Source organism: Neolamprologus brichardi, chromosome 16 (assembly GCF_056152115.1).
Source record: "Neolamprologus brichardi isolate AB-2024 chromosome 16, ASM5615211v1, whole genome shotgun sequence".
NCBI lineage: Eukaryota > Metazoa > Chordata > Actinopteri > Cichliformes > Cichlidae > Neolamprologus > Neolamprologus brichardi.
The window spans coordinates 31,302,246-31,411,334 of record NC_142119.1 but is presented as its reverse complement, the minus strand read 5'-3'; the positions used below and the strand labels follow the sequence as shown (position 1 = coordinate 31,411,334).

At 41.6% G+C, this 109,089-nt stretch overlaps 1 protein-coding gene across 2 annotated transcripts; it reads left to right on the top strand.

Annotated features, from left to right (window-relative positions):
- The first annotated feature begins 23,789 nt into the window (after positions 1–23,789).
- Positions 23,790–108,605, top strand: gli2a (GLI family zinc finger 2a). 2 transcript variants are annotated; one of them, XM_006799119.3, is made up of 14 exons: positions 23,790–24,255; positions 41,972–42,111; positions 72,016–72,121; positions 80,342–80,547; positions 84,770–84,973; positions 93,577–93,778; positions 94,499–94,694; positions 97,040–97,150; positions 97,449–97,589; positions 99,929–100,078; positions 101,452–101,616; positions 101,699–101,980; positions 102,773–103,139; positions 103,709–108,605. In XM_006799119.3, exons 2-14 carry the CDS (start codon positions 41,997–41,999, stop codon positions 106,021–106,023), a joined length of 4,560 nt encoding a protein of 1,519 aa, XP_006799182.2. In that variant the 5' UTR covers positions 23,790–24,255; positions 41,972–41,996; the 3' UTR covers positions 106,024–108,605. The 2 variants fall into 2 exon arrangements, with proteins under 2 accessions (XP_006799182.2, XP_035767174.2); XM_035911281.2 differs by lacking the exons at positions 23,790–24,255; positions 41,972–42,111 and adding an exon at positions 66,490–66,667.
- The last annotated feature ends 484 nt before the right edge of the window (positions 108,606–109,089 follow it).

Here is a 109,089-nt window from a genome sequence, read left to right as displayed (position 1 = left end):
ATGCAGAATTGGTAAACTGAACTGAACAAGCATTAAGAGACAGAGAGCAGGGTTCATCCCTTTGCTCTCACAGTACATGAGCTAATCCACCCTTTTACAGATGGGCTGCTGCTTTGTCTATTTTACCTTCACATATTTTAGAGTTAAACAGCTCACCACGCAAGCCTGTGACACCTTTTCAGAAATTCTGAAGCTACATTTTTGTCCCTCAGAGAGATTTAATCACACTTATGATGTCTCTCCCCCAGAGGGACAGATGTTGGATCTCTTCCCACTGTGCATCTTTAGGAACCACATGGAAATTAATAAAACCCAGCAGGAACAACATCTTCTGACTCTGGTCAACAAAATATGATGTGCAGCTGTTTACACTGAAACAAGTACTGTTCAGGTTCAGTAGAAAGCAATAGCAATAATCAGCTGCAACTGGACATCTGTCACAGACGTTTTAACAAAGTAAACTTTCTACTCAAAAAGTCAGACTTCACAGAAGTTTTAGATTTTTCCTCTATTAAACATTTTTTTTATGTTTAAATTGGTTAGAATGTATCTAAATGTTAACCAGATGTTAATGTGAAAGACTCAAGATGAATTCATTAAAAAGAAAAAAGAAAGAAAGCAAAGAAATCAAAGAATGTGAAGTTGGTGCTCCAAATCCTTCAGTGTCTCCTATCAAGAAAACCGCCAGTATATCACAAACTACACATACAGACAAATAAGGAAGACTGATATGGCTTCACATATGATTTAAATAGAGACCACATTAGAGAGGAAGCAAAACAAATAATGTGTCTCAATTCGCATGCTTCCGTTGGTATGCTTTCATGTTGTACAGTACATGGCTTTTGGTAGTGTTGCCTTTCATCCAACATTGTCAAGACGACCTGCTGAAGTTCAAAGCAAGCATAAGAATGGGGAATAATGGCATTTTAAGTTACTTTGAACATGGCATGGTTGTTGGAGCCAGATGGACTGGTTTGAGTATTTCAGAAACTGCTGATCTGCTGTGATTTTTTTAAGTTACGTTAAAACCAAGCACACCATTGTTTTTCTTGTGACATTACCAATAAGTTTGATGTGTCACATGGCCCTCTTCCTATTGAAAAAACAAAAGTTGTATCCAAGATGGCCGACTTCTAAATGGCCACCATGGTCAGCACCCATCTTGAGGAGTTTGCCCCCTCACATATACTAATGTGCCACAAACAGGACTTTAATATCACCAACCATTCCCATGTTATTACGGTGTATCCATATAAATGGCCCACCCTGTATTTATACTTTCAAATAAGCAAATATGCAAACTGAGACACAGGAGATGGTTAGCTAGCGAGCTAGCAGCTTTGCTGGATGGCCAGCAACTGGTCTGCATTAGGGATGAGTTCTGACATAAACGGTAGTAACCAGACCGAAAAGCAGAGCACATTTCAGTGTTTTATTTCTGTGCTTTTTTTTTCTTGAGATGTCATACACTTTGGATTGTAGCCAATCATTTTACCTTTCCAAGGATAGTAAGCAGGCCCAGGTACGTACGTTCTTTTAGAGCAGAGCTAAAGATTAAAAATGCCCAAGGCGAAGCAGTCAAAAGTCTGGCTGTACTTCACAGCAAAAGATGTAAACTCAGCAGCCTGCAACAGGTGCTTAAAGGTGATACTGTGCAAAGGAGGTAACACCTTGAATTTGATGAAACACCTGGCGACGCATAGTGTTTTTTTTAAAAGCCGAGGAATGCACCGTATTTGATGGCTTGCTGCAAGAGCTCGCACCGAGCACATCTACTGCGGGTGTGGTGCCTGTTATCGGACCCGGAGTTAGCAACATCCCCCAAGAACCTGAAGAGAAGAGTCCTTGCCCCTAGCCCTGCCAGTGTAGCAGAAATGATGATGATGGCAGCAGCAGCCGTTCTTCTCGGTGTGAAACTCAAATTTATTTAGATTTTCAATAAAATAAAGCACCTTCTGTTTAAAGAATATTTTTTAATCACAGCCCGAGTGATTTTTTTATTAACCTGAGGACTACAAACTCAATTTTATCTAGTCTGGGCAAACATTAGGTTGACCGATGTTGCAAGTGTAAGACTAGTGTTAAGATTAGCAAGACATTCGGGGACCTTTGTTTGGTTTGGGGATCTTATACGAGGTACCACAATTTCATCCTAACCTCTAAACTCTAATTAAATCCGAACCTCTATGAGACAATGAGAAAATAGACACTTATAAAGTTATAGTGTGTGTGTGTGTGTGTGTGTGTGTGTGTGTGTGTGTGTGCGTGAGTGCATGTGACCATGCATAAATGTAGTTATATGTGTTTGTACATAATAAAAGTGTGCATGGACTCTCCGTGTGACTGTGTGTGAAAGCTTACACCTGCTGGTCCTCAGGGGGGTAATAAACACTACCATGACACATGAGGAGTTACTGTGTATTGAAATCTGAAATATGTGTCACATCATAACCAAAACACAGAACAATGCCTTTATAATTCACATGTTATGGATACTACAGGGACACAAAGGAATATATAGGCGATATACGCTGAGTTCCATTTCACAGCAAGGACCTCTCTGGCCTCTCACACGATTGGAACAAAGAGACAAAATGTATTAAATGAAAAGCACTGTACTCCAAAAAAGGCTGAAAAAATAAGGCCTACATTCATGTTGGATGACATACGTATTTTATTTTTATCAGAGGTGTCACTGACTGTGGAAAGATTAAGAAATTACTGTATAATCTGTAACTACAACAAGTGAGTTTTTCCATGACACCACTGATACCGGGAGGGCCTGCACTCTAATTTTCAACCAAACATCCCAAGGTCCAACACAGTGAAACCAGCCCCAGGCAAAAATGACTGTAGGAGAAACTATTTTCTGTTGCCCTGGTATCACCAGCACATAGCTAATAGATAGCAGGTGAAGGATGAGAATGAGCAATGTCAACACTGCAATCGGAGCTCCCCTTTGGCATGCCTCCAGACCTGCTTAGCTCTTTAAATCAAGTGGTACTTTAGGACTCAGCAATGCCAACATGTGCACGTGGGGAGGGACCACTGCAAGATATCCAACTCCATCATTTAGTTTTCATTTAAGCCTCCTCATGTGGAACAGATTGTCATGTGTATGCGGAATATCTAGAGAAACTCCCTGCAAAGATACACCAAACTCAGCTCAGCAAAGATTGAAGAGTGCGGACCATACTGGATTAGCTGGATGCTGGGACGCTGCTGGAGGTTAAACAGCAGAAACAGAGCACAAGTGATTATGGGAGAATTTATGCATTAGTGAATGTTACACTGTAGGCATGCTTGAAAATGACCCATGTCTTTTCCTAATCACTTTTTCCTTATCTCAGTTAAAAACAAAGTGAAGAAAAAGTAGGAAGGAGAATCGGACTGCATTTCATTCAGCTATTTAATGACACAGGAGCAGATGTATTTGACGTGAGTCTGTCGCGACTAAATTACAATGCTCCAAAGACTGACTACGTTTGGGCTACTGCATGAAGAGTCTAGCTCCATGTTTGAAGAGTCTTTCAGATACATACAAAGGCAAGCCAGTGATAAAGTCACTGGGAGCATGGTGAGTGGTAACATTAATTACCACACTGTATGTCCTAGAGTATTTAAAGTAGAATGGGAGGGAGAGCCTTCAGTTTTCAGGCCCCTCTTCTGTGGAACCAGCTTCCAGTTTGGATTCGGGAGACAGACACTATCTCTACTTTTAAGATTAGGCTTAAAACTTTCCTTTTTGCTAAAGCATATAGTTAGGGCTGGACCAGGTGACCCTGAATCCTCCCTTAGTTATGCTGCAATAGACGTAGGCTGCCGGGGGATTCCCATGATGCATTGAGTTTTTCCTTTGCAGTCACCTTTCTCACTCACTATGTATTAATAGACCTCTCTGCATTGAATCATATCTGTTATTAACCTCTGTCTCTCTTCCACAGCATGTCTTTATCCTGTCTTCCTTCTCTCACCCCAACCGGTTGCAGCAAATGGCCCCGCCCCTCCCTGAGCCTGGTTCTGCCGGAGGTTTCTTCCTGTTAAAAGGGAGTTTTTCCTTCCCACTGTCGCCAAAGTGCTGCTCATAGGGGGTCATATGATTGTTGGGCTTTTCTCTGTATTTATTATTATAGGATATACAGTACAATATAAAGTGCTTTGAGGCAACTGTTGTTGTGATTTGGCACTATATAAATAAAATTGAATTCAAGTCAATTCATTTGAAATTGAATACCTACATTTGGACAACTGGCCTGTTTAAAAACAGAACACACCATGACATGAATCTAATTATTTGCAGATATTAAATCTTTCACAGTTAAGTAGCCAAGGTGCTGCTTCATGTTGCCTGAAGGCTATTTACATGTGGAAACATAACCTGCTGCAGAGTCTGCACTTAGTAAAAAAAAAAAAAAAAAAAATCCACTTCATTATCAGTGCTGGAATAAAAAACACAATACAGCAGTTATGCTCCAACCTTCACTTAACTTTGGTGATTTTTTTATAGGTTATTATCTTTTTTGTAGTATTTCTGAATCCAAGTTAAAAGCATGTATAAGGTATAAAAGACAGTCATTTTTTCATGGTGTTAGAAGTGAAGGCAACGCGGAAGTGCCCGAAGCTTGTATTCTTTTTAACAGCCAGCAGGGGGTGACTCCATGCGTACAGAAGTCCAGGGTTACTTGTACAGAAGTCTATTTGGAAACTATCCTCAGCTCACTTGCTCTGTGACCACACTCGATACTTTACTGATGAATTTACAGCCTCAGCTGCTAGTTTCAGTTCATAATGATTAAAAGATGAAGTTGATTTTCTAAATTATTATCCAGAAGATGCACATGAGCATGCACATTGTGGTGGTTTTTGTGGAGCCATTTCCCTCTGTGCTGCGTTTTGCAGATTTGAATTTTGTGAAGGAGACACTCTCATGACTCATCAATTGACGCCAATGACTAGTCAACTGACACATTTTCAGATTAACTCAGATCGCTTGAAACCACGGTCAAGTAGGTCTTATAAAAGTACCTGTAATCAGGTCCTCCCACCTACCTGCAAACCCTAAAAACTGAGTCGAGCCAAGCCAAACCAAACCAAGTAGATACTAAAGGAAAAGGGCTAAAAGATGGTCTCCATGCTCACACTGAAGTTTCATAACAGGACTTCAGTAATTCATTAGCCAATGGGTGATGTCACAGTGGCCACATCCACCCCCTACTCTGTCAAAAAAAAAGTGGTTATGAGAAGAAAGTGTTACAAATAATGCTTGTGGATTTTACAAACTATTTAACATTCAGATCAGGATGTTCTAGTGTAAGGAGTTAATAAGGGCACCACTGAAGCACTTTCATGTAGTGTAACAGATTTCAACCAGCTCCAGCTATGGCTGCAGATACCTATGGGTCACTCCATTCAGTTTTCAGTCTATTGTAACCCTAGTGTTTGTAAAAGGACTTTCAAAAATACAAAGGATGCCAAGAAGTATCATCATGCGGCATTCAGGGAAACATTCAAAAGATCTTGGCATATGACGGGAATCCAAATAGTTTAGACTTTAAAAAGCTCTCAAATTTCTTAGAGGTGAAGCTAGTGTAATCTGAAAACATGCCAAGGAGACTAGAATGAATAAGGATCACTAAGGAAAGATTTTATATAATAAAAGGCCCTCTAGCAGAGGCATAAATATTCACGGTGGCTCAAACACAGCAATTTAGATGATTTAGAGGAACAAAAAGCCTCTTCTGCAGAAGGCTCATGACTGACCTTTAACATCCAGCTTTAGCAGAAAGCAGCTTTGTAGAAAGACTGCAGTTATGACAAGGAGTAATATATCACTGTAGCGTGTGATATGAACTGGATCTTCTCCAATATGTCAAAACTGATAACTGATACTTCAGCTCGAATTTCATTTTAGGCAAAAAAGAAGGGAAGCACAGGCAGTCCAATGTGGTGGGTTGAACAGGTGATGAACAACAAACATGCTTGTGTGTTCTGTGAACTACTAACTAATAATTAATATTCATATAATATCCAGTATTCACTAATTGTAGGTATGTCTTGTGGATTTTTTTTAAAATAGTAGCAGCTACACAGATTGTCTGGTAAAGTTTCATCCCATTTTCTGTCACACAAGAAAAAAAACGAGCACAGCTCTTCATGAGTCGTGGCACCTTTGAGCTTTTGATACAACTCCAACTGTAAACTGCTCTTTGGTTGCTGGCTTGTAGCTGGAGACCCGGCTCTTCATGAGTGATGATGGTCAGAAAGCAACATAATTTTGGACAACCTTTTGTTAAAAAGGTTGCGTCTTTGCAAAGTTTTTGCAAAGATGCAAGTTTGGTCTTGTTTATATGAATTAAGGTGCAGAGATGACAATGTTTCAGTTAAGCAGCAATTTGTTTTATCCAATAACTGAAGAAAGATAAAGCAACAGACAGCAACTCCTGGAATTAGTCATAAGGTAATACAAGAAACAAAACAAAACATCCATTTAATTATACTTAATTGGTAGTGCGAGCTTGTTGTTAGTCCAGTGTTTCTGGTACAGCTGGCATGATGAACATGACAGGATTGCCAGCGGCGACAGGCAGACAAAGAGAGAGATACACGTTAAGACAAAGCAAGCTTGCATGTAGAAAGAAACGTAGAAGTGAAACTGAGACGTGAGTTTATTTTGGATGATGAGTGATTGGGGTTTTTTTTGGTTTTTTTAACATAACATCAGAAGTGATAGCAGTCAGGAGATCACCTGATCAAATTTCATGGAGACGGGCCACACTGTGCAGGCAGGCTCATGTGTTTCATACATCTTCCATTCATTTCTGTCCAAGACTTCCCTCATAATAAGCGGTCCATAATCACCAGGCATAAAGTCACACTGTGAGACGATAAGACTGTGCTATACGTGCTTGCTACACTACACTACACTGATGCCTGTATTTAGCAATGGATTATTAATTTTCTTTAAATTGAAAAAGTTGGGTTTTTTTGTTTGTTTGTTTGTTTGTTTGTTTGTTTTACTCTGGCTTAACATGATGTCAAAGAGATGGGATGACCCAAGTTTGGTGATCTCAGGCACAGAAACTCCACCCACTGGTTTGACAATGAAGGGCAGCTAGCCAGGAGAAAGTTGCCCAAAAGTGGAAGGAGGTTCCTTCAAACAGGATGAACAGGATAATAGATGGCATCAAGATGATGATGATGATTAAGATTAGGCTTAAAACTTTCCTTTTTGCTAAAGCATATAGTTAGGGCTGGACCAGGTGACCCTGAATCCTCCCTTAGTTATGCTGCAGTAGACGTAGGCTGCCGGGGGATTCCCATGATGCATTGAGTTTTTCCTTTCCAGTCACCTTTCTCGCTCACTATGTATTAACAGACCTCTCTGCATTGAATCATATCTGTTATTAACCTCTGTCTCTCTTCCACAGCATGTCTTTATCCTGTCTTCCTTCTCTCACCCCAACCGGTCGCAGCAGATGGCCCCGCCCCTCCCTGAGCCTGGTTCTGCCGGAGGTTTCTTCCTGTTAAAAGGGAGTTTTTCCTTCCCACTGTCGCCAAAGTGCTTGCTCATAGGGGGTCATATGATTGTTGGGTTTTTCTCTGTATCTATGAAGCGCCTTGAGGCGACTTTTGTTGTGATTTGGCGCTATATAAATAAAATTGAATTGAATTGAATTGAAGATCTAAAATAAATTATCATTATTTTGAGCTGTGAATCATACAATAGAGTTCTAGAATAAAAATATGGAAAGAATAGTGAGCAGTAAAAGTCTGTTTCAAATGTTGTGTTTAACAGTGTCCACTAAGCTTATCTTAAAACTGGGCTGCTACATTTAGCTAGAATCACAAACCTTGGTGTCCTTTTCCATCCACTATCAGGGCTTCACATCTAAATTTTCATTTCCATCTTAAAATATGGTTGCTGCACTGCCATTCCTCTCTCTGAGCACAGTTAGACCCATGTATGTGATACACTGAACATTCCAAGATGAAACAATTTGCTTTAGTGCGTTACATGATGCATATCAAGGACTGGAATAGTTAACACTTGTTTCTCATGAAGTTTCGAAGGTGGGAGAAGTGGTTTAAAGACCTGAACTACCTGAAGCAAAACCCGGCAAACAAGACTGCTGACTCAGAGCCTTTCTGATCTGGACTGGTGCAGCATCTGCAGTGATGTGGGTGCTGTACTGATCTGTGGAAACTGTGGATTATGGTCCATCTATTGCCCTGCTGTATGTCTTTTCCTATGGCCATGAGCTAGTGGCTGAAAGAATACATTTGTGTATCTAAGTGGTTGAAATCAGCTTCTCCGGATCCAGACAAGAGGCAAAAAAAAAGATGGATGTGGGGATAACTGGAATGGTTAAATCTGAATGGGAGTGTGACTAGGCCAAAGTGTTTGCCGGATGCATTTTTTGACCTTATGAAATCACCTGAATTACTATGGATTAGGGATCAACACAGACATTCAATCTGCAGTATTACAGCAGCATTATAAAAGAGTAGCTGAGTCCTGAAATGGACTTAGATCACATATTTGAACTTCCTTCTGAGGACATTCAACACTCGTCATCGTCAGGGTGGTGATGCCCTCAATATAAGAACAGCATCACCGTCATCATCATCATCATTAGTGAAAACAGAAGGCCGTGTTCATGAGGACAGTTAACTTCAGCTTCAGGAAATCCAAAACAACATTTCCATCTGCCTGTGCTCGGGTTACAATGTGTCCTTGTGCTCTCTAATCCACGTGTCTGTCTGGAACATGTCCCGCCTCATAAATCAGACTATTCAGGCACAATCATTCTACTTTGCTGAAAAAACAGAAAGCATAGTGAGAGAAGATGGAAGGTGAAAAGCTGAAGAAAGAAAACAGAGTTGGCGAAATGAAGGCAAAGCATGATCACAGACAAAAGTATAATACAGCTTAGTGCGATGGATTCCCCTCATTCAGCTTGATATTTTTAGAAAGACTGTAAATCCTCTGTCCCTTCTGAATGGTATCAGGCAGGGTTACTCTGCAGTTTGATTTAGGTGGATTACTGGACTGGGAGCTGGCGGTGGGTGTGCTAATGGAGGGCCGTCTGTTTGGAAGTGTGTGAGAAATGGTACAGTATTCACTGATGCCATTATGACTGCAGAGTTTAGGACACTGCAGAGATCATGCTGTCTAGACTGGTAGTGCTATAATGGGATTCAGGCAGATTACTGTGATTACACTTGTAGTTGTAAAGCAGCGCAGCTTTCTGGGTAGCCAGAAGGTTCCAGTTTCATTCACTGATGAGCCAGGTTGAATTCCTCAATGGCGAAGGCACATACTACAAGGAGGACTTCCCTTAAACAATGAAAATGGAGTTTCTTCAGATAATCAGACTTGTTAGAAAACATTTGATGCATCTTGGTATCTGATGCCAATGTTTACAGCCTGCTACATAAAACTGTTGTAGCCCCTATAGCTAATCTGCCCCTTCATAATAAATGTACAGTGGGAGAGTATTTTTATTACTCACCTGTATAAACTGTGTTAACACTTAAAGTTTGCATTATTAGGGCTGTAACCTCTTTAAATGGCTCATGGCTGGAGCTGCTAGCTATCTGTTAGGCTTCACCTCAGATAATTAGGACCATGTTTATGCTGTTGGAGCCTTTTGGTGGTGGTTAATTGTTCTAACAGGCCATCAGAATTCTGAGCTCCAGTTTTGCTTAATGAAATTCAAAGATTTTATTTGTATGTTACTTACCAAGTATCTTTGTCTACATGATGCTCTCATACAGTGAATGGATGCACCTTGAAAAATTCATCCAGTTTGCAATTCTAAAATCGTCTATCTTTGATATCATTTATGGTCGCTCCACTTGTGAAAAAATATCAGAATGTCTTCAAAATTGAACTTCTTTAAGCTTCTAAACTTTAATCTTTTTCCAGCATCCTCTATTAGCTGCACATGAATTTTAAGTTCCATGATTGGATAACCTGCCACAGTCAACGAGCAGCTTGAGGTGGCTCGTGTTTAGATGAATATTCCTACGCAACTAATATTGAGTCAATGTGTTGACATTTTGACTTGCCTCTACGTGTTCTACTGTAACACAATATTCAGGTCCAGCCGGAAAACACAGTGGAAAATATGAGCTCTGGTGAAATATGCTAAGTGTCAATCCAGTCTTCTAAAGCTGTAGGGAAAAAAGTGTCATATAGTTACTTAGGAAACATTTAACAAAGCAATGCAAAAACTTCTTCAGATTATCCACAAAACTTGCTATCAATACCCATTTCATTTGAAATTGGTTTTTTTTAAATAACAAGTCATAAATCCATCCATCCATAAATTAGGTGTTTACCTCCACTGATTTGAGCAGGTGGAAGAATTTCCTGGGACACCCATGTAATGAAATCAGCATGGTTAGACATCCCCATAGAGTGTATATAAAAATGGACGCATCACATTTTGAAACCTTAATGTCTAAAGCCTAATACCAATACTGTTTATATAATTTATTTATTTGTTTTATTTATTTTTATGCCATTAGCACATTGCCCCAAAATATACTAAGAGCACCACAGAAGTCCAGTTCCTCAGCAACCCTGAGTCGTTGAGAGGAAGCCTAGCAAACAGCCGCTATAGCTGCCTCTGCCATCATCCAGCTGTTAGCTAAACTTTAAGCTTTAGCAATATCCACAAATAAACTGAGCTGTTATGTCCATAAGCACTAGGTCACTTCTGGACATTGGAGTAATGTCACTGAATTTTCCAGCCCTGGAGGTTGCTGCTTGGATACCATAAGAGGTAAGTGAGAAATACCCTCTGACCCTTTAAGGCTAAAGTAAACGCAACAGCTAAAGCTAGCGTGAAGCCACTTTCTCACAAACACACACCGACACATGACACTCAGGTGAGCGACTTACAGTGACTCTTGCCAAGCAACGGTCTTAAGATTCCTAAATGAGGTCGTCCAGCTTCCCGTGGCCCTCCTGCATGCTGATTGGACAGCCTGTCGGCAACTACAGTGATGAGGTAAATAGGGTTAGGACAGTGGAAACTGTTAAGTCAGAAATTACATGAAGTTCCAGACGATGCCCTAGACAATGCTCCTGGTCTTAAAGATGTCTGCGGCCCACATGTCAAGTTGTTTGAGGATTTCAAAACTGCCCCTTCACTCTGGCTTCTTGCTTTAAGGGGAATGACTTGCTTGCTTCAAAGCAACTGATTTCTCACTATAAAAGATCTTTTGTTAAAAGATCTTTTGTACTTAAAATACCTGGTAACACACAAAATGCCACATGTGGGTAATGTGATCAGGGGCTTGTGTTTGCTTTGTGTATTCGTATCAGACACCAATACCGCGTGCTTAAGTCACTGCAGGCTGATCTCTCTGCCATCACTCAAAATAATCCCTCAAGATATTTTTTCACCAACATACTTCAAATGGAAATGTTCCCCAAACATCATTAGTTGAATGGCTGTCTGCACAGGTGTACATAAGACTCAAAGCATGGTCATTTGGGCTTTGACTCAGGAGGTTTTAAGTGCGCTCTTTAAGCAAATCCCATTTGTTACTCCATCAGATGCTAAAGGGTGTTTTTACAGTAGACCTGCAACTGTTGACAATACAAGGCCTGTTGTCTGTCATCATCTCTCGCCCGTCTGAGAATGATACTAGTCACCCAATACTCTGTCACTTTTAAGCTCATCTAATGGTACTTCAAAGCACCTTTACTTAATCACCAAACCTAAAGCGAGAGCCCACAACAAAAGCAGGAAACAGTGGGGAAACTCCCCAACCTCTGACCTTTTCCCTTATGAGACTCCATATGAGGAATTAAAGCTCTCAGATGTGGCACATATGAACCCCTTATTTCTGTCCCCATCCCCCAAACCCAAGCCTGTGAGCTTTTCTTGAATTTAACTGTAACCTCCCGATATGACAAGGGCTGCAGATGGAACCAAGGAGGGGGCAGTCATGGCAACTGGATCATATCTGAGAGAGAACAAGTGGACCTCTGGAGACCACAAGGCACACATTTCAGAGAGAAGTCAAAGGCATTAAGTCCAAGTCCAATTTCCTTGTCTGTCTGGACACCTGAGGTTCCCAGACGGTTTGGTCATATGGAAAAACAGCCGGGTCTTTGATTTGAGAGGAAGCACCAAGCTAGCTACTCATAGAGGTTTACTATGTAATATATCACAAGCTGGTTATAATAAAGGGGGAAAGACATGTCAAAAAGAATAGCCTTGATCATACATCTGCAGAGTGTTTAGGTACCGCCATTCGGACAGGTGTCTGAGAGCTCTTGCATGAAGTTCAGATTGGAAAAGTAGAAAACTAACAGCACAACCACAGTTTAAGGCTAGCAGTCCCTGTAACAGGAAGATTTTTCTGTAATATGCACAACTCACAAAATAAATTGAAAATATTACCATGAATGTTGTGTAAAGATACTGTTTAACATTTTCTAATATAAATATAATTGATTACAGAGGCCTTTCCAGCAGTGTGTGATGCTTCTATTGCGTCAGAAGTGGCTAGTGTCACAGAGATACACACAAGGTGTGTGGAGGTATCGGTGCTTCGAAATACTGGGCACAACAATTTTCAGTGCCTAGGTCCTGCCTAGGTTCCACTAGAAGTTGCCTAATTCAACAGACATATGGACATGAATCACCACAGTACCCTCACTTATGGTGAACCTTTGTTATAACAGATTATAAGAGATTCTTCACCATTTAAAGACGCCAAGAGCAATTTGAAGTGATTGGCATCTCCTCAGCCAACAGAATGAATTGGATGACTAAAAAAACAATCGAATTTTAAGTAGTCAAAATATGAAATATCTGGGACAAATCATAATCATAATCAACCAGAGAACTGAAAGAGTTACAAAAAGGAAGTCAAAAAGCGGCCGATATGGGAGAGCGATGTAGAGATGAGGGAGAGTTTATTCCTCTCCCCTCCTCTGCTGTCCTTTTATTCTCTGAGGCTCAGACCACAGATGTATATCTGGATCTGATCTGCATCTTTTTGGACTGATCCCTCGCCGGAGTTCCTCAAACCAACCCTCTGTGTTTGGGCAAGCTTGAAAGAGCGCTGATAGTATTCAAAGTGTCATGACAAGAGAGTGACGCACACAGCCACAGAGCGTTATCTCGTCATCGGCAGCTGCAAGTGGAGTCCCAACGCATGCCCGCCGTCTCACATTTCTTCAGCAGCGATCCCAAATGCAAGACAGACCATGAAAGGCCCTTCATAGGTCAATGGCTAGGTGATTTATGAGACAGTGACGTACCGCACAATGACAACACAGTGTGCCATGTCACCTGAACAGATGCCTTAGAGGTCCTGAAATATTATCAGTTGCATCTCAGTCATACCCCTGAGCCATGGATACATAGAGAGATAAAATCCCCAAGTCTTGCAGAAAGCCTTAAGAAGCAACCAGCTGATAAATTCTTTATGCTAATGTAGCCGTGTGGTTGGTCTAATTTCAAGCAGACTGCTCTGGTCGGAGAACAACAGGATGCAAGTTTAGACCAACCAGGACGTTTTCCTGCTTTATTGTTAGCACAACTAGCACCACACAGAATGGAAAAACTCAGCGGATATGCCTGAAAAAAAGGCCTCTGGTAAAGATGTGCCTCACTCATATCAGCACCACAGATCAGTAAGAACTGCGGGGAGGTCTTTCACATACAAGGCAGATGATTGTTCCTTTTACTGCAGTTTTTCTAAGCAGTGTTTGCGCAGTTAGATACGCACAGAAGTCATTCAGCAATATTATCATTTATTTTGTGATGTTTTATATGTTACTTCTACTTGTTTCTACTTGTATTCTTGGTCATTGTGTATTTTTTAATTCATTTTGATTCCCTTTTTAATCATTTTTAATTTATCACATTTTAATCACTTTGAATCACTTGGACACTGTTTGTTTTTGGCTTTTTTTTTGGTTGGTTGTTTTTTTTTTTTTTTTGTTATTTCATGTATTTTTAGCCACTTGATGCGATCATTTTCTATCTCTGCACCTGATTATTGTCTCTTTGAGCTTATTTTCATCCCCTTTGGCCTGAAAGTGAAGCTGAGCGATCATGTAAGCATTTAGAAATCCATCCATATTAACTTGGGTGCACTCAAAACTAACTTGTTCATACATGTGTAGTCTGACCGTGCCTTAAGGCGGTCAGTGCTGATACCTGTTATGAACAGATGAACAGCCACACTTGACCTCTTAACCCTGTGAGATCAAAGCCATCATTGGTAATAGCTCTTACCCAAACCTAACACTGAAAAAAGACAAGGATCTTTTTGGAAAAACTGTAAAAAGTCATTCAGGGATGTCAGTCACAATTATCAATATGATTAATGCAATCTATCCATCTTTTTTGGCTTATCCAATTCCAGCTGTCCTAAGTCAAGAGGCAGGGTGCATCCTGGGCAGGTCACCAGTCAGATGAAGAGAGACAGGCTATCATTCACTGTCATATTCACACCTATACCCACTTTAAACCTAACATGCATGTCTTTAGACTGTGGGAGGAAGTTCAAGTGCCTGCGGAGAACCTACACAGGCACAGGGAGAACGTACAAACTCCACAAAGAAAGTCCCAGGGGACACTTGGACTCAAACCCAAGATCTTCTTGTTGTAAGGCACCAATATTATTATATTTTTTGTCCCTGGGATAATAGTCTTAGGGGAACAATTTCTAAAGATGAAAAAATACATATTTTTTTATTTAAACAATTTTTATTTTTATTTTTTTATAGCTAATTTATTATTTTTGTAATTTTAATACATTTGTCTGACACAGATCTCTCTTGTAAACTAGACATTGAGTCTCGATGGGAGTAGCTGTATAAGTAAAAGTTAAATAAATAAAAAAATATTCTGTATAACACAGGGTTAGGGTCAGAACCAGTGAAGGCTTAGATCTCACAAAGGTAAAATCAACCATTATTGATGCCCATCTGAGTTAGGGTTGGGTTTAGTTTTAGCTATCTAATGAATGGGCCAATTTTTCAAAACTAGGACATTTTAAATGAAATCTAATACAGTTTGGCATTACAGTTATTCTGATAAAAGCTTTTTAATTTACAAAGTATGGCAAAAATTCTATAACAAGGGGAAAAAGTTCAAACTACAGAGGCATGCTGGTCTGGTTGTGGCTCTTGGAGAGTTGCAGCAGTGCATCTCAAACTTTCCATGTATGCCCCACTTCAGAACCTAAAAGATGTCAACTGCCCACACCTCATTAATAACAAAAAAGGAGCAAATACCTTCCAAAAATAAAAGGTTTAACTTCATATTTCTCTCCCGATTGTCTACAACGACTCAGAATAGAAACACTTATGTGTGTGCATAGAGCAGCAACACAGTTCCAAGATTGGAAAAACAGAAAGTTTTCACACATCTAGAGTTGGTGTATAAAAATACTTTTTTAGTAGTTTTATAGTTATCTGTTAAAAAACAATAGTATGTTTTTTATGGCCTACAACCATCAAAACATAAAAATCAACTGGCAGAGAATTTTCTGAATCAGTGACTGAAACAGCTATTGCAAAAACTGATCACCGATGCCTCCTTGTGTTGACCGCTCATAGTGCAGCTCACACTTGAACACAACCCTTAAGTGAGAACCTAAACCAAGCTACAGCAGTAAAATGACGTTTATTACTTCTATAAAAAACTCTGGCTCCAGCTGTAAACCCTCCTCTAATGTGTGATTTTCCTCTTTACCGTAACAGCAGTGGGACTTTTTACTGGATCATTTGGCGACATCACAGAACTCCCTCACCGATTCCTCCCATGAGAGTGACTGTTCATGTGTGATTAGTGGTCAGCGTGTATGTTGGTGCTCTTTCACAGGCTCTGCGCTGCACGCTACCGTGACTCGAGTGGCCAGACCGGGTTGTGATTCACAGAGTTAGCTTCACTTACAGTTACAGTTACTGTATCAGCGGCAATCTGTGGTTACCGGTCTGGACCTCAAGTGGCCAGAACTACTTTCTCATGGTGCTCAAAGGGGATGTGAAGGAAAGTCCCAGACAGAGTCATATCCGAAAGTGATTGTTCCTGTGGCAGCTCGCTTAGCATTTGAAGTCTTAAAACACAAAGATGACTTGTCTCCACCTGCTGAACTTGCATGGCCTCAAACAATGACATCTTCTTCACCACTTCTCCCAGTTGAGCCAACAAAAAGCCTGGGCCGGATGTTAGAAACCGGGTCCTTTGAGGTTGACCGTGACTCACTGAAATGGGGCAACACCCTCCCTCCCCCGTCTCTCGCTCCCCTCCCACAGCTTTGAAGTGGTGGCAGATTGTGCACAAACAACATAAACCTCCCTGCGACAAACCCTGCGATTTACCACCCAAGGCAAGGAAATGGCCACTGAGACAGATCCATTCAGTTTATAGGGTTGTTTTGTAGCTTTCGTACCTCCGGACGGACTCTCCTTTGTCACAGCCACTTTGAGATCTGTGGTAATGATTCCCAAAGAGGGACTGCGAGAAATGACCTCTCCAGGTGCCTCAATGTAGCTTCGGGACAGTTTTGTCACAGATAAATACACACACTCTCACCGCTGTGCTTGACACCTTCAAAATACTGCAGTTAACTGCTGCTTCTTCAGGTTCAAGGTTCACCCACATGTGAAATCCAGAGCTGATTTACTATATTTTTACACCACAATTTTCACTTAAAATTGAGTCAGAAGTATAAACAATTGTGTACCTCTATCAGAAGTATAAGTTGTACTTTGTACTCCACAACAGTTAGTTAACTAACTAAACGCTATGGAGTACACCCAAAATAACAAGGACAACATAAACGCTCTAAACTTTACTTTAGCGAAGGAACTGGGTACAGGTAGCACGTTCCGTCGATCATGCCGCGGCACTGGAAGATTACCAGGACTCTGATCCAGCTGTACCTGCGGGTGGGCAATCATTAAGCTCTTGTCTATGCGTTCAGGTTTGTGCTTATTGATTTTTTAAAACAAAAGGAAGAAACACTGACTCGCAAAACTAAAAACATCAGATTTACTTCAAATTTTACAGTGATGATGTATCTCCTGTGCTGGATGAAGCACTTGTTTTCAGTGTGTTACAGTTCTTTGTTTCTTGTATCTTGCCATGATTCTCAGACTCTCCCACTTTTTATCAGCTCTGTTCATGTGCAGCAAGTCTTCAAGCTCAGGTTTTAGAAACCCTCAGTTTAACTACAGCCCATGGGCTCACAAAATATATCAACAATTAGGAAAAGACTATTTTCAGTGTGAATCAGTTGAGACATAAGTTTTGTTTCCAATCTGATGTCAAGCTCTTCAAAGATTTCTACTGATTGTTAACCGAAAACATCGCAACGCTTTGGAGGACCACTAGAGGGAAGCACTTTCCTATTAATTCAAGACACAGTTGCCCTACATCTATTGTGACTCACTGAATGCATTACACGTGTGTGTGTGTGTGTGTGTGTGTGTGTGTGTGTGTGTGTGTGTGTGTGTGTGTGTAATACTAAAATCTAAAAAATGTTCCAGTAAAAGAAAGAAAACGACACATCCACATTAAGGGCTGAATATTTAAACATAGGTCAAAAGGTCAAGAAAATATATGATACTGTGTTATATGGTTTTAAAACAGTGTTATGTAAAGTAGTCCTACTAATCTAATCAAATTTCTTCTATCATAAGCAAAATGATCAGAGTAAGAAACTATTTTAAAATACGTGCTAAATATGTGTTATTTTTAATTTCTTTTTCTCAGCTTGTTTGCATCATTAGTGTGTTCATAATAACCTGAACCTTCCGACTGTGCACAGATGACACTGGAGGAGGTCCAGTGACTGAAGGAGGAGCTCAGCGATGGCAGATAAGAGGACAAAGCGGCTCCTGTGCTCCAGCAGAGGGCTGCCTCACTTAAAGCCAGTACCTCATGAAGTCCACCTTGTTTTATGGAGCTGGGAGGATTGAACATGTCACATGTTGCACAGATTTTAAAGCCCTCTCTGTTAGCGAAGGCAATAAACTGATTTTAAATGCAACATTAAACTCTGTTCAAAGCATACCTTTCTATTTGCTTTCATTTTCGTGAACTGTGCTGAATATTCTGTACAGATATGTCTGTTGAAAATGGGCTTCAGTGATAGCAGAAAAGTGAGGAGACCACACTGTAAATATCTGAACGATTACACTTTTTCTGTTCTTCAGACTGCATGTAACACGCTTAGTTTGGATGAGACAAATAAGAGACACTTTTGTTATCCCAAAATTTGATAAAGTCATTGTTAAAGGAGAAAAAACCCCATGTGAAACAGGATAACGTAGAAGAGTTAAATAAATTAAAACACAATATGACAAAACAAAAGAGCTCATTAACATAGAATGACTCATTTTATTCTAAAATAAAAGGTGAACAATAAATAAATGCAATAAAATGATTCAGAATAATGTAATATAAAACAATATAGTCTTGTCCTATTGGGATGATATTTTTTAGTATTTTGCCCATGAACTAAAACCAGTTTAGCTCATTGGTTCAGCTACCAGTTTTATCAACTATCAATAAGAAGAGACCTGTGATGTTATGTAAAGGTAAGATTTGTGCATTTGGGCTGAATTCAGCCCACAAAACAAGAAACAGACATAAAAAGTGAGTCTATTTGTTCATGTTCAGTGACACAAATTGTCCATGGACAGATACTTTCTAACTGATGCATTTCAACAACATATAGCCAAGAAAACAGACCTTTAAAAGGAGTGGCAACTGTGAGGAATTTCTAAACCTAACCACATTGTTACAGCACGTAATCCGAACCAAGTAATTTTTAAAGGCTACACCAAGCAACATGTGTTTACCATTAAAAAGTTAATAATTTTATTATTAAATTAATTAATTAATGAAAATCGGTCAAATGTGTGACTCAACCCCCTACGACCTTTTGGCCATTAAAAAGGGAAAAATATTTTGGGCACCATAAACACAAAATAGTTCATATGTGACTGAATAGATGAGAAGTCATGTTCAGGGAGATGAAAAAATGTATGTTCAGAGATACAAATCAATAGATTTGCGGTCTTAACTATTTGACAAACTGCTGTGAGACTGCGCTGGTTTGTTGTGTTGCAGAGATGTACTCCCAGTGTAATGCCACTTGGAACCACAGGGTGGTGCAGTGAGTCATGGCAGTGTTATTCAAGCATCCTTTAACCCAGCACTGGGACAGAATTTATGCTGCTTTAATACTGAGCTGACGTGTAACCATTAGAAACCTTCTTTCAAATAATAATTTTACAAGAATTATTATTATTCTTTAATAATGAAATTTTAACTTTGCCTTTGATACGACATAGATTTCTAAATATTTGTATATTTATCAGACAATGTGTTTTAGCCACAACTTTTACTGTGTATTTAAAAAACATTAACTTGACTTGTTTCACAGATCTTTGGCTTATTACTTTTTTCTTCATTATGTAAAACAATGCAGAAAAGTTGACGTAATGATGAATAATCTTAAATATATAATGCTGCAAAACATCTCGGAGTGATTTGTTTTCTAAAAGTGAAATCAAAATAGCAGCATGATTGAGCAATGGATCACCGACCTGCCAAGTTATCAGTAAGAAGTATGCTATAAAGACAAACGCTGAGTTTCTATTACGCAGACACTGACCTTCAGATCAAACTGAAATCCACCAGATTGGCCAACAATTTCATTTAAAGCAACATGTGACCTATAAACACGGGCAAATAATAAGCTGCACCATCACGGGCTGCAGGGGTCATCACTAAAGAATGCATGAGCTAATACGATCAAACTATGATCTTGTGGTCAGACTTTGAATCCTTCGCATGTCTTCACCTCACCTCCTTCCTTTTATACTTGTTCCCTCTTTGATTCTCTGTCCAAAAGCTTTGGTGTTCGATCTCTGCCGTTACATTCTTCTGCTGTAATCAGGGGAAAAAAACACTCATTAAAATTCCTGCCTGTGAGAGTGTAGTAGCACGGGAGAGAGGCCTGACACTGGCATTCACCCTCTTTTGAGGACACATACAGGCACAGAGGACGCTCATGTGCACAGGCTGGTTTTCACAGTGGCCACTCAGGCATGATGCAGGCGCAAAGAGAGAACGCCACAAAAGGTGGTAGCACCTTGAGCCCCAAAACTAGCTAGGCCTGACAGCCCTCCTGTGACTCCGTCTCTCCTGGTTCTCTTTGCTCTGGAGCTGAACATGTGCGGTCAGGGTTACCCGGGATGTCCATGTTAGTGCTTGTTTCTCCCACACATGAATGGCAGGGCAGGATCACGAAAACATGCTAAAAGGCCTCTTTTATGGACTGCGTGTGTGTGTGTGAGGGGGCTCTGTGATTGACTCAAAAAACAAGAAAGCCTCGCAGGGATGAAAAGCCGATGAAGAATGAATGCATCTGTGAGTCGGTGTCTAACATCACCAGTCATTCAGCTTTGAGTCTCTGTTTACTCAACTGCTATATAGTTATTTTCCTGCCATATTTCATTTAAGTTGTCTAAATCGACCGGACTAAAACCACTTCAATCCAACGACATCCAATAATGAGAGCTGCAGTTTTTGGCCATATGAGTGCATTTTATTTACAGGTTGCAAATTAACAATCATGAAACTGAGTTTGTGGCTTATTGTTGGGCAGCACTGCAAGTTTCAGTCCTTATGCAGCTGTACTGTTTATAAGGCTGCAGAAACCTGCAGTCAGCTCACAGTCAAGAAGTCACCACGATGAGTGATTGCATTCAGGTATTTAGTTGTTTTTTAATATAATGGCGGCTCAAAAGTCTTGCAATGGCTCCCAGAAGTTAGCACTATATGCAACCCATGCCATAGAGATAGTGACACAGAAGTTTAAAATGCACTTTTAAAAAATGTTTAATGTTAATGTTTAATAAATGAAATCAAATTCACTTGTAGATTTTGGGCATGATAGTTGATGCCAGATTAGGTTAGCAAACATAATAATAACCAGGAGCATATAATTAATTGTGAATTCATTTATGTTAATATTATTTCATCTAACATTATGGAATCAGTAAAGAAAAAAGCTTCATTGACCAAGTTAAATATTAGCTTATAGACACACTTATCGTCTTGTTAGTTATCACGGGATTACTTAAACCACCGTGAAAAAAACTGTCAGCTAGGTAAGTAATCATTTTTAAATGTTTATTCTGTTACATTAATGAAAAGCAGCCGGATTTTTCACTTTAATGATCAGCTCAACTATGTCAAAACTGCAGTTAAAGGTTTGTTAACACTTGCAGTTAATGTTAGAGCTTTAATATTTTATTAATTTATATACAGAGATCTAACTACATGCACTTCACTTTGGCATTACCAACTATTGTATTTCAATGTTTTTATTCACGACTAATTCCTGAAAGAAGAGCTCTGCCTCCCTATATTCACATATTCCAAATCCCTGCACAGCACTTCCGGGAACTATCTGAAATCTATATGAACCACATGACAATCCCGCATTCTGGACCCCACTGAAGCAACTCTTCTCATTTGAGGGTCTCTTTGTGGAACCATTTTGACAGAAAACAGAATAAAAGGCAGTCAACACCGAAAAAATCGCTTTAGATTTTCTTCGAGAAAACTAGGCAACCATTCCTGAAGACCACTTACAGAAATTGCAAGAAAGCTACCTAAGAGAGTTCAGGCTGTGTTGTAAAGGCGGTCATACTAAATATTGACTTTCAGGCTCATTAGGATTGTACACACTCTGTTTTTGCCTCGTATGCTGTATTTCCATGTGTGTTTGCACATGTTTCAAAGTGGAAACACATACAAACATATAAGCATGTGATAAACTGCTGGACTTATTTTCCATTTTCTGAGTGAAATATGAAGAAATGAGTGACAGCTCAAGACATTTGTGCAGTGTTGTATGTGACTGTGTCATGAGTGGGGACAGCTCATTGGTAAACTGGTATTTATGTAACACTTTTCTACTCTCACTATCCACTCAGACTTCACACACGCGCTGCACTTCTAGTACTTTTTAACTGCCACTCACATTCTGATGCAAAGCATGCATCAGGAGCTTTGGGGTTCAGTATCTTGCTAGGGGACGTTTCCAAATGCAGACTGGTGGAGACAGTCCTGCAGAAAGGACATGAAAACTCAGTTATTATTATATTTTATTTGAAATGGAAAACTGATGAGTTTATATATATAATTTCTGTTTTCTGTTTTCACACATTCCCTGCAGCACCCAGCTTTTTAAAAACAGGACTTTTAGAAATGTTGACAAGGCCAATGCTGATGGATCGAGTGTTCTTCAGACTTTAACCTGCAAGATACCCGGTACAAAGTCTGTGCACACATTAAGTGCTCCATGAGGCAGCTTCACCTAAACCACACAGGCACTTACTGTAGTAAGACTATGTCCTGCCTGTGAAAAAGGACTACTGAGTCTCCTGAAATTCTCCATGCTCCATGTGTGAAAGAGTCAGAATGCACAGAGCTCTGCAGCTTCTGGCAAGCCTGTGTTAAACGCAAATTCACTTAAGACCGGAACGTGAGGAGGCGAGCTGGAGCACGGTTCTTATTTTTTTTTGCATTATGTGGATGGTCAGGTGCTGCATGGTGTGAACTTGGGGAAAGGATGCCAATGTGGCACTTTGAGCAGTGTCCCACTGGGAAGCACTAGGTCCTGCATTCATGTTTCTGTAAATCTAAATGTTTTAGAGACCTTGTGACACCTTCATGGGAGCCATGTTCCTCTTTTTTTAACAAATAAGATGCTGCCTTGGCATTTTGTGGCTGATAAAGTCAGTAAATCAGCTTCACCATGAGGCACTTCAGCATTAAAGTGGTGCTCACATGGAAAAACATTTTGAAGGCCTCAAAAAGATTAAGGCCTTCAACTTTGGATACTATGGGTATTTTTTATTTATTTATTTTATCATGAATCTGTACTTAAGCAGGATTTAGAGTTCAGTCTTTTTACTCTTCAGCTAAATTCAGATTTGATTAAAAGTAAACTTCGCGCACTTGTGCAGAGTGGACCTGGCTTCCCTCAGTTTCTGTCTCCTCTTTCCACATCGTCACTTTCCTTAAAAAAACATCAAATATTTTGAAAAAAGAACCACAAAATGAGCCTTTGAACGCTCTGCCACTGGCTGGGTTATGTGAGGTGAAATCTACTGTACATGCATCACATCATAAATGCCGTTTGTCCGCACCGTGCTGCCCCCGCTGCACCGCTCAATAAAAGGTTCCAACCAAGATGAAAAAGCCAGCATGGAAGTAAACAAAGCATGAATTATGAAGATTGCCTGTTGTCTACTTTTTAAATCAACAAGCTGTGACTGGAACTACAGGCTGTGGATGTATCTGTTGCTGAATGCGCGTTTGGTTTGTTCATGATAAAAGAGCGCTTTGATAATGTGTCCACCCACTCAAAGAAATCACTGCTCCCAAAAGGGAAAATTACCACGCGCTTATTTCTTTTCCAACATCAACGCTCCAGCTGATGCAGATTTGCGCATTTTAAGCGTGAAGTCTAAACCCGGCTCAGATAGACACGCTTAAAGATGAAGCCTGTGAAAAACCGGGCAATAACCGAAACTTAAGCTAACTTTTTCCCCTGCTTTCTGCAACTGCTGGATTGAGTTAGCCCGGCCCATCTGGTGCAGCAAATGGCCCAACTCACCAGGGAGCACGGGGAGTGAGAGGAGGGATGGTGAGGGGGGGAGAGAGAGAGAGAGAGAGAGGGAGGGGGGTCGGATTGAAAACAGATCAGCAGTCTGAAGATCTCAACAGCACCGCATGTCTCTGCAACAACTGCCGTGAGACGCACACAAACCGCGTTTGCTTCCAAACTTTTACGCGCATCAAGGAAGAAACTTAAGCATGAGGTTAGTTAGCTGAGAGCGCGCACAGCACAGCACAGCACGCACGCACAAGCGCACCTCTTCAGGAAGATGGATTGTAAGAAAAAGTTAGACACTGCGCTCTGAATCGGGACAGAGGAGACGAAAGAGAGAGAGAGCGATCGAGAGAGAGAGGAGTGTAATGTCGCGCAAACTCTGCGGCTTTTCAAACTTTTCTTAACTCGGTTCATGGAGTTTTGCGTCCAGCCTGGAGAGCGTCGCTCAGTGCTGGTGCCAGCTCGGTTCTAGTTTACGGGAATCTCGACTCCTGGCACAGTCCCCCACCCCCCGGCAAAAACACGGAGCTGGAAGAGCTTCGAGGAGAAAAAGAGACGTCAGTGAAGGTAGGAGAAGTTCGTGCTGATGCTAACTGGAGTCGCTTTAATGTTGCTGTTTTTTTTTCTCTCTTGTGTTAGAAAGTGTTTCACTGCTGTTCCTCCTCCTCCTCCTCTTCCTCTGTTTCGGCTGCCTTGCGTGTCAGCGGCAGATGAAGCTTTTAGGGCAGCTTCACATCTCATTTGCACTTTGAACTTATCTGACACAGGAATCCAAAAAATTTTTGCTCCTGCAACTTGATCCATATGGGAAGAGATGTGATCAGAATACCCGGCGCCAATCCTCCTGCTTCACTTTTCACAGTTTAGCACTAACGTGCCCAAAGTCGCCTGTATTTTTATCTTCTTTTCATTTGTTTCATTTCAAGCAAAAATAACCTTTGATATCTTTTTTCCTGCTTCATTGTAGTTATTCTGATGTCAGCCACACGCTCCACTTTTCTAATCCTGTAATGGTACAAAGGAGCAAAAATCAAACAGCGAGCTGAGGAATGCAGCAGCAGCGTGGACACATCAGTGCCTGGGACTGTGGGAGATGTGTACTTATTGTTGAAAGATTCAAAGTTTACTGTTTGCTCTGCAGCCTGAGCAGTCAACAAACACTTCACGCCTTTGTGGGGCCCTTTAGCAGCTATATTTGCTGTTGGCTTTCCCTCCTATCTAACAGGCGCTGCTAATGATCTCCAAAGTCATGGGTGGACTTTTATGAGTCCCCCTTTTTTCTTACTTGCTTTGGCCTAAATGTTAGTGTGAAAGAAGCCCCGTCTTTGGTGGGAATTTTTCTAAGTCACATTTGAAAATCTGCTTTATTATTAGAATTTATTTAATTATTTGTATGTTAATGAGACACAGATTTAGGAAAATTGGGAAATTGTTGGACTTTAAGGCCAAAATGAAGCTTTTTCTAAAGAATTTGTAGATTTTTTTAAAGGTTCAGATGATGCCAGCACTTGTGATCCTTTTTTAAAAACTGAGAAGGTTCATGTGTGTTTTCCGCTGCACATGATGACACTGGCGGTCAGGGCTGAGGTGATTTGCATGACAAGAAAAAAGAAAAAGTTTTAGTGCGTTTGGCCATTGTGAGGAATGAAGAGTTCCAACAGTTCAGGCCTATGGAGAGTGAAAGGAGGGAAGAATGGATGAGCCTATTCAGCTCATTCAGCCTCAGTTTGGGGGCTCTGCTCTGTGCCGTTCATAGACCCTATAGTGGCCATGTCACTTTCATCTCCACAGCCCCCGTGTGTTGCTGAAGCCCCCCGTTTCACACAGGCCCTATTTTATTGATCTACTTCTTGTTTTTTGTTTTGTTTTGTCTTGTTTTGTTTTGTGTGTGTGTGTGTGTGTGTGTGTGTGTGTGTGTGTGTCTTTTTTGGAAGTCTGCAGAAAATTTAATGAACCACATACTGGTAAAGGAGTCAATGTGTGTGTGTGTGTGCGTAGGTGTGTGTGTGTTGGAAGAAGAAGAAGAGGAGGAGGGGGTACTTTTCTTTTTTCTTTTCTTTTTTTTTAAAGCAAATACCGATGAAGTCTAGCGTACAGGGGCAGAAAGGAGGGTTTGGAGGGTGAAGTGACTCTGAGGAGGGGGAGGAGCACCCCTGTACCACCACCACCCTCCTCCTCCTCCTTCTCCAACACCACAACCACTCACTCCTGCTGAGTAAACTCAAAAGTTGAAAGACAGAGAGAGAATTCCTCTCACAGTCTGCACTGTACCAATGAAGCCATTCAGCGGCCTGTCACCTCGTGATGGCACAAAGTGCGGCCAGCGTCGGGATGCAGTAGCTGTGGAGTGTGTGTGTGTGGGGGGCTTCTGAGGCCTCTGTGGTTGAGCGGAAAAATGTTTGCACTGGAATTTAGCTGCTGTGGATGAAGGATAGCTGCTGCTTGCTCCCTTAAGTGCCGTGTAAACCCCTGAACTGCTGCAGGGAGCGTCAGACAACACTTTGCAGACGTACCGATGAGCACTTGGCCATCAAATCTTTGAATATGTGCCTTCAATCACTTCAGTTAGTTGATTGTAATCCAGATAATAATCCAGAAAGTGTACAGAACCTCCAGAAGATGAATGCGTGGATGCTTGGCTGTTGGTGGTAGATCGGCAGAAGAAAAATAAATAATGAAAAAGCAATTTAGGCTGACAATCTGACTCCATTTAGGCTACAATTTTTAGAATGGCCATGGGAATTGGGACATGGAACAAAAAAATAGGTGTCCAATTCATCTTTATGTTTATTATGCCTTTTGCCCCCCCCCCCCCGATCTGCACTGAAAAAAAAAACAAGTGTAGGGAGTTCCAGGGAAAGGCTGTGTTGTGAGTGTTAATAAATCAATACTTCAATACATGTCACATTTTCTAAAATGACAATATTTCAAAAATGTTGTTTTTTACTGTTACAGCATACGATATGTAATAATAATATAACAGTATGCTGATCGAACAGGTACTACACCTTATTTGGAAAGTTATGTGGATTAGAAAACTCAATTCCAAGGCTGTGGAGGCACCAATAAAAAGAGTCAAGAGGAATCTGGCGATATTAGCTAATCGACACAAAACAATTACTTGATTTTATTTTATTTTTAAAAGCAGATGAAAATACAAAAGTGAGCTTAATGATTATATTAAAGGATTATGAAAAATAGTTGAGAACGACACCCATATATTCAGAGTGTGTGTGTTTTTGCTCCTGTTTTCACTGAGCTGGCCTCAGACTGTCATTTCAGTCTGTGACTGCATCTTTGGGCCTTTTTCATCTTCTTCTTCTTTTCTCTCTCTCCTCCCCCTCCCTTCATTTTCTTTTGAAAAACGTAAACATTACTGGCAGAGGAGCAGAAGCATGTGCACGCCTGAGCGTCGTGGACATGGTAGTGAGAGAGTCTGTGTGCGAGAGCGGGAGTCGATCTTGATGAGTCGGTTGTGAAAGGCCTGTTAACTCCTGCCTGCCTGTTGCTTTATTACCGTTCGAGTTTGTAGCGAGCCAAAATGAGCCTCGGGCTACCGGGAAATGTCCTCCAGGCTCCTGACAGGCAGTCCGTCACCAGCTGCGGCTCTTTTCCCTGACTGATGAACTAAATGTAAATAGAAAATCGTGAGTGCCTTGAGGCGACTTGTTGTGATTTGGCGCTATATAAATAAAATTGAATTGAATTGAATTGAATTGAATTGTATTGAATTGAATTGAATTGAATTGAGTCATGTTCTCCCTGCTCAGCTTTGCAAAGTTGTTTTTCACACATTAATTTTGGACCGAGTCAGGGTGAGATATTTTCTGTTCAAGTTCAAATTTTTTAAATTGAACTTTCGGCCCAAGAACCTAAAATTTAAGAGCTGAAGCTAAAACCTAATCTGCTGCAGACAACATCCTTCCAACAACTTTTTTTTCTTGTTGATCTCATTGACCAAAGGGTGTTTTGAATCATTTTGGCTTGAGCTGAACTAAACAGTGATTAGATTTAAGCTTTTAGGGAGAGGTGAAAGCGCACTACTGTAGGTGCGCTAAGGTGCACAAAAAAGATTGAATCTTTAAAGAGAAAATTAATCAAACAGATTTTTTGTTGATTACATGATTTTCCTTCTGATTGGAAGACAAATCTAAGTGAAATTTTAATAATAGTCTGAGTGTAAAGCAGGAAATACTCAGCTTCAGATGCATTCACACTCCATGTGCTTTAGGTGAGTGAGCTGCCTGAACAGAGCGTGGAGGAGGCAGCACGCATGATGCTCTTTAAGGTTCTGGAGAAGCTCGGTTTGAAACCAGCTTTTAGTTATCCTGCTAAAATCTTCTCTGAAGACTTAAAACCCGACCGTCTCTGTAAGAGTCCCATAACTGACAACTTAAGATGACTTTCTGTTTTAATTTGTTTTCACTTCAGGCTGTGGTGTCTCAGGATTTTTGTCCATTCTGAGTCTTTAATGGTTTTTTTTTAATGCCATTTCCACTTATATATTTTCTTTGAGTTCTTCTGCTTATCATATCGACGTGGCTGTTATGGTTTTATTTCTCCCTCTTTTTCACGCCGTGTGGTGTGCTTTTTTAAAAAACTTGAAATTTCAGGGGTCAAAAACATCAGGAAACTCACAATTCTGTCTTCACGTCTGTCACGGCCATTGTGCTTTTTTAAAAAATATAGAAAACATGATATCATCAGTTTCATTATTAGTTTCTCTTTTAAAAGACAAAAAAACCATAATTGTTAAATATTCACATTATTGAGGGGATGATAAGTGCGATCACACACCTCTTACAGAGCACGATGTGTGTTTGTGTGTTAGTATAGGTTTGTATGCAGGGATTAAATATATAACCACTGATTTTCACCATCGCAAAAAAAATGCTGTAAAATAATTAATTTGGTTTGTTTTATTTCAATTTGAACCCAAAGTTAATGATTATGATTTCGAGAATAAAACATAATGAAATGTGTAGCTCAAAGCTGACATGTGGACCAAGTGAGAAATATCTGATATTGTATTAATGAAATCTGTTAGACACTCTGATTTGGTGATGATGAGACTCCCTGTGAGACCCACAGCACACAGACAGACGGGGTGGGGAGGTGTGCTGAGGACTAAAATGTGCAGGGATGAATTGATGAGACTTTAATGGGCGTTTAGAGCGGCAGTAAAAGGCGGCGTGCAACCGCCATCTTTCACAGTCAGCCTGCACTTCAGACGGAGGGGAAAGTGTGCGAGCGAAAGAGAGAGATGGCCGCTTACATTCATGTGTAGAGCCCTTCACTCAATCCCGTCTCCTTTGCTTCTGGCATGGCGGGCGGCGCAGGACAATCCCCGCTTGTTTTAACACTTGTTGTTTCTCTCCCCTCGAGGCGTCCCGTTCAATTCTGACTCAAGTGCGTGAGGTTAAAGAGGCTCACATCATATCCGGGCTGGGCTCCCTCCTCTTTACACTAGACCGGGTACGAGTGGCCACTCGAATCCCGGCACAGAAACAGAGGTCACGCCACATTCAAAAGGAGCACACATGGCCTGTGAGAACACATGTGAAAATGCAGGATAATGTAGTTTTAACAAGCCGTTTTAAGGGCTGTGCAGTAAAACAACTGACAAGCTCATTACAGGCCGATTGACCTCGTCAATCACTGCAGCCTTTCTCCTTCATCTTCAACACGATTGCAGCGGAAATAAGTTGTTTCAGGGAAACTGAGCCAAACTGACGGTCTAACGATCGCCTTCCTCTGTCATGTAATTCTACCTCAGCCAGCTCGAGACTCTCCAAAGAGGGAGGAAAACTTAAACACATCCACTCTTGTATACACTGTACTTGGTGTGATGCACGATGTGTCAGCAGCAGCAGCGGTGGACAAACACACAGCCCGGTCAAACTCTTCACAGACGCTTCTCCACTGACTCATCTCAAGCCTGGTTTCCCAAAAGTGTTTCAGGTCTAACATCATCATTGTCTATCAGCTTACAAAGGAACAATGGTGGTCACAGAGCGGGGGTCTTGCGGGGAAACCCTACCCAGGTCACCACAGGTCAGTTCATTTGCAGGAAGGGAGGGAGGGGGGGGTGGGGTGGTGAAACTTATTCTATTATCTCACCGCAAGATAAACTCTGTGGACAAAGGAAAGTGACAGGTTGGATGTATTTTTTTTAAGCCGAACACTGAATATTTTTAATTTAGTCCTGTGACTAAGTGATGAAGTGTTTGTCTCTGGTTTGGACCGTTAGAAAAATGGTAGATTACCAGACCTTATTAGCCTGTATCAGCTACAAGCAGTAACCTCAAGAGCTGAAAAATAAAACCAACATGGAAACATCAACAGGTGCAGTTCCTTTAACGTCCACTTGAGGCTCCAGCAGTCTGTTAGTGCCCATAGACGTCCATGTGATGTCCAACTTCACACGAGAGGAGCAAATTATTTTCCGTCTCTATAGCTAATTTTCCCCTTCGCAACAGCTTTATTGGTGTGATATTTTTAACTCACCTGTTTAAATTTGCATATTTTGCATCATCAGGGGGCGTGTCCTCTTTGACTGACAGATGGCTGTAGTTGATAGCTGTCTGCTAGGCTTCACCTCGTCCCTGGCGTGGACCTCTGGATTGCGTTTACGCTGCCTGAGCCTTTTGAAGCATTTTTCATGAAATTATCGGACCAATAATATGGCTGCTGTGCGGTTATTTGTACTAACTGATATCAAAGAAGTCCAACAGTCTACAGAGGCAGACTGCAAAGCATTTCAGCTATGATCAGATGAAAACTTACCACTTCATTCAGATATGGTCACCTCCTGTTGTAGCTAGCATTTATAGATGTAAACAGAAAGTTGGCACCTAAACTGCACTGCACTCTTCTGCACATGTAGCCCTTACAAAGAATCAGCTTCAGATATTGTCCACAGTTGCTTTTTATTAAATGTAGCACACAGCACACAGAAATAGTCGACCTAGGAAATAGGTTTTTTTACACAGGCACAATCAAATGTTGTCGAGGTGTTTAATATCCAGACTAAAATTGGACATTTGTGCATATTGCAAATACACATCTTTAGACTAAGTCGAACTGTCTTCCTAAAATATTTGAGTTTGTAGAAAGTGACGATGGTGTCCTGTTTATTGTGAATAAATGGAAACCACATGGGAAGGCAGAGTAATGTTTCCAAGCTCATGCATGCTTTCTTCAGTCCATGTTGCCCCCCTGAGTGGCTGTGGAATCAGCTGTTAGTGCCATTGATGAGGAGGATTTCTGATTTCCCTTCACTGTATCATTGTCACTTCCTCATTAAACACCCAGCAGGCTTTTTCTGTGTGGTTGAGAGTTGTGAGATAGACTGACACAGGCTAACAGACAATGCAGTATTGTCTGTGATGTTTGCCGTTGGCCCTAATCTGATGCAGAGGCAGAGATCGGGGTTTGCGCAGAGGCCACTCGCAGCAAAATGCAGCCATCGTGCTCAAAGAGAGAGAGGAGGGGGATCTGTTTGTGCTCTTAACTCTGGGGTTTGTGTTGGGAAGGGGAGAGGGCAGGGAGTTTGTAAGTTGTGATTTACACCAGGCCCTCCCATAGCTACAAAGTCAACGCAGCCTTAAAGGCAGGGCAGCTGGGCTCCTTTTCTTACATTTCCATATGATGGGAAATATTAGATTCCACATCACGCTGACTCAGTGCCAGGCCACAGTCTCCTCTCAGATAGAAGCCGGAGACAAGAGTCGGAGCTCAGAGTTGAGCCAGGATATAGAGACATGTGGTTGTCTTCATCAAGTTCCTCCAAACCTTCCCCCTCCTCCCTCATGGCGTTTCTGTTGTTGCTGCCATCCTCTCCTCTCTCTCTGTGGCTTGGGTCCAAAATGAGGTCTGCTTGTGTTTTGTAATCAGCTCATTAGAGAGAAAGTAGGATGAAAACCTCGCCGTGTTATCTTCAGGGCCCATTTTTGTTCTAATTTGTTTCACATGCAAAACGTCTGTAATGTCAGGCTGCTCTGAGCGTGAACTCGGTAATGCCAAAACATGGTCGCAGGGCAGCAGTGGATTCCAGGGTGAAAAAATTCAGGTGAAGACGGCAGAAGAAGGTTGTTTAACAGCGAAGCACATGTTACTGTTCATACAGGCCTGACATAAGAAGGTCACGCTCTAGGTTAAAGAATGCAGCTTCATTAAAGTGGTTTTTCTAACACTAAATCTAATCCTTGCATTTAGAGGACGGTGCCATTTGGCTCACCTTGAGTTACACATTTAGTACTTTTAGCGTTTGAAGCAGCCACATAAAAGCACACGGGAAAAGGGACGGTCTACCATTTCTACACATAAGGATCAATCGAGAACCACAGCTCAGCTTCTGAACAGTTGGAAAGTTTTGAGGCTCTTTCTGGAGTAGAAGAGATGTCTGAGTAACTAACTGAAAGTCTCCAATACAAACTGGGAGTGTGGAAATTAGCAGCTAATGGTGTAATTATTAGTTTTAGTGACAATATTAAAATGCACTTTAGGTCCTGATAACTGTTACCGGTCAACTAGGATCTCATCTGAAGATGCGCTTTGACAGCTGCTTTGGATGCCTGCATAAACACACATACACAGCAAACTTCAATGGGAGTCCTTCTGCTGTGACTAAAGCTTTGACTGTGAATTGGCAGCAGCTGGCATGAGTGGCCGATGCAGACACATGCAGACTGTCAGCTATCAGACACTTCTACTAAACTCACCACAACGATGTGGAAGCCGCACCACAGTGAAACCTGAGTGTAGCAAATGCCAACATTGGCTCGTTGGAGCGTCCGAACACAGACGTGCAGAGTGGCAGTTTAGCTGATGTCGTGGTCGAGGTCAGTGACAGCTGGAGTGGTCGAGAGTGAGTGCTAACAGCACGTTTAGGATGAATGACCCCCGGCCAAATGCTTCAGAGAGGGAGGCACGACTCAGCAGTGTGCATGGTGGCACCAGTGACAGCTGGGACTTAAAACACACATTACATGGATACAGACTCAGCTCAGCTTCATTCAGCTGAGATATGTAAGCAATGAGAACTTTCTAACTCGTCAGCTTATCAGTTAATGGTTTGATTAATGATTTGCATGCTTGTTGTAGACCAGTGTGGTGAGGCCACACTGGCTAAAATAACTTGAAAATGTTAAAAAAAAAACTTGCTGTGAAGTTTGGCGCGGGCATAGTTGTTCCGTGAATTGTGATAAATTCGGCAGTCCTGTGACAATTCTTCTTGCAAAAAAGTAAATACTTGCAAAAATAAAAGCACTCCCACTTTGCAGCTAAGGTGTAAGGTCGCACAGCAGAAGAATGTGTGGAAAATATTTTTTTGTCCCTTTTTCATGTAATCATTCAATAGAGAACAATTCAATTCAGTTTTTTAATATAGCGCCATATCACAACAGCAGTCACCTCAAGGTGTTTTACATACTATATATTTTATAAAATAATATGGTGAAAAGCCCAGCGATCAAAGGCTGACTTTGAGAATGCATTTGGTGACAGTGGGAAAGAAAAACTCTCTTTTAACAGGAAGAAAATGTAAGAATGTGTGTGACACCTAAATTTGCGCCAAACTCTCTCTTTTTTTTTGCCTTTGACAGTGTTAGAACCATTACAAAAAAAAATAAAAAATCACATTCATGTATCTTCCCCTCCAGCTGGTGACCGTGTACTATATAGGCCACGAGCTCCACATCTGTTTTCTGTTGGTTGAGAGAGACAAAGAGATCAACCACAGGATATTGCCTTTACTAGAAGGAAAGGTCAGGTTCAGGGGTGGAGTAAGAACTCATCCACAGGGCTTTTTTCTCTCTGCTGTTTTAGATGCCTTTTATATTACATCAGTTGTTAGCTTCTCATTACTCTGTATGATCTGCAATCCACTGGATACTTGGTCTTTGGTGAGGGATTTGGTTCCCCCAGTGTGTTGTGCACATTGTAAACATTTGGAATGGATAGTAGATTCATACAAACATGGAATGCAATGGAGAAAATAGTTCAGTAATCCCCGATTTACATGCCTGTGATTGAAAACAGGGCTCACACGTATGAGCCATGGTGGTTTTAATTGATATAAGAAATTATTTGCAGGCTTCCTTTGATTCACTGCACATTAAATTGCTCTTAAAGCAAAGATCTTAAAGTAGCTCAGCCAAGTTAAGTGCTTAACCCTTAAAACAACCTTCACCCTGGCAATGAGAAAGCATATTGTGGCAATCGTCTCCTTTCTGCTTGGCTGACCTGAAGCTATACATGTGAGGCAGCCTGTGGTAATTTCGACCTCTGAATCAAACTAATGGATAACGTGCTGCTGTCAGGCCTCTCACGTCTCAACTGCTTTCACGATCCTTCAGACCTGAGCTTCAAATCCTCAAAGGGAGACATTTCTTCACACAGAAGTGATTCACCCATGGAGAATGTGTCCTGTCCTAGTCTAAACTTGTCTTTTCCCAAAGGTCTTTGTAGTCGCCGTCCATTTTGGCATATCATCTGTCAACAAAAACATTCCTAGTCTGATACAGACTGTTTTGTACTGATGGGGTACAGATTTTGCCACAACAACATCAACCACATTAAGTAGTTTTATGGAGTTATGAAAGGAGTTGAGGGTTTTTTTAAAGGTACCAAGCGCACATCTTCTGTTTTACAAGACATCTGCATTTTGCGTGATGTCAAATATTTGTAATATTGTATCCCAAGAGTTTTTTGTTTTTTTTTCATTTGTAACAGATTTGTAGCTACATAGGGGAAGAATAAAGAAAAAAACAACTCTGACATGTTTTTATATTTTTAATTTTATATGGTGGACTACAGTTGCCTTCTTATACAGATAACAGAGTGAGCCACGTTACCATTCAGTGGTCATCCCAAAGTTCAGTCGTATCCTGTTTACCTTTGATCTTCGGTCTCCACCAACTTTTAAGGGAAATGTTGGCTTTTTAGTTCTTAAATGATGAGTGAAAGTGAAATAAACTCTTGGGAGAAAGAGGGCCAACGCAGTTGAGTGACCCGTTTTATTGGTATTGGTTATTATGACTATAAAGGTATAATACTTGGTCAAAAAACTCTAAGTTTTCCACATAATCTCAAGATTTAGTACCTAACAAGCATATCTACGATGGGTCATTACCCCATGACTTTACTTTTACATGACCATGACCTATGTTCTTTACTCTGGCACTGAAAACAACATGCAGAAATCAAAAAGTTAAAACATTTAAGTAATGGACATTTGCCTGAATACAGTCTCAAATGTGGTGAACCAAAGGTGAAAGTTTTAGAGTGTGGTTTAAAAAGTACTGCCATTTTACTGTTAGGTAGTGTTGCAGCCAAGACCAAAAATGAGCTGAATAGTCTCAGGAAGGAAGCATTTGGTAAGTGAAAAATGCTCTCATGGAGAGAACATCTGGGAAGTTAAATTAAAGGTTACTTATGAAACTGTCACAGAGTCAAGGAGAAAGTCCAGCCAAGGTGGTTAGAGCTGGCCATGAGAGGGGGAAACCATATGTTTTTATGTCCACATTTTGCCGTGAGCTCTCTGAATACGCAGGGGATGCAACTGAAGCACAGTCAAAAAAGAAAAAGAAACTTGCGGTGAACCTGTCACCAGCACTTCCCCTCCGTGCACCGTACACCTGTCTACCTGTAAATTAGACCTGACAGCTGAAGAATTCCTGCGTAACCTAAAAATAACATGAAACTTATTCCGTTCCTACGGAGAGTAAATAAGTAAAAATCTAAATTATACAATTATCAAGGCATCAGTTAGATGGTTTAGTGGTCATTGTGTGTCACTGCATTTTAAAAGATTGTGAGTTCGATCCAGGCTAGCCAGCTTTATTGAAGCATGCTAGCATACCGTGTGTGGTGTGGTGATCAGATTCCAACAAACCAAATGTGGGTGGGACAATGTGAAACACCCTAATATGGTAAGAGGTTATATGTAATGTAATTAACAAACTATGCAGAATATAGATTGATCAGAGAGGTCATAGCTAAAAAACGAATGGATTCTTTTTTTCCCCAGATTGACTATTAAGTAAATACAGTAAGCATACGTGAAGGATTCTTATAAAATAGCCTTCCTTCACCCATGGTTTCCCATTTTGTGTCTCAGTAGTTGTTCAGCCGTTATTTGAGCTGCTGTTCTGTCTGGTAACCATCTTTAGGTTTCAATAGGAATGCATCCGTACAACTGCAAGTCTCTTTTTGAGCGGCATGTTTCTTCTTAGAGCCAAGCAGTGTTGGTCAAGTTACTTGAAAAAAGTAATCAGTTACTAATTACTGATTACTTCCCCAAAAAAGTAACCCCGTTACTTTACTGATTACTTATTTTCAAAAGTAATTAATTACTTAGTTACTTAGTTACTTTTTAAAAACACGATTTACAACCTGAATAGGTGATAAAACAATCGATCTTTCAGCCCAATTCTACTTTTTCTGCATAATCCATCATACAAAATGTAATCAATCAGTTTTAATCGTTTAACTTTATGCATCAAGCAAAAATTTAATTATATGCAACATTCTCTGACTGGAAGAAATTAGTTTAACATTTAAACCTATTTTCTGCACATTCCAGCACATAATTATTTTTTTTTGTGTGTGTGTGTTTACACTCGGTCTTTCAAATAGATGCAAGTAAAACACAGCAGAAAATAAATAAAGTCAAAGACTAGCGGTCCTGTTGCTCTATTTTCACCTGTAAAGCAGGACTAAGGTAGGCGGAGGGTTACCCTGGTGCAGGTGTGCCGCAGCGGTCAGTGGAAGAATCCGCAAGTTTCTCTGTGAATTTCCCATTACGTCGTTGCGCACTCGGTGCTTGCTCGGAAGTTTAGGGGGTTTTTTTTCGCTGTAAAAATAAGTTTTCTTCCCACGCACAACGGACACTAATGTTTTTGTCACTTTTTATGGAATCAAACTCAAAGTAAGGTCAGTACTTCCACGCTTTAAACGCTGCACGCTCATACTCTCTCTGCACTCGATATATGATCCGTTGTTGATCTGGACACAGCTGTTGTCACAAACGTCGCACTTGCTTACGTCACTGTCATGAGACATTGTCGCAAAAAAAATCACGGTTTTAGTAACGCAGCGTTCCTACGTGAAAGTAACGGTAATCTAATTACCCTTTTTGCAATAGTAATCCCTTACTTTACTCGTTACTTGAAAAAAGTAATCGGATTACAGTAACGCGTTACAAGTAGCGCGTTACTGCCCATCTCTGGAGCCAAGTATTCTGACTTCTGTAAAGTAGAGCAAATACAAATGTGGGACACCGTCCCGGTAACAAGAAATAAAAGTGCTATCCACCGCTGGTCACGCTATGGAGCTGACTTTTAGTTAAGCAAACTTAAAATGGTTTAGCAGTTTTTTCAGCTTATGTGAATTATCCCTGTCATAGGACAACTTTAATCTAACAGGCTTAGTCACCTAGATGTAACCAAACCTGAACCAAAAAGATGGCAGATCAGGAGGTACTCATAAGGGTTAAAGATGTTAAAGGTGACAAATAAGAAAATATGAAGAGTAGTATACAATCCAAAGTCTACAATACCTCAAAAGATCAAAAGTCTTTAATCTTAATCATGGCTCCAAAACAAAATGTGTGATGAAGATCCAAAAATATGTAAAACAAAACCATATTTTGGCTCATTTTAGTTGTTTTGTTAACCTGCATGAGTGTCATCATCAGAAACCTGAGCAGAGAGGTCTGCAGGTGGCATAGGGGCTGGAGACCTCACTTATCCGTCTGTCCCTTGTTTGCCAAGTGAGCAGAGTGTGGGACAGCAGTTGGTGTGAGAAACTGACTGTGTGTGTGTGCGCGCTGCCAGGAAAGAGAGCCTACCAGCATACGGATCGCATTCACTGAAAGATAGGAAGGAAGAAAGTAAGAAGAGCAAAGCCTGGAAATCTTCAAAATGAGAGGGCCTCTTTTGATGTGTGTTTGCATTCCTTTCAGTGTTGGTGAAAGGGGAGCTGTTGAACGGTAGTGGAGGAGAGGAACACTTGAAACTGAACGAGGCGCTAAGAAAAACACACACCGGGTCTCATAACAAAAGTCCTGCGAGTCTGAGACGAAGGGGGCAGAAGGTAAATTAACAGAGAGCGGAAGAGGAGTTCAGACAAAAGCAGGCGAGAGCAGGGGAAAATCAATCCTGACATGAAGAGCAAATTCATTAAGCAGGCGATTTTTCTCACTACTGCTTTCATCGTTGCTCCCAAAACAAATGATTTTGCTCAGAAATAAATGGAATGATATGGCTCTCCTATGATCTTAGGTCACTGGCAGCTCATCTAGGCCTTGGTTTGGTTTTAGCCACATGCTGAATAGCCTTTTTTTTTTTTAAATATATAAAGTAGAAGATGATACATTTCAAATGAGGTGTCAGACATTTTGGGGTTAGTTTTTTTGTGTTAAAGTTTTCCATTTGATCTTCCAAACAGGCAAAACGTCAATGAAAATGGGGGGACATTAACTGAACGCTAATCCTAGGTGACCTGATGGATGCTAAGAGGTTAAGCCTCGAAGCAGAAAACATATCAGTGACAACTCCCCATTACCTCAGTCTTTTTCTGGTGCCTTGTGCGGTTACTGGCACGCCTGGACCGTCCATCATAGCAAAGTCCTGGGGAAGGAAAATCAAGATGTGCAATCTCTCCTATAAACTACTCCTTTTCTATGAATCATCAAATACAATAATTTATTATAAATCTAGAATATGTTCAGCAGACTGCGTGTGACAGGAAAGGATGGATTTGGGTTTCTTTGTGTCTGTGCTCACTTCTAAATAGCAGTTTTGAATGTTTGCAAGATAATTCACTAAAGTGGGGAAAGTCATCCAGTTTTTTGTGGCAGGAAGGAGCAAGAACAAAGATGAAAGTGAAGTTGTGAAGCTTAAGGTTTCGGATATGGTTAGTTTGGCCTTAACCACAGGCAAAGAAAAGCAGCTTTGCATTCAGATGAACAAAATAAATCATTTAGAACTGCAATCTGCGCAAGTCTTGTTTTGGGATTTTGTTGTTAGACTGACATTGCTGTGGTGTTTTTAGCTCTGCACTTCCTAGAAATCACTCGATCATCAGAATTTTGAGGCCGTCTGTAGAACATCGCCTCCAGTGACCGTCCTGTAAGAGACCAGATAAATTTAAAAGCCTGGGTTCTGCTCAGGTGTAACATAAAAAAAGAAGACTCAATCAGATGCCTGCTCTGCCCTCTGAAGTCTCTGAGCCTGTGGTCACATGACACCAGAGGGTGGATGGGGGGGGCCCTGCTCATCCTGCGACAGGCTGCCCAGCCAACCAGAAGATGAGTAAAGAAGTGCACCCTTGTTGTTTGTTCGCCTTTGGCCCCTGCCATCTGTCCGCTTAGTTCCTGACACCTGTACCAGCCCGTCAGAACTGGGCTCCCCTGTCATCGGGGGCAACAGGGTCTTGTCTGTAGGGAGAGATTGGTTAAGGGGGGTGGAGGGTGTAATGTAACAGCTCCAAGGTATTAAGGAAGGATGAGTGAGGGTGAAGTTGGGGCCACTTTTTCAAAAATGTGCTCAAATTTTGCAGTTATTGACCGTTTTTTTATTTATTCATTTTTTTTTTATTTCTTGGAGGTGTTTGCACCCCCAAACCCCTCTTAATCTGAGTATTGGCTCGAGGTTCAGAGGCAACTGGAAACCAAATAGTTGGCTTGCTGTAAAAGCATGGAAACGGCCATTAATGCGATGCCAGATGTTCATCAGGCGGCAATGTTAAGGGGAGGATTCTCAGTCAGGCTGCTTGAAAGGCGAACGCGGTTGCTCCGAGCTCTGGTCTGTTCATGGGCACATCTTATCCGAGCCAACAGGGATCACCACCAAAAACTAGTCGGCTTTTTGGCCAAGTCTAAACACGATAAAGGCCCGTGAAAGAGCAAATTAGATTCTATCACTAAGGTGATGTCAGAGTGACGGACTTCTCAGAGACGAGATGGCTCGCTGGCGAGCTCAACGACATTTTTGGCAGCAGAAAAAAAGAAACAGATGTAGCCTAAACCTGTTAGTCGCCCACCTCTAATCGGCTTACATTGGCTCACTGACAGGCGACTGGCACCTCTGAAGGGTAACAGACATGGCTGCTAGTACGCACACCTCACAATAAAGCATGACATGTTGGAAATCCACATGAAACCGAAAACAACGCTTCACACGTTTGCCTGGCAGGAACCAGATCACTGAGCAATTAGGTTTCCATTTGAATGACAGTATCATTCTCCACATTCCTAATTGTGTATTTATCTGGTGTCACACCATCCCGTGTTTTAATATGTTACAACGTCTAGGCTCCACTAATGTAATTTATTATCATCAGGCTGCTCTGAAAGCTCCCTGAAAAGCCTTCAGTCGATCCAAAATACACAATGAGACGACTACCTGGGACTAGAAAGAGAGATCCGTTTTCTTCTATATTAACGTCTCTTTTTTGGCGCAATTTAAAATCCAGAATTGAACTTTAAAATACTTCTTCTCTTGATTAGGCCCCATCTTATCTTGAAGACCTCACAGTATCATATAATCCTAACAGAGCACTGGCTTAGTTGTGGTTCCTTGAGATTCTAAAAGTAGAATGGGAGTTAGAGACTTCAGCTATCAGGCCTCTCTTCTGTTGAACCAGCTCCCAGTTTGGATTCAGAAGACAGACGCCCTCTCTGCTTTTAAGATTAGACTTCAAACTTTAAGATATAAGCTTTCTAAAAAAGCTTATAGTTTGGGATGGATCGGGTGACCCTCCCTAACACAAAGTGAGTGGAGTGTTGTTGTGTATAACTGAATTATTTTGTGGTTTCTTTGCAGCCAAAAATCCCATTTGTTTCTCGTATATAAGCAACAATTAATATCCTCTGGATGTTGTTTGTGTTCTTTGGGCACACATTAGGTCATAAACACATTTGGTTTATAAGATCTGAGGTTGTTTTAATCAGCTAGCTGCAAACAGGTGTGAGGAGAGGACAGAAACCTGCAGACCCAACACCCCCCTGTGATTACATGCAGTTGTTCATTCTCTTGTCTTTTCAGCATTGCGACAAACGTTTTCTCACCAGTGTCTGAAACCATGTGGAAAAGCAACGACCACAAGCTAGCCAGAGCGCGGAGAATGACTTTTCCATTCTAGGCCAGCCCGGTGGTGGGGGGCTGGTGGGGGAGGTGGATGGAGAGACTGGGTCTTATTTGCTCTCAGCAGAGGATGATCTTGTAGGTCCCACCAAGTCAAACAAGTGGCAGGTTGCCAAGTCATCGAGCCTTTCACACAGACATGAGGAGGTATTGACACAGTGCGTGAGGCTAAAACCTCAGCGCTGAGGGCCACTCACATTTACAATTGGAACAGAAGGGGCTCCATGAACTCATTACATCAAACTGAGAAACCTGAGGGTGTGTGTGTGTGTGTGTGTGTGGGTGTGTTCAAGGCTTTTCGGTTACACTGGCCCAATAAACACATATGCACACCTATGGAGATATGCTACAAACACACTATAGCAAGACAGTTTTTGTTAGTTCAATATGAAAAAAAAATCACCTCTCTTGCTTCCTGTGCCGTCTGTTATGTCAGCAGCAATTACTGAGAGTAATTTACTTATTTAATCTTTGGCTTCCTGAAAGTCCAACTGTGCAATTCTACAATCTCCAGATTTTAATGTTGGGTCTTTTTCCAACTTAAATTCTATTTTGTAGCTTAAAGATTGTTGAAGTTTGTTTGGCTTGTGAATGGAAACATTTGTGCTTTGTTAAACTTAGCTCTGTTTTTGTTAGTCTAGCGGTTCTCAAACTGTGGGGTGGGCCCCTCTGTTGGGGTATTTGACCCACTGTAAGGGGTCAGTTTTTTGTTCTTTGCTTTTATTTTTTTGTTACTGTTCATGTTAATAATTGAAGATAAATGTGGACTGTAAAGTGGGAATTAGTTTGAGTTTCTGAAGTGGGGCATGCAAGAAAAAGTTTGAGAGCTGGTGTGCTAGATGTGAGAATGATGAGAATCTTTTTCGCTCATTAGAAGAAAAGGACAATGTTTAAATATTTTTCAATGCAAGAAAATTGTTTTTTCGAGTTGATTTCCCAGAATGACAGAACACTAATACATTACTACAATACATTAATACAACTGTCTGACTGTTCTGTATCATTATTATTATTATTACGCTGTTTTTGCTTTTGCAGGACTTTGAGTTCAGCGCAGTACTTCCTTCACCACATGATGTTTTCCTTGATCAGTTTTTTGACCTTATGTTCTTATGTGTGTCTTGCCTCTGCAGCTTGTGACAGAAATTGAAGAGCAGCATGGAAACTTCAGCTCCAACAGCAACTGACAAGAAGGAGTGTAAGAGTTCTGGTCTGGATGGAAGCAGCTTCTCAGAACTCCCGAAGAAACCCTCGCCCACCACTCTGACCAGAGGTACATCCGTATCCGTTTGCTCTTTCCTCATTGTAAGGTGGAAGTACAGCAGAAGACATGACAGATTAGAGCTTTGACATAATACTTGTCAAAGTAATTTGTTAAAAAAAAAATCAGCTTCTCTTTGGCGCCTTCAAACACCAGAATCTGGACCTTTGTCTTTAGGTTTCTGCACTCTGCACTGCAGTGAACTGCTGCTCACTAATAGTTGGGTGGCACATGAAAATGCTCAAAGATGGGGGCTGTGTGTTTCAGAGATGTCAGAGAATGAGTGATGAAAAAATGTTATAATGAGGTCGAAAGACCTTGTTCTCACCTCCCGAGTGTAAATTTCATGAATTACTAAAAAAGGCTGGCACAGCAGTGGACGACATGGTGTATCAGAGGCCGTGGATAAAGAGGAGGGAGGAGGGAAGCACCTTTGAAATGCTAACAAGATGTCGTATGACATTGTGGCGTTAGCGCTATTTCTGCTTAATGATGGGCTTGGTGGCCTGCCACGAGAGGAGCCATGAGCATTAATTGTTTAGGGATGCGTGGTGAGAAACTAGGGCGTTTCAATGCGTCCTCTCTGGCACCTCCACAAAGGGTCCAAAAGTTTTTCAAACCAGCGATAAGAAGATATTGCACTTGCCATAACATGAATTATTCAGTCGTTTACACAGTTGTGACCATTGTGTGTCACGGAGGCTGTGGGGGTTGAATTTTCATAACCTTGCCCCATTGAAAAGCAGCAGGCTGCAACCATCAGTGGTTATTTGTGCTTGTGAGGTAACAGTGAGGGTGCTGGGTGTCCAAGACTTCGTCTCATAATTAAAAGATGAGAGCTCGTGTTTTCATTAGCGAGTGTGTGATGAAAACTCATCATAACGAGGTTGGAGGACCTTGTTGGGGCCTCTGAGGTACAAGTGTTATAAATTACTAACGCCGGCTGGTGGACACTGAACCCCCTCAGAAAGATGCTCTGGCATCAAGTAAGAGGCCACTGCAGCAAATTCAAGTTGTTTTACTGTTTAATGAAGTGCCTGATGCCCTGCCATCACAAAGCTCACTTTGTCACACAGGGGAACCTTTAAAGTAGGACATTAGTATGTCATTAGATAGTTTTAAGGCTTTTGCTTTCAATTTGGATTATGCCTCCTTTTCGTTTCTTATATTAGTATGCAGATTCAAACAAAAAATATAGGACGATTGTGAATACATCAAGTAGTTTTGTACTGGTAAACTTAAGGCCTTGTTTGTTCTGCTTACTCGTATTTGAAATGGAATTTTTAAGTACTCAAACTACATTTAAAAGTACCCGCGTCCTACTCCTAACCCTAACCCCAGATGGATTTCCATTGACCGAGTGGGTGTAAGGTTTAGGTTTAGGTTCAGATCCACTCTTCTTAAAGAATTTCTTCCTCTTAGGAAAAATGGAAACGCTTTTTAAAGAAAAATTACCGATGTGGTCTCATCGCAGGACATAAAATGCTGCCAGTCTTCCACAATACCATGACAGCACATGGTGTGTTTTAGAGTGAGTAGCTTCACTCACCTGTGACACTATTGGATGCACAAGGATAATAGTTCAATTTTAAAAGAGCTACAGGTTTCTTGTTGTGATAAGTCGCAGGTTTATCAGCCTTCAGACTGTTTAGTCTTAGGAGCCTTGTTTCACTTTAAAACCAATTATCAGAATTGGTTACCTTGGGAGAGTTTAACCCTTTAAAGCCGGTCGGAGCGGGCACGCTCTGTTTTGCGTAACAATTTTTAAATCCCGGTAGCTCTGCAACCACATAAGCTAGCGCAATATTTTTTTTTTGCATATGAAACCGGAGGAGATGTACTTACATCTTGTGCCATCAGCTTGTCCTAGGTCACAGTTTCCTTCCACATATAACTTTGCAAAAACTGCAGAAAAAGCACTTGCAGCAGCAAAAACATAATATTCCAGAAACAGGCTTTGCCGATATGATCAGCTGTTCATAACATTTCCTACGTTGGAATAGACGTCGGAGCGAACTTTCGCATGTCCTCCATGACCTGCCCGAAACCGGAAGTGACGTCATTTTCGCGGAAATGTAGTTTTTTACCATCAGGGCCTCATGAGCTATTATGGTGTTTTTAAAAGTTATGTTTGACTTTATGACTTTCTGTGTCGTTTCTGGGATGCTTAGGCACTGCTGGAAATAGTTTATTTTGATGCATATGCTGCTTTTTTGCAAATTTGCATTATAATATTTATTTTTGTTTTTCCTGCAGTATATGAAAATTGGTGTATTTCAAAAATAAAACTATGAAGACACTCAAAATAAATTTCCTGTGGTGGGAAACTATTTTGTGCAACTTTTTTGTATTTACAGTTTTGAGGGATAAGCCTCTTAAATTTCTCTAACTAGAAATATATGTTAAAAAAACAAAACGATTTTCAATTTTTTGTAGTTTATTGCACTTTTTTGCAATTTATGTAATTACTATGCACTTAATACAGACATATTATTAAAATCTGGGCTGTAATGGTTGTATTGATGTATAGCAACTTGAAATGCTCCAAAAAATGGCTCCACAGCATGTAAAAATATAATATAAGCTCTGGTGGACTTGGTTCTACGGTAGGCCTTAAAGGGTTAAGTCTGCCTTAAAGGAACGAGAGAATAACTCTTTTACTCAGTGTGATTGTTTTTAATGTACTCTTAATTTGATCTGTCCTTGTATATTTTACACATGTTGGTATGGGATATTGTATTTGTTTTAAATGTTATATACTTATGTGGTATGTGTATTTTGACTTTTGTTGCCATGATGCCAGGTCTCTCTTAAAAAATGAGATTTTTAATCTCAATGAGATTTTTTACCTGGATAAATAAAGGACTAATAAAAAAAAAAAAACAGTGTCCCTGCAAGTTGAAAAAGGATGATTACTCTGAGCTTTAACAGTGACACCAAATGGTTCCCTGTATAGTCCATATGCAGGGAGGTTATTTTGAAAATATAACTCCACAATGGAATAGTGTAACTCAAGGAGAAACAACCCGTGAACATCTTGTTCTCCATAATCCCTTCTGTCAGCTGGTCACGAATCTCATCACTTTGCTTGTGTTTCACGGAGACTTGCATTGCCTTGTTGAACTTGTCTGTGTCTCTGAGTGTGGAAACATAATGGAAGTTTGTGTCTGGTTTCTAATAAAGAGAGTGTGTTAGGATCCAAGGGGAAAGAAGAAGTAGGATGAGGATAAAGGGAAAGGGGAATGCTGGCACAAACGCCCAGATCAGATTGAGTCCATATGATAAGAATCAGACTTGTTTCTCAGGGTCTTGTTAATGGTTTTAAATGGGCACCCACATTCTGTGTGACAGCCCGCATCTGTCTCGATGCAGGGCGTGCTTCCACAGGCTCGCCTCCCGCAACCTGATTCCCAGGCCCAGGGATTTACGAGTGCTTCAGCATGTCAGAATAACATGTGTTCAGATTAGGTGCCCACTTCCAGGACTGTAAAACATCTCACAATTTCAAAGGGAAACCTGTGATTGATACACCCCCCTCCCCACTTTGCACCAAAGTGTACATGCGCTCAGATGTGCTACTCTCCTCTGACCTCCACTGACGAAGAGTGACGGTTTCAAACACAGACCTGCCAGAGTTGTTTTACGACTCCCGTTATATTCAGAAAAAGTTTGCCAGAGAGAATTTTTCCATCATCGCTCATTTTTGTGTTGACTGTACGAGGCCAGTGGAGCAGACAAGCTGGGTAATGCTGATTATTTCTGCCTAACCACAGTGTTGTCTTCATCTTTCTTAGAATTTGCCAGAGGCTTGTGAAGCCTTTGCAAAGATCGATGATCCTCAGCATATAAAACGTAATGTCCACAGATAGTTATTCTCAGCACTGATGTATCTAAGGAGAGTGCCAATAGGAGAAAAATGACCTCACTTTCGAGAGCCCTTACTGCAAAAGCATTAAATCACTTCTTCCAGTCTTTCCTCATGAAAATAGATCAGAAATAAGTCTTACTGCTCTAACTCGAAATATCTCTGAAACAGAAATCCAAAAAATGTCTGTTTCTGTTCCTACGGGTATTTGAATGTAACTCCTTGGGGCCTTTTATTAGGGTAACTATGAGTAACTTTCTGAAGGCTAAAAATGGATCGTATATTACAATAAGCAGAAAACAAATTGCATCTGCAACTTTTCTTCTAGATTTAAAATGCAAGAGACCCTGAATACAAAGTGAAATAGGGGTAAAATATTACTTTTACTCTGCATCTTAAAGATTTTCAATACGCTGCCACGTTTTCCTGGAATAATCTCATGAAGATGCTGGAATTATCTGATTACTAAGTTTGAGTCCATTTTATTGGACTAAGAAAATTTCATTCTGAATCAGGTACCTGTCAGCAGGTGAATCTCTTGCTTTTTAGCCCTATGCTGAACACAGTTTCAGAAACTAAAAGATACACAGATCTTTAATGTCAAGATCTTTGTATCTTGACATTAAAGTCCAAAATTGTCACCAAAGGTTCAAGACTGGTTTCTGGTCTCCACAAGGGTACAGCTGTAGTAGCATAGAGGTTACCACCCATGTGATAAGCTGTTTTACACATAAAGGTACCGAAAGCGTAGCATAGATGGATGAAGACATGGTGTGTAGTATAATTAGTCTTTCTGGGAGTGGAGGGTGGATTTGCGATAAGGAACTGGGTGTTAATCATGGTTATCATTGGGTAAGTCTCAGAACTTGAGTCTGAGGGTCTCTGCTGAGGTCTCTGCCTTATGCACGGGGCCTTTCTCTGGATGGTGCTCTGGAGTGGGTCACGGCCCTCCCTGGCAGAGAAAAATGTCCCAGAGAAAAATAGACCTCCCCCCATCCCTCCCCGTCCACAGGGCTACACCAAAGGGACAGCCACTAATCTTCCTGAGAAAGAGATTTCTGCTTTTCTTTCTGTGGTCCTAAATGAGGCTCTTACACTGCTGTGGTTCCACCGAACAGTTCAGAGGTGGAGGAGGGGGTGGGGGCACTCACTGGCCAGAGTTATGCAGGGATGACTCCATTCATGCTATACCCCTGTGCCCCCCTTGGGGTTCAACTCCTTGGCCCTCCACCTTGGTTGAAAGAATCACAGAATTCATCTTGTGATGCCTGAAGTACTCAACTAAAAAAAGAAAAATGCAGTTCCTCAGAATTTTTCCTGAATTATTCTTTGAAGGAGGCAAGTTAAGTTGGCAGTAAAAATTCAACCTTATGTTATGTGTCCTGTTTAAAGAGCTGCTGTAGATTGAATTACAAGGCTACACAAACAAAAAAACCCACCTCCCCTGGGTCTGAAAGCCACCAAACATGTCACGGGTTTAATTTTTAACAGTATATATCCCCACTGAGGAGAGGGAATCGACTCTTATCAGTTGTCATTTACAGTAACATTTTGTAACATATCAATAATGCCTTCCCTGATACTTGAGAAGACTTGCAAGCAACAAGCTTACAGGAAGGCCTATTGACCAAGTCCCAGTGTTTATTTTCCTGTCAGGGTCTATAGCAGCACACTATCAGGAACTCACTGCTGTCCTCCAAGAATGACTTCAAGAGATGCCGATATTGTTTCTGTCCCGGAAAGACTTTCAATTTACAGCTTTTATTTCCAGATTTATAGCTTTGTCGTCTGCAGGATCGGGTTATACCTGTTTAGATTTCATACCTGATAGCTCCAGTATGTGTTTCAACCAAGTGACTACAGGCAGAAACAAGTTAAATTCAAGACTTCTGATGCTACTTTACCAAAAGTGCAATGGAAATAGATGAAATTTTAAAAAAATTTATATTTTTCAAGTAAACAGACTGATGTCAGTTCAACATCAAAACAAGTGATCTGATTGTCTGGAGAGGTCAAAAACACAAGCACTTTGTGCTTCACGTGAAATGACTAAAAGCATTTAAACTGAATTTAACATCACTTAGACTCTTTCAAGGCACATTAGAAAGTGTGTATTAAAGAAATATTAGGTTAAGAACCTGTCTTAAGTCTGCGCAAGCTCAGGCTGGAAACACTGAATTTGTCTTTTTACACATGGACATGGACATGAAGCATCTTCAGAAAGAAGCTAGTCAAAATCTATTTTGCCAATTTCCAGTACAAGTCATTGATAATATGATATGATCTCATGGTAAACACATTAGAGGGTTACCTAGGCAATGAAGATGTTGGAATGTCCAGAAGCTCCTAGGTGTAAGCTTCAAAGCAATGTGTGACAAGTGGATTGCAACATTTTGAGCCATGAATTCATCCCCTAAGTTGAGACTGTTGGCAGAACTTTAGACTATGTTGTTTCCAAAAATAAAAATTTGCAGAGGTCATAAAATGACTTCTGTGAAGCGATCTAAACATAGCAGCCACACTGAAAAGGGTCCAGAGGCCGGTGTGAAGATGATCTTGAGCTGGTGATCAGCCAAATTTAAATTTGGTTTATCTTTTGATTTTTAGCAACTTTTTTCAGTAGCTTCTTTGATCGCATCTCATATTCACATCTTCCCACCAGCTAGCATTCTTACAATACTTGAACGGTTGACTGGCTTTTTGGGCGCTTAAGTTAATTCATGTGGCTCTTATGAACAGTTAAGTAATCCTGATGTCTATGTCTGCCTCTCTGTCTTATCTAGTGTTTCGCTTTAGGCCTCTGGCTGGCTAAGACAGAATTCAAAGATTAGATATGCTAAGTGAAAGCAGAAGGAGGACATCTTGTTTTGTTTTTTGGCCTTGCTGATTGCTGTGCTGTAGCCAAAAACACTCATTTCTGATCCCTGAGCTTTTGCTGAAGCCTTTATCATTAGTTATTAGAGGCAGTTCTCATCACAGAGTGGCTGGCCTACAAAATAAGTACAAGAGGAGGCAATAAGAAGCAATGGTGTGGCTGTCCTCCAGAGACGGGATCAATTGGCTACAAGGGTTTCCAGTCTAATGTATGGTATATAATCAAACATTTGGGTATTTTATGTAAAACTGAATTATGAATACATTCCCAGTATTCTTTTTTATGTTTATAGCAAAGAAACCCCAACTTGAGTCCAACCAAGGAGTTCAGAGGAATTCCTAACGAGCTCAAAGCACCACAGAGACATTTCTTTCTACTTTTGAAAAAGAATATCACATGACAAATGTTTATTTTACAGATTGCTTAGAAGACAGCCAGAGAGAAAAATATTAAACAGCCCAATGTTAACACTGTATTTTCTGAATCTATTGTATGCCAACTCAATGGAGAGCTAACAGCCTTTGGCAGCTCTCTAATGTGGTTAGGAAACATAAATCAGGCTCAAATGAGAGGACAATTCTGATACTGGTTGTTTCTTTGGAGCTCTGCCTCTGCTTCAAAGCCTCCAGAATTAAAAAAGCAATGTGGTATGCTTTGGGCAATGTCTGTGGATATAAATCTCTCTGTACCAGAGGCGTCTACACGCACAAGAACCAAAGACAACATGCTACATTCCTCGCAGTTTACAAGTAGCGGGAGAGGAGGTGGAGGCAATATATGGATGCTTTAGGGGATTAGCCAACACCCCGTCAACCAGCTTTCTCTCCCTATCCTTCAAGTCCCTTCCTTGCACTTCCCTTTTTCTTTTTGTGCTTCATCCTCTCTTAAGCAGAAAGCCCTTTCCCAGCATGCAGAGTGTAATCCATGCCCCCACCTCTCAGACACTTCCTGCCTGTTTTGTTTGTGGACTGATGGAAATCAGCCCAAGAAGGTGCCTATAACTCTTCTCTAAGGTGTCGGGTCAAGCAACCGCTTTTTTTTTTGCCATGGGAAGATGCTCCATGTTATCAAAGAACTTGTTGAAAGTCAGCTACTGCGCTTTTCGACCTCTCCGCCCCAGCGTAGTCCTCAGTATCCGTCAGACTAGAGTTCCCAGTCTGCCAGCCTCGGCTACTTTCATCCGCTAATGTAGCCCTAACACTCACAGTTCAAGTGAAGCCAAATAAACGTCCGAGGAGTTTAGACGTGGTAAAACAAAAATGTGTGCTAGCTGTAAACACAGGCGGGAGGTGCTTATATAAACAGGCCCAGTTCATATGGCTGAGTTGGTCTCGGGGCGGACAGTTTGTGGTCAGGCTCTTCCGGTTCTTATCCCCTAACCTCCCCCTTGACTGCAGGCACAGCTGTGGTCCGCCCTCGTAGAAACACTGCTGGAGGAAAAGGATTAAGGGGGAAGAAAGCCCACTGACCCATGATGAGACAAGCATGTCTGTGGTTAAGAGAATGTAGGACCTCAGAACGTCTGCATCCACATACAGCTCTCTGGGGATAATGTTCTCAAATGTTTCACACAAGACCCCCTCGACTCCGGCCGCCCAACAGATAAGGTATGTGCCAGTCACAGTAAGCCGCTGGACAAAAGGTGTCTTTAAAATTAATGCCTGGTGTAATTGTGTTGTAGCTGAAAGCAAGAGGAGGAAATTGATTTTTGCCATCAGTGAAATTCCTCCTGGGGGACATACTGGTTCTTTTAATTACAGCTATAAGGTTTCAACACCTCAGTCTCTAGCCTCTGGTAGCATTTAGCAATTAGCCTAATCACCCACAGCTCTGGGGAACAGTCACACTTGTTCATACACATCACCTGCCAGCCTTTGGTTCAAACTTTTAAATAAAACGGTCATGGATGGAAACAATCTCAGACCATCCTGCCCTGTCAGCAGCAGCTGGGTTTGCAGCGGAGGCGGAGGAATTCCATAAACATTTATGAAAAAATAAACTTTTACATTATTTTTCGTAGTCACATCCCCAGGAGGGAGAAATCTTCCTCCAGACGGAGCGTCCAGCCATGAGTCCAGCCGCCCCCAGTGGCCTCGTTTGGGCAACCAGCAAAATAAGTAGATATCTGAGTCAAGAGTGGATACAATTTTCATAAAAAAATTATTTTCTCTGATGAATATTCACTGTGTGTGGGATTCAAAGTTCAGAATAAAGACAAGTTTCTAAAGCTATATACCATATAAACAATTTCTTACTTCTGGGCCTGGAAGTAGTAGTCCCATTTTATTTTATTAAATAAAAAGGGAAACTTGTGCACTAAACCTTAAGAGAATTATTGGCAGAATTCGTTTTTAATTGATCAAGTTTTCAACTCTAGTGAGAAGTGGATGGGGATTGTCTTTACACTGTATATTACTACCAAACAGACAGCTGTTGAGGTACACATGCACATTTTTGGGGAGGTGTCTGTGAGGCCACAGCATAGATTTAACACAGTGTTATTAATTTAATGACTTCCATATTTTTCTAATTACATAAAAAAACAGAGTATCTTGTAATTACATTACATGCAAAGGATATAAGTAATGCCCAAGTCATGAAACCAGCCCATTAGCTTTCAAGTGGAAGTTGTGCCTTACAGCTGAAACCAACATGTCTCAAAAGGCACAACTTTTTCTCTCAAGCCAAAGGATCTCCATTTTTGGTTTGAGCCACTCTCCTCACAGCTTGTTGTTTGGCAAATAGTTGTTGAGAGTTTTCATCCAGTCGGCATCTTACGTACGAACTACAGGGGACTGGTGCAGTGCTGTATTCCTCTTTGCAAACAGTTTCATCTAGTAACAGCAAGAAATGTCCTGCATTCACCAACCAGTTGAGGAGTAAATCTTTTTCCATATTTTTCCATCCAAGCTAGGATACACTTAAAAATATATCCCCAGTTCCTCACTACCTTCTGTTTTTAAGCTAAGCTAAGCTAAGCTAAGCTAAGCTAAGCTAAGTTAAGTGAAACAAGTCTCAACTTGAGCCATGAGCTCCATCTTTTCATCCCACACAGGGGAAAAAAGCAAAAGTTTCCCAATTGCCCACCTACTTCTGTAAGATCACTCCACTGATATATCACCATATATCATATGGAATCATATATAGCCACCTGCTATCATAACATTTGAGGTGTCTTGTCATATGAAACAAAAAAGGCAATAAGCTGAATCTCATACAATTTTTTCATATGTAGAATAGAAGATAAATTCCAGTTGGGGACTGGTTTTCCTGTACAGTTTTTTATGTCGCCTTCTTTACTCCAGGATTAAAAAAAACAAACAAACAAAAAAATTGCTATAATTTGGAAATGTATTCTACCAGCTATAAGTATCCATTTGCTACATCCTCTTATTCTTTGTAAGAAAATTCTTCAGGACTTTGTTTCTATTAGTTACACCGCTCTGTAATCACAGCTAAGCCTGTCATGAGGCCCCTGGATGGTTGTCATGGCCCTTCGAAAAGAAAAAAGCAAACAAAATGCTGCCATATGGAAAACTAATTTGTAATGTCATTCATCATCCAGCTGCAAGAAAAATGCAGGAATAAAGTCAGTCGTTCTAACAGCTGGGTAGCAACACATGATTGAGTGGTATTCCTGGCTAAAAGCATCCACCCTGTTTCTAGAAACAGGATGTCTGAGATCTGAATCGTAAATTCTCCTCATTTTGACTCATCCTAACACGACACATGTCCCTGCTTTTGGTCTGTTAACCTATCACTTTACGCTTGAATTGCCTTAGTGTTCATATGTATAGCAAACAGATCTTAGCTAAGCTGTCATTGTATTGTTTATTGGGTTTCTGAATACACTACACACCAGCGAGGCAGCTGTGCAGATTAGGAATGCAACCTGAGACTCACAAGATATAAATCTCATTTGGCAAACTCAGAGAACCTAAAGAAATGACCACTACTAAGTTGCACATGAACTTAAAATTGATGGAAAAAGTAGAAAAGTATCTTCCCAAGGCAACACAAGCAGCAAGGACTAAGCAGTATATAGATATTTTAAAATACAACCAATTTTTAAAGTGGTTAGAAATTATCCTCCATAATGTTTCTGCTTTCAGTGTTTTGTCAGTAAAGTTGTGCTGGTGGTTTCATTTATTGTTTTGCATTTTATGTGAAGAGCGTGGAGGGGGACACGGTGCCAATACATCACTGAATAACACGCTTCTCATAATAACTTAATGTTAAAATTTAGACTCGTCAATGAAATTTGTTCATTTGGGGAAAATAACGCCCTCTTTGTAAAGCCTTTAGACTTTGCTGACAAAAAAAAGAGTAGCTTTTCTACTTTGTGAGCATTGGTGTTTACTGGGTCCATTTGGGTCTGAACTGAAACACTTAAGACACAAAACTAACCATCATTCATGTTCTATGAGGCAGAATTGCCACTTTTGTGAGTGGAGTCTGGTGGAGTGTAATGGCAGAGGTGCTAGTTGGAGAAAGTAAAGTGAACAGTTCCCCAGTATCTTCAAGCTAAGCTAAACTAAACAAGTCTCGACTTGAGCCATGAGCTCAATCTGTTTAACCTGCACAGGGCAAGAAAGCAAATATGCTTCTCAGTGTGTCCACCGAGATATCTCCTCTCATATATAGCCAGCTGTTATCATAAAAGTGAACATGTCTTGTTACATAAAGTGCAATGAAGTGTAAATATAATGGCTTCACTTCCTGTCTGACATCAGGTAAAAACAGTGATAGATGTCTAGAGTCTCTGTCCAAGCAGTCCATGGCTTTAGTTTGTGTTTCTGCTTTCTATTACACGTAACATACTGAAAGAAACTCGATCCTCAACCAAGTGAAAGCTGTTTAGTCATTGCAACTAAATGTAAATCTTTAACGGAAATCACATTAATCACTGCTGTGACTTCTCACTTGTTGCTTTAGTAGAAAGTACAGAGATAAATGCAAATGTAAATCATCCTAAAAATATTAAGATAGAATTTCTTTCTATACCGTCCAGTCCTATAAGCTGCTTGGGATGCTTTGGTACATGTACAACACATGAATGGTGTTCAAATTCAACTTTTACATTCTTAGAAAATACCAAGCATATTCCCAGACTTACCTCTGCCAAGTAAAGATAATGTTTTCTTATGCAAAGCTATAATTACACTTGTACAGTGAAGTTTCCCACTTTTTTTCCCCCTACATCTAATCAATAGTTTGCAAATGAGCGTTTATTTAGCTGAAGGCTGTGTGTGTTAGGCATTTGTGTTAGTATAGTGTGTAAGCTTGTTGTGTTTTGCTTGCCAGGTGATTTCCCCTGATGGTGTCAGCTAAGCCTGAGAATTCCTGGTTTGGGCTTCAAAGGATACTGGGGTCATCCCCTGACAGCAACAAATACAGACATGTTCAGGGCAGACGCAGATCTGAAAAATATCCCGTCTGTCTGTTTGACCGCTTTCATCGCACTTTGCACGGGCCTGAAGATTTGTATAAACTATTTCACAAAGAAACTGCAATGCTTCAACTGAAAACCAGTCACGAGTCCAGTGCTGCCTCACAAACACAGACTCAGATATTTGCCAAGACCATTTGTTTACACTGGATAATTTTATTCTTTCCTCCTGCTTTAACTTTAGAAATACATTACTCTTTGAAATCAAACAAACGAGAGAGAGAGAGGGCTTTTTTTTTTGAAGAGGTCATTCAGTAAATATAGCACATCCACTCTAAACCGGTCTAATCTTTAGCAACACTGCAGAATTACAAAGTAGCACTTTTTGTTTCCATGATCCAGACATCCAGACTTTTATTGTCAAAAACACAGTCAAAGAATTGGGCTTGGTATGTGATGCTTAACTGTTAGCAAAAGAGAAAAACAAAGACATTTAAGAAAGTATAAAGAAGTGTAAACATGAATGGAAAACATTGTGTAAAATGTAAAAATGGTATATAAGGTAGTGTTTGTAAGTGTTCATAGTGGTAAGTATTTAGTATATGTTCTGGGGTTTTTGCAGGAATTATAAGCAAGAATTCAATATTCCTGCAGAACAACAGCACATATACTGGCTGCTCAGCTCTGCAACATGTGCTGCACACAGTACTGACACGATTAAACAGAGGAGTTTGAACTGCACTGCTGGGCAAGCTGTGTAATTATAAAATGAAATTGCCTCAATCATCTTTTCCTTTTTATTATGTTCTGTAAAAGACAAGTTTCCATAACTGGACAGTTATCAGTCGTTGACATCCCACATCATTTTTATGTTCTAGTATTAACTCATCTTTGGTAGCTTCTTTACAGTTCTGTGCGTTTGTGTTGTTGTTGGTCCGTTAGCTTAGCCCTTGGTTTCACAACTGCATCTTCTTTGTATTGCTTCAGTTTAGGTTGCTTGTAAATCAGTGGATTTTGTGACAACCTCGTGTTTAGTAGAGGTTTGGCTCTGCTTTTTGTTTGTCCTTGGGTACAAGCTGTCTTGCTGAAAGGCTGTGATATTGTTGTGCAGACTGAGGCACTTTCTTTCCAGGTGCACAGCAGAAAACACGCACTGCTTTTTGAATGCATACATGATTTAAACGGTTAATTTTGGAATCATGACTATCTTCCTGTCTTTATTAGAAGTGAAAAAGAAGTTTTGGAGAAGATCTAGTTAACCTCAGATAGTTTAAACTGTGTCTATGCTCTTTGCATGAGTGCTGTGCACATTCTTTAAGTGTTAGCTTTGGCGAAACAGGTTTGAGATGCTTAAGCGATAAAGGTACTGTAAATCCTCTTTATTCAACAGAGTTGTAGTCTTAGGGAGAATCTGGCCCATCTGAAATTCCCACGGAACAAAGAAGGAGGGAAGGGGGGAAGGGGTGAGGGGGGCGACTGAGAGGAAGAGAGAAAGAGAGAGGGAGAGGGTACTCAGCTGAAGAGGGGGTATTGTTTACATATCAAGACACTTCCTCTAACGCCGAGGAAAAGCTGTAATTTGCCTTGCGAGGTTTTACACTTTAATTTCTCCATTGTGCAGGGGGATAACCCCTTATTATAGAGGAGGAAGTAGCCGTAAGCCTCGGACAGAGGCTGAGGGCTCACAGAGAGCCTCTGTGAGTTTTTGACCCCCTCTTCTTCCCTTTCTCTCAATCTGAATTTTTTACTTTTTCATTTCTGTGGCCATTTTGGCTGTTCATTAGCACTCAACGGCATCTGGGCACTTTCCAATTAACGCTCCGCTCCAGGTAATATTTCCTTCCTGTGAGGCCAGGCGAGCTACACTGGTGCAGACTCATAGGCGTCATGGACCAAAGAATGAGGGGGAGGGGGGGGGGCGGGTGATGGTTCAGGTTGCCAAAACCATGGGGTCTCTTACCATTTACAGACTGGAAATCACTTAATAAAATCATCCCAACTTTTGGAAAATTGAATGCAAAAGCCATTACATGACAAGCAAGCCAATTAACATCCAGACTGGGTGCCTGAACCTTAAGCTGTAATGACAGACGTGAGCAAATATTGACCTAACCTAAATGTTCCAAGAAGGGTAAAATATATGGATACTGCAGAGCTATCCATCAACACGTCATTAAGTTGTGTATTTAGTCTGAAAAAATCTGCACATGGTTTATGTTTTCATATATTTTCAGTGCGGTTTAAGTTGAAGTGACAAGTGTCCAACCTTTTTATGGAAGCTGATTAATCTCAACACATTTTCACACAAGTTCCAAAGTCCCTGAAAGACAGCAGGGATCACAGTACCTCAACAGACTGGAGCTGAAATAATTAGAACATGACTTAATCAATTGTGTACATCAGGTGAAGTTGGAGTTTCAGGATGGGTTGATTTTAAACTATTAGTTGTGAAGGCTAGCTAGCAGCTAGCCTTCGCAACTTTAGCTAGCTAAAGTGCACTTATAGGCTAGCTCATCCCCTGCTTTAGCGTTTTAATTTACGTTTATTTCAATACAACTTCAAAAGAGATCATAAACTCGTCAGAAAAGAAATCACTGATGTTATGAAGAAATCAGATTTCAGGCTTTTTTCCATCCCTCTCATATAAACTGAGGTTTTGATCGCTGAAACCAAATGAAGCTCCCTCCATGACTAAAACCCACAGCTGATGCAGACCCTAGTTTTTCCAGTACATCATTCATATTCATGTTTGGGAAAAGGGTTTCACTAATTAACACTGGCTTTCTTTTGATTAACATCAGCTAACATTTTCCTACTGTTAAGATATATACGACTTTTCTAGATGTCAAACATAGCACCAAGCTGGCATTCTTAGCTAGCCTCCTCACTAGCAAAATCAATTAGCAAAACCACATTGTTATTTTAGTCCTCACATGTAGTTTAGTCTAGTGTTTGTGATCTGGTTGTTACTGCTACTGATTAGTGGATGAGATTTTTAAGCTACTAGCTAGTGCTGCTAATCAGGCCATGTTAAACCCATTTGTAAAAGCTTTTCTTAGTATATTTCAAGGTAAATTATGACTTTGTTAGGATACGCTGACTAGCTCATTCACCAGCAGCGAAGCTGTTTGTGCAGGTGTGCATTAATGTACCAGGCTGTTGCTGATTCTGTTCAATGGGTCTTGTGGAAAATTGTTGTCCTGACTGGTTAAAGTTTAGCTTTGGCAGTTTGTCACAGTAATCGAGACGGTGTAATTGCCCCTGAACTTCTCCACGGGGCAGATGGAGAAAAAACAATAATACACAGCTTTTATTTTGGGTGACTCTCACGCTCCTATAAGGACAGGATATCAGAACAGCTTACCATACTAACCTGAAAATTTGTGAATTATTTTCTGTAATTTTAAAGAATTTGTGAGAGAGTATGGAGCACATTAGCTCAAGTCTTAACACTAGAAATTTCATACCTATTACATACAGTGGTTTTTGTTGGCCTCGCTGGGTGTTTTTGTAGTCTCATGTTCACCAAAAATGCTCTGAAAAATATTTTCCTTCAAAAAGTTACAGATAAAACTCAAACCACGCTGGACATCCTCAATGACATGTCAAACACTGACATTTAAGGTATTCTTGATGTTCCAAATCTTATTAATATCAAAACTTCTAAACACATACGGGCTTTATTTCTTTAAGCACCACTAAACTCTGTTTTTTATGAAGACCAACATCTGTATGCACATTCACCTTCATCCTTCTTGTCCACTGTCTAACTTTCTCTCTTTCACTCGGCTGCCACATAGTGACTAGCACTATTAGCCTGTCATAACACGGCACATATAACCGGAGGTGATCCGAGGTCTCACTGAACCAAGTGTCCCTGGGGGCCTAGAGCTGTAGCAGTTGAACCCGATCACTACCTCGTGGTCTGGGGTGATGGGTACCACATGTAAGCAAAGGCAACCGCTAGCCCTAATAGTAGCTGACAAGTGGCGGTCTGATGGGGGGGAGACTGCTATAGAAACATAACCCTGTTTCAATAAGACCTGTGGCGACAGGCTTGCTTAAAATAAAGTCTTTGTATGGTAGAAAAACTGAGCTTTTGGATTGCTTGGTCTCCCCAGGTTTGGCAGACAGTGTAAATAAAATGTGTTCCACAACCTGTTGGGTCAGTCAAAATCGAAGTTTATTTGTTCCACTAGTTATCAAAACTATGAGCCCAGTCTCACTGCCAGTCTCTTAACGTCCACCAAGTCGTCAGGTGCATTCAGGTTAGCAGCAGGGTTTGAGTTCAGGTAAAATACGCAGAGACTTGTGCTTCTTTTTTTTTTTTGCAGGACATTACCCTTAAGATCTGATGTGTCCTGCAAACACAGTCTGTCTTTCTTACCAGGCTGTGTTGTGTACTGAAAAGTTATCTTCATGCTAACTCTAGTAAATGTTCCTCCTTGTCTGCTGTGACACTCATAACGCCGCACAAGAAGAAGAGCTATCACCAATTCATGGGGGAATATACAAAATTCACAGCTCTGCTGGAGTGTCAAATGGTACTAATGCTAGATGGACAGAAATAGGACAGTGGTGTTTTTCGTGACACGGTACGTCTCAGGAATGAATGCATGCCTCAGCGCCACTGGTGTGCGAGCTCACACTGAAAAAAGCAGAATGGATTTTAGATATAATGAATACTGTATGCCCCGTAAAGCTGGGAGTGTTTGCTGTAAGACCAACCCTTTAGCTACCAGTCTGGGAGTAGATGACAGAGAAAAACCTAACTAGCTACCTGAGACATGCATAAAAGTATAGAAGCATTAATGGGTTTAGAGAGAACATGGACAGGAGACAGATTTGTGCTACTTATACCACTGAGAAGAGTTGTACGGTCAAGATATGCCCCCAAAATTCTCTGTTGCCCAAATCCAGCAACACAGCTGGCATTTGGCCCATATGAGGTGGATGTATGGCTGAGTTGAAGCAGTGAGTCTCTAACTTGGCAGTAAAAACCAAATGTGGTCCAAAAAACTGCAAATATAGGCAACATTTGGGCCAAACACAATCCGGGGTGTGAACTAGTAGGCACTGGAAAGAAAAACACTGAATATTAGTGGAGCTGCCAAATTCACCATTGTCTGTATGGTTTTTTGCCGCAGTCATGATTCATTCCCCAGCACCCAAACCTCAGCATATGGCGTCACCTCTCACAGTGTTTGTTGTGAACTTTAATGTGGAGCCTATAAAAGTAGATTAAGAATAATACAGTGGCAGCATGTGGCACCCTTTTCTCCACAGAAAGAGCATGGGTTGGTTGTTGAACATCACAACTGTGCCACATGTGGATCATTACGAGAGCCAGGCAGGGATTGTTAAAACTTCAATGTGCTTTTATATTAGTGCTTTGAAGCAGAGCAAAGGAAAAATACTTTCTAATCAAGGGCCCGGAAAAACAAATGCCACAGTGATCAAACTGTAGAAAGACCCATCTCCAGCTCAAGACGCCAGTCATGTTTACTGAAGGAAAATCCAAACTAAATAGTAAAAGATTGATAAAACAGGTCCATCTGTATTTACTATTTGTTTTGTTCAGTAACTCGTTCTGGAAAATTCTTTAAGAAGGCATCAAATAACACTTTCTCATTACGATAAATGGAATTCATATCTGGAAACAGACGGTAAATACAATTTAGCAGGCCCTCCCTTTTTGGATCGAGTCAAGATAAGCATACAAGAGTTTGCCCTACATTAGGTCTGGAGTTTGGCATGAGACCACACTGTAATTGTTTCACTATGTCGCTTGTCAGTTGCACAATCACTAAGACATTAGGGCGTCTTATTTTAGCCCTCCAAAACATCAAAGTCTGATGAAATGCCACTGTTATCACCACGTTGTGCTCTCAGTAAAAACATTTGACTGCCAGACTCTTAAATTTGTTCTCCAAATGTTTCATTTTCTATGTTGATGGAAGCTCTCCAGCACTGATTCAGTCTACATGTGGGCTCAATGACAGAGTGCGCATACAGTCCAGTCAAGTATGGCTAACCCAATGTTTGTATGCAAAAACATTTGGTTTGCAATTTAACAATGCAGTAGAGATTTTAAATTACAGTATAAAAATGACAGAGTTTTACGATATGATGACACAACTTCAAACATCTGTGTCACAAATAATGATGTCAGGCTTCAACATGGTACACCCAGAATGAAGTATTCCTTCTCAAGAAAAAACACAACGAAAAGTGTCAAAAATTCAAGAAGCGGAGGCCAAGTTGTCCTGACTTTGAATCACCAATAGTAATAGGGTGTCTACCAATAAAAGACTGACGATCTTAGTAAGTGTAAAAGTAAAACTGGCAACGTGCACCCAGCTTAGTGGCATAGGATAGCTTGTTAGCTTGAAAAAATACATGAATGGAGACTTCTGTATTTTGTTGTATGGCACTCAACATTCAGCACAAAATGCCAGGTTGCCACGGCACGACATGCCCAAATCATACTGCTGAGAATCCCTGGAAATTTGTGTGTACAGCTGTTAGCTCGGACACTCCACTTTATGGCATTATTAACTTTATAAGTTACCAGCTCGTTGATGAACAAGTAAAGTTTGGGTATTTTTCTCAGGAGCTTGTGGTGGAGACAGTCTTAGAGCTTAAACAAGATCTAAAAATGTTGTATTTTAAACATGTCAGTATTGTAAAGTGCTTGTTTATGAGGTTCATTCCACCAAATTAGCAACGTTAAACACATACACATAGAAAATGAAAATTAGCCAAAAGACATCATATTGTTCCAAATGCCCATCCTCAATCTCTTATATGGGCAAGAGTCCTAAAAGAATACATAAAAGTGTACTTTATAGCCGTCCTGATCGCATGCTCTGTGCACAAATTCTGATGAGTATGACATCAGGGGATTAATGTCATAATGAAGTCATTATGCTAACACTGGATGACGAGTTCTTATAACAACCATGAGCTGAAAGAAATGACAAATATGTTATAGACATGGGATCCTTTAAGAGGAAAAATAGTTTAAAACAGAATTTTAAATTAAATGTAGCTTTTTAATTTAGTCCTTTATCCTCAGAATGTAAGGTCTGTCACTCTGAGATGAATTTCCTATACGAGACAAATTTCTGCAATCACTGCTCTACTGTCTGGATCTCTTGTAGTTTCAAGTTACACACATCAGGGCTTTAGAAAGTTCAGAACACACATGCTTTTTCTTTATTGTCAACTAGCTGATTTGTATGGCTGTCGTCGCCAGTTCAAGCAGCCTTGAAGTTTCCACTCACTGTGAAAATGCTTATTTTATTTTGACATTTGCATGTTTTGACATATTCACTGAAACACGGTAAGGCTACGTATGTCCAGTGTAGAGTCAATGAAACCACAATGCAGTCCAGATGCTGGGTGAAGAATGCCAATAGGAATCTGGTGGATCAATTTAGAAGTCAATTCCTTTTTTCTAGATGGTGCAAACTAGATATCCCCCTTTAAATCCACTTTCCCTTTAAGCCACTCGTGTTCTGAAAGTAATCTGAAGGCTTGAACAGCAAATCAGTGGTATTCTTAGCCTGAGATGACCATATTAAGAAGTTCCTCTCTCTCTACGACATCATATAGAGTCAAAAATAGGACATTTTATGACATTTTATATATACAGATCTATACAGTATTTTATGATACAGTCTGCGTCATATTAAAGTTCTGTCAAGTTATAAGTTCAGGTGGTGCAAAAGTGTTTCAGACCCATGCGTGATGTTTGTCCAGCCTGCCTTGAATCAATATTTCTCTTTGCCACCATGGCGTTGTGTTTAAAGGAGGTGAGCTGAAGACACGTGTACAGCCCGCTTTGACCCCCTGAGATGTTTACTATGCTGTTAAGATTGCTTTGAGGAGTGTGTGAGCAGAATTTAGCGATGGAGTCACAGTTGGCTGTGCTCCAAAAATAGCGCGCAAAGGCCTCGGTGTGCAGTCCTATTGGCAGTTGCAGCTGGGCTTTGGGTGGGGCCGTTGCTTTTCTTATGACATATTTTTTGTAGAAATACAAATTAACAGGATTATCCCCTATTTTCATATTTGAGTTCTGGGAAAATCTGTTGCAAAGTAAGTCCTCATTCAGCAGCTGGTACTGAAGTGGGTTTGAGCAAGGCATCAGCTGAACGCTGGTCGCTCGGGTCAGGCGGCTCAGTGGAGGTCTGTGGTTAAACTGGGCAGATTCTCAGTGTTACTATAAACAAGGAAGTGTAAAAAACATTTTTTTACACATGCAAAAAAATCTTTAAACGGCACAAAATAAGTGGTTAATTTATCTTCCTGTTTGTTACATTTCATCATTTATTATCATTATCATTAATATTATTGTTCCATCAAAATAATTTAGACGGAAATAGAATTGATACTTCCCGTTCCCAAGGAAAGCTCTTAGTATGTAAAAGTTACAAAACTCTAGAGCCACTTCCTCATGATTGAGAGCCCTTCCTGTCTGTATCCATAAAGGTGTTTGTCAGATAAAGGAGATTCCCCTGCAGGCTCACCCCGCCGTGACTCAACTCTCAGAGTGTCACACAAGGGAAGTATCGTGTTAGCTAATTTTATCACACAATGCACGCTGCTGTCATCGCAGCTCCGGTGACAAATGACGCCTTATCTTGAGGGCTGTTGTTTGTTGTTGCTGAGTAATGTCCTAGCCACTCGCTCCCGTCTCTGGAGCTTTCATCTGCTCGCCTGTCAATTGTCACAAACCGCACTCACGTGCGCACACACACGCAAACAGCGACACAATCGAAAATGCTCCAGTAGCGCTCTGCAGAAACAAGGCAAACTTTCTTTGATATGTAGACAAACTCAAGTGTCATTTCCCCCATGGGAGGATTGCTTTCTATGTTCGCTTTTTCCTCTCTGATTTAAGCTTTCCACCGCTCGGCTTCATGCCCTTCACATTTGCCCGTGTATAATCTACAGAAGACAGACTTGTAGTGTAACACGGATCAACCTCCTCCTCTTTCCTTTGTAAATGGTTCGACCCCGTTGGCAGCGAGGCCCTGATGAAAGGGACATGTGTTACTCATAGGGATTCTTGTTTATTTGGCTTCCATACTTGCATACTTGCATTAAGGCCAAGTAAACTGGCCTTTAGGCGGAAGAACAACTGGAGAGATGTCAAGCACCGTTACGCTGTTTGATCACTTTCACTATTGGGACGAGATCTGAACCACTGATTGATATCTAGCACTGATAGCGTAATGCCTCTTGTGCACTTCTAAAATCCAAAAGTGTTTGCACATGGAGAATGGTTTGCACAAAGAAATGCTTAAGGAAACAAAACACACACACATCAGATCTCTAACAGTGCCTGAGGAAAGAGGAGGCACCTGCAGGCCCCTTGTCATACAAAGGCAGGTAACCAGTGGCTCATTCTGGGGATAGGATTGGGTTTTGTTGTAGCCACATGTTAACCGGGCAAATATTCAGAAAGTAGAAGATGTCTAATATTTTAGCATTTCAATTTTTCTTGTAAGAGCTTTTTAATTTAGAGGTTCTCAATAGGCATAAACCCCTAACCCTAGCAGGGTTCACTGCTGACCTGATGATTGTTCATTTGATTCTGAGTGTTTGTGCTTCGCTGATGAGCCTATCCGGTTACACTTTTTGAGAAATACAATGAATAATCTTCTAAACCCTGTCTGCTACATTTTTATGTAAGACTGAAACAAGAGCCACATCACAAAAAGAGGACGAGAAGGGCAGCATTATCAGACTGTGGATCACCTGCGAGCCGATCCGTTTAGTTGGAGGCCCTCTGACCTCCTTCACAGCTGTTTCTTGTTAGTGCTTTAAAACCAATTCACAGAGTTTCCACGCTGAATCCTGCCCCGAAGAAAGAGGCCAGACAAGAGAGGGGTTTGTGAGATCCGGCTTGTCTGTGTGTATATAAACAGCGCAGTCTTAATGTTTTATCTTATCAGGATAGCTGACCTGAGAGTGCAGGGGCTAGCACTTAAGATGCTCATCCCTGTGTTATGAACCACCAGCAGTCAGCTGTTGCTTTTGAGCTCTCTAACCCTAACCCTAAAATCGTTTTGTTTAAACCCTTTAGCATCCACCAGCAACTCATCTAAGGTTAGGTACTGAGGGTTTAAGTTAACATCCTGCCTCTTTGGAACATCTGTGAGACTTCATTTGAAGGAAAACGCCTTACGGCTTCATGAGATTTGTCTATTTAAACATGTGACTTAAACAAAACTTAACCCTGACAAATAAGTACAGTACAGTGAATTCTTTATACTGTGTAGCTTTCTAATGCAAACATGCATTTAAGCAAAGTGGAAGGATGTTGGCTGTGTCCTGCAGTCGAGGCTGAAATGGCCCACCTGCTTTTAGAGCTGTTGTAAACTTTGCTGCTATTAATGTCTCAATGAAACTAATGGACATCAGTCGTTTATTTAATATAACTTCCACGCTGATGGATATAAACATTTTCAGCAGTATAAATTATTCTAAACATAAATTATTTTTCCTCTGAAACAATTTACCTCTGGCCTTTCTAAGCCTGCGTCTTCAGTAAGGGGAAGTGTGTATCCTTCTGGAAGACCAAAGACAGGCAATCTGATGGAGACCAGGTCTGTCCAAAAGATACTCCCCAGCCTCCTCCCAGGACCTGGGGAGCAGCTTACCCATGGGGGACACCTCACCTCGGGGTGAACCCCAGCTGGGACAGCTTTAGATTGATGTCCGCTGCCTCCTTCTCCCACACATTGTATGCCATTTTGGGCACTTCCTCTGTCCTTCCCCTTCTTTCCTTTAAAGAAAAAAGCCCAGTTTGTAATTCAGGGGGGTCGGGTGGCTGCTTTTGGGTAAAGGATGCTGTCATAGAACCGCTGAGGATGCTCTTTGTGTGAACTGGCAGCCTCTTCATCAGCTGTGCATGAGAGGTTAAAGGGCTCATGGGAGACAGACAAAGCTCTCCTGCCAGCTCTTGCCATTTGAGCTTACTTGGCTTGATTGGTGCTTGCTAACACTGTTTGGACCGGACAGAGGTCGTGCATAAACCCAGTTTTTGATAAGTAGGAAAAGCAGAAAATGTGGTCGCGACACCTCATTATGTCAAGTATCACTCCATTGGATGTTAAACACATTTACAGGGGGCCTTCCGGTTTTTCCTTACATCCTCCTGACCTCCACAACGGTGACAAACCCAGTGTGTTAATTACCTGATCTGCTTCACACCTGTGCTCTAAAGTGACCAGGCAATAAATCAGAAGTCTGTACAGGAAGCTGATTATCCCGACACCCCATCAGTCTTCAGAGAGAGGCCTGCTGCAGGCTACCTGAATGTTAGCACAGGATACACCAAATCCTGCTAAATCTCACGATTCAGGCTTAGTGGTGCATATCATATTTGTGTTTTTAGTCCATTATAAGTCTCAGTGGGTGGAGAGCCACAAATGTAGCCAGTGTTCTTTAGAAAAAGAGCTAAAAATGGAAATTTGGAAAAAGTCTGGAGGTAAAACTGACAAAATTGCTCCTGTTTCCCTCAGCACCTCTTTTACACCAAAGAGAGATATTAGCTCAGTAGCTAATGGCAACCCAGGTGAGATAAGGTCTTGGTAGAGCTCAGTCTTTAGAACAATTAGGGGAGGCGGTGCAGCACCTTGTAGCCCAGGTGATGGATCATACTGGTGGTGGGTTCGTGGGGTTAAAGCTAAGACTGAGGAGTGATTGGCCGAAGCAGACGTGCTGAACTGACAGAGACTAATCACAGCAGAGAGGAGCCAGCTGGGCCTGAGAGGGATCTGTAAACACGCCGGGACAGGATCGGATGCAGCAGAGGTCTGGGCGAGTAGATTCAGCATATGTGGGGGTGGGGGTGTCATGGCAATGAGACATAAACACAGGATCAGCAACAGACTTGTTACGATTTTAATCACTCACTGACATGCACACAGTACATCATAAAAAAAAGAATATCAATAGATGTCAGCCTATTTACAGAAATTTTAGTATAAACAATTATCCAACTGTCTATTGTTTATCTTGGTTTGGGTCACGGGGGCAACAGTATCAACACAGTACCTACACGTCTCTCTCCTCAGACACTTCCTCCAGTTCTTCTTCTGGTGGGATGGACACTGAGGCATTACCAAGGCAGCTGAGAGACATAATCGCCCAGTATGCTCCACGCCTCCTCCCAGTACCACTGAAATTCCTGGGAGCCATCCAGGAATCATCCTGCTCAGATGCTGCACCACCTCAGTCGGCTCCGTTTGTAGCAGCTCTTCGCTGAGCCTCACCAGCTTTTTCTTGTGTCACTATCCTGATCAGCAAAGTTTAGGACCCAGCTCAACAGTTTTTGTCAAGTCTACCTAAGGATCCTTCAGCTTCAACTCGAGAGATTTCTGATGGATGCGCATGATTCATATGTAGAGCAGTTCTAGCTGTGCTGGTCAGTACTGCAGTTCCCCTGATTCGGTTCAGTTTCAGTTCAACAAACAGGAACCTACTAGAAAAGCCTTGCTATATTTTTAGGACTTGGAGACCCAAACAGAACTGAAAGCTGATAATGTAATTTGACCAACCTATTATTACATCCCTCCTCTTTTTTTTCTAACCAGCTTTAAGGATTACAAACAAACCATACTATTAGCAGAAGTTTTTAAATGCTGCATATTATTTGATCCCAAGAAGCAAAACTGACTAAATTGTCCAACTAAAAAAACTTTAGTCTACAGTACAGAAGTATTAGGATCCAGCACCAAATCTAACCTGTACTTGACATTATTATATTTGAAATATCCAATATCCTGATGTTCCATAACATAGTTACACTGATGATTCAAAACCTCTGGAAAACAATTGTGTCAGTGCTTCCAGGCTGCGAGCGTTTTGGTGTGTACACCATAACATCTACAGACTTAGCAGGAGTTCACAGGGACTAATGAATTTCCGCTCAAACCATCTTGTGTCATTACGGAGACCACTGGCCTAATCCACTTACCTTCTGCCCAGAATCCCCCTATCAATAAAAAAGGTATCATTTTACCTTCCCTGAGGGTTGTTAAAAGTAAAGAGCCACCCTGTTAAGACTTCCTTTCAAACATGGCAGTGGTTTTCGTGCTCTCCTGTAAGCCTCTAATCCTTCTGTCGCCATCACTCGCCCATGTACTGCCCTAGAGGAAGCGAAGTCTTGCAAATTAAACCTGCAGGTTTCATGTTGTGTGTGTACTGCAGGATTCCCGGATTAGGCTAAACACACACTTTTTTTATTAACCTTGAGCATAGCACTTGCTGCAGTGTGTGTGTTTGAAAAGGGCAGTTCTGTTGAAGCTCCGAGCGGCACGTTTGTCTCAGTCACTTTCTGGACGTCTGCTTACGGAGACCGAACTGCAGAACAAATCAATGTCTGTCTGTGTAATTGTGAATGTGAGTGTGTATGCAAGCACATGAGCGTTTGTGTATAGCCGTTGGCACGGTGCTGTGTAGTTAGGACTCGGGCCAACTTTTTCTAGTGGAATTTCCTGTCTGAATCGCGCACCCCCACCGCTCCTGCTCCTCTGCTTTCTCGCCCCCATCTTTCTCCCCGCCTCTTTCTATCAAAGCACAACAGAAGCCTTTTTCCTGAAAATTATTCCTGGCCTGCTCTGGCCTTTCAGGGTATTATTATTATTATTATCATTGAGTACTTCCTCAAAGATATGAACCCACTCCGCTCTCCACTTTAGCGTAGTCCTGATCTGGGACTTCATAATGCAAAAGTGCTTTTCCTTCTTCCTCCCCTGAGTCATGAGACTCGAAGTAGCCTTTGTCGACATCGAACACCTGCCATTGTCTTTAGTGAGAGATCAAACCGAGGATTCAAGATGCAAACTAAAAAGAAGGGGTGGATGTGGGGCTCTTCCTGCTGCTTGGCAGGATGTTTAGCATGTCTGGAGCCTTCTTATGGGGGTCATGGGGGAGCAAAGATTTGTTCAGTTTTAAAACAAACATGTTACCAGAGTTCAGAGCAGATGTGAAGATTGAAAACGACTCCAGGTCAAAAGTCCCTGTGGCCGGGTTTGATTCATGAGATAAGACAGCCGGGTCTCACGGCATGAAATGGATGTTTGTTCACGATAGTTTGTAACTTATGTATTTCAATAGGAAGTTTGTTTAGTGTTTGTTTGTGAGGGGTTCGGTGGGACATGTAAATCCTGGCAAACAACTCTAAACTGGCAACGATTGCATTTTAACACATATGATCTTTTTAAAACGTAATCATACAATTCTATTAATAAATCATGTGGTCACTCGTGTTACTGTTATATCCTTAACAGTGGAAAACTGTTAAACAGTGAATAAGTAGATATTAGACCGATCTGATAAAAGATCATATTCAGGTGAGTAAAAATAAAAAGGGGAACACAACCTAATATTCCAAATGTCCTAACTATTTTCCAGTCTCCAGTGGGACTGTGTTGCATAAGACTGTGCCAAAACAAAAGTCCCTCAGTGCTCCGTGCACGACACGCTCAACTGCATATTGAGAATGATAATGAATGCTATAATAAAAATAGTTGACACACGATCCTACGGCTATTCCATGGTATGTACTTTTAGATATAATGTTAGATGCTGAGTTCTAAACTGTTTGCAATGACACAGCAGAAGCAAAACACTTGTGATGTCAGAGATCCACTAAATGTGTGTTTGTGCAAACACTCAGAAACCACAATGCAGCTAAAATACACAAAGGCTTCTATCTGAATAAATAAATGTGAATAAATCACATTGTAAGCAGTGAATCCATGGTACAATCTTGCTGTGTAAGTAAATCTAAAGTTGTCACTGTGATTATTTTATCCTCCATGTCTCTGGCACACTGATTGCTTTTGGGACACTGTGCTAATGCCATCCACACAGTTTTGGCTATATGAAGCCCAGGGTGGAGTAACCCCACATGCCAGCACGCCCAAAGGGGACAGACGGACGGTAAATCAAGAAGCTGAGGCGTGTGAATCGTCCCAGCCGTGTACCTGTCGGTAGTTGTCCCTGCAGCCCAGCAAACAATGCAGCTGTCTGGGTGATGGAAGGTCCTGCTCAGCCCTTATAACCCCCACATCCAGCAGCACCATCCTGGGAGGGGGTGGGGAGAGGCTTCATGCAGCCTCTGGAGCTTCTGCTTGGTGCTGGTTCTTTTAGTGTTGGTGCATGTATTTTCTCTAATGTCCTGGGCATTAGTCCTTACAGAAGAAACACCAAGACTTCTTCCTGTAGAATGTGATACATTATCCAAAAAGACTTAATCACTGTACATTAGCTTTGCACAACCGCACAATATATAATAAGTAAAGAAAAAGTAAGCTTCATCATCCTCTTCACCAGAGATGTGCCAGGAAGCACAAGCAGGGGGCACCCCTCACACAAATCACCAACTTCTGGCTCCACTTGTGAAACAAAGCTCAAACTTCTTTTCCCCAGCTCTACGTTTCTCTCGCGCATTTACTGGCTGCCTGTTTTGGCTTGGTCACCAGAAGCTGACTTGGATTTGGCTGACCGTCTTGCTCAAAAATAAATAAATAAATAAAATGAGGGCAGGTCAGTGGCTGAGAACCAGCAACATAGGTCTCAATAGAAACAACAAGCCCTTGGCCTTTACAGTTCAAGGAGGAGAAGAGGCACCAGACAGATTTTTACAACTCAATTTGTCTTCTAGATCAGGTCTCACTGTACCGCCCATATGGAAAAGAAATAGTAAAAACTTATATGATTTACTCATGAAAGTGGCCACTTTCTCATTACTTTCATATATTGTTTTAGTAAGTATCCAAAACATACAAGTTTCATTATATAATTTTTCAAGGGATCTTATATCTGTTTTTACTCTTGTATGCTTTTCATACAAGTTTCACACAAGACAGATACAAACTTTATAAGATTTATATATATCTTTTCCATATGGGCGGGCACATTCAGCGATTAATAAAACCTACAGGGTTTTTTTTTTCCACAGCTCTCTGAACTAATAATTTATTTATTTTTTTAGAATTTGCTAATTTTTTACAAATGAAAATCTTGTAGCACAGTATAGAACATGTGTATATGTGTGGCTGCTTTATTTTGACTACACTATTACAATGGCATAGACATCGGGACATAAAATGTCAGTTAGAACCAGAGGGTAAAGTCTCATTAGCTTTACTGACTGCCGCCATGTTGGTTTCGCTGAGCTGGACTAACTATATTTGGATGACAGATGACATGAGTTCTGTGTTATCAACTGCTAGCTAGCCTGGATATTAAGCCATATCCATAGACCGTAATTGGTGCAAAGTAAGAGCCAAATAAAATCCAAGAATTTAATTCACCAAAAATTGAGCATTTTTTAAAACAATTTCTGAGTCATAAAAATTAGAGATATGGGTGTGCTGCACTGCAGTTAAAAATCTATTTAAATTGTTTTGTACAATTCTTATCTTAATCTCATGGTTTCAACAGCGTCGTTAGGGCGATGCCTCAGTAAACCGGGCCTGTCTAAAGTCTGTTTTCAAAGGGTAAAATAATCGCTGAGCGTTAATGCGTGGTCTTAAAAAAATTCCACTCCTGTCAAATGTTATACAGTTCAGAGCTGCCTTCAGGGAACCTGTCCTCCACCGATCATGTGTGAGCCAATCCAAATTAACCAAGAACAAGATGGTGCAACATCACAATGATTGCCTCAGTCACACTAACAAAAGGCTCTATTAGGGTTAATGTCTGTCTTTGTAACTGCCGTCGCCTAAAAACAACATCCAGTATTTAGCCATAGCCTGCAGGCACAGAGTCCTGTTACACACCTTGTTTTCACAGTGCTGGCTAAAGTGAATTAGCACACCTGAGGCACATCTCATAGAGAAAGGTGTTGTTAACAATGCAAACACTGAATGAAATGATATTATATTTATACACTATACACACAACTGTTGCTTAAATGTTTAAAAAAACATTTTTCACTAACAGGTGAAACTGCAGAACTTCTGCCCGGTGACAGAAATTAAAAAAAAAAGTGAGGAAGACGTTCTTGCACTGGTTTAATTTGGGCTGAACATGAGTGAATATTGCTTGTCATCCCATTGGTGCTACAACAGTTTCCTCCTGACACTTGATGCCAGTGTTTTTCTTAGGCTGAGATAATGATCTGCTTTGACCTTTAACCCTTCTGGTCTTGGGCTTACTTGTCCTTGTGAGGACAGAACTCCTTTTTTTATTCCCTGGGATCGGCCCAGTGGAGCTGCACGGCACTTTGTCTTTTTCCTCTTATAGTGAACAAACAACTGGATTTGCCAGTCAGATTCACAAAAAGTCCCGATGAGATACGGCATATTTTTCTCCATCAAAGATCTGAGATGTAAACATTTTAAAGTGGAGAGAATTAGCCAGCCTTTATGTGTGATTAGACCTCTCCTCCTCCTTAAATCATGACGGTAAAGTTTCCTATGATCTGCTGCTCTAATGACAGTAATTAATGAAAAACGGCTGTTCTAATGAGACTTCCCTTGAGCCATCAGAGCATTTATGGCAGGAAATGGCAGATTCATGCATTTTTGGTCTGACACATAAAGCAGCATTCATTGTTGTGTAAAACTTGCTTTGGTCTTATTGGGCGGAGAGGGAGCAGTTAATGAAGGTTCTTCAGGCACATATGGGTCGGTTTTAATTACTCCTGCATTATGTGAACTGTAAAATGGAACGGCCACTAATCAGTAACTGTATTCCAGTTTTTCGGCGAGCGTTAAGAAATGCTGTTCTCTAACGCTTCTCTGTCTTTTGTGTTTGCAGGGGCGCACCACCTTTTCCCCACTTTTCACACACCTATCCCGATTGACATGCGGCACCACGAGGGGCGGTACCATTATGAGCCACACCCACTCCATTCAATGCACGGGTAGGTATCTATTGATGTCCTATGAAACACTTTATTTCCAGCCAACTATGGGGGTTGGGAGAAATTTAATGTTTAATAATTCAATGTCTAATATCCAACACATTCTGTGTGGCATTAGTAGCGGAGCCTTAGTAAGTTAATATCAGCTAAACAGGTAAAATGGGGTAGAGTCATAACATTTTTCTGGCTCTTAATGGTTCACAGTTATAGCTTATGTCCCTGGGCTTGTCATAAAGTTTGGGAATCATGCTGTGTAACAAACCCAAATTAACCCTTTAAAGCCGGTCGGAGCGGGCACGCCGTTTTGTGTAACTATTTTTTAAATCCCGGTAGCTCTGCAACCACGTGAGCTAGCGCGATAATTTTTTTTGCATATGAAACCGGAGGAGTTGTACTTACATCTTATGCCATCAGCTTGTCCTCGGTCACAGTTTCCTTCCACATATAACTTTGCAAAAACTGCATAAAAAGCACTTGCAGCAACAAAAAGATAATATTCCAGAAACACGCTTTGCCGATCTGATCAGCTGTTTGTAACACTTCCTACGTTGGAATAGACGTCAGCGCGAACTTTTGCATGTCCGCCCTTACCTGCCCGAAACCGGAAGTGACGTCATTTGTAGTTGGAAATGTAGTTTTTTTTACCATCAGGCCCTTATGAACCTATACTTGTGTTTTTAAAAGTTATCTTTGACTTTGTGACTTTCTGTGTCGTTTCTGGGATGCTTAGGACTCATATTGCACTGCTGGAAATAGTTTATTTTGATGCATATGCTGCTTTTTTGCAAATTTGCATTATAATATTTATTTTCTTTTTTCCTGCAGTATATAAAAATTGGTGTATTTCAAAAATAAAACTATGAAGGCACTCAAAATAAATTTCCTGTGGTGGGAAACTATTTTGTGCAACTTTTTTGTATTTACAGTTTTGAGGGATAAGCCTCTTAAATTTCTCTAACTAGAAATATATGTTGAAAAAGCAAAAACAATTTTCAATTTTTTTGTAGTTTATTGCACTTTTTTGCAATTTATGTAATTACTATGCACTTAATGCAGACATATTATTAAAATCTGGGCTATAATGGTTGTATTGATGTATAGCAACTTGAAATGCTCCCAAAAATGGCTCCACAGCATGTAAAAATATAATATAAGCTCTGGCGGACTTGGTTCTATGGTAGGTCTTAAAGGGTTAAAAGGACTTGCATTCTATTTATATTATTTAAAAAAAAAAGAAAAATACAAGACATACATACCATTAAGGAGGGCTGAAAATAAGCAGAGAACAAAAAGAAACAAACACAAACGCTTGCTCATAACAAGGCTCGTTATCTTAGATAACATGAATCATCAAGCCGTAATAACTCTTTACACAGTGCAACTACATTAGCTCAGTAAGTCATCACCTGTGGATGGAGTTCAACATGGAAAACTCACATTCAGAGTTTTCCATGTTGCAAAAGGCTACCAGTCTAAACAAACGACTAGTGTGATTTAGTTGAAGGACTTGGTGAAATGTAAAGTTGTCTCAGTGTGACATGTCAGTTAGTTTATCTCACCACCACTCCATCCAGCACTCTAGCTGTGGCAATAAAAAATATACCATAGGTATCTTGGTGTTATGTATGCGTAACACGTGGGACGTCATGAGCAATTTGAAAGTAAAGCCAGCTGCCACTGCAGACACGGTCAAGAGAATCACCCCATCAAAGAATCTCATCCAGTCTACTAGATGGCTTTCAAAACTGTGAATGTGTCATTCTGTATAATAATAATAATAGGCGGTAGGGTAAAGTGCTTGCCCAAGGACACAACGACCAGGACAGAGAGCCCGGGGATCGAACCGGCGACCTTCCAATTACAGATACGCTTCCCAAGCCCCTGAGCCACGGTTGCCCCAATCTGCCCTTGTGGACCATGGTTTAGGACTTAGGAAGCTTTCTGGTGCTGGCATCACATAAATGTGAGCTCTACCGAGAAAGTGGTTCAAACATTGAAAGAAAGTGTTTCTGCAACATCTTTTTTGTATCCTTTAAATGAAACTAAGAGCACTGACTGATTGAATGGTTTGTTATAACAGGGTGGAAGTTTTTTTTTCCTCACTTTTACCACATGTATTCTAACCTGACCTAAAAACAAAGATTCATTTATTTTGTGACTTATGAGTGTAGCGTACCATAAAACTCTGGCCCGCTTAACATTAACATACCACGCCTTCATATCCTTATCTAAAATATTCGAACCCTAGAAGGGAACCCAGGAGTAAGATCAATAGAGGTTTAGTGGGAATTGTGCTGTTACATTTAAATTCAGCCAGATCAGGTGATACACAGTGCAGGCAGAGCTATTCATCACCAGCAAAGCGAGAGAAAGGAGGGGGGGGGCAAGAGTGTGGCTCTGCACCCGGTTTGTTGTGATTAATGTGATGTGACTCTGACAGACTGCTCCCACTAATTCATCAAGGCCTTGATCTAGCTGTCTTTGCCCCGGCCCGCACCAAATTCACCTAATTACCGCGTGTCGTACTGGAGAAATGGAGCAGGCCGTCGGCGCAGGGCACCTGGTGGTGGAACTTCGTCGGTCACGATGGTTCCCGAGTGTCAGCGTTGCACATCCTTTTTGATGGATCCTTCATTACTGTTTGCATATAACATAATGAGGTCTGAAGGCCTTTCTATAAAAGCTGCCATCATGTAGTTCCTGCAGTACTTCTTCCATCCTCTGATTCTGTAGTTACACTGCCTGCTCCTTGCTGCAGTCACTTAGGATATTTGTGCAAGCTGGTATTGTGATCTATATTGGCTACATTGGAATCACACAAGTGATCCTTTGCTTGAATCTCCGGAGAACAAAAGACTGTTCTAAAACAGTATCTAGGCCAAGTATGTATCAACTTTCTATGAATTATGCAGGTTTTCAATGTCATGTGCATTTTTCAGCAAATTTCTAAAGGCTTGGTTCAAAAATTTAAAAGTAGCAACTGTCACACTGTGGTCCTCGTGCCATATCCGAGCTGGCTCTGAAACACATTAAGAAGAGCTTCTGGTGGAAGGACAGTAGAACTTGGACTTTGATACAGTACTTGTGTGCTGTTTGCTGCATATGTGCATCTTCTGTGCAAACCCACAAGCCAGGAGAGCCAGCCACCGTGCCAGTACGTTTGACCGAGTAATTAGCATCTGAAATCCAGCCTTCCGTTCCCAGAACCTCAATGACAACGCCGTGGATGAGAAAAACAGATCCCCCGCTCATTCCACAGCCTGTATTTATGCTTTTTGGGAAGCAGTTGGGGGCAAATTGCAGCACTGAAAAATTGAAATATGCCCAAGGTTTTCGTGTGGCAGAGCTGTGGCCTACACCGCCCCTGTACACAAACAGATGTGGTGCTGCTCACCAGGCAATCAGCCTGCTAACGGCCCGCAGCTCGGAATGTGTTGATTAAATACAGTTTACGCTTGAGCCATTTGGGCTGCTGTTGGGTTTTTTTGCCCTTCATTGTTTTGGTTTGGGTAACATGGAGCGAGGCGGGGTAGGGTGGACTTTGGATTTTCGACTCCGTCGATTAGTTTTCGGTGGTTTTGACAGACATGTTGGTATCTTGTGTTGTTTCTTGTTGGCTCCAGGACCTACTCATTGTCACGGCTCATGTTTGAATTCGGAGGCTCCCCTGAGTTGCAGCCAGGAATGTGCGGCTGAAAAGACAAGAGAGCCATCAATCAAAAGAGCGGGATGCTGCGAATCAATAGGCTGAAATTTGCACGGTTTATCGCATGGTTTCAGTGTAATTTTCTTACACTCGGAAAGACTAAATGGTATGTGACAGTAGCGGAGCCGAATAATGGATAATTACCCACTGTAAAATCCCATCTCCTTTTAGTTTATTATCCAATCGTCTGACATAGTTCCACAAGGCCCTTCCTTTGTGTGCACAGTGCATGCTTCTCAGGGAGTGCAGTATCACATCAGCTCCAAATCCTCAGCATCCTGATCAGAGCCCCAAAAACATCCAAGGCAGGATCTCACCACATCCCCTGTGGGGCAGCGTGGTGATTTATCTTGATCGCCTTGGCTGCCCAGAAGTACAGAAGGGAGTGTGGTGCATCATAATTCATCCCACCCTGAGCCAGTAGGGAAAATGCCAGAGAGGCAAACACTAACATGTTGGGCAGCTAAAAGGGCAGGGAGTCAGAAGGGGAGCTGACTCTATGTGACCTCCCCGGGAACACAGAAATGGGCAGCATCTTTTGGTAAAGAAAACTGATCATTTTCAGAATCTTTATTTGCTCAGACAGTCCAGATCGAGACATTCATTCTTGTTCGAGATTTATCAGATTGGTTGAATGGCTCTTTTTGAGTTCTGGGTCCTCTTAATTAAACAGGGTTTCCTTTAAATCCTTTAACAGGCAGAACAAGTATATTTCTGTTCAGTTTAATCTTTTCACTTTTTACCTCCGCACACTTGACCAATCAGCGCCTGTTGGGTTGTTGGTTTGTGAAAGTCTGACATAATAAATTCATCTGACCCCACAGTCTTAATAAAAACTATAAATTTTGCACATTTGTGTTTAAAGGCTGAAATTGAAGGGAGACCAAAGCAAAAAGAGCATGTTTGCCTTTATTACAGAACTGCTTAACTTATTGTTTCTGTATGATATTGGACTGGAACTGTTCTGGCCCGTTAAAAACGATCCACTTTTCTTTACCTCATAACTAATCGTAGTGAAATCTGCCACCACCGGCGCTGTAATGTACATGCTCTGTGGTATGCACTTACTCATATGCTCAACAAGCCGTACCTTGTCCAAATCACTTTTTCTCACAGCAGCGTTTTAACAATGGAACAACAGAGAGCATGTAATCACACAGTACAGAACACAGAGACAAATAGCAATTACCTGCTTGAAAGCATGTCATCTACCGGCTCACACTGGCTTCCTATCCCTCTCTCTGTCTCTTTTTCTCCTCAAGTATCATCATCACCAGGACAAATGACAAGACATCTGTATTAGGTGTGTTTTCCATTTCTTAGTCTATTTCCACTGGGTAGCCACCCATAGTGTTCAGGTATGATGGAAATCTCTTTAAGTGGCAGCTCCTGATTAAGACGCAGGGCTCCTCCAGAGCTCAGAGCTCCTCGGGGAGCTTGCTATTAAGCCTCTGTGACTGGAGCCTCGGGAAAACACACAAACTTCAAGTAACATCTTGTCAGAAAAAGGGTGGACCGACAAGGCTTCAATAATGGTACCTGCCAAGCAGGACTATTATTTGCAACCACCTGACAGGCAGGGGCAGTAAATTTCACCTTATTATCATGGCCTCATACACACTCTTTGGCTGTTTGAGTGATTTACTGCAGCTCGAGTATTGTGTGTCAGCACGCGGGTTTGCTGTCAGCCAAGAAACAAATAACTTTGCTGATGGATAAAGGTTTAAAGTAAAATGTGGGAAAATAGGTGAGCATAAAGAGTTTGGCATTTTTATTATAACTGGAATTAAATACATTTATTTTCAAATCAAGTTTGAACTGGATAAGTGGAAGAGGATGGGTTGACGTTCACACTTGAAACTCTGATTTTGCAGTGAAAACACACTGTGGTTACAATTAAAGGCAGCTCATTTGGACTTATGTCTATAAACATAAAGACACACCTACAAACGACCAAGATTTCATGAAACCTAAATGAAATTGACTATGTTTCATTATGGACTCAAGGACCATCGATCGAGGATGGAGGTACAGATGCAACATGCTCAGCAGAGTCCTGTGTTGCATTGAGGCAGGTATTTCTACTGTTCTGTCCATTCAGGACACATTGGATTGCCTTTTTATTTAGCTAACCGCTGGGATTCCCAGTTACTATGATGGGCTTTGAGTCCGCTCTGAGACAGCACCAGTGCCAGCTTACCCAGGTAGTCTTTCGGTGAAGCACCCAGGCACTAATCTGAGGAGGCAGTGCCAGCCTCTCTGTATGCTGTTTACAGGCAGATCGGGCAAAGCGTGTTTTTGTGTATGGAGCGTCTGTTTCTTCTCACTTCTCCCCTCCCGTCCAGAACAGAGGGCTCTTTATGGTTGTTTGTAGGGGACGGCAGAAAGTTGGCCCTCATACAAGGCCGGCAGTCTGCAGGCGCTTACTGGAAATGGAGCGAGGGCCTGGGCAGGGCTGGGCCCGGGTGCAGGTTGGCGGCCGCACAGATACACTGAAAGAAAGACTGAGCAGGGAAATTCTGAAGGGAGGATGGGGTGAGGGGGACGTCTCAGCCTTACCAGGTCCCTGACCCACCTTTCATAGCCACAGAAAGGAGTTTCAAATGGGAGCAGTCACGCTCATTTCATCAAATCCTGCCTGATTTTTGATTTTTTTCCTCATTAACTTTGATTTATGCCATAAACTTTTGATAAATGAGGTTATACCTCTATAAAAGATTAACCATTCCTAACACACACACACACGATGCGTACCCAGGCTGCAGTCAATGCTGCCCAAAGTCAAAACCACACATATAAACACTCATTTGTTCACACAACAGCCATGGAGATGCTGAAGTGTCAGAGTTTGCTTGGCGTCACTCGTAAAGAGAGCATTTCTGTTATTTTTATTACTTCGTATTGTTCTAGTGAGTGCTGCTGACAGATGCATTTAACTGAAAACGAGAAGATTATGTGAACGAGAGAGCATTTAGTGTGTAATGTTTGAAAGATTTGAACAAGGCCAGCATAAAATCACTTCAATCACACACTTGAACATGTAAAGTAAGGCCTAATATGGGAACAAAATGACCAAATGGGAACATTTCAACATTCAGTTTGAACCTCTTAACATCCAACAGGTCACTGGCAACTCATCTGGGGTTAGTGTTCAGTTACACGCCACTCCTTTTTATACACTTGCTTAATCGGACCACCCAAATGGAAAATCTTATATAACATTGTATAGTTTATAGCCAACAAAATTTGCTTATGTAGCATGTGGCTAAAACAACAGCAACAAAAAAGCCCAACTCTAACCACAGATAGGTTGCTGTAGACCTGCGGGATGTTAGAAGGTTAAAAGCAGCCTTACGGTGGCCAAAACTTGAATCATTTCTTGCTCCGACTCATTGTGCAAGGCCCTCCTCAAACTCGCTGACAGTTTTAGTGAGTCATTAGTCTGGTCATTTCTAAGAAAGGGAGGACCCCGCTGTCTTCAGGGCTGTCTTACAGTTATTACCCACATCTTCCTCCCAGTGCCTGTTTCTGTCCTGACTGTAGTATGAATGACTGATGACCTATGGCTGTAATGCTCTCACATGATCACAGAGAATGAAACTTTTCGAATGTCTTCTTCGGCGTCCACGAAAACAAGTGGATACATTGTCTCACTTTGATTTCTGCAACATACTGATGGACAATTTACTAGCTAGTAACATAACCCCCTCTTTTATGTAGCATTTTAGTAATCACTGCTTAGGCTTAAGTGTGTTTCTGAGGGCCGGATCTGTGCCAGGTTTTCGTACCACACACTCAGGGGAAAAACAAGGCACTTGTCATGCCTAAAGCAAACTTGGCCGACATAAATACTAGTGCCCCTTCAAAGGCCTGTGTCGTACTGCCTGCGGCTATCAGACAGTTTTATCTAGCTCAGGATTACAACACCTACTTGTCTGCGTTCTTGCTAGCACAGCTGCCAATTACCTGCCACAGGTAACAAATTTACTGTATAGGCCAATTTGACCGGCAGGCTGACGGAGAACTTCAGACGAACTTCGAGCCGAACGTGGCTACAGGGAACCACTTAAGGTTTTAAGCATCTGCTTGTGTCCTCTTATCACACTCCTTGTAATACTTGATTTGAGACACCCGGCAGTTTTGCCCATCCGAACAGATACAACACACTTCATCGTAGCGTTGCAGTTGACGTCCTGGTCTCAACTTGTCTGTAGCTTTAGGGCTTAATGGGAGAAGGTGAACAAATGGGGATTATTATGTATTAGCTGTGTGACTGGGGAGGGGAAAGGGTGTAAATGGATTTGGACTGAAGACACAAAAGTTAAGACATGTCTATGAACATACCACTGGAGATCATTCAGGAGATAACAACAATGCTAATATTCAAATGAACACACTCTATTTTCTCTCCCTTGATCTCTCGCAGTCTGTCTTGCGCCTTCCCTTAATCCACTCTGCCTCTAAATCTTTCTACCGCTATTTATATTTGTCCAATTTTTACTTCCTTTCCACAGGCCTCCTGGACTGACGGGCAGTCCAGTCATCTCAGATATTTCTCTGATTCGCCTGTCTCCTCATGCGGCAGCCGGGACCGGCGAGTCACCATTCAGCCCTCCACATCCGTATGTCAGCCCTCACATGGAGCACTACCTACGCTCAGTACACAGCAGTCCCACCCTCTCCATGATCTCAGCGGCCCGAGGACTGAGCCCTGCTGACGGTAAGATTTTCCCCCCTCAGTGGATCTGATGCATCACCACAAAAATGTCAGTGAGCAGTGGAGCTTAAACCATGTTGGTATATTTGAATAGAACTAGTGCGTTAAAGTTTATCAGAGTACAGTTTTCTCAGCATTACCTTGTGAAGCTGTGTGTCAGGGTGCAAATGTGTAATTCTGTAGACTAAGAAGTTAAACGGGATTCCGACAAAGTCTGTGTGACGCTTTTTAGAACTTGAAGAATATGTGCGAGTAATCAGCCTGCACACTCGAAGTGGTGTGCTCATCCCGTGCCCTCCTTCACAATCAAACCAGAGTTCTTATAACAGTCAGATTTTTGCTGCTGTGTTTGTAAGAAAGGGCACTGTAAGCGCCAGACGTCTGCTTTCTATTTTTATTTACGATTGAGTTCATGTTTGTTTTATAATTCATAGATTCATTACATAAGTCATCTTTTCAGGATTAATAAATGTGAAAATATATGTGTTTACATAAAGAAATTTTAAGTCACTGTTTTGGGATTGGAACCTAAAAGGGGGTACCTCTCACTTTAAGTATGTAAGTGCAATAGTAGCATGAAACCCTGTGTGAGAGGGAAGGGGAGGAGCATGGACAGAGAGGTTAGGAGTCTCACGGTTTTCTGACCGTGTGCACAGGTAGTTTTGGATAACTGCTATTTTTTGGAACTTTCATGCTTATTTTGGAAGGAGTTCATTGTTACATCTTCAGTTTGTAATAAATAAACAGTCTTCAAATCATAATGCAACTGGAAGCATTTCTTTTGGAAACCAGGAACACGCGTCAGCCATAGACTCCCTTTTTGAACTCGGTTTATTGGAAATTACCCTACAGGCACGTTGGACATTGTTTAGAGTTTGTGTCTGAAAATGGCTCAGGTTTCACTGATTGTCCCTCTTGCATTCTGGTACAATTCAGAATTAAGTTTATGGTCCATTTAGAATAAACTTGCATGAGGTGTTTGCTCACCAAGTCAAAAATCTAAAGCACTTATAGTATAGTAAAGCACTCAATCCATAAAAATCATTATATTGTAGTTTTCTGCACAATTAGACAATGTGTGGAAGGAGAGGGAAAGGATGAGAGCATGTGTGCATGCGAGTGTATGTGAACACGAAAGGAGGCACGTACACACTTTCTCAAATTAAGATTTGTAACAACAAATATCACCACAATAATAACTTCATTATCCCATGGATGAACTGCGCCTCCACTATCTTGCACTGCATCTTGTTGACTTTGTTTTGATCTGCAGCCTTAGCGAGCTACAAGGGGAGCAGCATCAGCCACCTTGTGCAGGTTCTGGTTAAAGTGGACCTCCAACTTTTAGAGTCTCCAGAGCAGAAAAAGGAATACTAGTACAAGAGATTTGTTTGAAAGCCTCCAGTCACTCTTCTATGTAAATTCAGCCTCTAAGAGTGCAAGCTATAATTCTGGCAACTTAAATCAGAAGCTTATAACAATTTCTTTGCACCTTTATAACATTTATATCTAAAATCTGCTCAAGTAAAATAAGATGAGACTACCTTCTGTTGGATTACAGTCAACACCATGCATCTGCAAGATTTAAACACTCAGTCTCCTTTGCTGTATGTAATGACCACAGACTGAAGAGTAAACTGGAAACTCGGCCTTAAGGAGGTGAGACAAGAGTTGAGCGGGTTTAGAATTTATGTATCCTGTGAACTATAAACCAAGTGTTTCTGCTCGGCTGCAGTTTACACAGCTGATTATTTCACCAGCAGTGATAATTAGTCTTACACCTTATACACTCCCCTACATAAGTCCTGACCCACACCTTTCATCAAGCATGCTCTGGTGTTTCTGCATGTGTGCGCATGCTGGTAATTTGTGGTTGTATCAGGCACATGCTCTGCGGTGCCCGCTCGTTTGTATGTGTGTTTGGAAAGGGGGGGGGGGGGGGGCCGTGGAAAATTAGCACAGACACAAACGCTCCGTGCGCCTGAACTATTGAGTTCACACAGTGACAGAGCCATCCTCCACAACCGATCGGAGAGGAGAGGAGCCCAAGGCCTGCAACGAGCTCCAATAAATCACAGAGCACACGCTGCTGGCAAAGCAAAGCCTCCCCACCTTTCAGGAGAAGCAATGCGGAAGAGATGCTGTCACTGATAAACAGGCGGGGAAGTATGGCACCAAATGGAGGGCACTCTGCAGCTCAGCAGAACATAAATAAAGCCTGTGGAAGCATGGAGCTCAGTGGAGCATGTGTAAACTCCAGATACAGTTACCTAGGTGTAATGCATGTGTTAAAGACTGTTTGTAAAACTGCTTTTGGTGCGATACAAAGTCTGTGCTCATAATGCCAAACGCAAATGTAATTAGTAGCTGGTAGTTGCACTGATATGTATCTCTGATGTTTCTACAGTATGTGTGGAGAAAAGGAAGGACGTCCTAACGTCTGACTGCATGGAAAATAGCCTCGGCCGTGTTAGCAGCATTCCTCTAGTATTGGTTGGTCTCCAGAGAATAAAGCAAACTGCCTGTAGACATCCATGGATGTTTGCTCAGCACTGAACTGGAAGACTTTTGCTTTTCACCAGAATATTTCTGAATGTCTGTTGGATATATAGATGGGAAACATGGCAGCTACGTGACAATGACTCGCTGAGCTTTGGAGCGGTTTCCCGAATGACTTTCTACCTTTGACACCTTCTTGAAGTCTGGTTTATTGTAGGGTTTTTACTTGACAATATTGGATTGAACTGGTTCTGTGCAGGAAATGTATGATGCCTTTAAAAGTTACCAGAATAAATGATTAATTTCTTTATTTCAGCTGCTAATAATTTGAGTGGTAGCTTTAGTTGTTTTCTGTAGTATTATTATAATTTTCTGTATTATTTGTCAAAAGAAATATATGAGTTTGCAATTTATTCATATAGCACTTTCAGAAAGCTTTCTTAGCACTTTCAACAACAACACAAACAGGTGACTCACACTCATGTAGACACTCAATAAAATCCTCTCACGCTGATCTGTTGACAAAGACTAAAACTAAAGAGTACACAGCAGAATTACAGTTCTTTGTTTTCTACTTTTTCACTTAACTGAAGCTGGAGGAAGCCTGGGTCTGCGCGGGTAGAAGCTGAGTTTGGAAAACATTTCGACTTTTGATCAGCGTAACTTTCTGTCTGCTTTCTCTGGGGCCGTGGAGCGTAGCCGCTACCCCTCATCCCTCTGTGTTCATATGTGAGGTCACACACACACACCCGGACACAAAATGCTTCTGTGCGGCGGTGGTAACGTGATCTGGCAGCCGTGGAGAAACCAGGAGTATGCTCGCAGCAGCACAAACATGCTGCCTGTGCGCTGTTACCACAGCTATGGCCTAATAGTTTCTGATGGACCCACAGTTTTGCTTTATGCGTCTGTGCGTGCAGAGGGTACAACCCCAGCTTCCCCCGTGTTTCCATTAGGGTGCATATTAATCCACTTTCAGCCCACACCCCTGTCTCCTCCAAATACCCACACCCACTGGAGGAATCGGGAAGGAGCAGGAAAAAGTAAAAGCAATTTGTCGCTCACTCTTATAGTTTATGACATTTTTAAACATTGTTTTACTGGATGCAGGTGTTAACACTTTTTACGTCAATATTACTTTTGCTCATGCAGCGTTTAAGGCTTCCTCAGCGTTGCACGGGTCCGTGAGCACCTGCACTCTGTGTATGATTCAGCCTGTCAGACACAAGAGGTGCAGGAATGTGGTCCCCCCCCCCCTCCCCCTCCCCCATTTGCCCTGCTCCCCTTCTTCTTCTACTTCCCTTTAGTCCCCAGAGATTCTTCCCCAAACCCTTCAAGCCTCAAAGACATCAGACTTGTTTCATCAAAAAAAAAAAATGAAAGCCTCATGCCCTGGGGCGAACATGCAGGGACGAATCTTGAGTCTGTGAAGCAGGGCACTCGATTCCTTTGCTGTTCTCCTGTTTGTTTTTGTCATTCTGTCGAGGGATATGTCAAACACCTTCTGTGAACATATCACTTCATTACAGGAAATCCATTTTGCTCAGCCCTTCTGACTTGTCAGAATTACTTTAGCATCAATTCACAGGGTTACAACAACCTCTACACTGAGGGATGAGCGGGAATTCTAACAATTTCTCTTACTGGTTGCGAGTATTTGCTTTGATCTTTATTTCCCGAAAGAGAAGCTGATCTATTCTCCGTTTGTCTCTTTTCTCTGCCGCAGTAACCCACGAACACTTGAAGGACCGCGCCCTATTCAGTCTCCCGCCACCGCCTCCGGGAGCGAACCCTGCAGAGTACTACCTAATGGCCAGCGCCAGCCAGAGAAGCCCCTACGGTGACCTGCTGATGCAAAGTGGTGCGGCGGCGGCGGCGGCGGCTGCAGCGGCCGCAGCTCACCTTCCAGATTACATCAGCCCTGTGGATGGTGAGGAGAGAAATGTTGAGTGTACTGACACTTTTACTGTACCCATCAATGTATGCATTAATAGTTTAGCTGAGAAAGAATACTTTGAGTTTAAGACAGGGTCATTTTAAGGAAGCGAAATGGTATGTTCAAAAAATATAATATTTAATTTCAAGTTTCCATAGTGGAAAAAAGTCTAAAAAGGAAAAATGGGGTAAAAAAGAAACCAAACTGTGTAAACCAGTAGACTCAACAGAGACAGGAAGCCACATGAGGAAATAACCTTCAAAATAAAACAGGAAGAAAACTGAAAAGATGAGCAAATAACAACCTACAAAGATAGGGAGAGGGAGGGGAAACACAAAGTCCCAGTCCCAAGTTGACACAAAGTGACACATGATCAGAGCCTATTGTCATATATGTACCACTTTAAGGGCATTGTCTAGCATCCAGGGCTGTCATAAATGGACATGATGAGGTACTAGACTTTTAACAAATTTTACATAAAGGTGTATTTTATATCAAACCAGGGTTTCTTCTAATTGTAACTAAGTCATTTTAGTGCCTAAACTGCTTAATTTAGTGTGTTGACCTAATCAGACATCAATGGAAAAAGGCAAAGACAAAAGTAAGCATGTTCAGGACTGGACTTTTGGAGCTCCGTGTGAGCCTCACATTGGAAAGTGACACCATGGGGGTAGCATGGAGAGAAGAAAAAAAACACGATTCCCACTGTGAGGTCAAATTTCAACAGCAATTCGTCAAATTATTGTCCAGATTTTATCTAACAGAATGTTTGGGTTCACCGGGAGATTCTGACATGAAAATCAGTCACTGGAGAAGATAGATCGTTCTGTTTGGTTCAGCTGAAAATCAGCCTGCAGACTTTTACCAACCAAATCAAAACCAGAACCTGTGGAAGCTCACGGTGCTTCCAGCATGATATGTCAAAATATTATCAACCATCTTGATACGGAAACCCAAGCTTGTCTTTTATCACCACAAGAGCCAAATTTAACAGCCACGTTGTCCTTTGTTCTCAGCACCAGGCATGTTGATACCGTCCTCTTGTTCTTCCTCTTGAGGCTTTTTCATGGCAGTGCTTTCAACATCAAAGCTAGTGGTTTTTAGACTTACACGTATGGGGGCCGAGGCTAGTTGAGGGTGTGTAAACACTAAAAAGCCCAGAGGCCAGGATCTCATAAAACCACATTACCTTAAAGTCTCTAATTCTGATTGTGTTTCAGGTGTGTTTGTGATGTCGTTATGAGTAACAGCCGACAAAAAAGAGAAACGTCCGGGGTAGCCAATAAAGAGGCAGCATGGAGGTATACCTTCATCTCTGCTCTGTATCAGGCTGGGCTCAATCCTGCATATACTGCTATGTAATAGCAGGGAGGGTATTGCTGACACACACACTCACACTCAGTGGCAGGCAGAAATTTAACCGCCAGGCTAATGCTCACAAACTCGTACACGTGTTTGCACACAAACTCACAGAGGCCAGCCTGTTCTTTGATGCCAGCCAGAACCTCGGCCCTCTATCAAAGTGACAGTCAAGCACCAGAACAGACGTTTGACTTCAGCAAGGAAACGCTTCCAAGAAACCTTCAGCCCTCATGAATGAGAAAGAGAAAGCTCACAGAGAGGAAAGTCGGCCTTTTCGATGCCTGATAATCAAACACCCTGCTTGGCACTGACCCCCTTCAGGAGCCCTCATTCTTCCTTTCATCCCATCCAACCACCCACCCGGAAAAAAAGAAAAAAACCTGCCGCACTGTCACGCTTCCAGAAGACACTAAAGCTGCCGTCCTCACACACAGGTAGGAAAACTCAGCAGAGAGGAGAAAATCAGGTACAGGATGGCTTGAACATTAATCTTTTAAATTACCTCAATCACTTAGTCAAACAGAGCTGAGCTGAGCTGCAGGCTCAGGCAGGGTTTCAGAAACTGTAGACCACCGCTTTCTCCCGCCCTCCTCCTCCTTCCTCTTCCTTCTCCCACCACCTCAGTGACCGCCGCTTTGCTGCCATGCCCACACTTGTTTGGGTGGTTGTTTACTCGTGTAGCCACAACCCCCACCCCAACACCCCCACCGCCTGCTTCACTGCAACGTCCACACTAGCTACCAGCTTTTATTTAGTGTTCTACCATCCTCGGAGTGATGTGGTCAGGTTTGGGTCACTCTGCCAGTCTCGAGGCACAGGGACCACATTGACCGAGGCGGCCAACTAATGGTCATTGCGGGCAGCCTCAGCCTGAATCAATAGCCTTATTTACTGCTAGAACATGGGAGAAGGAGGAGGAGGAGGACGTGGCAAATATGTGCTTCACCCCTGCCGTTAGTTTTGGAAGGCAGCACAGATAAAATCCATATTAAAAATCAATTTATGCACTAATATTCAGCAGACCCACCGCAAGAACTGGGAGCACTCAGTGACCCTATAGTATGGCTCGTCCAGCCCATGTTTTCCCTCTGGATGAGTGAACAGCAAGGCTCAGAGTAGAGCCCCAAACACTGGGTGCTGCTGTGAGAAGGGTGCTGCTGGAAAAGTTGTGAGCACACGGGATTTCTGGCAGGACTGCAGGTCTTGCTGGTCCACTTAAGAATTTTTAGGATTTGCTGTTGGGTATACCTCAGACGAGAAACTTAAACACACCAATTTCTCCCCGATGAGGATGACAGCATTTGAAAGACACTGCTGTGGCGCTGACTGAAGTGGCACAGACTGTTAAAAACACAAACCTAACCAGCAAAATGATTGCTTTTTTTCCACTGTTAAGACTCTCCCTTCCCTCAGGACTGCCATATGACAGGGTGATGGACAGGTCTCCTAAGCAAACAGTGTTAGCAGTGGCCGTGAAGGCCTCGCTGCAACGCTTAACTGCTTCTGCAAGTTAGTGTCGGTGCTTGTGGTATGTTTTTCACGCATCAATCACTGTCGTTATCTGGTGAGAAATCGACTGGGCTGAAAAAACAAAAGTACATTCAAGTCCAAATGCACATTCAGGAAAAATGTGCATTTTTGGCAGCTTGTTTAATTTAGCATTGTTTCTTTAGCAAGTTTCTTTAATTAAAATAGCTCGGCTGGTTTAGAGTTAAAGAAAAGCTAATCCCACGACTAACCTACTTTCAGTAGATTTTTACACCAGCTCATAAGCCAAAAAGGAAAAAAAATGAATAAATCAGAAAACTTTTTATTGTTACGCTGAGCTACTCCTGCCAACCTAAATATGTGTGCAGCTAATTGTCACATCCCATCAGCAGTATGATCTATGTGAGTCAACATAACTGGAAAACTCAGGGAATCATGATGCTTCTCTCTTTCTCGTTCTTTCTTGTTATATTCAGTGTAATATTTGTAAGGAAGCTATTTTATTGCATAATAGTAATATACAGTTTTATCAGCTTCCACAACAACTATTTTCCTTCGCCTGTCTCTTTGTGCTCCACTCTGTGTGTGTGTGGAGTTGAGACCTGGGAAAGAAGAAACTAATATGAATATGAAGTAATGTGTAACAGTAGGAAAGTAAAGGGGACCAGGAGGACATTAAAATAAAAATAGTAGTACATTTAGCATTTTTTAATCTGTACAGATCTGTACAGATGCATCTAGTTGTAAATGAGGCCTAAGCTTGAATGAGGTTTAAGTGATACTGGGTATATGAATATTATTTTAAATGCCCTTTGCGTATTTTAAGGGTTTGATAATGGTAAAAAAAAAAAAAAAAACCAATAATAATAACAACTTAGATGTGTATAACACCTTTCAATAAACCTAAAGACAGTTACAAATAAATATACCAAAAAATAAATACTAATAAATAGGGCAGGACAATATGGCCAAAAATATTTATCATGATATATATTTGCAAATTTGCGATAACGATAGAACTGATTTGATGTCTCGCATCAGAATTGACTTTACAACTCCACAACGTTATTAGTGCAAAAAAACCCATCAATTTATTTTCACTTAAACAAGCAGCTGTTGCTGAATTCTCTCGCAGCTGCTCTGTTCCCAAGTTCTACTGCGTGACTGGTAGCCTTGAGTTTAAAATCCGCTTCATACGCATGTCTCTTAACAGGTGTCATTTTGGGGTCCTTATACACACACAATACGGTAATATTATGTTGAAGCACAGTACGTATCACTCTGCGAGGCTCCTGACTATGGTAGCTGTAATGCTCCGACAATCCATCAAGCGGTGCGGCTCCATAGATTACCAAAGTCAAACTAAACACTTTTTTCACAGATTTTCGAGCACCGTGTACCACATAAAATCGGTTCGAGGTCAGTAAGCGCAACCAGAATTCATACATAAGGCACACTGGATTATAAGGTGTGCTGTCAATTTTTGAGAAAATTAAAGGCTTTTAACCCTGGAGGACCCATGGGGTCAATTCCGACCCCATTGGTTTACTAGGGAAACCAGTTTCACGTCACTGAAGTTGCACCATTTTTACAAACCAATTCTGGTTCATCTGTTTCATTCAACAATCTGCTTTTGCCCTTCTCATTCTCCGCCGCCGCCATGTCCGTATGAAAACAAAGGCACTGCGCATGCGCATTTTACCCATATTCTATCACAATATTTGATTTTCTTATGATTGCCTAACATTGTACCGGTATCACTGTGAAAGGTATAATATGGCCCAGCCTTACCAATAAATAAATAAATATACAAAATAATAAATATATTAAAATTACAAAAGATAAACGAGGGCCCATAAAACCAGTTGCCCAAGCTGGACTTAGCCTCTTAATCCCAGTAGAATTAAGACTAAGGAAAGTAAAGTTAGTTAGTGAACAGACTTTAAAGTGTTATTAGCATTGGTACACCGCCACTGCTATAAATGCAAATAAAGTCACATTATGGTATCACATTGGGAGGCTTTCAGAAGCCTGTTTGTATATGTATGCACAGGTATGTGAGGGGTGGGTGGGCAGAGAAATATCAGAGTAGTTTGCGGGAAAACCTTGAAGCTCCCATGACAAAAGCAGCAGCCAAAGTAAATGTCTGCCATCCTGAGGAAAAAGATTTCAGTGTTGATGTAGCGGGGTGGGGGGTGGGGGCCATAGATTTGTGTACCGATGTGGTGGTGAGGGGAGAAGAAGTTGATGGGGTGGGGGTCCCCTCAGACTGCTTACACAAACACTTAACTATATGTTAGTTCATGAGCACATGGGTTGGAAGTGTGTGCATAAACACGATGGCAAACACAACGCTGGCTTTGGGCTGGACACCGGGGGCTCGTAGAGGATACAGTGCGAACCCTCTCGCTAATAAAATTCACAGTGTTCGTATTAGTGCGATTTAACAGGAAAAATAAACAGTCCCCGTCTCAGGCTGGACTGGGGGGTGGATGGAGATGAGGAGGCCGACTGGCAAAACCTTAGCTTTGGTGTAATGGTGGTGAGGGCGGTGTGGTTATATCTCTATTCAAGGTCAAGGTGGGTAAGCTCAAGATTATCTGCTGATTTAAAAGCGCTTGTCAAAGCACAGAAACATTATTAGAAAATCTTATTTGGAAAAACTAGCATGCTTTGGTTCACAGATTTGGGTTACTTTTGTATGATGTTACTGTTTAAACACATTAAATACTGACAAGTTAAGCCACTCTGCACTGAACGCATTTTATTTTACCATTAACCATTAAAATCCAAGTTTTTACATTGATCTATTTTCCCCCATTTTCCCTAGAAACATGGGGGGGAAAAGATCAATGATCAATGATCAATTGATATTTACTTGATATTTTTCCCTTGTGTATGTGAATAGATCTTTGCTCTACTTCCAGATTCGTATGATGGTGCTCACTGTCCAAAGCTGAATATCTGCAGAATACTATGCAAACTAAAATCCCTTAAGAATTGTTTAGAGAACATAAATGTTATTTCTTAATAAAAATCTTGGACCCACAGAGTTAGTTGCAGTAAAACACAGTGAAGTATGCATGTTCTTGGCTTAGCTTTGCTGTCCTGTACTCAAAACAGATGCTAACCCTTTTTTCTGAAAGCAGAGACAGTTTGTTCACACGTTCAAGGATGTTAGAAGGTTTGCATTTCTTACTACGTGTTTGAGGATTTATTGGCACTGAGCTGAATTTCTTGGCAGTCTTTGTGGGTCCAACTCAGCTGCAATCCTCACCACTCCTCGTTCTGCTGTTGGCTAACTCTGCATTAGCTTAACTGTCTCCATGAACTTATCAAGAGGCCAGTGGATTCTCAGAGAACTGTTTTCACTCACATATTGGCCATGAATACAAATATTTTTCAAACACTGCTGTTTTGTTATCAGTGTTACACGAGGAAAAGCTGCAGACCTATTCTTTGCAGGGCTGCAAAGTGACCCTCCATTGGCTCCGGCTGCAGCGACACCGAGTGCTAGCAGCTTCTGGAGATCAGCACAACCCTCCAATTAGACCATTTTCATTTTCCACAAAACTATTTTGGCACAAGCAAATGCTTAAAATAATCACGCACACTCCTCACTCGGGTTCTTTTTTAATATTCCTTTTCTTTACTGTATCAGTGTGTGCCTGTAATTATGCCTCTATATAAATCCAGATCCCACAATTACAACCAGCCCGGGATTCAGGCCCACAAAGCACCGATGCACATGCAGACACTCGCATATATGTACGCACAAACACACTCACACACGTTACCACACACTGCTGCGTCGCCACGGCCTGCGCAACATCTGTTTTCTCACTCCCTGCCGGAACCTGTTCACCCTTTCAGTCATAACCACCACCTATAAAACGCTCCTTTACCAAGTGGTGAGAGTTTCAGAGTGAATGAAAGTTGTTCCAGGTAAAATTAGGAAAGATCACTGAGCTAAACAAGAGCTTGCTGACCAAACATTGTTGAAAATTTGTTGCTGGAGGCACTGAGAATTCTTTTGAGCTGAATTAGATGTACAGATTGAAGGCGGTGGTTTAAAGATGGGGGTAGAGGGCGGCACTGTGGGCGCCGTGCCCAGAAGGGTGAGGCTGGCGCCAGCTTACCAGGGCACCAGGCTGTGAGGCCTGTTTCCTGCTTTATAAAGGGGAATATTAATACATGTATCTCCCATTAAATCTGTTGGCAAGGGTGCAAGTTCACCTTTAAAAAAAAAAAGTCCCCGTTCATGATCCCAGTTTTGCTTCAATCCTCCCGCCTCCCTCCTTTACTCCACTCCCACTCCTCTGTGTGGCTGGGAGATGATGACATGTTTATTTATTAACCCTACGGAGTCGCATTCCTGAGCAGCGTTTGTTGTTTTTGCCAACTCTTTGATACATGTCTATATCATCTCCACCAGCCTTTTTTCTCCTTTTCCAGGCCCCCAACTTCTGTTGTCTGCCATCTGAAGCTCCTGGGAGCCTTTTAACTGAGTGCATATGCCTCTGCTTTACGACTCGCCACCTCCAAACATAATAGCTTTGGAAGTAAGCCCCTTCTTTATGGCTGCAGGTCTGGTGCAGTGATTATGGCGGTGCCTGGATTAATTTGGCTGGAGGGGTTGTGAGTTGTACCAGCAAAGAGTCGGGATTGGCAACATATTGCCAGCAGTGTAGCTGACATGCAGGAAATGTGTGTGTGTGTTAGGTCACTATGCACGTGCTTAGGTGAGCCGTGATGGGGCTATTATGAGTTTCCTGCCTCTCACACCTCTGATGATGCCTGTTGTAAGTTGTAATTGAACGCACTCAACTCAGCTCTCTGTCCCCTCACACTGGGACCAGCACCTGTTGGTCCCCACCAGTGATTTGTCTCCGTCTTATGTGGGAGTGGGAGTTGCATGCCTTTAAAAGAAATAAATACACATCAGTATGTGTGGAAAAACAAATTGCCTTCTTTAAGTTCATGGGAAAGTAGTGAACCCCGTCATTTTCTTGTGCTCTTTTTGAAAAGAATGAGAAAACAGCACAAGAAGCAGGTCTAACAGGAAGCCATGAACTCTACCTTTGTGAGTCAGCCTTGTTCTTTTTTAATGGGATTCTGAAATCAATTTGTTCAAATTGCCTCTATTTAACTTCCCAAAGTACAGCGGCTGAAAGAGATTCCTATCAGAGTAATTACTGAGAGTGATTAGGCCCCGATTCATTATGCATAAGAGGATGCGAATGTTAAACAGGGGAGCTGTGTGTGAGAGAGATGCAGGAGATAGGGTTTAGCTTAGCATGGCTGTGACCTCCACTAGGATGCCGGCGGCTCAGCATTTTCTCGAACATGGTCCAGGATAACTGCTGGTTTCTATTGAGGCTGTGCATAGTTTTTACACAAGGAGTTTGCACATTAAAGGCATTCCACGTGAAATCCAAAAAAACATATTGGGACAATATGTGTGGAATGTTAGATACCGTTAGCTAGCTTGGGTGTATTCAGTGCTCTGGTTTTGCAGCATTTATTTTTGCTGCAAAGCCAGAAATTTTAACATTGGCGTGTATGTGGATCCGGTCACTTTAGGAACCAGTATATATTAGGGGAATGATGGTTTTGTCATTTCCTCACAGTCTGCATTTTGCTGTCCATTTTGCAAGCCGTTAATTTATTGGTGGCAAAAAACTCAAATATCAAAAGACAAAATTGGTGACATTTCTGCATTTGTGTCTCTTGTTCTCTGTCCCCAGTATCCCGTTTTTCCAGCCCAAGGTTGACACCCCGGCTCAGCAGAAAAAGGGCACTGTCTATCTCGCCACTGTCAGATGCTAGCATTGACTTGCAGACCATGATTCGTACCTCACCCAACTCCCTGGTGGCCTACATCAACAATTCCCGCTCCAGTTCAGCCGCTAGCAGCTCCTATGGGCACCTTTCAGTCGGCGGAATCAGGTATAATTGCGGTTCATACAAGAATACTGTGTGAACATTGACAGGCGTATTTATATTTTCCTGCAACTGTAGTCTGCAGGCGTCTGTTGATTCAGATCTACCACAGTTATTAATTAGTCACACTTTTAAAAATCACCATTCTTTTTCTTGAAATATCCATTGTAATCAAGTTCCTTTTTTGGGTGGCTAGTAAATGTATATATTTCCTATTCACAGCTATTAAAAACAAATGGAGCGAATTTATTGTATTCATACTGTTACAACAAACCAGTAGACATGCAGGGTGGCTTCAAGTTAAGCAGGATTGCTTTGAAGAAAAGATGACACATTCTTCTCCAAAAACTATTAAAAATACATCAGTGAGCATTTTACAACCATCACTTAAAGTGTAAGGTTGCACTGGAAGTAAAGGTGCAGTGTAAGTGGGGGCTTGTCCGGGATTTGGACTGAAACCACACAAAAAAACAATCCTGTAGTTGTTGACTTGGTCTTTATGAGGCATTTTAGACTTCATTTTAGATTCAGAGTAAAATCGACTTTCCTGCAGTGCCAGGTTACACTACATAGTCCTTGCTTTAAAGGAGAATGCTAGCTTATCTATTTTCACTTGGTAGTGAGGGACAATGCGACCATGATTCCAGTTGCTTTAATGTTAGTAGACAAAAGTCTCCAGCCATGTTATCCTTAAAATATCTTTTTTCCTCTCACCCCCTCACTCAGCCCGACATTCAGCTTCCCCCATCACATCAACCCCGTTGCCTACCAGCAGCTGTTGTCCCAGCAAAGGAGTCTCAACGCCTTTGGCCACACGCCTCCTCTCATTCAACAGTCGCCATCTTCGTTCTCTGCTCGTCAACACCCCCTCACTGCATCACCTATGTCCTCCCACAACAGCACCAACTCCGAAGCAAACCAGGTAACATTCATGTCTTTATATTTTAAAGTTATACCTCAGATTCCATTATACGGATATGTAAGCTTGAGATGAATACAGATTTTCTCTGATTACCAAATTTTCACTTTTTATGTCATGATTCTAATGTTTTGTGATCACTAGGTCACACAAACATTAATAGAATAAACAAAGTTTAAGTCTTGTGGTTCTCCAACAAGCAAAACCTTTATAACATTCACCGGACACTATCCCCTAGACAGTTGCCAGTCTTCCCAGGGAAGGGAAGTTCACCCTGAGCTCAGAATGTGCAATGCTCTGCAGCTACACCTCAGATTCTGCAGGCCTCAGTTGTTATGCTAATGTTCATGACAGTACAATTTGAAAAAGACTGAACAAATATGACTTGTTTGGAATTTCTGGGCTGTACTTAGTTTTTACGCTGTTACTAATGCCACGGTCTCATTTTTCACATGTTGCTGTTCATCTAATGTTTTGTCTTTAAATAAATTTAAGACCTAATAAGGAGCAAATGATTATTTTTATTTTGTCCTGATACATAAAACATTGCAAAGAGTTTCAGTGTCTCTTGAACTTGACCGTAGATAAAGTTAAGAGAAATTGTAAAATAATACTTTGAAAATAATTCTTCAAATGTAATAACATACACATTTTAATTACACATGAAAATAAAATGTAAAAAAACTAACATAACAAGTAAAATAACCCAAACACAAGTTGATATCTCTGCAACACAATACGCAGACATCTTGGACATAATGTCCAAACTGCTGTTTCTCCACATTCCTTTTGATATTTTTAGATAATTTTAGAAGCTATAAAACTCCAACAAATAGTCGTAAAAAGAAGATAGCGAACCGAGACATAGATTTGAGGTGCTGGAACAAAGCCTAATTGCATGAGTTATCATGAAGTATTTTTATAAATGATGTCTCAGGTCAGAAAAATGTTTGAGGCTCCTTCCCAGTTCCATCTGTCTTACTTCCCACTGTCTCCTCTGCTCCACTTTATCAGCCCACTGTCAACACCGCAGCCCCTCGTAATGTAAACTTCCCACTTGGTGAATCACTCCATCTCACACTACACGCCACTGCCTCCAGCTCTGTTTCAGCACTGTGTCTGCTGGATCCAAGTGTGCTGGAGTGTACTGTATATTTGCACCTTTCTGCACACACTCACACACACAGCTTTATTTCTGTAGTGATCAGAACCATATTTCCCGCTTGGTTTCCAGCCAACTGAATGAATCATCGAGGCCCCTAGAACTGCACTGTAGTGTTCTGGGTGGGATTAGAAGACCCCCCTCTCCATTGTTGGACCTCCTCCAACAAACCTCAATAAACACACACACACTCATATCTATCCTTTCTTTTCTTCTCCATTAGAGCTTTAACAGGCCTTCGTAGTCTTTGTCTTTTCAGAATCAGTCGGCAGATCAAAGCCCTCTCGTCGCCCCCACATATACTCACATACTCCTCTAGCCCCGACCCTGCCTCCTCCCCCAATCTGTAGGGTAATAACTCCTCTTCTTTCATATTTCCTTGCGGCTTTGGCGATCATAAAGCAGTCTAAACTGTTTAGTCTCGGCGGCGGGTCCTAGTCTGACTTATGAACCGTGGTGCCTGGTGCAACCAGGACTCGTCACATCTCTTTGCAGCGGCACAACGTAACTTTGTGACTCCCCTCTGCTTCCTGTGGTGTGGAAAGCAGTAGAGTCTGGTGCTCAGTCGTTGGTTTAATTAAAAGGTGAGGGAGTGGGAAGATTAATAGTCTACAAATGAATGAATGGTTAGGGATGGTTTGTATTACGAGTAATGGAATGGTTGGCTGATAAATTATGAATGAGATATTTCCAGTGTCAAGGGATGGTTGAATATTTAAAGAGACAAACTCAAAATGTTAAAATCAAAACCTGTAAAAATAAGGATTTGGGATTTGTGTTTTTTGTTTGTTTTGTTTAGGCCATGATTTCTGAAATGAAACATTGCTGCTGAGTTTATTTATCAATGTATTTTAAGCACCAAAAAGTAAGCTCCATTATATTCAAGAGAAGGCAAACATCAAAACATCAAAAGCTTGATGTAAACTGGGCATTAAGATTGACAAGCAAAACTAGTGGCCCAAGGATAAACGTGTAAATATATTTTTATATATATATATATAAAGATATATATATATATATAAAGATATATATATATATATATATATATATATATATATATATAATATTTCTAGGTGTACTGTCCCTTTAAGAACGATTATTCTAACTAATTTTCCTTCAATAAAAAGAAATGTAGGAAATGACAACCAGTTAAAAACACATGCCTCTGTTCCTTCATGTCTTTCAGAACGCCAGTGGAGATCCAGCAGTCAGCAGCACTGTCAACCCATTGACCACGAAGAGGTCAAAGGTGAAGACCGAAGCAGAGGGTCCACTGCCCATTTCACCATCGTCTCAGGTGAGAAAATAATAAGCTCCTTAAAGTGGGAGAGTGGTGCACCTTAAAGTTAGGTTGCTAATTAGTCTCTAATTGATTATAAGTAATGGATAAATATGCAGCTTTAATCTGTGACAAGAGGTGTGTTTTTTACAACTCTTCCTCTATAATAAAGAGGTTGATAAGATAAGAGAAATGCAAAATAGTGCAGAATGCTTCTTAATGACTTGTGAAAGCTGAAGTCTTGTTTTTTGTTTTGTTTTTTTTTTATACCTCATTTAAATTGGATGCACGTATTTGACATACACTTTGTCTCCAGGACCACGGTGGGGGGATCCTGGACCTGAGCGAAGATCTGGATAAAGATGAGTGTAAACAGGAGCCAGAGGCCATCTATGAAACCAACTGCCACTGGGATGGCTGCTCCAAAGAGTACGATACCCAGGACCAACTCGTTCATGTGAGTCTGTATGGCTTTTTTTTTACTCAGCTGGATTTTTTTGTTTGTTTGTTTTTTAATGACAGCCAGCTAGCAGGCAGAGGACATAAATCCAGCGATTCCCACAGGATTAGATTATATTGCAGTGGTGGACGGGGACGTGCAAGCTTTCTTAATTAGATTAATAAGTAATATAGACTTCAGGAACCGGCCCTGCAGCCTCAGTCAGTTTAAACCATTTGCACCTGCTGCAGGTTATGGACTGCTCATCCAGAAACAGATTTTAAAAGCAGAACAGGAACTCCAAAGATGGAGTTAGAGTCTGTCCGAATACGAGACATCACAGACCACAACAAGAACGACCTTGTTAGCATGTCTTAATGCATCCTCAATCATCAAGGAAAGGAAATCCTAAAAAGCTGATTCTGTTCTCACACTGAAAACACTGTCTAGATGGACAGAATCACCTTTTGGGACCTTGTTAGCAGTAACCAACTTTTTCAAAATAAGAGCATGGGGCTTGTCTATGAATTTTAAATATATTCTAAAATGGTTGAGAGTTGCAAAAAAAAATACTCAGTTAACGTTGGGAAACACCAAAACTGCTCAACTAGAAATTCCTTTAAAGAAATACATACTACCCTCCTTCATCCCTGGTGGTTGTTAGGGTTCTATGTTGTGTTGCTCATTATGTTGTCAGTATCTGCTGTTTTGTTTGCAATGACAGTGGATAGACTACTGTTGTTGTGTAAAAACTTAAAAGTTTAGATTCCTCTTCTGCTCCTAATTAAATCCTGGGTCCACTCAGAAAGCTGAGTAGTGACCGGTCTCTTTCTGTTGGGTCGACACGCGTAATGTTAATGAGCCTGCTGGCTCTCGCCAAATTCAAGCCCAAGCCCTGCAGCTGTGCCCACCCCTCCACAAGCCCAGAGACCCCCTAACCCCTAACCTCTTACTCCCAGCAACACCCCCAACCCCCAAAGCCCAAAGGGCCGGCCATAAATCCATCGTCATGCCAGCAACTTTGGGGTTATGCACCCTCGCTTTTTCCAGGCCAACTTCTCTTCTCTACACTTTCTGACTGGCAGTGAGTCACCTCTGAGTAGCAGTAGGAGGGTCATATGTCAGGTCCATAGACCTACAGACCAATGGGAGGAGGTGGACAGGTCGCTATAAGCTGCTACACGCAGGACCAGAGTTACCTTTAACAACTTTGCAAACTCTGTGGACCAGTAGAGGACTGTGCTGATAAACTGCCAACAGTGCGTTTATGTTCCTGTTTTCTATAAAGTATAAAATACATGGGTGTGATCTCTAACACCACCTCTCTGAGCACATCTGGGATTTCACATGAGGTTCAAACATCATCAGCGAAAAGAGACCAAAACAAACATAGACACACCACACACACACACCTGTGGGTTTCTTGTGGTTTCTGTTTGACCAGAGTAATCCTGTTTCAAGAGCCTCCAAATTATGGATTCACAGTAGTGTGTAACCTGAAAATAGAGACCTCTGCGTGGGCCACACACTTTTTTCCATTCCTCCTCCTCTTCCTCCTTCCTCCCAGAATAGCCCTCAGTAGAATTGCTAACCACAGACCTTTTCTGCTGGTGAAGAAGTGGCCACATAAGTGGAGCATTGTAGGCTTGGATGTCCTCAGGAAATGAGGTGGTTCCTCTGGGTGTGTGGATATTTGAATGCGGTGGACGGGACAAGTGTTTTGAAATGTGTCTGTTCAGAGAAATCATGTTTGACTGCAGCAGAAGTCATTTGACTAAATATGTTGTAGCTGAGGACATTTTGCCTTGAAGTGCTCTAGGCAAAATCCAGTATGTATACTGGACTCCAACATGCCATTCTTTTTTCTCTTCACGCCTTTGATAATTTAAGCTGAGTACTGTCTAATTTCTCTGAAGACTTTCTGCATATTTAAAGTGCAAGTTAAAAAGTCACACAGAAACTGTTTCGATTGACCTCGTGATCCATGAAAATGAAGGAAATGAAGGAATACAGTCGGAAATCCTCTTCTTGATCACTTTTTACAAGGATCCGCTGTAGTTCCTTTTCCGAGAGAAATGTGAACACAAACACAGCCTGAAAAAACACACACACACACACACAGCCTTTGTAGCTTTTGTCTCCTATTGACGAAGGCATAATAACTGTCAGCTATAATGGATTGCAGAGTGATGTCAGTGAGTCAAGCATGCATGGACACATGAGGCGGAAGCCTGTTCTGGTGGGAAAAAGACAAGAATTTGCTGACTCTTCTTTAGCATTTTGTTACATTATTTTCATCTTTAGGGAAAAGTATCATAGAACTGTGACAGTTGAATGGAATCAATCTGTATCTACAGCATATCAACAATGACCACATCCACGGTGAGAAGAAAGAGTTTGTGTGTCGCTGGGAGGAGTGTTCACGGGAGCAAAAACCCTTCAAGGCACAGTACATGCTGGTGGTCCATATGAGGCGACACACGGGGGAGAAGCCCCATAAGTGCACGGTAAGCGCCTCGTATTCTTGGTAATTTGCTGACTGGTATCACAAGCCATCATCTCCCATAATGCAGCCAGCACCATTTTCCAGCTCGGATTGCAATGCAAGCTATTTGGCATAGTTGGTGACGTCCAGAGAAATACAGACATACAGAGAAAACCTAACGATCCACTATAAGCAGCAAAAGTCAACAGGCATATATAGCATAGGTTATGGCACCCACCTGTTAAGCAATGATGTATTAACTTTGTTTCAAAAACCATAAACCTAGGTGTGATCTGCAAAAATGCTTTTTAACAATGTGTGTGTGCATGACAATGAGAAGGCAGACACAAAATCTCCTCTCAGATTCACTAACGTTCCTGCAGAGCCACAGCAGACATGATACAACTAGCTATACACACTGACTTCTCACAGTTGGTTCATTGATCTGTGTAAAAACACCGGAGAGGCCCTTTAACCTTCTTGTTAACATGTTAACCAACTAGTTGAAGTTGGAATTTATTCCGCCGCTTTAGCAGTCAAAGAATGTCAGCCCTTTAGTGCGTCAGTTTCGCCCGTGGAAAAAAACGCCTTACAAAAAAACTTGATATGATTTTCTTTGTGCGTACCACCACTATATTTCCCGTGTTTGATAAATCATGGGCTTTCATTGAAGCCTTCATTTGCTGTGTGAAGATCAAATTGAGGGGCCTGTTTGCTTGGCTTCAAAGCTCACTCTGGGCCTCTCATGAATGTATTAAAACAGATCACTTGTGAAGGATAAAGTTAAGAAAGCTGATTGACAGTGTGGGTGTGTAATTAAAATTTGCAGACAAGCAGGGGGCCATGGGTCCTTATTAAGACCAAGCTGTATATTCTGCACACAAATCCCACATGCATCTTCTCCTAACTCCCCTTTAGTCTTTTCTTTTTAAGGATGAGTCTTCGGACTTTTTCATCCCTTTTCTGGGCTGCTCTAATTTGATTCTCTTTTAATTTCAGAGCCAATTACACTCACAATGACTGCTCAGAAGGAATACCAAATTATAGCTTGTACAGTATAAGTGAATACAAAGGCTAAACACAGACTTCTCTTTGTCTCAACAAAGTGCACCAGACAAAGAGCTCTACCACACCTCACACTTAGTTTGGATATTTTGTGTAATAGCCCTTTTTTTTTACCAAAGTGTAGCAGAGCTTTGCTTTTGTGTGGCACACCACAGTAGGTGGGCAAGAGTCCAAGAGTAAATGACATTTAAAAACTGGAACAAAAAGAGCTTTTCCGTGTTGTTTTTGTTGTTGTGTTCCGGCTCTTTTCTCTGGCCAGCTGCAGACAAAACAACAGCACTCAAGCATCAATCTCATTGTCCGTCTGTCCCATTGTCTGTCTCTCTGCAGTTTGAGGGCTGTTCTAAAGCTTACTCCCGCCTGGAGAATCTCAAGACCCATCTCAGGTCCCACACTGGGGAGAAACCCTATGTATGTGAGCACGAAGGCTGCAACAAGGCTTTCTCAAATGCCTCAGACAGAGCAAAGCACCAGAACCGCACACACTCCAACGAGGTAAGTTCACACAAGGATCTCATCTGAGCAGCTAATATTTAGATTTGCCACAGTAAAAATCATGTTGAATCCATCTTGGCAGAAACCATATGTGTGTAAAATCCCGGGCTGTACCAAGCGCTACACGGATCCAAGCTCTCTCAGGAAGCACGTCAAGACGGTCCATGGACCCGAAGCTCACGTGACCAAGAAACAACGAAGTGACGCTCCCCCAAGGCTACAGCCACCCAAAGGCAATGGGGAGAACGAGGCAAACTCCAAGCACAGCGCAAGAGCCGTAGATGGCAAGGTGGAGGCCAACAGCACCTCTAGGGGAGGGGAAGACTGCCTACAAGTCAAATCTATTAAGACAGAGAACTCTATGGTGAGTCCTGTTTATCGGTTACACCACACGGTGGCTCTGGGTGAGCTTTAAAACAGGGGAACAACAGTTATCTTACATTTTTACTAACATTGTTAGTGAGAGGTTCCCTGCTGGACCTGCATGCATCCTTTCAAACTCACTCTCTGTTTGTTGTCTGAACCTGCTTCTCTCTTTCCTTTGAAACCCTGCTAATGGACAGACTTCACTGAGGTGAGCACGCAGCCTGTTTCAATGTCTTTTTTTTTCAAATTCCTGTATGGTGGAAATGTATCTAGATTGCATGATCATCCATGTTCATATATTTTCTTGCTCCTTTGCATGTAAGACAGTCTTACGCTGCCATTACACTGGATTTATATATCTACGAGCTCAATATTCAACCAACGATAAAAGTCATTGTCACAATAATACTGAAAGGCAAGGACTTGTGTAGCATGTGTGCTGCTCACAGAACTTCTCTATTATCCACTTGTTTTCTTAAATAAATAAACCTCCTTTATAATTCACGAGAGTATGAAGCTATAGGGCTACATTAGTTATTACAAAACACCATCACAATCAGAATTTTTTAACTGTGGTAATTATTTAATATTAAAGAATATCTAATGGGATTTTTTTTAACTTGGCACAAGGCTGTGTTTTATTTTTCTTTCATTTATATTCATTTTTAAATTTGACTTTTTAATCATTTTTATTTTCTTTTTCATTTACTCAAACAGCAAAGTGAATATTTCTATGATCTACTAACCTCTTGGATTTTGATTCATGACACTTTCGTCTGTCCTCCTCCAGACGTATCAGTCCAGTCCTGGTGGCCACTCGTCATGTAGCAGCGAGCCATCGCCTCTCAGCAGCGCCAACAACAACGACAGTGGGGTAGAGATGGCTGTGCACAGCGGGGGCAGCTTCGGGGACCTCAGCGCACAGGACGAGTGCCCCATGGTTGACTCCACTGTTCCCACTGGGGGCCAGCAGGCTGGGATGGGGCTTCAGTTGAGGAAAGCCACGGGTCACGGTGGTGCAGTCACCATCAAGCTGGAAAACATCAAGAAGGAAAGGCTGAAGACGGTGAGGGACCCCTGCCCCTGGGTTAACTCTGCGCCACAGCCGCTGCAGGGCCAACGCATTAGCATGAAGCTGCCTCCCATACCTGCAGTTGGTAAGGACTACATGTTGAAGAAACACCTCATATTGGGCTTTACTGTCATAGACTGTGAAGATGGAGATGGAATGAACCATATGTGCTGCTTAGTTTTTTCTTAAATAAGTGATCATATTTCAATTAAAGGTTGGAGCAGTAAGCTAATGCTAGCGCTAATAAGGAACATCCAAAGACTTGTCTGTCACACAGAAACCTGCTAATAAATGCTCAGTACATTCCAGTAAAATCCCAGAATTTTACTACCCAAACTGGAGCACACACTTCTTGGACAGTCTGTCAGTACAGTTAACTACACAACAGCTGTATTATTTGTTCCAAAAGTGATGGTGAGTTTAATCAGGTGAGGTTAAGCCTTGCAGACAGCTAGGAGCTACAGCTCCCTGTACATGTAACAAAGTGGATAGTGCTCTAGCTTTCAGTGTCTGTACAGTTGTTATGAAGGTGGACACAAGCTATAAAGACCAAAGACAGCGATGCTGAGAAATGCTTCCTCTGTAATTATAAACTCATGTACATTTATAATGTTATAATATAATAATATTTATTCTAATCTTTCTATCTGCCAGGGTCCCTGCTGGAGAACTCCAACATGAGTAACTTAACTGGTTCGTACCCTGCCCAACGCATGGATGACCTGTTGTCATGTGAAGTGACGCTATTGAACCAGCTGAACGAGCGCCGTGACAGCACCACCAGCACCATCAGCTCTGCTTACACCCTAAGCCGGCGCTCCTCCGGTATTTCACCGTGCTATTCCAGCCGTCGCTCCAGTGGGACATCCCAGTTTGGCGCTAATCGCCACAACAATATCAGTTCAGCTGACTCCTACGACCCAATCTCTACTGACCTGTCTCGTCGATCCAGTGAGGCCAGCCACTGCGGAGGTGGCGGTGTCAGTGGAGGAGGTGGAGCTGGCCTTCCAAGCCTTCTCAGTCTTACACCAGCACAACATTATCGGCTAAAGGCAAAGTATGCTGCTGCCATTGGTGGAGCACCACCTACTCCTCTTCCCAACATGGAACGAATGAGCCTAAGGACTCGCATGGCACTCTACAGCGACTCCCAAGAAGGCTCATCGCATCCCTTCCATCAGCCACCCTCTGGAACTGTACCAAGGCGGTGCAGTGATATTGGATATGGCACGCAGAGCATGATGCCCCACGAAGTACCCACCAATCTGCCACGCCGTGCAAGTGATCCAGTGCGTCGTACGACACTGGACCCTCTCTCCCTTCCAAGGGTCCAGCGCTACAACAGCATGAGCAGCATGAACCCTATGAATGCTTCACCAGCTGCAGAACGTCACCAGACACTGGCTACACAGGGCTATACTCGCTCTGATGGAAGCCTGCAACGCTACCCATTTGCCCCCAGACCACCAAGCATTTCTGAGAATGTAGCCATGGAGAACATGGCGGTAGATGGAATGATGGTTGGGGGTGAGCAGGGTGGAGAGGATGATATGGTGCTTCCAGACGATGTGGTGCAGTACCTCAGGTCACAGAATTCTGGCCCCTCTACTCACAACTTGGGACAAACCGACTATAATTCCAACGGTCAGACTCAGGGCTACCAGACAGGCGTGGCTCCACCAGCATCATTTTTTGCGCAGAGGAGGATGGCCATGGTGGATACCATGATGGCTCAGTCCAATCAGGATGTGCAGTCCTGCCAGATGGGTCCGGGAGGTGCTCAGCAGCCTTTTGCAGCATCATCAGAAAACATGAACAAGAATAACATGCCAGTGCAGTGGAATGAGGTGAGTTCAGGAACAGTGGACACCACAGCCAAGCTTCCCAAACAGCAGCAGCATCCTCTCAGGGGGAACCTAGCTGTTGTACAGCAGAGGCAGAACTTTGGGTCCTTCCAGACGCAAGGTCAGGGCTTGAGCAACAACCAGCAAGTTGTGCCTATGAGTCAGAATATATCTATGCAGGGGTATGCAAACCACAGCAACCAGAGGCTGATGAACATCTCTCTACAGCAGCATCCACAACAGAGACAATGCAACAGCGTAAACTTTAGTAACCAAATGAGTCCTCAGCAAGGGTTTGGCCAAGAAGCAATCCCAAGTTCTATATCTGGAAGCACTAGCATGAGACCTACACGCAACAGTATGGCAGATCAAGAGGTGCAAAGTTACAGATCAAGGACACAGACGGATGTGTATTCTTATGTCAGCCAAGTGGATCCTCAGCAAAATTACGTTATCTCCCAACAGCAGCACAATGTCCAAAATGGAGGCAGAGGAATGTTACAACCCAGGCCTCCCACAGAGCCCAGGTCTACTGCCAGACCACACGGAGGGTCTAGCATGACACAACCGAGCCGATTGCTCAAGTCATCGGATGTTAGCCCCGGTCAAGGTAATGATACCTCTGAGGCAAGCCCAAAGCGGCCCAGTGGGTCAGTAGCCCATGACAGCAACTCAGAAAATCCAAACTCCGCTGTGTTCTACACAGGTCAGATTCACATGTTTGAGCCACCTTCTGTCAGCTTTGATGCTCCCATGTCCCCATGTGCCAGTCAGGCTCCTTCCAGCAACAACACTTCTGCAGCCAACATGGCTTCACCAGGCGTCAACCAGGTCTCCAGCAGCACAGTGGATTCTTCCACCAGTGGATCTGGGGCCGCAGAGCACGCCCAGATCGACTTTGATACCATGCTCGATGACGGAGACCACTCAAGCCTAATGTCGGGCACCCTGAGTCCAGGCCTTCTGCAGAGCCTCTCTCAGAGTTCCTCACGTCTCACTACCCCCCGCAACTCTGTCACCCTCGCTTCTGTACCGGCAGGGATTGGCAACATGGCCATCGGTGACATGAACTCTATGCTCACAGCCCTGGCTGAGGAAAGCAAGTTCCTCAACATGATTAGCTGAGAGCAATCAAACACCTCATCATCCATCCATTCTTACCATGAATATCAGGAATATACAAGAATATACAAGAAAGCACTGATTGTACAATGCAAAACTGCTCATTACATAAACTTTTTCTACACTGTTCATAGTAATATGCTTATCCTGTAATATTTGTTTCAGATTATATGTTACATTAAAAGGTTAATAGTAAATATAGATAGAGTTAAGGACCATTTTCTATCATTTGTTAAAAAGCCATACTTTTTAGCTACAAGTCTATGATAGCCCAGGGTATATAAACAGATCAAGAACAATTGCCATTCAGTATTTGCCAGCGTAATAGGCTTTTAAAAAAGTGGTGCACTGATAGCAGTTCACATAGTGCCTTGATGAGGTCATCAAGTGTGAGAATCTGAATATGACACAAAAACCGAATTATCAGGAAATGGACACAATATGTGGATAGACTGTTATGTTTGTAGATGATACTGTATGGTACCTGGTCTAAGATATGTTACACACTTGATGTTTAAGCTAGAGCTGTCAAACAGTTTATAAATGATAAATTCATTTTGTATTGACTTACCTAAACGATAATAGGCAGTTGCAAAAACTGATTATGGAAGCGTGGAGCAGTTTCTTCAGCCCATGTTATGGTTCTCTACTACGACTAACTGGCAAACCTCACACGGGGTGATCTGATTAAGTAGCTCTACCCTCTACATTTTCAACACATCTGCAAGTTGCTTTTAGCCCACCCCAGTCCCAACTCCTTGCTTCTAATACTTTGTCTGACTTCATCAGTGTCATGCTCAGTGCCTCTTCCTGTTGCTCACATCCATGAATACGCGTAGATGGGAGGGCATGTTGAGCTACCATAGCACCAAATACAAATTACTGCATGTGGAAATAATATTTTTTGACTACAGTGGTCCAGAGTAAACTCACTTTAAAACATTATTAAAGAGCTTAAAAGAAATAAATGGCTGCCTAAGGACTACAGTAGCTTAGAGTCTAGATTATATGGTATTATTGCGATAATGGGCCAGGCTGTATTATACCATACCATTCTCTTATCTCTGGGAGGATGAACAGAAAAAGAACACTTTTTTTCATTTTTGTTTGTTTGTAAGTGTGAAGTGGACCTGCAGGCCCAAACAAAATCACTACCCAACTAGCTAACACATCCTTCCTGTTGACAGGAATGACTCATCAGGGGGCAGGGTCTAGTCCTACTTTGACACAGTGACCAAATAAATTTTTAAAAAAGCCTGAGGCCAAATTATACACCAGGGATGGTCATGATTTTCAATAGTCATTAAATTATTTTTTCTTCTATCATTTTCTTTTCTTTTTTTAATCAGTTGGTTATGCTAAACTATATTTTCCTTTGGCTTTACCAGAATGTGGGTGGATATATAACACACTAATACTCCCAGAGGTCATAGTAATGTAGCCGCAGTAGAAACTGTTTGCTGACAACCATTAAACAACGGAAACAGGTTAAATAAGTTATGAAAAATAACTGGATAACAGAAGCATGTGTAGTACAGCAAGGTTAGACGCTGCTGTACAAACAGGAGAAACATGCAAAGCCAAAGACGACCACAGAAATCCCAAAATTTAAACAAAATAAAAAATAAAAATGAGGTTTGGTGCAGATGTTGTCAGGTAAAGCTAGCATGTTACTACATGTGCGTGCACTCATTCGAGTATTTGAATCTGGGAGTCGAATAAGTTCCAGTAAATATCAGCGTATTTCTGCTCCCTAATAAATGCCAGTATTGAAAAAAAATAAACTGCCGTTGTAGTTCATATATGCACTTAACCATCCTGCAGCAGAGGAAATAAAAGCTGTGTTTGCTGGAACATGTCTTTAGGTACTAAATGTTTACCATCTGAAATGTTTTGAAATGTGTTACCAACGTGTGTGTGTGTCATAAAATTTCACTGAATGCAGTTTACAAAGTGAACATATTTGACAGCCCTAGTTTAAACACATGGTTGTTAGGCATGTGATCCACAGAACTGAAGTGCTTTCTGATCATAATCTGAGATTGTGAGGATGTGAAATGTGATTTCCTTCTTTGCCCTCTGGATCAGAGACGTTCATTCTCCATGGTCCCATCTCACAAGGGTAAATGATTGAAAAGGACAAGGATATGCATCAGTGTTAGTCCATCAGGGCACATGAACCCCTGCGCATCTGATGAGGAGCACTCTCTGAAAGAATATACAAGTACCTCTGTGTGTTCTCAGTAGAGATCCAACTCTAATTAACACATTCATACCCCCGTCACTGTACCCTGTCTCTCCCCTGGGTTCTCAATGAACTGCAGAGTCCAGGAAAGGACTCAGACTTTGATAATGAAATCCTGTTTTCGGACAGGATTGGCAAACTAGGTCTGCAAATTCCTCTGTTTTATTATGTTTGCTGAAATTGCTGAAAGTAGCCTTTTAAATGTTTGTGTGTATGCTACCATCCACTTTTACTATGCTTGGTGTGTGTGTGTGTGTGTGTGTGTGTGGGTGTGTGTGTGTGCGTGCGTGTGTGTGTGTGTGTGCATGTGTATATAGCTTTTGTACATTTCAAATAAACTATCTCCTCTTTTTCTGTTTAAATCTGCTTGCTGTGTCTTCTTTGAAATCACATGATCTGTGTTCCCTGGAGACAGACCATGAAAGTGAGGCTACACTGCATCTCATTTATTGTGTATTTTCTCAGACGGTTCTTGAGAAAACCTGAAACCAAACACTATCACATATTCATCCATACAAGTTACTCAAAACAGATATATCTTTAATTTTTTTTTTTTTTTTTTTGGGGGGGGGGAGAATAAGTCACCTGTATAACTCATACTAAGATTTAATTATTAGGGGCTAGGGGTGGGCGATATAAACGATATACGATAGAAACGATATAAATTTGGCCAACGATAGAGATTTTGACTATATCGCTCTATCGCGATAGCGCATGTTGATGATGTCATCAAGCTGCGCCTGTTTTGGTCGAAAGCATCGCAGCGGTTAAAACCATTATCATCTGCAAATTATGGCGGACGACAGTCATAGCAAAGAGAATAA

Coding starts and splice junctions, on each gene's coding strand:
- gli2a (XM_006799119.3), top strand. CDS start 41,997: ATGGAAACTTCAGCTCCAACAGCAACTGACAAGAAGGAGTGTAAGAGT. Junction 80,548..84,769: donor AGGACTGAGCCCTGCTGACG/GTAAGATTTTCC, acceptor TCTCTGCCGCAG/TAACCCACGAACACTTGAAG. Junction 84,974..93,576: donor TTACATCAGCCCTGTGGATG/GTGAGGAGAGAA, acceptor CTCTGTCCCCAG/TATCCCGTTTTTCCAGCCCA.